Source organism: Marmota flaviventris, chromosome 3, assembly GCF_047511675.1.
Source record: "Marmota flaviventris isolate mMarFla1 chromosome 3, mMarFla1.hap1, whole genome shotgun sequence".
In the NCBI taxonomy this organism is placed as follows: domain Eukaryota; kingdom Metazoa; phylum Chordata; class Mammalia; order Rodentia; family Sciuridae; genus Marmota; species Marmota flaviventris.
In genome coordinates, this window is record NC_092500.1 from 104,996,751 (window position 1) to 105,103,022 (window position 106,272).

The following is a 106,272-nucleotide window of genomic DNA, read 5'->3' on the forward strand; positions in this document are numbered from 1 at the left end:
TGTCCCTGGCACCACAAAATAATCAAACAAAAATTCACAAGTTAAATCCTATTCTGTTTTTGGAAAGATATAGCTCAGTGTGTGAAGCCCTGGGCTTAATATTCAGTGCTTCCAAAAACAAAACAAAACAAAACAAATATTAAGATGATGAATGAGGAGGTCCTCCTTAGTTTTATGAATCCATATGAATGGTTTAAGTGTAATTCAGCCTGAAGTAAGGAAGTCCTTTGGAAGTCTTTTCTTATCTCTGATATCAGGATTCAGTGAAATAGAGCAAAGAGGGAACTTCACAGCTCATTTTCTGCCACAGATGTCTTCTCCTCTCTTGCAGGGTACAGAAAATGGGGTAAATTGAATCTTACAGAATAGAAAGATTAGGATCACTCAGACAGACCGGATGTTTCTAAAAGACCTTATAATTATAAGAATTTGTTATTATTATTATATGATAAAGAAGGATCAGAAATTCAGTAGAGTAAGGGTCAAGTTGGATAAATTGTGTTTTAATAATTAATTAACATTTTGGGGAAACAAGTAAAATTTATCTTTATACATCATGTACCAATACAAATTCCAGAAAGAGTAACATATAAAATAGTAAAAATTCACACCAAAAACACTACATGAAAACACAGATGAGAATTTATCTAATATCAAAGGGAGGGAGACTTTTCAAGCTTAAGAGCAAGAGAAAATATTTGCCTCCAAAGAATATTTTTGGCTATGAAAAATTAATGATCACATTAAAAGGTAAACAACAAAACCAAGGGAAGAAATAGATGATCAGAAACTATCCAAAGAGTCAGTATCTACATTACATAAGGATACTTACAGATGAGCCAAGAGCACCAAGACCCATATTGAGAAATGGGGCAAAGGATAAAAGCAGTTTTTTCAGAAGATAAAACAACTGATTAACACATGGAAAAATATTCAACCTTGAAAGAAAACAAAGAAATATAAATTGCACTATTTTGTAGTTGTGTTTGTGTGTGTGTGTATATGTATATATATATATATATATATATCCATTTAATCTATTAACAAATAACAGTGCATCATGTTGAATACTGGTGAAGACTGGGTGAACTATTTTTCCATATTTGATTGGGGAGTGATATATTGTTATATATAATGAATATTAGAGATATTCACAGCTTTTGAGCATTTCCCAGCATCTACCCTAAGGAAGTACATTCAGGAAATAAATCTAAGGAAAAGTGTTTTATGCGTAAAGATACCCATGTGTTACTTATAGAAGTAATATATTCCATAAAAGGGAGATGATTAAAAGTTCCATCATATGATGGAATTTAGCAACTGATGGAAATTAAATTTATGCATTTTTCCAATTAAATGAGAAAAATGTTGGGGAAATAGAATTCATAATATTGTATACAGAGTATAAATTCAACTATATCTAAAGACAAGTGTGCACAGAAAAAAAAAAGACTGGAAAAATACACTGTAACAGTAATAGCTATCTTTCCAAGGTGGAATAGAAGTGCTTTCTCCCCACCCCCTGGTACTGGGGATTGAACCCAGGGGCTCTGTACCACTGAACTACCTTCCAGCCTTTCCTGTTTTTTTTTTTTTAATTTTGAGACAGGACCTCAATAAGTTGTCCAGGCTGATCTTGGATTTGTAATCCTCCTGCCTAAGCCTCCAGAGTAGCTGGGAATACAGGTGTGCACAGTGTTATAAGTGCTTTAAAAAACAGAACAAGGAGCTGGGGATGTGGCTCAAGCGGTAGCGCGCTCACCTGGCATGCATGCGGCCCGGGTTCGATCCTCAGCAGCACATACAAAGATGTTGTGTCCACCGAGAACTGAAAAATAAATATTGAAATTCTCTCTCTTTCTCTAAAAAAAAAAAAAAAAACAGATCAAAACATTTTTTTTCTACTTTTCTATTTTTTTTTTTTAAATTCAGGGGCACTCAACTACTGAGCCACATCCCCAGCCCTATTTTGAAATTTATTTATAGACAGGGTCTCACTGAGTTGCTTAGGCTGAGGCTTTGCTGAGGCTGGCTTTGAACTCGCGATCCTCCTGTCTCAGCTTCCTGAGTAGCCAGCTACTTTTCTCCGTTTTTTAGATTTCCTATGAACCAATTCTATGTGTTTTCCTAGATGAACACTGAGTTCATGCTTTAAAAAGAAATGAAGTACTGGGGTGGGAACTGTAGCTCAGTGGTAGAGGGCTTGACTTACATGTGTGAGGCACTGGGTTTGATCCTCAGCACCACAGAAAAATAAAAGTACTGTGCCCATCCACAACTAAAATATTACATAAAAAAAAAAAATGAAGTACTTTTATATGCTATGACCCGGATGAACTTTGAAAACATTGTGCTAGGTGAGAGAAGCCAACACAAGGCCATGTGTTGATTCCATGTATTCCATGTATGTAAGATGTTAAGAGTAGGCAAGGCCATTGAAACAGAAAGCAGGCTGCCAGTGAACTGGGAAGGAGAAATTGGGACTGACTGCTAATCTGGATTTTTTTTTCTCCTCCAGATAAGGGAATTAAATATTGGTGATTACAGCATGACATAGTGAATACACTTGTCCCTTTCTTAGGGTCCCTGGAGGATTGGTTCTAGAACCCCAATCACATACTAAAACCCACAGATGTTCAAGTCCCTCAAATAAAGAAATAACACATTTGCATAAATCATAAGCACATCCTTCCAGATACTTTAAATAATCTCTAGATTATTTATAATATGTAATGCAATGCAAATAGTTATTTATTGTGTTGTTTAGGGAATAAATAGAAAAAGAAAAAATTATTTGGGCCAAGGGGGTATCTAGTGGTAGAATACTCAGGCAGAAACCTGTCTTCAATCTCCAGCACTGAAAAAAAAAAAAATATATATATATATATAAAAGAAAGAAGGAGGAGGAGAAAAAGAGAAAGACAAAAGGAAAAGGAAAAGAGATCTATACATTTCAGTATGTATACAACCATTTTTTCCAAATATTTTCAATCTGTGGTTGGTTGGGTCAGTGGATGTAAAACCCGTGGATACAGAAAGTCAACTGCATACTAAAACCCACTGATTTGCAGACTTTAAAAATGGTTAATTTGGCAGGGGGCAGTAGTGCACATCTGTAATCCTAGTGACTTAGGAGGCTGAGACAGGAGGATCTCAAGTTTGAGGTCAGCCTGAACAATTTAGTGAGGCCTTAAGCAACTTAGCAAGACACTGTCTCAAAATAAAAAATAAAAAGGGCTGAAGATGTAGCTCAGTGGTAAAGGACCCCAAATAAATAGGTTGATCTGGGGCCGAATTGAGCTTGGGGTGTAGCCTGGCTGTACAGCATTTGCCTAGCATGCAGGAGGCCTTTGGTTCAATCTCCAGCACCACACACACACACACAAAGTAAATGAAAAGGTTAATTTTATATTACGTATATTGTGTCCAATGAAAGAAAAAAAAAACAAGAAAAAATTAGATTTAAATTTTAAAATAGAAAAAGAATGGGACACAGGGGCACCCACCTGTAAGCCCGGCTATTCAGGAGGCCTAGACAGGAGGATCACAGGATCACAAGTTGGAAACACACATGAGCGATTTGGCTAGATCCTATTCATAAATAAATAAATAAAATAATAATGTTAAAATAAAGAAAGAAAAAGGGCTGTGATGGGATGCAATCAGAGGTGAAGACTCTTGGGTTCAATCCCCAGTGAAGAAGAAGAAGAAGAGGAAGAAGGAAGAAGAAGGAAAAGAAGAGAAAGGAGGAGGATGAGAAGGAAGAAGAGAAGGAAGAAGGAAACAGATAAATGACAGCCTTTGGTTGGGAACTTAGTAGAACCCGCCCATTTTTAAATGGTGGTCTCTACTTTCAAGGAAGCAGCCATCAAAAGATCTAGGAGTCCTCCCCAATCCTGGCAGATCTGATGGACCTCACTGGGTGGTGCTTGTATCAGAGAGGGGAAGATGAAAGGGGAAAGTGAAGGAGAAGCATCAGACATTGCTCTGTGTGTTCTGACTGAGGGGCTCCTCTAAGTATCAGAAATGTTTTACAAATTACAAATAGTAAAAAAAAAAAGGAAAGAAAAATAAATGTAAATTGATACCATTTACAATAGTATCCAAAATGTGAAACACCTGGGAATACATCTATCAAAAGACATACAAAACTCCTACATAGAACACTACAAACATGGAGAGAAATTAAATATAAAGATGACTTTTATTCATTATTTCAGATTCAGTATCTTAAACTTGTCATATTTCCCCAAATTGAGCTATAAATTCAAATGCCATCTTCATCAAAATTCGAGCAGGCGTTTTCCTCCCCAAGAGATGGACAAGTTGATTCTAAAATGAACATGAAAATGCAAAGGAACAAAAATAGCCAAGGAATCTTTTTGTTTTATAGTAGCAGTGATCAAATCCAGGTACTTCCTTGCACATGCTAGGCAAGCATTTTACCATTAAGCTATACCCCAGACCACCAAGAAATCTTGACAGAGGGACAAAGATGAAAGCTTTACACTATTAGATATCAAGAAGTACTACAACCATGTGCAGTGGTGCTCTCCTGTAATCCTAGTGACTGGGGAGGCTGAAGCAGGAGGATCCCAAGTTTGAGGCCAGCCTGGACAACTTAGCATGTCCCTAACTCAAAATAAAAATAAAAATTAAAAAGGGGCTGAGGCTGTAGCTCAGTGGTAGAGTGCCCCTAGGTTTAATCCTTAGTACAGGAAAAATATGTGTTATAAAATCATTGTACTTAAAACAGTGTGCATTGGTTTAAAAATAGAGTTCAGCGCTGGGGTTGTGGCTCAACGGTAGAGCACTCACCTAGCATGTGCAAAGCCCTGGGTTCGATCCTCAGCACCACATAAAAATAAATAAATAAAGGTATTAAAAAATAGAATAGAGTTCAGAAATATGATACTGAAAAGCTGGTGAGGGAAAGCCGAAACTTTCAATAAGTGGCAGCAGCTTTCTTAGATATTCATACAGAAAAGACTTCATTCCATCTGATAATATGTGGTAGGGAAATTTTTGTGCTTCAGTGGAAAACTACATTGTCTATAGTACCCACTCTGGATTTTCTAATTTTGATTCTACAAAAGCTATTTTACAACACTGTGATTTTCATATAACTAATAGCAATGCAAAATTCATGAAAACAACTGTCCAGCTGAGGGTCACTCTTCCTCCATCATGGAAAAGCCAGTTTTGCCTCCATTGACATGTTCATTTCAATGTTCCTGATTTATAAATGTTTCTATTCTTTGCATTCACCTTTGAACAGGTGTTAACACTTTATTATTTTTTCTTATTAATTAAATATAATATTATTGTGTTCATTTTAATTTAAGTATGAGAGTCGTGATTTTCTCTTCTCTTCCTTTTTTTTGTTTTGGTTTGGTGCTGGGAATTAAAGGCAAAATCTCTTGTATGTTAAGCACATGTTCTACCACTGAGCTACACTCCAAACCCATGATTTTTTCTTTTGGTATCAGGGATTGAATTCAGGGGCACTCATTCACTGAGCCACATGCCTAACCCTATTTTGTATTTTATTTAGAGACAGGATCTCACTGAGTTGCTTAGCGCCTCCCCATTGCTGAGGTTGGCTTTGAACTCAAGATTCTCCTGCCTCAGTTGCCTGAGCTGCTGGGATTATAGGCATGTGCTATAAGACCTGGCCAAACCCATGATTTTATCTTTAAAAACAATAGACAAAAATTATTTGCAGGTGACTTGCCAATCTCAATGGAAAAAGTAAAGTGATATTGCTTCCAGAAGATTATCGAGCATGCTAGGTGAGCACTCTATCGGTGAGCTACATCCCCAGCCCTTACTTTTATTTTGAGACAGGGTCTTGCTAAATTGCCCACGATGGTCTTGAACTTGCCGTGCTCCTGCCTCAGCCTCCTGAGTAGCTGAGTAGCTGGGCTTACAAGTGTGCACCCCCTTTCCCACCTAGGAACTTCTTTTCTTCAAGAAATGTCATTGAAGAGGGGCTGGGGTTGTAGCTCAGTGGTACAGCCCTCACCTACCACGTGCGAGGCCCTGGGTTCAATCCTCAGCACCACATAAAAATAAATAAACAAAATAAAGGTATTGTGTACGAATAAAAAATAAAATATAAAAAAAATGCCACCAAAGAGAGTGAAAAGGCAAACCACAGAGTGGGAGAAAATATTTGCACTACATTTTTCATACAGTGTATATATCCCACAAAACAATAAAAGACAAACAAAAATCACTAAGACAATAAAAGAAAAGAAAATGGACAAAAGACATGAATAGGCACATCATAAGGACCAAATACAAATAGAAAAAAAAATACTTAAGAAAAGCCATATAATCTCATTACTTCTTGGGAAATGCAAATTAAAAGCACTGCATAGCTACCAAAAGGGCAAAATACAAAAGGCAGACAATAACAAGATTGACACAGATGTGGAAAAACTGGATCTCTCAAACATTGGTGGGAGTATAAATTGGTTTAGCCTCTTTGAAAAATTGTTTGGCAATATCTCAGTGCTGAACATATACCTACCTTGTGACCCAGCAATTCCATTCTTGGGTGTGGGTGAGCATTTATGTACATGCACCAAAAGACACAGGAGAACAAATAGCAAATTTATTCCCAATAGCTCTGATAGATCCCAATAGTACTCTGTGGCTGTTGTAACATATCACCACAGACTTGGTGTCTTAAAACAACAGAAATTTATTTTCTCCCTCTTTTGGGGCTCAGAAGTCCAAAATCAAGTTATCAATAGAACTGAGTTTCCTCTAGAAGCTCTGGGAGGAGGGGATTTTTTTTCCTTGTCTCTTTCAGCTTCTGGTGGCTGTAAGCATTCCTTGATTTATAGATGTGTGTTAATCAGTTTTCCATTACTGTAAAAAAATATCTGAGCTAATCAACTTAAAAAAAAGAAAAGGTTTATTTTGGCCCAGAGTTTGGAAATCTCAGTCTGTAGTGGTTTATCCCATCGCTGTTGAACAAGGCAGCACATCGCATTGGGAGTATGTGGCAGAGGAAGCCCTCACCTCATGGCCAGAAGTGAGACAGTGGAAACAGAAGAGGCACGAGCCCTAACATCCCCTCCAAGGGCATGGCCCTAATGAACTAAGGTCTCCTATTAAGCCCCACCTCTTAAAGATTCCACCACTTTCCAATAGTGCCATGGACTAGGACCATGCCTTTAACATATAGGCCTTTGGGGGACACTGCAGATCCACACTGTAGCAATGCATCATTCTAATCTCTTCCTCTTTCTCATGACTTTCTCCATTTTTATCTGCCTCATTTTTGTTGTTGTTGTTGTTTGTTTGATTGATTTTTTAATGCTAGAGATGAAACAGAGGACTTTATGTAAGAGGCAAGCACTATACTGCTGAGCTATACCCCTGGTAAAGACAGTTGTCATTGGAGTTAGGGTCCATCCAGATAATCCAGGATGACTGATCTCAAGATCCTTAATTACATCAGCAAGCACTCTTACATCTAAATGAGACAGCACTCATAGGTACAAAAACTAGGACGTGGACATAGCTTCTGGAGAGCCACCATCCACTCCACTGCGAGCTTTGAAACAACCTAATTATCAGCTTTGGGATGAAAAATAACTTGTGGTGGCGCACTTATACCATGGAATACCATAAACCAGTAAAGAAAACAAATTATTGCTATTGAATAGCTTTGGTGAATCTCATAAACATAATACTGAGTGAAAGGGGCCAGAACTGAAATAATCCCCTATGTTTGACAGATTAATTATGTTCAAAAATAGTGAAATTAATCTATGTAGATTTATTTCTTGATTTGGGTGGTGAAATTTCACCAAATCTAAGCTTTTTATATACCTTTTCTGCATAGGATATTTATAAATGTTCATTGGGTGAATGTTTTTGCTTTTTTTATATCTATGCTATGTTTTAATTAAGAAGTCTGCTTTTAAAAATTCATTCCTGAGCTGGGAGGTAGCTCAGTGATAGAGCATTTGCCTAGCATATGCAAGACCCTGGGTTCCATCCCCAGCACTGAAAAAAAAGGGCTCAGTTTGTATGTTATACAAACTATTATATATATATATATATATATATATATATATATATATATATATACACACACACACACAAATATATGATTTCTATATGTTTATGAAATATTATGAAGTGACAGGTGTAGTGGTGCATTCCTATAATCCCAATGGCTTGGGAGGCTGAGGCAGGAGGATCATGAGTTCAAAGTCAACCTTAGCAACTTAGTGAGGCCCTAAACAACTTAACAAGGCCCTGTCTCTAAATAAAATATTAAAAAGGCTGGGGATGTGGCTCAGTGGTTAAGTGCCCTGGATTGAATCCCTCATACAAAAAAAAATTATGAATCATTATGACAATCTTTTATTTTTCATTATGGGTTTAGGTAGTACCATATCTCAGAAATGTTTTGTTTTAGGGACATGGAATACACAAACACACAAGCACATGCATACGCGCGTGTGCACACATGCACGCACATATGTACATATTATTTTTTCCCTCAACAAGTCTGGATGACCAATTAAAATGGAGGACTCAATCATGCCATGTGCCACAGTCTGGCTGGGCACAAATGCCGCAGTCTGGCTGGGCACACAATCACGAGCCACCACACAGCTTATAGATTCAAACAGCAACTCTTTATTCCCGAACTCACACCAGCCGTCTACAATCACGTTCTGGGGAAATCCACGTTTTCTGCCCAAATCCACGTTCTCTCCCAAATCCCCGTTCTCTGCCCAACTCCACGTTCTCTGGGCTTCTATCTCCAAAATATACTGTCTGAATCACATGAGAACTCAAGGGGAACTCAGGCAGCAGGATACGCCCTATTCCCAGGAGGAATAATCTTAAACCTTAAACCTGGAACCTAAACTGGGAACGCCCTAAACACGATTTATCTTAAAACCGGGAACACCCTAATCTGCCTTGGTCCTTGAGCAAGGTCACCTACATTCAATGTCGCTGCAACATGTCAGCAACATGGGGTACGCTGGCAAGGAAATTGTCATACCTACTTGGCTAATGGCTCCCAGCATCTCCCCCCTTCTGATTAATTAAACAACAAGCAATGTGGCTTAAGGACCGTGCCTGGTAGGTTGTCCAATTCAACATATGGTTCTTACCCGTCATCGGAAAACTGACCTTTAGGCGTCAGCCTCCTGTCTTAGGTTGATACCACTGCAATTGAATCATACCCGTCACTGACTACCGGTCCAGCATACAGCCATACTTGTGGAAAGGTCTATGCACCAGTGGGGGGTGAGGTTCTTTGCCTCACCTCTGTTGGCCCCCAAATTTGGCCTTGGTGCCAGTGGGGGAGTGAGGTTAATGTGGCTTATGGACCGTGCCTGGTAGGTTGTCCAATTCAACATATGGTTCTTACCCGTCATCGGAAAACTGACCTTTAGGCGTCAGCCTCCTGTCTTAGGTTGATACCACTGTAATTGGATCATACCTGTCACTGACTACCGGTCCAGCATAAGCCATTGGCCCCCAAATTTTAGACCATCACTAGCAGAAGGGAGGAGGATACAGAAATGCCACGACACCAAGCCAATTGACGGCTCCTTGGGAAAAAATTGCATCACTGGTGACACCATCAGCAAAGATATGTCAGCATTACCACAATTAACATGGGGTGCACTGGCAAGGAAATAAAAATTATATCACTGGTTAATCACTGTTGCAGATGTAAGAATGGCCAAGCTGGAGCTCTGGATATCAGCTGTTATGGATTTGAGTCAAATCATCTTCTTTTCGATCTGTAGAAATTGTTTTAGTTAACCTCTCTGGAATCCAAATCGGCTGCTGTTCTCCCTGTGGAAAAACACAAACAAAACCCCGACTCCAGACAATCACTGGGTCAGGACCTTTCCATTGTCCTGTTAGAATATCTTTCCAAAGTACCTTAGGCTTATGGACATTTTTTGGATACACATGTCTTTCCGCAGCACTAAGTCCTGATGAATCCAAATTTTAAAAAGTTTAGAGTAAAAAGGGTTATTTTAAGTTTATCTATGGGGGATATATACCCCTTTCCAATTCCCTCTTTTTGCTTTAATAAGTATGTCTGTATCTAATAGTTGTCTTAGCTTTTTGCATTTTCTATCTGTGTAATACCTTACTTGACATTTTCAACCATTTTCTATCTTATTTCTATCTTCTAGTTTTTTTTTTTTTCCTAAGGTTTGTATTTTTACCCTTAGTTGCTTATTTTCCTCCTAGTTTTTTTTTTTTTCCTATTTTGTGGGTTTAAAATTCTTGTCTTCCTACATCTTTTCTATCTTTTTACATCTTCTTTATCTTTTTTCTTTTTAACTTTCTATACTTCTGTCTTTAAAGTTTTTCACTTCAAATTTTTAATCTTCTTTATCTAAGTATCTTTTATCCTATTATCTTCCCATTTTTTTTAAAGTAATGCCTTTAAGATTAACTAGGCTTCGAATGATGCAATAAAGCAATCTTTTTTCCGCCATGAAGGTATCTCGACCACCTTCAATTTAACCTTTTAAAGCCTTTTAATTATCATCTATACTGTACTTTTAAATGTACTTTTTCACCACCTACAGCTTCACTCTTTTAAACAAGGCTTAGATTCTGTTTAAATCGCTTTAATGTTAGTTTACATGGCTGCCCTTCAACCAAAGGCTTTTTTTTTTTTTAACTCCATTGAGAAGCTTTGTCTCAATCTGCCATGTACAAATACCTTTTTCTTCTTTCTTCCTTTCTCAAGCTTTTAAAGTAAGTCTAGTTTCCTCAAAATCTTTTTAAACGGCATTTTACAACTTTTTACTTTACCACACAGAGATTATCTCATCTAGAAACATTTCTTTTTCCTTTAACCTATTAAAATATATTTTCACATCTTGAATCTTTTTCTCTCTTTTTTAACCGTTAACCCTTTTTATAAATTCACATTTTGAAACAACTCTTATAAAATTTCTGATTTAGACAAATTACTCCACTTTAATAAGATGAAAGACTTTCATGTTTTTTGATACTATACTATAATTGAAACCCAACTGAAAATTTTTTTACTCTTTGTATATAAATTACACATGATAGAATCTTAACACTTAGTAACCTTGTTTCAGCAAAGACACAGACCAAAGCAATATTAAACATTTTTCCATTTACCAATTTAGGAAAACACACATAATGTTTAAATATATTACCTTATGGAACTTAATAAGTAAAGAGTACTTGATTTCATATTTAGTGGTTGATATTTTAACACTTTAGCTTGTAAATTAATCAGATATCTGTAAAAACCAAGATCTTAGACAAGTGTAGTAAACAGAACTAGCCATCTCTTTCTTGAAGAAAAATCCTTCTACAGGATACCATGATGGTCCCATTGATATACTTAATAACTCGTCTTTAAAAAGCCATGGGCTACATTTTTGTATTGTATCAACATATGCCCTAATTGTTCTTGGTCTCACTGGGGTGCCTCCTTCCTCTAACAATTTCTCTTGCTCGGAGGCGAACAACTTCAAACCTTGAGTCAACCATTTTCCCCAGTTTGCCTGAGAAAGTTCTAGGAACAGGCAACTTGAAATAAAAACAAAATAAATCAAAACAAGAGCATATTGTTTTTTCAATTGGTCACCCATTCTTTCGCTCTTCCTCAGGGGCGAGCAATTTCACTTACCTCTAAGCTTCAGAAGTTCCCCATACGGGCCACCAAATGCCACAGTCTGGCTGGGCACAAATGCCGCAGTCTGGCTGGGCACACAATCACGAGCCACCACACAGCTTGTAGATTCAAACAGCAACTCTTTATTCCCAAACTCACACCAGCCGTCTACAATCACGTTCTGGGGAAATCCACGTTTTCTGCCCAAATCCACGTTCTCTCCCAAATCCCCGTTCTCTGCCCAACTCCACGTTCTCTGGGCTTCTATCTCCAAAATATACTGTCTGAATCACGTGAGAACTCAAGGGGAACTCAGGCAGCAGGATACGCCCTATTCCCAGGAGGAATAATCTTAAACCTTAAACCTGGAACCTAAACTGGGAACGCCCTAAACACGATTTATCTTAAAACCGGGAACACCCTAATCTGCCTTGGTCCTTGAGCAAGGTCACCTACATTCAATGTCGCTGCAACATGTCAGCAACATGGGGTACGCTGGCAAGGAAATTGTCATACCTACTTGGCTAATGGCTCCCAGCAGCCATGGATTAAGTTGCTTTATAATTTCATCCCCCAACTACTCTATGACTTTGATATCACTGACTTTAAAATAAATAAATATATATATATATATATATATATATATATATATATATATATATATATATATTAGCTGCTGATAGACTTAATTTTATTTATTTATAGGCAGTGCTGAGAAACGAACCCAGTGTGGTATCATTGACTTTAATTGCTGAAGGCATGTCCACATTTGGAGTGTGGGTGGTTGGGGTGGTGTAGAAAATGTTGTTACAGGAGAAACAAGCAGACTTAAGGGCAGTATAATGCACCCTAAGATGGATGAGGGGGTAGGGTTTCCCAAAAGAGGGTAGAGTTTCATAAGAGGGACTATAGAGGCAGGTGAGAAGAGGGCACCTGAACAGTGACGCTGGGGCTGGGAGTGTGGCTCAGTGGTAAAGAACTTGCCTAACATGCTAGAGGCCCTGGGTTTCTCCAGAGAAAGGCTGGGGGTGAGGGGAGAGCAAGAGAGACAGACATGCCTGGTGTAGGTGTTGTCCCTAGGTAGAGAGCTTTATTGGTACTCCTCTTGAGACTTTGTAAACTCTTACATGTTGGGTTCAGTTTTCTAGTTTTAGCCTCAGGCTCAAAAGTCAACATATTCATCAGCCGGTACCCTGTGTAGTGGCATTGAAACAGGAGCGGAGTTAAGGGGATGTAGAGTTGTTCATATCCACCCCTTGGCCAGCTCTGCGTAGAGGGAACTGTGGCCAGGGGTCCCAGTAGTTGAGAGAGTGGAGGCTGAAGGCTGATTAGAGAGAGGCCAGGGAATAGTCCCTGATGAGCTCTCCGTGGAACAACTCAAGTGTGAAGGAACATTGAAATATCCTGCTTTCCCTTTATGACACGGAAAGTTCTGGAAAAGTGGAGTGGGGTCTGTATCTACAAAGAACACATACTTCTTTTCTAATTAGAACAAAATAGAACTATCTTTAAAAGATGGTTGTACTGGATATGTGTGTTAAAGGTGGTGGCAGCAATGATTGAAAGTTTGAGTCCTGAAGTTTGAAGTCATTTATATGTCTCTTGTACTTAACTTGAACTGCCTTCTAGTCACAGGGACTTGAGCAGCTAGAAATGGTAATTTCTAGAGGTGAGTTACCCACTTCCTGCCTTGGACATGATTACAATAAATAAAAACAGGGACTGAACAAGAAATAAGTAAGGTGGGAAAGGCTGAGGGGTGATATTGGCCAAATTATATTGTGTGCATGTATAAATACATATGCAACTACGGATCCCATCGATGTGTACAACTATTATGCACCAATAAAAAATGTGGTTAAAAACAAAAAATGAGGGGCTGGGGCTGGGGTTCAGTGGCAGAGCTCTTGCCTCTCATATGTGAGGCACTGGGTTCGATCCTCAGTACCACATAAAAATAAATAAACAAAGATATTGTGTCCATGTATAATTTTAAAAAATTTAAAAAACAAAAACAAAAAATGAATTAGGAAACAAGAAAGAATTCTGAATGGGAGCCACCAGGAAGACTTTGTATAAAAGGTGGGAAGGTAGCATACACATGTCCTCCAGCATTGGAGCTGTGAAATCCAAGGCCTTGTTTGAAGGACAAATTGGGAAGAGAATACCTTTGTGTTATCTATGACACAAGCTTTGTTAAGCAAAGCAATACCAGCATGAAGTTGTAGAAAGGATGGCTAGCTATTCACCAGTGGCTAGCAGCTCAGTCCAGTTCAAATATACTTGCCTCACCCCACTGCCCCTTAGGCCATGGGAAGAGAGGCTGATGTCAGGAACCTGTGCCCCCTACCTCCTTGCTGATCCACTAGGCAGAACACCCCTTGCTTCTCAAGCCTGGGCCTGGAAGGCAGTCATAGTGAACCAAGCAGTCAGGAGGCTGAGGCAGCTGGACACGGAAAAGCCAGACAGTTGTTTACCAAGAGTCAGGTGAATGAATCACTATGTGTGGACGTTTGTCACCACACCCCAGAGGCTAGGCAAAGGAGAAAGACAAGCAGCCATTACCAGCCCCTTTCTGCCCCTCCTTGGGATAGCACACTAGCCCATAGGAACCCGCAGAGGGGATTTTTAAATTAGTGTTCCCATAGGGGGTGTGGAGGGCCTGAAGAGCTGTAGGGAGGAGTGACAGGCAGTTAGTAGGGTGGTGAAAATATCTCCCTCACATCTCCTTTCTCTCCACCCCCAGTGTGGCTGCACAGAATTCCTCATGGTGGGAGATGCTTCTCAGCTGGTCTAAACACAAATCTGTATCCCTGATCTGATCTAACTGCACAACTGGGCTGCCCTGTCTCCAGGCTGTTGCCTGCAGAAAGGCCCAGGAGCATTTTGGCCTCTGGGAGTCTGCTGCATTTGGAGGAGGGCAGGTGTCTCACCTGTCCAGTCTAACCTGCCAGGCACCTTGTCCGTGTGCTCAGGGCCCACAGAAACTCTCTTCCTCTTTCAGTCTGAGCTAGAGGCGGGGCAGGATGGGAGGAAAGAGCAGTCAGCTCACCGCACCCAGGCAGTGGGAGGTATTTACAAACACTCCTGGAATTCAGTGGAACTGTGAAGGTTTGGTAGCCTTGGCCAGTGGAAGAGGTCAGAGGGGTTGTGGGAGAGAAGGGAAAGCCAGGCTGGGTGCCAGCTTTGTCATTGCCCTTGTCACTGTGCCTGTGATCTCCCAGGCCAGAATGTAGGGTTGTAAGATTGAGAGAAGACAGATTCTTACTCCTGGGTGGTCAGTCGTTGAGTCTTTTTTTTTTTGGGGGGGGGGGGTTGACTTTTTTTTTTATTTTAATATTTATTTTTTAATATTTGGCGGACACAACATCTTTGTCTGTATGTGGTGCTGAGGATCGAACCCGGGCCGCACGCATGCTAGGCGAGTGCGCTACCGCTTGAGCCACATCCCCAGCCGGTGTCGTTGAGTCTTGAGGACAATGTGCTCTGTCCTGGATGACCACCAAGGCGTGTGGAGGGCTGCAGGAAGACGACTCTGAGGCACATCCTCTGCTAGGGCTTCCCTCTTCTCTGACCTATTTCCAATTCCTGCTTTAGATGGGCCCCACACCTCTGAGTTACCTGCTGCCAGTGTCCCCAGTGAGGACGAACTTGATTTCTCCTGGTGGTGAGGTGGTCTTGCCCTCCCCATCCTACCCCCTCTGCTTTAGCCAGAGTTTGCAACTGACAGAAACCCAAACACACAGGGTCACAGGTGCTCAGAATTTTTCCTTCCTCTCCTGCTCCCCTCCCTCTTTCTAATTTTTTCCATGACAGGAAGAGAGGCTTCATTTCCCTCTGGGCCTATGAAGCTGCCCAGCTAGGTTTTATTCCTCGCTTTCTTCCTTGTGGAAGCTGCACTGACAATGTGAGTGTGGGGGTAGAAAGGAGACCAGAGGTGAAAAGTTAACTCCCAGGGCCAGTTTTGACCCTAAAACTAAACTTTGTGTAGCTGAGATGAAGCACTGGACAGTCAGGGCGACCAAAGAGGAAAGTGTATGCCTTATTTAATTCAGTACAAGATACCTAGCATGGGGAAGGGGCAGCTAGATGGGGAGGAGGCAGACAATCCCTAAGTGATAATGAAGGAAGATATTTAGCCGTGACCTTGGCTGATCACATCTGCCCAGCAACTTGAGCACAGCCTAATGATATCACTGCTCAAAGCCCTCTGAAGGCTGGCTATCCATGTCCAACACTTTGGAATAAACTCCTTAGACTGGTGTTTTTCTTTCTTTGGGGATTGAACCCAGGGATGCTCTACCACCAAGCTACATCCCTAGTCCTTTTTATTTTGAGACAGGGTCTTGCTAAGTTGTCCAGGCTAGCAACTGCCTCAGCCATCTGAGTTTCTGGGAGTATAGGGGTACATCACCATGCCCAGCCTTAGACTGGTGTTTATAATCTGCATGATCTGGCCAACGATGGATGATCTATTTCTACCACCCACCCCTAATACCCCTCTTAAATATCCTATATCTCAGCCTCCTTGGGTACCCTTAAACATACCATGACTCTTAGGTCCCCCTGCTTTTGCTTTGACTGTTCCATTTTCTCCTTAGCAAATGCTGTTCCTTTCTGTCTCCTTCTCTGCCCTTTCAATCTGAAATATTCTTAAGGGCCCAACTCAATGCAATTTCATAAAAATCAACCTGCCTAGAGAAACCATTTTCTCCTTAAGACACTGAAAGCAGTTCATGAATACAGGAGTTTCTTTACATTATCATAGGGTGCCTGGAACTGATTCTTATTCAGCTTTGTGAAGCACCTAATATGTGCCTGGCACAAAGCACATTCTAAATAAATCTTTATGAAAATGAATTGAGCCATGAGATTGAATGAAGTTAATGGATCTTCAAGAAGGGGAAATGGTACCAAAAACATTCTGTTCTGTTAGGCTCTCCTGCCCTGTACCTCAACCTCCTTATCACCATTAAATATTTACAATGTACTAAATAGGCCTATCCCACACTGTAGCTGCCCCCAGTTGCAAACCTGAGGCATATTTGTCTTCTAATGTCCTACATGGTAAAAGGAAACACTATGTACTCAAAGTTGGCTGGAATAGCCTGCAAACTCTTTGACACTATTTCCTGAAAACCTACTGTGTGCCCAGGTTTCTACTGGGAAGTGTGAAAGGGACAAGATGAATAAGTCACTGCTTGGTCTCTGCCCTCAAAGTGACTATTGGAAATCAAACCTTGGAAAAATTCGAGCAAAGCCTTATAGTGAGGAGACCCTGGATAGGCAGAGAGGATGGCAAGGGCAACCAAGGGGACGAGGAGTGAACACCATGAGGGACAGAGATTATCTGGGCTGCATGTTTGTTTGTTCAGGAGGTAGAGGAGAATGAGTTGGGGTGGGACCTAAAGGGGAGTGTCTTGAAATCTCTTGAGTGTGAAACCAAATGCAGTTGGTGGTAAGGCAACATTGCAGGATTAGTGAAGGTTAGTGAAGCAACACACAGTGTGGATGATAGGGAGGAGAGCCTGCAGATCATGTGGGAAATAAAATCAAGGTGTGATCCAGGACTGGGGTTTTGAGCATCTAAAAGAAGCAAGAGATGCAGTGAACACTAGATTGGGAGTCAGGAAACCTGGGTTTTCCTCCCAGCTCTGCTGTGGGACCTTGAACAGGTCATGTCTCTGTTCCAGACCTCTCCTTAATTGTACAACTTTAAACCCTTCAGAGCAACTTTTCCAATCTGATGACCAATGTGGAGGAGTTGAGCCTTTGAACCAGGACTGAGAACTGAAGGGAAGCAACCAATCTAATAGACACTTGGAACAAGGAAGTGGCTGAGTGGAAGCCCAAATATGAAGCCCAGGAAGAGAATGAAGTTGACCTAGCCAGGGAGAAATGGGGAACTAAGGGGCTGGGTGGTGGCTGGACGCTGGTCCTGATGTTTGGTTTGGCAATCCCATTTCTAGTTCCCCCTTTCTTCACTTTTCCTAACTTAGCCTCACCTTATTTGGTGAGAGCAGGGAAGAAGAGGACACTCCCTCACCCATTTTCATGCCCCTCAACTTACCTTCTCCTTTTCAGACCCTCAAAAGATCCTCACCTTCCAAGGCTCTTGCCGTCTTCCAGTGGTCCAAAGTAGAAAGACCACTGGGAGTCATCTTCATTATCACTCAGAGTTTCCATTTACTTAGAACTCACAGGTGCTAAGCACTGTGCTAAAAACTTTAATGCATTATTTTTCTTTTACAGCAATTCTGGGGGCGGGGAGGTGATTTCAATCTCATTTTACAGATGAAGAAACTGAGACTTAAATGTGTTAGTAATTTGGGCTGGGGTTGTGGCTCAGCGGTAGGGCACTCGCCTAGAACATGCGGGGCCCTGGGTTTGATCCTCAGCACCACATAAAAATAAATAAATAAAGTAAAGGTATTGTGTCCATCTACAACTAAAAAATAAGTACGTAAATATTTAAAAAAATGTATTAATAATCTGCAAAAGATCACACATCTGCCACTTGGCGATGCTGGACTGTAAACTAGGTCTGACTCCTAGTCAGAGCTTTGGCCAGCTCCTGTTGGGCGGAGGAACCTTGGCAGCCGCGGACATCAACCCTCACCTACCACCAACTTCAGAACTCCTGAAGCCCTCTCCGCCACCCGCCCCTGCCCACGTGACCTCCCGCCTCGTCCTTGGCGGCTCCAGCCCCGCCCTCGGCGCCCCAGAGGCCGCTCCGCGCGGGCAGGTGGGGCGGGGGCTGGCAGGGTAGGGGCGGGTCCTGACGGGGGCGTGGCCGGAAGCCTTAAAGCGGCCTGGACAGCGGGGCTGGCCGAACAGGCCCCGAGTGGCCGCGATCTTCTCCTGGTGTCCTAGCCCGCTGCAGTATCGTCACCATGTCTCTGGCGGCCTCGGCGGGCCGGGGCCCGGGGGCCGTGTGGTCCCCCACCCATGTGCAGGTGACGGTGCTGCAGGCGCGGGGTTTGCGGGCCAAGGGCCCTGGGGGTACGAGCGACGCGTACGCGGTGATCCAGGTGGGCAAAGAGAAGTACGCCACCTCGGTGTCGGAGCGCAGCCTCGGCGCGCCAGTGTGGAGGGAGGAAGCCACCTTCGAGCTGCCGTCGCTGCTGTCCTCCGGAGCTGTGCCAGCGGCCGCCGCCACCCTGCAGCTCACCGTGCTGCACCGCGCGCTGCTCGGACTCGACAAGTTCCTGGGCCGCGCCGAGGTGGACCTGCGGGAGCTGCACCGCGACCAGGGCCGCAGGAAGACGCAGTGAGTGCGGGCCGGGACCTAGAGGACCAGGGCTGAGGGAAAGGGACAGCGGCGCAGGCTCGGCCCCTGGGCCAGTGGCCGCCGCACTGGGTCCCTTTTGGAATGGGCGTGGAAGTCACAGTCCGAGAGGGCTCCCCTATACTTCATTCTGACCTAGCTTCAGCTTCTCATCCAGCTCTCGTAGTATTGAGGCTTTTTGAAAGTTGGGACAGGTTTGAATCTATCTTCAGGGTACCTCTCAGGCCCGGGCACACAGTAAGCACGAAATGAATTTTTGATGAATTGAAACTATATGTGGGCTGGCGAATTCATTTTATTAGGGTGGGGTCTGATACACCCAGTAACTCATGTGGAAGGCCTCCTGAGTATGTCACTAAACAGGACACTTTGAGCTGAGAATGAATGGGCCAGAGCACAGAGGAAATTAACCGGTAAAATTAATTTTCCCGACATCCCAAGAAGCTAACCCCTGGACAGAGAAGGATCAGTGCTGGGTGGATGAGGAAGGAGGTGGGGACCTGAATGGGGAAATGTCCACTGCTCTGTGATTGGTAGCGCCCATTCTTTCTCCTTCCTAGGAGGTTGGTGAAAAGAATTTGCTCTTCCAGGAAGAACACTGGAAAAGTGGGATGTTTGCCCTAGGTCTCAAGTTAGTAAGATTTCCCAGTAATGGATGGTTCCAGAGTTGACCCCTTTGTTGAGCAGAATTGGGCATTGTTTCTTTGTCAAGCTCTTCCTTGGTCCCACTAAAAGTGGGTGGCTTCTCACCTGCCACTCCCCAGTGGAAAGTTCTTTGTCGGAATATCTCACTTCCACAGTAAAAGCCCAGCAAAACCTAATTAACTGCATTGTTAGTGATTTATTCTCTTTCACAGGTGTTTGGAAAGGGCAGGTCATAACCCCATTGAATATTTGATTATGTTTATCTGGGATGCCAAAGATAGCCTTGATCAGCCTAATTGGTTACTTTGCTGACCTTGAATATGCTAACCAGTCATGTTACTACCAAACTCCTGACAGTTTATGAAGCACACTGATTGCCCTTGCATATTTTAGATATACAGAACATTCTAACTTTTCCTTGTGAGATAGACAGGAAAGGCCAAAGGGCTTGTAGTTCCCATGCTCTTTTCTTTATGGTGGGTTCATTTTCAGCCTGCCTGCTTGCAAATGAAATATCTGATTTGCTTATCTGGCCCAAGATGAATAGTCATTTCTAAGCTCAAATCAGATAAAATGTAGAACCTTAATATGATGGATGGGGTATCTCATAGCATCAACTTACAAGCCATAAGGTGAGCATCCTCTTTGCTAAGGAGGGGCTGAAGCAATGCTAATTTTCCATCTGATTAAATGAAATTTGAGGCCTTAGGTTATTGGCCGTTGGCTATTCTTTGTCTTGCCCTATCCCAAGATGTGTGGATATTCATTTCCATCTCTGCCATCTGTTTGTTATGTGAATATTTCATCTCCTTGAAAGACTTCACATCTCCCTGCCAGAAATGGGGCCTCAGAGTCCTGGTTCTGGTGTCCATTCTGGTTCTGACTCATTGTTGGGTTGCTCTGTCTCAACATCCCCCTTTCCCTATTTATAAATGAAGCATGTTGCCATACTTAATTGATATTTGTAAGGTGTTTCTGGGTTCCTGGACTAATGAAGCCAGTGTAAAGATTCAAAAGGTTCTGTACTGCTTCGAGAGAGATGAAAACTCAAGTTCTCTTTCAGGAAGGGTTCAGTCTCTGTATCTTCAGTTTTCTCATCTTCTCCAGGGTAATTCTAAACCTAGATGGTTACTCCTGTTTCTATTACCTGAGCTGATGACCGCTTAGTCATAGTATTGTCTTGCAGGAAAATGGTGCTTACTTAATGGGTTTTTATAACTGCAGTGGAAGGCTTTTTTGCTTCTGTACATGTGGGTGAAATTGTAAGCTTTCCATCTACCACTTCCTGGGACTTTCCAAGGTGCTGGGGGAACCCAGTTAAAGTAAGTTTGATGAGATGCCCAAGGTAGCTGAGATTTGGATAATAAGATATGCACTGAGAGGTAGAAGTTTAACAAAAAGAAACTGGTTGGGCTGGGAAAGTCTTTTGAACTAGTTATTAATGGTATAACTCCACCTTAGACATTAAAAACTAAAAACAAAACAGAAGCTAAAATCTTGTCTGTAGATTGTGTATGACTCTTTGTGTGTGTGAGTGTGTATAAAGAAGAGTGGTGCAACAGAGCATGACTTTTGTCATGAGTATGATGCTTAAACTCAAGAGCCAATAGAGCATTAAGAGCCAATGGGCTAATATTTCTACTTATTTTCTTGATAAGTCCCCATCTATCAAATTTATTTGGAGTCAAGAGAATGTGCTTTTTATCATGACTCAATTTGCTGGCCTCGAATTTAGTGTGGTAACACATATCTTTAAAACACCAAACAGGTTGACACATAGATAGAATATATTTAATAGGAAATAGTATGTGAAACTTTAGTTAGGAAAAATCTAAATGAATTGATCTTTCACTTACACATCTGTTAAAGACCTGGGGTCTCAGTGGGGGTTGGTAAAATGGGAATCAGTTAAGTACCATGACCACAAAACAGACAGGAGTCTGAGGGGTACAATCAGGTGATCAGCATGTGAAGCCCTCTGCTCTGCTATCTAGTGTTGTATAGTTTGGAATCTTAGATTGATTTAAAAAAATATTTTAGGCTATAAAAAGTATCAGAATTTGGAGAAATAACCTTTTAAGGATTGAAATATTTATTGAATTATTAAAATATTTATTCAGCCCGGTGACTGGAAGGCCACTGTGTAATCAATATAATGAAACTTAATACTATAAGTCTTCCAGATATGGAAGAGAGTATGAATGATGGAGGGTCATTTCCTCGTATGTGTTAAAAACTCAAAACAGCATTTGGGTGAATATGAAAGGACTTAGATATCATAAAGTTTAGATTTTTAAAGAGCTGTAAGTGCAGTAAGATGTTGAAATACGTTGTCAATGTAGAAGTTTGGATTATTAAAAAGAAACAAGGGTTCGGTGTAGTGGCACATGCCTATAATCCCAGCGATTTGGGAGGCTAGTGCAGAAGGATCTCAAGCTCAAAGCCAGCCTGGGCAACTTAGTGATACATAAATCACATGAATGTATACAAATTTGTTTTTTTCTTTCTTTTTGGTAACAGGTGGGAAAATTCAAACAGTGTTGTTATTGGTTAAGTTTTTTTCTTTCTTGAAGTTTCCCTTCAAGATAATATTGGGTACGGGGTAAAAATGGGAGTTCATAACCCACTTGAATCAAAGTGTGAAATATGATATATCAAGAACTATGTAATGTTTTGAACAACCAACAATAAAAAAATTAAAAAAAAAAAAGATAATATTGGGCCTTACTGGAAACCCTTTCTCCTTTCACAGCCACAGGCCCCTCCCTCCCACTCCACCGAAGGAAACTGAACTCAATGCTCAGGACTGAATTCTTTGTGGGTCCTGGGATAAACAACACTTTTCACTATGGCAATGAAGTAAAATGACTGAAAAAAGAGAGTACATCAGAGTTGTCATTAGGTGGTGTGCTTTTCTGATGGTATTACTTATAATTTCTTTTGTAAGACATTTAGCTAGCATGGAGGAAGTTCCGACTGCTCCCTGCCCACTTCTGATGTCTAAAGTTTATTGATTCTTTTTGTAAATATGTTTAAATACCTACTACATGCCATTTGCTGGATATACAGTGTAAACAATGGTAGACAAGACAGGCATGATCCCTGCTTTCAGGAAGCTCAGGGCCTCATGGGGGAGTAGACATTAAACAGAGGAATACATAAATAAACAATCATGTAGTATAATGAGTATTGTGAAGGAAAAGAACAGGGTATCATAAAAGAAAAGGAGCAGGAAAGTTACTGCATGATATAAAGACAGAGATTGCAAAGCCTGGCATGGTGGCCAGGCTACCAAGTTTACCAAGTATCTGGGAATATAGGTACTTGGTAGACTGAGGTGAGAGGGTTGCTTGAGCTCAAGGTGTTTGAGGCCAACCGAGGCAACACAGTGAGAATCACCCTCACCCCTCATGTGTGTGGGGTGGGAGAGGGAGAAAGAGAGAGAGAACACATGTGAGTTAGAGAGTGCCTCTTAAGCATTACCTGAAGAATAAAGAGGAATTCTTCTAGTGAAGAGCAAAGGAAGGAGGCCTACTGGAGGAGGAGGAACCTGTGCAAAGGTTCAGAGGCAGAAGTTGGAAGATTGTATAGGATGAGGCTGAAGAGGAAGGTATGGCTTTATTTAAGAACAATAGGAGAATAGGAAGCCACCAAATGTTTAGAGTAAAGGTGGGTGATATAATCCAGTTTGTCAAAGTTTACAGTGGTTACCGAATAGAGAATGGATTCAAACTTGGCCTAGCCTGCAATAGACCAATGGAAAGAAGCTATCACAATAATCTAAGCATTGCACGGTGGTGGCTTATAGTAGGGTAATGGCTATGGAGATGGACAGACATGGGTGATTTTAGAAATATTTTGTGAGTTTAATTGACCTGACTTGTGATGGTTTGGAAGTGGAAGGGGCTCAGGGAGAGGAAGTGATATGAATGAACAAATTATGAGAGCTTGGTGTTGAAAGTGAACCAGGAAGTGGTGGCTGCTTTCTTCCCCCAACAGTTACTCTGATACCAGCATGAGGTCACCATTACAAAGCTTTGGACAGTGCCACCTGTGAGTTGAGTCTTCTGTTGGAGTGAATGACTAGGAAATACCATTGAAACCAGGGTATGTATATATGTGTCTTCCAATAGTTACCATTTTAGTGCATGTCAAGTCTTTGTTTTGTAATTGTGTGGCTGGTATAGTCTCATTGGTGTGTTCTAGTGTGGCTGATGATGTCACTGCTTCAGGGGATATAGGACTAAAAAAAGGAAAAAATAATATGTAACAGTAGGAAAGACAAGCCCATAAATGGAAAAAAAATCAAAAAACAAAAAACACACTAAAACTCTGAAGTAAGCAAACCATTTCAATATTTCACATTAGTGAAGGTAAGCGTAGGAGTCTCATGTCTTTTTTATTTGGCTATATTTCCTTTTGGCTACAAAGACCTTTATTGTACTTTCATGACTACCATCAGAGGAAAATTTTTATGAATAGTATCTGATATGTCATTTTAATTGTAGCTATTAACTTAAAAATTATATAATTACATTACAAGGAAGACATGTGCCTATTAAAATTCCAGCATGTATTTGCTGACATCACTTTTCCCTCTGCCCCTTGAAGATAATCTGAGACATCCATTAAAATACTGGAGTTTTAATTGCCAGACACCCTGGAAAATCATGCACCTCCCCGTGTATTTTAGAGGGAGGGACAGCTAGTTGTGGCTTAGCTCCAGAAGGATTAAGGAGCCCTGGCCTTAAATGGAGAGTGCTGGGAGCTCATTTGAGGCCTTATCTTTATCCAGAATAATTCTGAGTTGACCTTTGGCTCTGGGGCTGGTGTAAGTTTCTTTAAATTCCAACAAAATCAGTTGGAATTTATTGGTAAAGTGGGTTCTGTGCCCTTTAAGGTGTCAGATCTCATGCCCCTGCTGGCTCAGGAGGATGCCAAGCCTGACTTTCACCTGCTTCTCCCAGGGGCAGGGACCATTCTTGTATTGTTCTTTGCTGTGTGACCCAACACAGAGCTTGAACAACCCCATGACCAAGGGGTCTTTGCAAGTGAGTGGTGGGTTGAGTTTCCTACAGGGCAGGTAGTAGTTAGCCTGAGTCAACCTGGAGAACCATTTAATTTTAGGTTTGGCCCAATGATTCAAAGAGTAGGGATACCTGGAGTAAGGGCCTAGACCCCTTCTCTTAGTTTCCAGTGTAGGGATCTGGCTGTGTGGTCAGCACCCTTTGAAGAAACAGGTTTACTGGCTGCCTTTGGCAAAAGGAGCTGGTCTGCACCAGTAATGAGATGAGAAATTCTTTTCCTGCAGGGAGAAGTCTGTTGATAATCTGGTAGAGAAAAATCAAGGGCTTTGGTCTCCAGGGTATCCCTGGGGGACACATTTAGGAATGTGCTATGGAAAGAAAGAGGGCAATGGTAATTAAGTGTGGCCTTTGAATGGCAAAAAGGGAAGGCATTTATAAGAAATCCCAGAGAAATATTTCTGGAGGTGTGATTGCCACACACTTCACTTTTTAAATACTCTTTTTTTTTTTTTTTTTTTTTAGAAAGAACATGGCTAATCTCAGGTAGAACAGTTGGGACTTCTAGAAAGCCTAGTCTAAAAGGGCCTCTTGTTATCATAAAGAATGGTGTTCTATGTGAAGGGCAGCAGGGACAGGCTGAGCTCTGGGGTGTTTGCTCAGGGGTGTAGCCTCCCAGAGCGCCTGGTGTGTGGGGTTTTCCTTTCATGGACAGTGAACGTGACATACAGTTCACAAAAATGGAACTTTTCATTTTAACTAATTATTTGTTATTAAAACCGGATTTTAAAAAAAAATTCTTCTTCCTCTTCCTTTGGACTCACCTTGATCACAAGATAAATCACAGTCTCTGCTCCCTTGCCAGGAACTCTCATAGAAGGGAGTACGTGAGTCAGTTTATGGGGTGAGGAGTGGACTAAATGCTCTTTGATGTCGGTCATACAGAAGTTTGTGTTCTTTTGTTCTGGCCAAGTAATGGTAAACCAAGCAATAGCATTTTATGTTTCCATCCTTAAAAATCTTTTTGCTTGAGGCTGGCCATGGTGGTGCATTCCTATAATTCCGGTGGTTCAAGGAGCATCACAAGTTTGAGGCCATTCTGGGCAATTTAGCAAGGGTCCTATCTTAAAATAAAAATAAAAGATCTGGGTGTGGTGGTGCATGCCTGTAATCCCAGTCACCCAGGGGGCTGAGACAAGAAGATCTCAAAGCCAGCCTCTGCAAAAGCCAGGCACTAAGCAACTCAATGAGACCCTGTCTCTAAATAAAATACAAAATAAAGCTGGGAGTGTGGCTTAGTGGTCGAGTGCCCCTGAGTTCAATCCCCAGTACTCCTCCCCGCCAAAAATAAAATTAAAATAAAAGGACTGAGGATGAAGTTCAGTAGTAAAGTTTGCATGTGTGAGTCCCTGGGTTCAGTCCCTGGTGCTACAGAAACAAACAGAAAAACTCTTTGCATGAGGACCTCAGGGTTGCTGTGTAGGCTGTTTTTGGCAGATGAAATATAATGCATTGTTGGCATTTACATCTAGGCAGCAGATGAGATACAGGATCTGATGGTAGACTATTAACATTTGTGGCTTTTGAGATATGATCAAGCTGTTTAAAGAATTGGTAAGTAGATGATTGTAAGAGTGGTAGGCTTACGTGTTTAAAAGTGTTCCTAATTCTTAGAGAATCTTCAAATAAGGATGCTTGGAATTCCATTGGTCTTCCCCTAAAGGAATCTTGTTTTGCTTTCCACTTGTAAAACTTGCCTTTATTTGCACAGCTTGGGAATTCTCTGTTTCTCACCTCTTCTACTGGTATGGAAACCCCGGAGGGTTTTGTGAGGATGAGTATGTCTCACAGTAAGTTGCAGAAAATGTACACTGATCATGGTGTTTTAAAAATTCTGAATGTATTTTTTAAGTTTTGGAAATTGTATTATACAAACCAGTTGTATAGGTGAGTCCTTTCCTAGTCTCTTCAAATGCAAATCATTGTTATTTGTTTTTGATGGCTAACTTGGGGTACTTAGTAATATAATCAGTTAGAACTGTTGATATCTTAAATTCCCTTTCCAGAACTTTCTAAGTGGATAAATAAACCATGGAATATATGCACAACACAGAATATCATATGACCATTAGAACCAGTGGGTAGAGATACTGCAACACAATAGAGTATCAGGTGCTACAAATAAAATTGCAGGTGTGCTTTGGTTACAACTAAATAGTAATTATAGCTATGTCTTATAGCCAGGTATTGTTGTAAGCACTTTACATGTATTAAGCTCTTAATCTTCATAATATGCTTGCAAGGTAGGTGCCCTTATGCCTGTTTCAGATAGGAAGCCTTAGCATAGAAAAGTTAAATACTTTCCCCAGGGTCTGTAAATAATAATAATTAAAAAGTACAGGAAAAAGACTTGAAGAAAATTTATGAAACAGTTAACATGGGAGTGAGTCAATTTAAAAGAAAAAATATGTGTATATATATATATATTTTTTATATTATTTTTTCTTGCACCATGTTTGATCACAGAAATTCTGTAGATTAGCTAATATAAGAAGGGACCCAAAGCATTTTTTAACCTGTGTTTTCTGCATTCTTTCTTCTACCATGATCATTTACCAATTCTTAGGTTCAAGTTCAGTGGTTATGAATAACCTTCCTGTGATTGTAAAATGTCTATTTTAGCGATTAGTTTTAAACAAACAAACAAACAAACAAGCAGTGAACTATCCTATCCTCTGCTCTCAGAATTGACAGGAGTTCTTCCAAGTAATTGACAGCAGGCAGAGGGTAAGGTCTAGAGAGGAAAGATTGACTGATGGGTGATTCTGTACTCAAAGCTAGGTGCTGATGACCAAGTACTTCATTCCATTACAAAACTTGTTAAACTCACCAGCGTTTTATAGGTCGTAAACATTTCTATCCCTGTGTTACGCATTGTTTCCAGGCTACCAGGGGAAGAAACTGAACATTTTTACCCAATGGAATTACTCCTTTTCAGAACCTTTATAGATGTTCTCAATGGCTCACCACATGACATTCAGCCTTATTTTTATTCTCTGGGGAAGACAATGCATGAATCGCTTTGTAAAATGTCTACATTTAAGAAATTGAGTGTGTCCTCCTTCTAAACATTCGGTCAGGTGCTGTTCTGGTCTTCCTGCTTCTCTCCTCACCAGAGGCCATAATCCCCTGTGTGGTGATGCTTGGTTACTGTGGGTATGACTCATGCTAGAGGTCATAGTTGCCATTTGGCCTGACAAGTAGGGAAGTAGGCATTCCACACTGACCCTGGAGTCCAAACCGAACCCAGAGATGGTGACCCTTTGAGATGAACACGGATGCATCTAAAATGTGGAAGTAATGGCTTAGCTCATTGTCCTTCTTTGCCTTCCCTTTCCCAGAACCTCTTGGGTTTCATATGGGATTGTTGCATTTATACATTTTGCAGTAAGGAATGAACAGTCAGTCACTAGGTATGTGGTTCTAAGAGCCCCTGGGGGCTGAAATTAGCTGAGAACCTTATTTGTGGTGAAATCGTGTACTTTAGCATGTGGAATTATTTTTGTGTGCTCAAAGTGAGAAGGTTAACTGATCATGTGGCACATGCCTATAATCCCAGTGACTTGGAGACTGAGGCAAGAGTTCAAGGACAGCCTCAGAAACTTGGTGAAACCCTCAGCAATTTAGCAATTCCCATCTCAAAATAAAAAAGAAAAAGAAAAGGACTGAGGATGTAGTTCAGTGGTATAGCACCCTTGGGTTCAATCCCCAGTACCAAAAAAAAAAAAAGAAGGTTGTCCAGTAGTTTTCCAATGTTCAAAGTTATAAAGTGGACAGCATTTGTCCCAATGTAATTGACATTTCATGATGTTTGGTGAACCTTCCCTCCATCCCACTGGAGGGTAAGCTTTTTAAGGACTCTTTATCTTGTATTTCCAGTGCTGGCATGTAAAAATGCTGCACTCAATCTTTGAAGCAGTTCTTTCTCTGCATGTCTGCCCTCTGGAATGTTTTAAAGGAAAAACATGTTTGCTTCGGCTGCAGAAAGACTGTTTTTGAGGCATACCAGACAGTCCTTTAGCAGCCAGTGTAATCTTGAATGTCTGCAGGGATGCAGTGGGAGCCTTCATTTCTCAACGGGAGGAACTGCATTGCCTGCTCCTGCTACATTCCTGTGGAAGGGCCAGGGATCAGCTTTCTGTGTGTTTGACACACTAACTACATTCTTTGGCAAACGGGCCATATGAATGGGGCATGGTCAGGTGGTTTAAGCTGTTTCCAGAATAAATGTTAGGAGGGATTTCACAGTGCCTCTCAGCTGGGCTGCTCAGCAGGTGGATCCTGTGTCCTGTGCTCTGTTCCCATAATGTGGATACAGATGCAGGTATCTTTCTTACCTCTCTTTAATTCATTATTCTCCTTCTCCTTCTTCATCTTCATCTTTTTTTTTTTGTACTAGGGATTGATCCCAGGGACACTTTACCACTTCAGTTACATTCCCGGTCTTGCTAAATTGCTGAGGATCTCACTAACTTGCTGAGACTGGCCTTGAACTTGTGATCCCCCTGCCTCAGCCTCCTGAGTTGTTGAGATCATAGGTGTGTACCACAGTTCATGACATCATTCTTTCTCTTCTTAAGTCATCTTTTTGAAAGTGTAGAAAACATAAATGGCTTTTTGGATATTTTTATAATATCCATGTCTTACTTTGTGTTTGACAGAAACAAAACAAACAACACAAAAACAGTATAGTACAGTAGCTTGCTGGATTAATATATATTTTGCTTGTATATGCCCATACTGTCACTTGGGTGGGTGTATAAGGTTTTTAACAGTAACATCTCTGGGAGAAAGACTGAGGAGCATGGACTTAGGGGTAGGAAGACTAAACTTTTCATTTTATATAATTTTGTCTGATTTGAATTTTTACTCTATGCTTTTTTTTTTTTTAACTTAAAAATACGGCTTAGGAGCTGGAGCTGGGGGTGGAGCCTAGTGGCAGAGCACTTTTCTAGCATGCACAAGGCGCCAGCAATACACACAGACACATACACAAGATTTAAATAATTTCTTGTCACTTTCTACATATTTAGATATTCTTTTAATTTTCAAATGACTATTTTAAGAAAAATTTGCTTAGAAAAGGGATCACTTGATTTTTTTTAAAAATAGGTTAAAGAATTTTTTTTAAAAGATTATGGGTTTAAAAATAAACTTGCTGCATTGGGATTATGGCTTTATTTCTGTACTGTGCCCTTTGGTCTAAGAAAATGAACCCAACCCTGATTTCTGAGATAATTCAGGTTTTCTGGGCCTGTGTAAAAGGTAATGCCGGGAGACACCCACACTGCCCTTACTTGCTGGGTGTTCATGCTATGGCTGGATTATTTAAGAACTACTTCTGTGAAGTGCAGGAACTAAGGGAAGTAAAAAGTCCAGGGACAGAAACACTGAAAAAACCAAATTGATCTTAAATGTTGGAACATACAACCATGTTCCAATTTGGTATTTCTTGGGGAAAGACATTCATGCACTGTGGCTTTCACTCTTAACCTAATTTTGCTGTCTTATATTACCAGGTTACCATGTTTTGACTTTTAGGATGGTATTGGTAGTCAAAGAAACAATTCCAGGGCTCAGGTTGTGGCTCAGTGGTAAAGTGCTTGTCTAGCATGTGTGAGGCACTGAGTTTGATTTTTTAAGCACCACATATAAACAAACAAACAAATAAATAAATAAAAAGGAAACAATTCCAGTTTTTCTTTCCAGCTCTTATAAATCTGGCACAAATTTTTAAAAAATTCTGAACTCTTGCTGGGATGCTTACCTGTGATTCCAAGTCTGCTTTTTACAGCCTAAGGCTGGTAGCTGTTTTTAGCTATCTGGTTTTTGGTTTTAGGTTTGCTTGTGAAAATAAGCAGCAAGAAGAATTGGTGAAGTTTCTGTTTGCAACTCCTTGTGGTGTTGGAAGTTTCCAGAACAAATCCCTTTAGTGACTCAAGTAATTATCAGCCCCCAGGGAGGATTTGGAGTTGACTCTAGATTTGCTCAAAACAAACACTTTGGGGCTTGTAGCCTTTGGAAAGGCAGGCCTGGTCCCAGGGTCTGTCAGTTGGAATTCTTTGGAGGTCTTTAAAGTTTCTTGCATCCTCAGGGCTAACTGAAGAGGCTCTATGGAAAAGGCTGTGTGGTAGATCCCCTGAGGGCCCCTCCTCCCTGGGCAGGGAGGAGAAGCGCCTGTTCCCGTGGCCACTGTGGTCATCTGAGCCTCACAGTGCCCTTCGGCAGCTTCTCCTTTTCAGGTGCTTACAATTGGTATTTACAGAAGCCAAACACCCCTCATCACCAAGGCAACCATTTACCACATGACTGTCAGAGAAGAAAAATACAAATAATCCTCTCAACATCTAAATGACCAATATGCAAACTATTGTAGGCTAGGTCCTAGAAAATCTATTGGAAAGAAAGACTCTAGGCCTTCTTTTGGCAAGGGTTAAATAGTCCATAAAGACCTTACATCTCAAAACATCAACACTCCTTCCCCATCTGTGAATTTATGACTTTAAAAAAAAATGTTTCTCCTAAAGATCCCAAGTGGTAGCTCACCTCAGTTTATTAGATCTTGACTGTATTATGTTATACAGTTTAAGTTCTTGATGATGTGAGCTTTATATAATCTTATGATTAATGATTGATGGCAAGCTATGGTAGATTTCCCCCCTTTCTCTCATTTGGACACATTTAAATTAGAAGCTTATTAAAAATGGAAAACAAACAAACAATAAATAAAACTAAATAACAACAAAAAAGAAAAACAAAAAACTACCAAAAGATTAAAAAAAAACATTAAAAAAATAAATTAGAAGCCTATGGAATGGGGGTGGAGCGCTTGCCTAGTATGTATGAGACCCTGGGTTCCATCCCCAGCACTGCCAAAAAAAAAAAAAAAAAAAGAAAGAAGAAAATAAACTTTCTTCATAAACAATTTCAATTTGAGCCTTCCTTTCTCTCTGTGTTATGAAATATGGCCCACTGAAGATAAATTAGGAGAGAGTTAAAACAGGAATCTTGGTGGAGGAGAAAGAATAGGGAGCTCTGGGGAAATGCAGAACTGATTCAGAATCCTAGCTGCACCCCATAACAGCTCTAGGATTTTGGACCAATGACCTAATTTCTGAGCTTTGATTTCTTCATTTGTAAAGTGGGTGTAATATCTACTTCACAACATTCTTGAGACTTACATAAGAGTGTTTTCAAGTGTATACAATGGCAGGTATGCTGAAGGTGCTACTTAAGTGCTAGGTTTCTACTTCCCTGCACCCCTTTCCTTTACTTGAAGGAAGAGCTAATGGGACCTGGGGTCCTGTGAGCAAGCTACAGCTAAAGGTGAAAGAGGAAATGTGTTCATTTAGACAAAACCATCATTTCCTTAAAGTCTTAAGCCTTCTTCTCTTAAATAGGTCACCCAAAAGAACATCAGAATGTGATTCTCTGAGCTAGTTGTGGCAGCACATGCCTATGATCCTGTTGAGATGGGAGGCTGAGGCAGTTGACAGGCTTCAAATCACAAGTTTAAAGCCAGCTTGGAAAATTTAGCAAGGCCCTCTCTCAAAAACTTAAAAAAGGGCTTGAGATGTAGCTCAGTGGTAAAGGGCCCGTGAGTTCAATCCCTAGTACCAAAAAAGAAAAAAATAAAGTGTGTGGGGAGTCTTTATTTGCAAGGGTGACCTGTGGATGGAGCTTTCTGTAGGCCAGGTATTTGGAGTTTTTTTGTTCGATAACATTCATGCCACTAACTGGATTTGCTGTTCACCAAAGGCATCAGGTTCCCAGGTGGAAAATGAATGCCAAAGAGATTTTCTTTATCTAAAGTTTGTCAGCTAGGTGTGGTGGCACTTGCCTGCAATCCCAGCCACTCGGGAGGCCAAAGCAAGAGGATCACAAGATAGAGGCCAGCCTTGGCAATTTAGTGAGACTCTGTCTCAAAAAACAAAAAGGGCTGGGGTTGTGGCTCAGTGTGAAAGTGCCTGGATTTAATCCCCCAAATCAAAAGGTGGCGGGCAGGGAGGCAACTGCAGTTTGTCAAGGGAGTGGACTAATATAATATGATTTGTCCTGTCTTGAAGTAGTTTGCAAATGACCAAGTGAAATATTTGAATGGTGTTTGAAATGTTCCCCTTTTGGATTATTGAGTCAGAGGAGAATGCCTTCTCTCCCACGTCTCATTTTTTAAAACTTGTGATAAAATACACATAACCATAAAATTTACATTTTTTTTCAGTACTTGGGATTGAACTTAGGGCTTCACACATGCTAGGCAAGTACTTTGCCACTGAGCCATACTCTTAGCCCCAAATTTACCGTTTTAACCATTTTAAGTATTCATTTCTATGGTGGTATGTACATTCATTCACATTATTATCTAACCATCACCATCATTCATCCCCAAAACTTTTTCATTTTCCCCAACTTGAAGTAGAGTTTAGTACCCTTCAAAATCATCACGTTCTCCTCTCTCTTTCCCTTAAATCCTGGCACCCATCATTCTTTCTGTCTCAAAGAATTTGACTACGCTAGGTACCTCATATAACTAGAATGTACATTTAGTTTTTATTGTTTTGTGGCTCTTTTATTCCACTTTAAAAAATTTTAACTCCATCTTGTATGTTCCATTGTTTTTTGTTTTTTTGGTCCTGGGGATTGACCTCAGGGGCACTCGACCACTGAGCCACATCCCCAGCCCTATTTTGTATTTTATTAGAGAGGGGCTCACCTAGTTGATTATCACCTCACTAAATTGCTGAGGCTGGCTTTGAACTCAAGATCCTCCTGACTCAGCCTCCTGAGCCGCTGGAATTACAGGCTTGCACGGCTGCACACAGCTTGTTCCATTGTTTCCTGGCAGGCATTATTATTTTCTATGAACTTTTGATTTTTTTCTTAGATTCACATAGAAATTTGTACACTATCTTCTTAGCTGTTTGTGCCTGATCTTTGAATTTTTATCTTATTAAAAAAAAACATGGGGCTGGGATGTAGCTCAATGGCAAAGCATCTGCCCCAGCTCCAAAAAGAAAAAAAAAATGTCATTGGAAATGATTTTGAGTATTTATATTTTTCTTTTTATTTTCTTTTTACTTGTTTACTTCTTTTGAAATAGAATCTTGCTAAGCTCCCCAAATTGGTCTCAAACTCCTGGGCTCCTATGATCCTCTTCTCAGCTTCCTGAGTAGCTAGTACTACAGGTGCATACCACATACCTGGCTCTTTATTTTCAGAAATAGCTCTTTTTTTGGATTAGGATTTTAGATGATTTTAAAGGCTAAGAATGTAACTATTGGTACCATACTTGCCTAGCATGGTTGAAGCCCTAGGTTCAATCCCCAGCACAGCAAAAAAAATAATAATAATAAAATAATAAAATAAAATAAAAGGAAAGAAAAAGATGATGATTATACATCAAGTTCCACATCAGATTCTATCTTTACCTAGTGCAGAGGGAGAAAATCTCAAAAATAAAAAAAAGTTCAAGTTCTGTGCTCATCCCCCTCCCCAACTGCTGTTCCCCAAAGTGAAAGCATAAGAATGTGTTTATAGAAGATGCTGGAGCAGCAGAGAGACGCCAGTTAGTCAGGATAGTGAACACTGTTGTAGACTCTGCCATCAAGCTGATCTCTCAGCCTTTCTCCTCTTAGGTGGTATACCTTGAAATCCAAACCAGGAAAGAAGGATAAGGAGCGAGGAGAAATCGAGGTCGACATCCAGTTTATGAGGAACAACATGACTGCTAGCATGTTTGACCTCTCTGTGAAAGACAAATCTCGGAATCCATTTGGAAAACTGAAGGACAAGATCAAAGGGAAGAATAAGGATAGTGTATCAGATACCACTTCAGCCATAGTCCCCAGCATGTCACCCTCAGTCGACAGTGATGATGAGTCTTTTTCCAAAGACAAGAAGAAGAAATCAAAGATCAAAACCTTGTTTTCCAAGTCGAATTTGCAGAAAACACCACTTTCCCAATCTATGTCTGTCCTGCCTACTTCAAAGCCAGACAAAGTGCTGCTTCGTCCTGGAGATTTCCAGTCCCAGTGGGAGGATGACGACAATGAGGATGAATCCTCCTCCTCTGCCTCAGACAGTGAGTATCTGCCTTCTCTTCACTTGGCCTCTCTTCCTCAGCTACCTACATGTGTTTGAGAGAGAAGAAACAGATTTTGGTTCACTTTCTTAGTTACCTCCACGATGATGGTAATGGTGGGCAATAGTAGATAGTAGATGATGATGATGATTTTCTTTTTCCTTTTTTTGGAAACACTAGGAATTGAACCCAGGGCCTCATGCATGCTAGGCAAGTGCTCTACTATTGAGCTCTTCCCCTAGTTCTTTTTATTTTGAGACAGTTTTGCTAAATTGTCTAGGCTGGTCCTGAACTTGCAATCCTTCTGCCTCAGCCTCCCAAGTAACTGGGATTATAGGCCTGTACTACCCTGCTTGGCCTAAACCTTCTGGTTTCTAAGAATGAATAAGGTGCCTTTTACAAAGTGTCTTGTTCTGTAACATATATACATTAATACTAGAATATGGGACTAACAGAATGAGTGCATCCAAGTTTTGTTGTTTTGCAGTTTTTCTTTTTTTTTAAATTTTTCTTTAAGGATAAAATCATGGAACCTTGTCATAATTTTGATACTTCTTTAATTCATCAGATGATTAATGAGTCCCTATTACATGCCTGACTCCCACGGGATACATCCCTAAGTGATCCAGTTCCTTTCTTTCTGAATTAATTCCATATTTTGGACTTCAATTTCAGTGACTAAATCTCTGCTAGCCTCTTCCATTGGGTTAACACAGGGTTTCTCAATCAATGTTGATTGTTGGGGCCCAATAATTTTTTTGTTGTAAGGGTCTGTCCTGTACATTGAGCATCCTTGGGTTTTACCTGCTAGGTGCCAATAGCACCCCCTCCCCCCGCCACACACACACACACACACACACACACACAGTTGTGACAACAAAAAATGTATCCAGACATTGACAAATGTCAGCACCTCCTATTGTAAATCACACATTTAATTTTTCTCTCTCTTCATTTCTCCCTTTCCTTTCCCTTCTCTTTTGTGGTGCTGGGGATAGAACCCAGTGCTTTGGGCATGCTAGGCCAGTGCTCTGCCACTGAGCCCTAGCCCCAGCCTCCACTAGTTTAATTTCATATCCCCTATTTTTTTGTGTTTCTTCCTAGTCATGTCCCACAAAAAGACAGCAAGTGCAGACTCCAAGCAACTGAGCCAGATCAACTTCAGCCTTCCCAAGAAGGAAGGACTGTCCTTTCTTGGGGGCCTTCGGTCCAAGAATGACACACTTTCCCGCTCTAATGTCTGTATCAATGGGAACCATGTTTACCTGGAGCAGCCAGAAGCCAAGAATGAGACCAAGGAGAGCAGCCCTTCTTCTTCCCCATCCCCTCAGGGCTTCAGGAAGAAGCATTTGTTCTCATCTACTGAAAACCTGGCTGCTCGATCTTGGAAGGAGCCTGGGGAAGGAGACAGCATGTCTTATGATAAGTGGCTATCTGATGTCCCCACCAAGGAGTCCATGAAGTCCATGTCTCTGCCATCCTACCGACCACAGTCTAGTGGTGACAATAGGGAAAACATGGCTTCAGCGAATTTGGAGGCTACAAAAGAAACCAAAGACAGCAAGAAGCAGGAGAGCAAGAAGTCCTCTTTGTTTTCTCTGGTGACAGGAAAGAAGGATGTGGCCAAGGGCAGTGAAGGCGAAAGCCCTCCTTCCATCCCATGGAAGGAGAAGGAAGGCAAACTCAAGGAAGCCCAGCTGAGAGAGGAAGACCTCATGAGAAGGTCCGAGAAAGATGCTGCAGCTGACGCCTCTGGACGGGGTAACTCCCTGAACCCCTTTGAAGATGTGCAGATCTCAGAACCAGAAGCCAGACCTGAGTCCAAGTCTGAACCAAAGCTACCTATTCCCTCTGCAAGGGCTCCCCAGACCAAAGCCGTCAAGCCTCGGTAAGTCTTTCCTCCTTGCTCTCTGTGGCATTCAGCAAGGCCTCCATTAGAGCAAATCTGGCATGTCCCATAGTGGTACCTATATGTGCCAAAGGTGTCCTATTTGGGGTTGTTTGTTTTAATGGGTCCCTACTGCCTAGATAGCCTGTCCTGCACAAAATGCAGTGTTATTTCACAGCCCAAAAGCCACTGCCCAGCAGACATGGGTTGTCCTTCTCAGGAAGCTAATTAGACCACAGTGAAATGCGATGGTTTGTGACAGATTCTGAGTGTGTGTGTTCAGAATACCAGGTTGGGGCTGTTCCGTGCACAACCTATGTTTATTAAGTTATTAGTGCACATCACTCTTTGAGGAAGATGTTATTTTTCCTCCTTGCACTTTGGCCTTCGTTTGCTGGCATGAGAGACCCTCAGTCTGAGTGTTCCTATGATGGTTCACTATGTTTCCTCTGCATTTGGTTGAAAAACCTTCCCCGAGTCTAGAGGGACTTCTGCTTTTCCACATAACTTACATGCACATTAGAGATATTTCTGTGATCTGGGGGTAAGAAAATTTTTTTTCGAGATTCTGCTTGCTTTGATCATACACACACACACACACACACACACACACCATTCTCTTCAAAATCTGTACCCGTTTCCTTGTGTTACTTTTTTTACTGCTTTGAACTTTTTAGATGCTTTTTGTCCTACCATGATCAAATGCTAGGGCTTTGTGTTAATGAATCAAAGCAACTGCAGGCTGCTGCTTTACCTGGGTCTTTCCATTCCTCTTGCAACGTATCTTTTGTGGCAGGCATGCTGGGTGATTGATGTAAGTGTCCCTTTTAGGTGCTACGGGTGAAGCTCAGTGGAACAGTGTATGCTCAAGGGCCTGGGTTCAATCTCTATGACCTCCTCTAAAGTGTCCCTTTTGAATTTAAAGATTGGTATTCCTTTTACTTTATACAAATACTTCCCCTCAGGTAAAAAAAGTTCTCCCCCTTTGAGCAACTTTATTTTTACATGTTTCTGTTTGTTACCATGCATCTGCAACTGACCTGCAGATTTTATTTTGTCCTTTTTGCAGACTGGAAGTGTCTCCAGAGGCTCAGCCCAAAGCCAGGCTTCCTTCTTCCCCTTACTCTCCTCTCTCTTTTTCTGCTCTTCCTTCCAGTTCTGATCCGGCCCCTGTCTCTTCTGAATTGGGGCATAGTTCAGAGACACACTCCTCTGAAAGTCCCTCTGTTTTCTATTCCTCCTCATCTCCCATAGTAGCTCCAATTTCCACATCCACCCCGATCGAACATGGGCTCCCCACAGGCCAGGGCCAGGCCAGTTCTGAAGAACCATCTTTGCTTCTTAAAGCAGAATTGCAAAAGGAAAGTTTAATAGCAGTTCCAAATACAATGTCTTCTGCCTTGGGATCACTTTTTAAACAACCACCTGTCTCAGCATGGAAAGCAATGGAAGATTCTCCAAGGGGGCAGATCAGTGAGACAGGCAAGGAGAAGAATGCCAGCAGCAATGAACCCAGAAAGCCTCTCCTGGAGCATCCTGAAGCGGGGCAACCAAAAGAAGAACTTCTGAAAGTTCCCTCCCCAACACGAGACCACATCCCCTCATCTCAAGAGGCCCCTGAAGTCCCATTTGTGCTTTCCCTCAACGGTGATAGAGATGTAAGCCCCGCTGGGAAGCCTCCCTTGGAGGGAGACAACAAAGTTAAGGATGGTGGGATGACTTCTGCAACTGAGGAAGCAGTGCCCCCATTTGACGCCATGTTGCAGAAACAGGAAGAGATGGGTCTGAATGTAAGTGAGGGTGAAAAGAGAGTCAAGAAGCGCGTATCATTTTCGGAGCAGCTCTTCACAGAAGAGGAGGTAGGGAAACACACTTGGTTGGGGGAAGAAGAAAAAAATCATCCCCAAGAGGTGACTTCTGAAGGGACTGCTGAGGGAAAGGTGCCTGATGTGGAACCTCCTGGGTGTCCCCACACAGAAGACTCAGAGAGGGAATCTGTGGCTGTGGCCCAGGCTTGCAGTGCACCAACCCCCACAGAAGATTGCCTTCTCACTCCTTCTAGTGATGAGGGTTCCTCAGAAGACCCCACAAGTGAAGCCAGCTCTGCGAAAGGCACCTCACTCTTCAGGATTGAGGGGGATGATGCCCTTATGGCTCAATATCAGAGCAAAGCCAGTGATCATGAAGGTTTGTTGTCAGACCCCCTGAGCAGCCTTAGATCTGCCTCAGATATGAAGTCCCCCATCATGGCTGATCTGAACTTGACCCTCCCTTCCATTCCTGAAGTGGCCTCAGATGATGAAAGAGTAGATCAGGTTGAAGATGACAGGAAGACAGCAAAGCTGGCTGAAGCAGGAGCTTCATCCTCAGTCACATTACCTCCCTGTCCTGAGATGGGAAAGGGGCTGAGTGGTGGGGCAGATGGGTCGGCACCCATGGAGAGTCTGCACGACTGCAGGTCAAAGGCCCCCACAGCAGCTCCTTCAGAGCAGATGGCAGCTTTAGGAATTTTAGAACCACATCTTGGCACGAGCTCAAGTGTGGATAAACAGCTGCCAGACCCTGGCAGTGGTGAGGAAGAAAGACTAAAGGGAGACGAGAGGCCAAGTCAGCCTCCTGTCAAGGCCCTGGACTCTCCTGTGCCCAGCTCCTCCCTTTCTGAGACCTTTCCTGCCATACACTCTCTCCCTAGCTCTCCACATCCCAACACTCACCACACCAGTACAGCAGAATCTCAAAAAAAAGCAACAGCAGAGGGCTCCGCTGGTAAAGTTGACAATTTTGGCAAGAGGAAGCCGCTTCTTCAGGCCTGGGTCTCACCCTCAGAGACACATCCAGTCTCAGCTCAGCCAAGCGCTGGAACTGGGGCAACCAAGCACAGGTGAGAGATGGGGAGATTGTCTTTGTAAATGGGAGAGATGTCCCCCCTTTGCTTTTACCCACAGAGGTTATGGCTTTCAGACCATATGGATGTCCTCATGTTGTAGCTTGCCTGATTTGCTGGTAGGGCCTTTTGACAGAGTCTGTCCTTTGTGGTGAGGATACCTCAAGATTGCTTTATTTTGTAGCAAGAATGTAGCAATAATCTTCAAAGATAGTTTAGGAGTTGTTTTGCACAGTCAGATCAAGAGTTCTCCAATTGCAGAAATGTAGTGTGACCGGTGTATAAGTCTCAGAAACCAGCTAAGATAGAGCAGTAGAATCTAGTGGTGTTGAACAGCTGGCACATTTGTTCTGAACTCTTTCTTTACTGCAGAAGCATAGAGAGCTCTGCAGAGAGTTCCTCAGTGGAGTTCTAGGCTATAGTTTCCACCAAAAATGAAACTGTACTCTTTCTTCCTTTTTTTAAGGCTCTGGGATTGAACCCAGGACCTCGTGTATGCCTGGTACACATTCTGCCACTGAGCTATACCCGCAGCATGAGACTGTCTTTCATCCCTTCTAATACTTGATAACAAGACTGAAGGGCTCCTGAGGACATCAAGACACCTGGCCAAGGATGTGCTTTGCTGGCTTTCTTGTGGCTGCCTAGTCCTGCCTGCTTTCATTTCCACAGGAACTGAGACCTTGGAGTATATGCTGGATGGAGATGTGAACAGAGTGTCACTACTCTCCCCATCCCCTTGCCTGACTTGCTGCCTGCCATCTTTAAAATGGTCTGTTTCTCAGTTTTGTGGTTACAAAAGGCTTAAGGGTCCTTTCCCCCTTCTCTTTAGACTTCACCCTGTGAAGCCAATGAACACAACAGCCACCAAGATTGCTAACTCCAGTTTGGGAACTGCTACCATCATCAGTGAGAATTTGATCAATGAAGCCATGATGAAGGTATGTGTTCTAAGACGTTGTCATGTTAGTTAGGGATCTACAAAACATTCATGTCCAGAGTTGTCATTATAGCTGGTTGTGGAGGCACACACCTGTACTCCCAGGAGGCTGGGGATACTGAAGCTGGAGGATCACTTGAGCCTTTGGATAACCTGGAAGCCCTCAGCCTTTCTGCTGGGTGGATAATTACTTTTCTCTTATAGTCACCTATTCATTGTTGAAATTGTCTCAACATGCTTGAAACTGTCACTTCTTTGTATTTACTTTGAATTTTTATTTTTTGCAGTTCTGGGAATCAAACCCAAGGCCTTACACATGTTGGGCAAGTGCTCTCCCACTGAGCTACATACCTAGCTCCTGGTACTTCTCTTTAATGAGAAGAAAATGTCACCCACAATCTGGCCCATTCAAGTCAGATGCTTTCTTTTTTCCCATGTTTCCTTTTTATCTTTTGGTAAGAATATAAAATTCTTGAATTGTGATTATTGCTTAGATGCACTTGTTTTATGACTTTATTTTGAAATAATTTCAAATATAAAAACGTTGCAACAACAGTACAAAGAACTCCTATACACCCCTCCTCTGGATTCACCAGTTTTGTTAATGTTTGACCAGGTTTACCTTTTCATCCTTGCCCTCTCTGCTTCTTCTCCCTCCCCTTCTTTGCATGTGTGTATACCCAGGCCACATGTAACTTCGTGTCTGAACCATTTGAAAGTGTGTTGTATACATTATGCCTTTTTTTTAAAACCCTTAAATATTTAAGTGCATAATTCTAAGAATAAGGATAGTCTATAAACTTAACAATACTGTTTTCTCATCTATAGTACCTATTTCAGGTTCTTCAGTTATCCCAATAGTGACCTATTCAGTTGTTTTTCCAGTCCTGTATTACTCACTACAGGTAGTTGTCTCTTTAGTGTGCTACTCTAGAATAATTCCTCACGTTTGTGGGGGTTTTTTGAACTGGGGATGGAACCCTGGGCCTGAGCATGCTAAGTGTGTACTCTACCCCTCAGTTACACCCTGTCCTCCCCGCATCCTCATTCTTTTTGTTTTAAAATCCGAAGGATTTAGAATACTGCTGCGTTGCAAAGCCCTGGTCTTTGACTCATTATCATACAAACTGGAAGAGAATATTTATGGAGAAACAGTGACCTTTAGTGGGCAAGGATGTGTTGTATTTCAAATATGTAGAGAGGAACTTCCTCCTGATTACTGGGAACTGCAGTCTGTAGAAATAAACTCTTGAGCTGGGGGTATAGCCTCAGAGGTAGAGCATTTGCCTAGCATGTGTGTGGCCCTGGGTTCCATCCCTAGCACTGCAAAACTAACAAAAAAAACTTTTTTATTTTGATTCAGGGCAGCTAAAAGGGTTCTTTCAGTCACAGATTTTATAGTCCCCTGGACTCCAGGGCATCATTTTGGTTTTTGAAATAAAAATTTTTGCTCGCATCACTGTAAACTTTTTTTTTTCTTTTTTGTTGTACGGGAACCAAGGCCTTGGGCATGCTAGGCCAGCAGTCTACTACTGAGCCACATCCCTAGCCCCTGAAAGCATTTTTCTTTTTAAATTTTTTAGGTGTAGATGGACACAGCACAATACCTTTATTTTTATGTGGTGCTGAGGATCGAACCAGGGCCCTGCCCATGCTAGGGGAGCCCTCTACTGCTCAGCCACAATCCCAGCCCAGCATTTTTCTTAAGTGCTGGGGAATGTTCCTCCTTCTGTCTTCATTGTACCTCAGCCATGAGGAGCTGGGATAAAGATACACTGGAGGCTGGAAATGCGAGTCTTCAGTAAGAGAGACTGAGCAGTGACAACTAATTATTGCTGAAAACAAGGTAGCCTCCTCATTCAAGCTCCCTTGCCCTCTCTTCCCTGGTAGAACATGCCAGTGGGCCAGGTGTTAGGCATTGTTCTCAAAATTACCTGCCATGACCACACTGAGTACCTACTACATTTTAGCCCTAACCTAAAAATTTATACGTAGTATAAACCGACCTGCTCTGCTTGGCTGGCTTCTGTGTGATTGTTGCAGGTAGAAGCAGCAGTACTGTCTTCTTGGAGTTAATAATATTTACCAGGAAATAAGGCAAAAGAACAAAATAAAGGTGACCAGAATGAAAATTGGAGTCATTCAGCAGCCTCCCATCCCCTCTTCCTTTCACTGTAGAATGCTTTGTGGCTCTTTCTGGTTTTATTTATTTATTTTGGTGCTGGGGGTTGAACCCAGGGAGAAACAGACGCTTTATTTTTGGGAAACTGGAAAGACTCTGGCCTTCCATTTTATTTACTCTTCAAAGCTCATTTAATCAGAGGTCTATCTCCTGGAACTGATTAATAGAATGACTTGCCTCAAAACAAAGGCAGCACTACTTATTTTGCCCTGATATGTACACCCTGCTGCTGCCCCTTTGCCTGCCACAAATCTCTTGGTCCTGGACCCTCTCTCCTAAATATTCTTTGTAAATGTGGAAAATCCCCTGGAGACTGTACCATTGGCCTGCTGTATAATAGACACTTTGCACTAGGCATAAAGCAGTATTTATAAAAATAACTACTCTTAGGAATGTCGCAAAATAAGAGAGGGGTTAGGGAAAGAAATTGCATAGCTAAACTTAGGAAGGCCTAGCTGGATCATTACTACAGTGATTTCCGCCCCCCCCATCCCTGCCCCACCCCCACTGTAGTTTTAGGGCCTCCATTCTTCAAAGATGATTTATAATTGGGAGTGTATTATTTACCCAGGTGGCTTTAACATTCCCATTTTAAAATAATAAAGACAACTGGATCCTAAAATCTTCTGTTATATTACATGGAAAAAGTTGGATATGCATTTCCATGTATGTCATTATTGCAACTACATAAAAAGAAAAATGCAGTGTGAAACTGGATCCTAGTAGGAAATACACAAAAACAAGCACCTTCTTTCTTGTATTACCGGGTGTTATCTCTGTGCCTCTTCCATGAGCACTGCTCACTTTTTAGAAGGCTGGATTGTTTTATGATTTTTCTTTTAAATCACATAACTAGGATTGCCTAATGATTTCAAAGTCCTATGTATCTTCTTTTCCCTTTGATTACAGAATCCAACTTGAATAGCTGGTTGACAGTTTGTATGAAGACTGTTAAGACTGTTAAGTGTGTTCACCTTTTCAGTTCTAGGTGTTTATGTTAAGGAAATATTTAGGGATATAACAAAGATCTATGCATGCATTTTAATAAAAATGTTATGGATAATTCTGAAAATTGAAAAATGACCTGAATATCTAGCAATAGAGAGATGTTAAAATATAATGAATTTTTAATAATCTATGAAAACAATTTTAACCAAAATTTTATGATAGGAAAATGCTCACAAAATAGTAATAATATAAAATTATATTCTTTATGATTCCTACACTGTAAGACAAATATTGTTTTTGTAATTTAAAAAAACTGCTATTTGAGGGAGAAATGAATTGATTGATTACAGTGCTGGAGATTGAACCCAGGACCTTGTGAATGCTATGCAAGCACTCTGCCTCTGAGTTTCACTTCCATCCCAGGAAAAAGATTTTTTTTTTTTTTGCCTCAAAGTAAAAAAAAGGTATTGAGAATGTGGCTCAGTGGTAGTGTGCCACTGGGCTCAAACCCCAGTACTGCAAAAACAAAAAAACCTTTGAGAATGTATTCTTGGCCCTTATTTACAAAGATGACTTTTTTCTCTTGATACAAAATATAAGCAGACATGGTACTATTTTTGTGGTAAAGTATACATACTATAAAAAATTTCCATCTCGTCATTTTTAATGTAGCATAGTAGTGTTGGGAACATTCATATTGTTGTGCAATCAATCTCCAGACCTCTTGCATATATGCAGTTTTTTGGTTGAATATAGATTTGGAAGTCACAAATAGAGTGACTGGGCTAGGGGTATAGCTCAGTGGCAGTGCTTGCCTAGGGTGTGCTAGGCACTGGATTTGATCCCTAGCACTGAAAACAAAAACAAAACAGTAACTGAGATGCAGAGGAGATACCCTAGGAATGTATGCTTTCAACAAGTTAAAATAATGAAGGATTAAGGAAGATGCAGGTTTTAGAAAAGTAGTCCAACATCTCATTTATTTATGTGCAGCCTGAGTTGGGTTAAAACCCACTCTGTATATGTCAATGTCAATGTGTATTTCTAAGCTAGTATTGCGATCATGAAGTTTTTGTTCCAGGCCAAAGTAGGAGGGTTGGGACTCCAAGTCTGAATTCTGGCTTACATACAAGCAGTTCACTTCACTGACTGGAATGGGCTTCTGTTCATGTGTTGAACAGTGTTGATTCTGCCCTTGATTTAGCTTCTTACAACTTGGAGGAGGTAGTCTCTTAACCTTCCTGGTAGTCTGTGAAACTGTTGGACCCTCAGGGCAATGAAACTGTCATTGCTTGAATTCTATAGGCAAAAATCATCTTGTGGTTGCTCCAGGATCTTGTTTTCCTTAAACTTATAAATCTCCTAAGCCGGAGATTACTAGAAAAGTCACGATTTTTTTTTCCTCCTTTATGAAGACTTAGTACGATTTGTTACATATTAAATACGACTTTTTCATCTTGTGTTTCCTCAGTGCTTCAGGCTTCTTTGGCTTGTGGTTGGGCTCCTGTGGTCCTAGATTATAAATGCTGGTAAGGAACAGCAACACAGTAACTATGCAGGGCTTCTGCCCTCATCAGGAGTGAGAACACTCAGCTCTGGGACAGGCCACTGTGTACCCAGAGGGTGTGTCCTAGATGGCTGCCAGTGAGACTGTGGCCTGGTGGCACTTGGCTTTGACTGCATATTTTTTGAGTATGAAATTACTTCAGGTGAGGTCTTTGAGTGGCCACTGCATTGACCTAATCACCACATCCTTCTGAGTGTAGCTTAGGCAGTAGCAGACTACCTGGGATGACCAGCACCTTGTCATGTTGGCAGGAGAGCACCTTCCTGCACCTTCTGTCTCTAGTGATTCTTCATGGTCCCCCTCTTCCTTGGTGCTTGTCTCCAGCCCTGCATTGTTAGCACATTTGGAGGATTGAGTCCTCCAACGATTATTATTATTTTGACATGGTGTCTCACTTGTGAGCTCAAGTGATCCTCCTGCCTCAGCCTCCCAAGTAGCTGAGACTACAGGTATGCACCACCATACCTGGCTGATGACATTTCTTTTTTCCTTTTCTATTTTTGCTTGCAGTGCTGGGGATGAAACCTAGGGCCTTCAGCATGCTAGGCAAGTGCTCTGCCTCTGTGTGATAACTCCTAGTTGTGAAAATATTTTTAATTTGTATTTATTTATTTTTTAGTTGTAGATGGATGTCATGCTTAATTTTATTTGTTTATTTTTATGTGGTGCTAAGGATTGAACCCAGTGCCTCACATGTGCTAGGCAAGCGCTCTGCCACTGAGCTACAGCCCCAGCTCCTGTGAAAATATTTTTTGAAACCACCAAACCAAAGTCAAGTTCAGAGGTCTGTGGCCTGTGAGCCAAGTGTAGTTTTTACTTGTTTTCTTTTGCAGTGCTAGAGATCAAACCTAGGGCCTTGCACATGCTAGGCAAATCTCCACCACTGAACTATATCCTAAGCCCCTGGCTTTTTACATTTTTTAAAATATTAAAACTAAACAAAAACATGCAACAGAGACTATATATGGTCCATAAAGTCTAAAATATTTCTTACTCACCCTTTATAGAAACTTAATCAATAATCTGTTTTTACTGTTCATTGAAAACAGATTTCCAAGAGACTGAGGTCACTAATAACATTTTCTTCTTTTGTATTCTTTTTAAATATTTGATATCTATGCTGATTTTTATAATCTTTCCCCCGCTTTCTCCCTTCTCCCAAGAAATACAATCCTTCAGACCCTGCCTTTGCCTATGCACAGCTGACTCATGACGAATTGATCCAGTTGGTCCTCAAACAGAAGGAAACCATAAGCAAAAAGGAGTTTCAGGTTCGAGAGCTGGAAGACTACATTGACAATCTGCTTGTCAGAGTCATGGAAGAAACCCCCAACATCCTCCGCATTCCTGCTCAGGTTGGCAAAAAAGCAGGAAAGATGTGAACTGCCAGGATAAAACACTGAGATGCTTTTGTGTTTGTTTCTACCTGCTCTTGAAGTCAAGAACATAGTATGCCTGATAATCAGCCAGTAGGCTCCAAATCACCATCTCTCCTGTGTGTTATCTGTCAACAGTTAATTCTACCAGTCGAAACCAGGTTAATTATTACAGTGAATCTTTTACTGTACATTCCCAGGGTTTTATTTTCAAATGCCACTGTGCCTTGAATTATGTTGTAAATATTTTATGCCCACCAGAGACGTAGTCTTAAGAACTAATTCCGAATCAAAGATTCAGATGGCACTGGACATACTAATGTCTTTTAATAGTGGGGTTGTCTTTCTTTGATATTGAGCTTTTTCAAATATATATCTCCAGCCATTACAATTTGGGGTGAAATGAGAAAAGGACCACAATTGGTGCTGTTACCTGTTTTTTTCTTGGCCTTTAAGCAGCTCAGGTGTGGCTTTTTGGATGCAGATGCTGAATTTTGATACCATGTAAATTTACCAGGCTTCTTAGACTTGCTTCCTGTTTCTCTTTTTCTTTTGACTTGGAGCAGTCATTTAGGGAAAGCCTCTTGAGTGTGCCTCTTAGATTCTGAACAAACCACCTCTTCTCAGCATCAGCTTCCACCACTCTGACCTTAAAATATCCATAGGTCCTTTCTCTTGGAGATGTAAAAAGTAGAATATGGGATTTAGAGGATCACTTTTCACTCAACTAGGAGAAGTTGATCAAAGTCAAGGTTCCTGCTGGCTGGACTGGCTTTGTCAGTGCCTTAATAAGGGACTGGGTGATCCAAACTCTTACTAAAACAGTTCTTTCAGGTACAGAATGGTTTTAGTAAGATTCCTTTGGCCATTTCCATCTGTGCCTTTGCTTGGCTTGCTGGTTTCCTTGGCAGCTTCCCTGGAGTGAGCCAGGGCCCACTGACTCCTCAAGATGAAGAAGGCTGGGGTGTAGCTCAGTGGTAGAGCTCTTGCCTAGCATGTGCAAGGTCCCGGGTTCCATCCCCAACACCACAAAAAAGAGGAAGCGGGAACCTTTGTCATGTATGTCATGAGAAACCACAAAGGAATAAGGATGTATCCATATGATCTGTCCTCTAAATACTGTCTGTCTCTGCTTGAAAGGAAACCTAAGTTACTCCCAGGATACTATGAGAGTTGTAGTGCAGGGCTTAATTTAGTTGATAAAATTTAAAAGCTAGTAGAGAACAGAAATGCTGCAGCCTTTAAACTGTTGCTTATTTTTTGTTTTCCTTCATGAACAGACTCACAGACATTTTACCCCCTTGTTAGAAAATTGTGAAGAGTGGGCTGGGGATGAAACATATGCAGAGCATTTGCCTACATTTGGGAGGCCCCAGGTTCCATTCCCAGCACCAGGAAAAAAAAAAATTGTGGGGAACAAGATGATACTTATTTTGGGCTGTCTGTATTTTTAAAACTAGATTAATACGGACATTTTTTAAAGCTAGGTACCTGCCTTCTTTGTAACTTGTACCACCACTTCAAGTTTTTCAGGTAATTTTACTGTTGTTCACATCATATTGAAATTAGAATGTTTTGAATTGCTCATTTTTCCCCTCCTGATTGTGATGGAATTTCATCAAATCCTGACATCTCTCCTGGGGAAGAATCATCAGAGGTCAATGGCACTGGCATGGGTTGAGATGGTGGCAGTTATTAAATGGAGACTCTCTTCTGTGTATGTCCTTCTTACGGTGAGGGCAAGGAACAAGAGTCCCTTTTCAGGATTGTTCTTCCTGCAGCCTTGGTTCTATTAGAGCACTTTAATCTGAAGGGTGATATTGTAACTTGATTTATCTAATTAGCTTTTAGGAATCCACAGCTATTTTATTTTATTTAATTCTTTCCTGTAGTACTGGGACCACTGTAAACTTCAAATGCCTCGTATTTTTGTAGTGCTGTGAAATGTGTTGCTATGCTTCTAAAGAAACTGTATATCCACTTGAACTCTGGAAATGTACATGTATATATTTGTTCTGCATCATATTTTTTACTTGATATAAATGTATTTTACTGTGATAACCCAAGTGCGCTGGGAGGCAGGTATATACTGGATGGTTTCTCTCCTTTGAAAGAGCTAGTGTGAGGATCTACATGGTACATGAGGGCTTTGGAGATATCTGCTGCTAGGACCTTGGGTATGTAACTCAGTCAACATTGGAGAGGGACATCTGGGTGGAGGAGTGAATTCCTGTTCTCTGAAATGCCACTTGGGAACTCTGGAGAATGAAGGACAATTTACTTCAAGGGTATCTGGCTTCTGCCACTGCTGGAAAAAAAAATTCACTTTCTAGCATTCCTTGTACCTCACAAAATAGATAACCTGGAGGTCATTTAGTTACTAACTGTCCTTGGCTCAGTTTGGGGCTGGGAGAAGGGACTTATCTAAGAACAGCTGTAGCATGCTCTGAGCCATTAACAGAAGTTAGGGAACAGCCTCTGCACAGGAGCAGCTCTAACTGGCATAGGCCTAAGGGCATCTATCCATCTGCACCAGGAGAGCTGGCACTTGCCTGAGCCTGCTGCAGATGCTAATACCTAGCAGGCCTTGGGAGGAAGCTGTGTTCCACAGAAGTGAGAGCAGTTCTTTTTTTTTTGGGGGGGGGGTGGGGAGCTTGTCTGGTTTCCTCCAGAAACATCAGCCAGGATTGCAGGAAAGCATCAGATTAAGTAAGTACCAGTGAACTTCATTTGGAGGTCATTTTTGTGGAAAAAATGTCAGTCTTTGGCTTGATTGTTTCATATCATCTCATTCCTTGGGCTTTGCCAGATGTCCTGCCTTTTTATTCAGCCTGCTGACTTCATTGAGGCAACAGAAGGTGGGAGCAAGCAGCTGCCCATTGCCATGTTCTGTATGGACCCAGAATGGAGGGCCTGCATGGATGAGATGCAGTCCTATGCTGCATGGATGAGATGCAGCCCTGTAGAAAGCTTTCTACAGGGCCCAGAGGGAGGAAGGTCCTGACACTGTGCCACATACTATATTGAAGGCCGGAGGCCTGTTTGTGTTAAGTTATGCAAGATCTTTCTCCCTGGGTTTCTTCTCCCAATCAACCTTCTTTTTTTCTTCTCTTGGTGCTGGGGATTAAACCCAGGACTTCGCACATGCTAGTAAGTACGCGTTCTACCACTGAACTAAGGCCCATCTTTTTCCTTTTTTTTTTTTTTTAGATCTACTAATTAATTGCTTTAGATGGGAGAACCTTCCCTTCTAATATCCATACCAGTCTCAACTCTGTATTTTTCTTCTTCTACTATGTGAGTTACTAGTTGACTTTCCCTTCCCTCCAATTGAAGGATCCCCCAGAGTTTTTGGATTACAGAATAAACTATTTCTTGTTTTGTTACTTTGGGATTTTAAAATTTCTTTGTCTTATTTTTTAAAAGTAACCTAAAATTTCCTATAACACTAAATAAAATGGTACTGTCTTTCAAAGATTTTGTGTATTTATTTTAATATGGGTATGATTAAGGTTTCTTCTGTCTTCTGGAAAATCTCTTAGAGTGGTATACGTGACTAGATCCATGAGGATCTCCCACTTGGATTCTTGTTGCTATACCTTGCTTGATGCCCAGGGGTCCCTAGGCCCTTTCTCCATCAGAGGACAAGACATCTCTATATCCCTTTGCTAAGACACACTCCTCATCTTGTCCTGAGAGACTATGGTATGACATTAAGCCAGTACACATCATATGAATATTCTGCCTCCAACTCTAAAGCTGCACCTTTTCCTTTTAGCTGGTGCCTTTAGCTGAGCCAGTGGACACAGAGCTTTTCTTGTTTTCTTGTGCTTACATACAGTTTTCCCAGAGAATGAAGTCTTCACCTGGGGACATGAGTTGAATTCACACTGGGTTCGTAAGTGCCCCATCTGGGAAGCAGTTTCTGGGTTCAGTCAACTTAGTTGATCCGCTTAAGAATAGAGGCTATTGGGGCAAGACAAGGAGTCTCCTCTGAGCTCATCTCTCCAAAGGCCAAATCTTTTTCCCAGTGAGGGAAATGTTTGTCTTGTAGATATTAAGGTCACATTACAGAGCAACAGAGGCAGGTGGAGCCCATGAAGCTCTGGGTTGGGTCTGGGGAACCTCCCTGGATTTGATGGACAAGCTTGGATACCCCAACTGGACATCAATGGAAACACCATGTCAACGCATCTGAAAAAAGTTTCTTTCCATCCCCCGCCCCTTTCTCTCTACTGGGGATGGAATCCAGAACCCTGCACATGCTAGGCAAGTACTTTACCACTGAGCTACATCTCCAGCCCCAAAATAGCTTCTCTTAATGAAGAAACTCAGCCCTATAGGTTTGGTTAAAAAAAAAAAAAAATCCCTGTACAACACTTCCTTAGCATGTGTGAAGCCTGGATTCAATTCTCTGAATTAAAAAAAAAAAAAAAAAAGGAAGAGGCTTCTAGGTGAAGAGTCTCCAAGGAAGAAAAGCTTACACAAATGACCTCAGCTTTTCTCTTGTAGAGTCTTTCTTTTGCTTTTGGAATTCTCTGTTTGGTTCCTGCTACTGCCACCAAGCCCAGCCCCATTTTCAAAATCCAGGGACACAAGTCTCTCTTTTGAGTCCCCTTAGCCCAGCTGCTAATAACAGAGCTTTTTAAAAAATACCAAGAAGTCAGGGAAATGAAAATTGGGTATATGAACAGCATAAGAAGGAAAACATTTACAAATTCAGAATTTTGAGCTGAAGGAAGTCAAGCCCCAGAAGTCCCTACCCACCTCCTCCAGGTGGTACAGGTTCTGCTTAGCTGATTAATGACTCCTTGTGGTCCATTCTGGAGCAGCAGAAAACACTGTTCCTCCCCCTCCACTATCCAATCCATAGGCTCAGTTTGCAGATTTTTCTAAGTAATATCATAACATGTTTGTTCTTGGAAAAGTAAACCGTCAAAACTTCCCCCTACCAAGAGGTAACCACTATTATTTTGACTACTTGTCCTAGAAATTTTCCTCTGATACAAATAGATACACTTTAAAAGGAAGATACAACACTTGTGGCTTGGATCTTAAATATCCCCCAAAAGCCCAGATGCTAATGGCTTGGTCACCAGCCCATGGGGCTTTTGGGATGTGGTAGATCTTCTAGGAGGTAAGACCTAATTGGAGGGAGTTAGGTCTTTAGGGGTGTGTCCTAGAGGGAATTTTGGGACCTTGGCCCCGTTCTGTCTCTGCTTCCTGGCAGCCTCGAGGGAGGCAGCTTTACTCTACCACATGCTGTAGCTATGATCTGCGACCTTGCCACAGGCCTATGATCAGTAGAGCCAACGGACTAGGGACTGAAACCATGAGCAGAACAATGCAGAAGGGAAAAACAATGTGAGCAAGGAGAAATACCAGAATTTTGGAAGTCCTGGCCAGGTTCTATACTGTGTATCTGTGGCTATCTCACCAGCAAGTGCTAGAGAATGAATGTCCACCAAAGAGCTGGGGTGGTAGAAAGAAAATCCAGTCAGAAAGGCTCCAAGGCCTGAGGCAGTTGCCAGGCTTAGTGTGACAATGAGACAGTGTATTCAAGGCTCAGAGTGAAACTGGGTTAGAGTCACAAAGTTTTAGTCAAATGCGCTGAGAGCGCCCAAGGTTGGGGCCGAGTTACAGACCTCAAGAGCAGCCTGACTCTCATTGTTTACTTGCTCTGGGTTAGAATAATTCTCCCACTGTGGAATTCAGTCCATCTGGTACTTCTGACAGTCCCACCCGGAACAGGTATTCACGGGAGTTGGGCCCCTTTTTTCTGAGCACCATCCTCAGGATAGGAAAGCCACTCTTTCTGACAGAAACCTGGAATCAAAGGGAAAGTGAGACTGGCAAACAGCTCACCAGAATACACATGGCTAACCAAGGGAGGGTGGGCAGAGGGCTTCCTTCAGGCCATATCTTGCTCTCCTTCCATGCTGTCTTCTTTAATGTACCCTCTAGAAAGGGCCTTGGCCTAAAAGTCAGCGTTGCACATCTGGAAGACATCTGGGGCTGCCTTTTCTTTCTTTTTTTAAGTTTTATTTCTCAGTTGTTGATAGAACTTTATTTTAATTTATATATATGTGGTGCTAAGAATTAAACTCAGTGCCTCACACATACTAGTGCTCTACCACTGAGCCACCACCCTAGCCCCTGGGGCTGCCTTTTCAAAGGCTTCCCCATCCCCCAGCAGCTCTAACCCAGCCCACTGTGAGCACTCAGCTGAGGGGCATCACTTACACCAACAATCCCTATCATGAAAGACAATAACACTAAGAAGAGTCAGTGGTAGGGCAAAGCACACTGAGGATGATGTGTCTGTCCTGCATTCTTGCCGCAAGGCAAATAAATACAAGAACGCAGGACAGACACATTTCCAAATCAATCACTTTCCTGAGAAAGTGGAGACTGCCCAGACTTAAATGGCTTAGCAGAGTGCGCCATCTTCTGACCTGGATTTTACCTTCCTCCTAGCCTGTGTCTGAGGACAAGGCTCCATTATGGTACCAATACACCCATCTCTTGTGACTAGAAAAGGGAATGACATTTCTACCTCCTTACAACTGCTATTTGGAGGATCTGAGAACTGCTCTCCCACCTACAATGTATATATAGTTGGGGAAAATGGAATGTTGAAGTTCTGTAAACCCCTTATTTTTGATACTGGGGATTGAACCCAGAGGGGCTTAACCACTAAGCCACATCCCCAGCCTTATTTATATTTTATTTAGAGACAGTGTCTCACTTAGGGCCTTAACTTAGAGTCTTAGAGCCTCTCTAAGTTGCTGAGGCTAGCTTTGAACTCATGATCCTTCTGCCTCAGTCTCCTGAGCTGCTGGGATTACAGGCGTGTACTACCACACCTGGCCAAAAACCTACTTTTTAATCTTTTTACTTTATTTTATTTTTTTGGTTCTGGGGATCAAACAACATGAAGCTATACCAGTGGGTTACACCCTCAGCCCGTTTTATTTTTTATTTTGAGACAGGGTCTTGCTAAATTACTGAGATTGGCCTCAAACTTATGATGTTCCTGCCTTAGCCTACCACACAAGTGTGTGCCACTGTGCCTGGCTTTTTATTTTTATTTATTTATTTTTAAAAATTTATTTTAATGTAGTTAGGTTGAAGATCTGCACAAAATTGGGAATAAGATAAACCTGATTCTATTCTGTTTAATAAAGTAAAGAATGACTTCCGATGATAATTATGTTGCCTTTAGGTACATGTTTCTTCTCCCCAGCAGGAATGTCAAGTGTATATTGTAAAACTAATGGAAGTCCCTGAGATGTACATGTGTTCTCCCATACAAGTGTGTCTTACTATTTACCTGCCAGACAAATAGAAATAAATCGTCACCCAATACCTCACTCTGGTGAGGAAGTCTTGAAGACAGGGGACTTGGAAGGCCAGAACCCAGATGTGGCTGTTGTGCTGAAGCCCAATTCTTGTATGGAGTTAGAGCAAGAAATTCAAATTTAAGTGAAGATTAATTAGGGATTATTATGTCCCTTGATTGGGGGAATGTCTTCTAGTATGATAAAGCTCTGTGATAGTGGATAGGTTTTCTCTAAAAAAGGAGTAGTGATTCTCTGCAGGCACAGTGGCCCACACCCATGAACCCAGGTAAGGAGGCTGAGGCAGGAGGACTGCAAGTCAGAGGCCAGCCTGAGCAACTTAGCAAAACCCTGTATCAAAATAGAAAATATAAAGGCCTGGAGATGTAGTTAAGTGGTGGAGTGCCCTTGGTTTTAATCCTCAGTAAGGCAAAACAATAAATTTTATTCTTGCCCTATGTGATTGTGCTCTTCTGAAGTCCCAGTCTCAGGAGGCTAAGGCAGGAGGAACACCTGAGGCCAGGAATTCAGGGCCAGCTTGGGCAACTCAGCAAGACCCCATCTCTTAAAAAAAAAAAAAAAAAAACAACTTTATTGCTGGGTGCCATGGTGCAGCACCCAGCAGCTTCAGAGGCTGAAGCAGGAGGATCACAAGTTCAGAGGCAGCCTGAGCAATTTAATGAGACCTAAGCAATTTACTGAGACCCAGTCTCAAAATGAAAATAAATAAATAAATAAATAAAAAGTTCTGGGGAATGTTGTTCAGTGGGAATAGCCCCTCTGAGTTTAATTCTTGGTACCAAAACCAAACCAACTTTATTTATTTATTTGAGATATACAGACTGAATCCAGGGCATTACACATGCTTAGGCAAGCACTCTTACCACTGAGCTACATTCTTAACCTGCCCCATCACTTTTAAAATTTTATTTTGACATAGGGTCTTGCCAAATTTCCCAGACTGGCCTTGAATTTGCAATTCTCCTGCCTCAGCCTCCTGAGTAGCTGGGAGTCACAGATGTTACCACCTTTCTGGCTTAAAATCTTTACTCTTCATGAACACAATTAGAACTTACCTATAAGAAAATATACTGTTGGGCAGGAGCTGTGGCTCAGCGGTAGAGTGCTTGCCTAGAATGTGCGAAGCCCTGGGTTCAATCCTCAGCACCACATAAAAATAAATAAATAAAATAAAGGTATTGTGTCCAATTAAAAAATAAATATTTTTTTAAAAAAGAAAATATACTCTCTTTTTGTTGATGTTTAATTTAGACTCAAACATATTCATCATGTCTTAATCTGTTTGTGCTGCTATAACAGAATACAGGAGACTTTGTAAATTATAACTAACAGAACTTACTTTCTCATAGTTCTGGTGCCCAAGAACTCCAAGATCAAGGTGCTGGCAGGTTTGAAGGCTGTGTCCTCCAGAGGAGATGAATCCTATGTCCTCACATGGCAGAAAACTGAAGGGCAAAGGGACCAACATCTCTCCATTAAGGCCTTTTATAACTGCATTAATCCATTTTCTTTTTTAAATATTTATTTTTTAGTCATATGGACAAATATCTTTACTTTTATACTTATGTGGTGCAGAGGATGGAACCCAGTGCCTCATGCATGCTAGGCGAACGTTCTACCTCTGAGCCACAACCCCAGCCCCCATTAATCCATTTTTTTAATACTACTTTTTAATGTGAAAAGTAAGAACAAAAGGAATATAAGATAAACCAGAAACTAATGAAAAGTATTACCTCTGGAGGTTAATCCATACAAAGGGCAGAGCCCTCATGATCTAAACAACCTCCCAAGACTCCACCTTATAACATGTTACATTGGGGATAAACACATGAATTTTAGGGGACACATTCAGATCATTGCACATTTCTATGTGTTGGTTTGAGTTGGGCCTTCTTGCACCTTCCAATTTGCCAAAAGCCTCACTACTGCCTATTATTTCACTCCAAAGTCCGTTAGACATTCTTTGCAATTTGCCTGGGGAAGCAGCTCTGAAAAAGAGAATAAAATTTCCTGCTCTCTCACTACATTACTCCTGTAGCAACATACTTTGCACTCCGGCCAAAATTAACATTCGAAGAGAAATTAAGAACCTGCGATTCCCAGTGCTTTAAAAACAGGGTGGTTCAGGAGGTCAACAATTTCTAGTCTGTTATACGTGTCCATGTACATAGAAAGTTTCCCCAAATTCAAACCCCACATGGCCCATCTCAAACCAAATACAGATAGCAGCGAATGTGAGACGCAGTTCAGACCAGGAACCTCCTCTCTTAACTCATGTTTCTACCGGAGCCTGAAGAGGCGAAGACCGGAAGTGGCGCGCCGCCGTGGGGAGGAGCCAACCATTTATGCCGCCGTCGCTCTGGCCGGAAAAGAAAAGTGCAGCCCTTATAAGGGTCCCCTCCTAGTCTGATAACACAGTTGCTGTTGCGGACGCTGAAGTGAGTATCCAAGGCTTCAGCGACGTTGCGCAGGTGGTGAGATGCCGGGCGGAGGCCGATGCCCCGACTGTGGTTCTACTGAACTCGTGGAAGACTCTCACTATTCGCAGAGCCAGCTGGTGTGCTCTGATTGCGGCTGCGTGGTCACCGAGGGGGTACTTACCACCACCTTCACCGATGAGGGCAACCTCCGAGGTACCTGTGTTTGCCCTTTCCTGGGCCCTGGAAACAGCCTGGGGCGGTGGAGGGATTTCTTCTTTTCTCCCTCACTTTCCTAGACACGTGCTCACTTAATTGTGGGAGAAAACGGCCTAAAGTGAATAAATGAGCTGAGGACATCAGGGACTGCCACTCATCTGTGTTTTCTTAGTACCTAGAATGATGTCTGGCATATATTGTAGGTATAGTCAATCTTAAATAAGTGAAATTAAGGAAGTTCTACCTAGGTGCCAAATCAAATGATTGTTGAAAGATTGTGGGTAAATTCTTGAGGAATACAGTACATGCCAGTATCCCAAGTAGTTTTAGCATTGGTGAACATCTCTTTTTTATTTTTCTTTGATTTGTAAGTCCCTGATCAGTGCAGCCCTCAAAGTATTCAGCGAGATGACTGAACCTTCCTCAGTCATTGTGCATTTGATATTGCTTGTGGACACAGAAGACCAAATGGACTTTTACCTTTGCATGCAGGGGCATCTTCTGTGAAACAGGGAGCAGCAGATGCACAATGATTTGAATTCTGTTCCCTGACCTTGTGTGTGTGTGTTTGGGGGGTGCAGAGTTCTGATGAATAGAGCTTAAGCCTGATGTTTGTTGTTCATTATTTTACAGAAGTAACATATTCTCGAAGCACAGGGGAAAGTGAACAAGTTAGTCGCAGCGAGCAAAGAGGTGAGAATCACTTTTATGACGTAATGGCTTTAAAGAAAATTATCCTGATGGCCCAGCCCATCTGTGTGGTTTTTCTGCTTTCCGCATTAAGGTAGAATATAAGAAAATAATAATTAGAAATAAAGGTTGGGAGCCAGTTGGTGGCACACACCTATAATGCCAAGCTACTCAGGAGACTGAGATTGCAAGTTTGAGGTCACCCTGGGCTACTTTGAGACCCTGTCTCAAAATAAAAAAGGGCTGGGGGTGTAGCTCAGTGTCAAGAGTGCTTTTTTATCCCCCAACCTTTTTTTTTTTTTTAAGTGGGGGACTTAAAAAGAAAGGTGGGGGTAGTTCTGAGAACAAGAGAGAGAGAAAAAAAGAATAATAAAGGTTGGGAGTGGTTGTGAGAGCAAGAGCAATTCAGTATAATAAATTTGGATATGTTTGTATAGAGTATATCTGAGGTAGCCTCAGGGAGTCTAGGTAATACTTTGGCTTTAGGGTTGAGAGTGTAGTTTTGTGGTAGAATGCATGCTTAGCATGCGTGAGGCCCTGGGATCAATTCTTAGCACCAAATAAAGAAAGAACTTTAAAAAAAAACTTTGGCTTGGCCATGAATCAAACAAGCCTCCAAAAAAGTGGTGACTTATTTGTGACTTCTTTTTGCAAATGTTTCTGTACCTTTAGAATGACCACACCGGAGCTGAATTGTAGCTCAGTGGTAGAGCTCTTATCTAGAATGTGTAAGGCCCTAGGTTTGATTGCCTGTACTCGAGGTGGGGTGGGGTGGAGATAGGAGAGTGTTCTGTCCATGCAGAAAGGTATATCATTTTTGCATTTGGTATCTGTGACAGGTTTAGCAGAACTGAATGAAACCCTAGCAGAACTTGCTAGGAGATACACACTAGTTCCTTTGACCTTTCTAACTCTTGCTGTGGGTTTTCCTAGGTCTCCGCCGGGTGAGAGACCTTTGTCGAGTTCTGCAGTTGCCACCAACGTTTGAGGATACAGCAATTGCTTACTACCAACAGGCATATCGGCACTCTGGCATCCGAGCTGCTAGGCTGCAGAAGAAGGAGGTGTTGGTTGGATGCTGTGTTTTAATCACCTGCCGGCAGCATAATTGGCCCCTAACCATGGGAACCATCTGTGCCCTATTATATGCAGATCTGGATGTGTTTTCTGGCACATACATGCAGATAGTGAAGCTCCTGGGGCTGGACGTCCCATCCTTGTGCCTGGCAGATTTGGTGAAGACTTATTGTAGCAGGTACCTGCCTAGGAAGAGACACTGAGATGGGTTATATCCTTATACCTAAATTCTTTTTAACTGAAGGGTTTTTGTTTGTTATCAGAGCCCAGTTAAAAGGATGTGGAAGAAAACTATCTTGTGCCCACTACTAATAAGATTAATACTGTTATATGTTTCTAGAATTTTGTAAGTTTCAAATTTCATTGCTTTCACAGCAACCTTAATGATGTAGGAAAAGTAGTTCTTTTTTTTTTTTAGAATTTTAATATTTATTTTTTAGTTTTCGGCGGACACAACATCTTTGTTTGTATGTGGTGCTGAGGATCGAACCCGGGCTGCACGCACACCAGGCAAGCGCGCCACCGCTTGAGCCACATCCCCAGCCCCAAGGAAAAGTAGTTCTTAACCTTGGCACAAGGCTGCTGTGTTGCACTACTCCTGTTACATGCTTTATGAATGGCAGTTCTGGGAATTGCATGGTGTGGGGCATGTGTGGCTGTGTGCAGTGCCCTGCCTCAATGGAAGGACTGGGGTTAGAAGCTAAGTCTTTTTTTTTTTTTTAAGTAGCTGAGTTCTTTTAGTTTGTTTTTGTTTTTCTTTGTATCAAGGATTGAACTCAGGGGCACTTGACCACTGAACCACATCCCCAGCGCTATTTTGTATTTTATTTAGAGACAAGGTCTCACTAAGTTGCTTAGGGCCTTGCTATTGCTGAGGCTGGCTTTGAACTCTAGATCCTCCTGCCTCAGCCTCCCAAGCCACTGAGATTACAGGTGTGCGCCATCACGCCCAGATTATTTTTTTCTAACAAGTATAGTAGATTCCCAGCAGCAGCAGCACCACCACCACAACAACAAAAAAGTAATGGTTAGGGGTGTAGCCCTGTGGTATAATGCTTGCCTAGCATATGAAAGACCCTAGGTTTGATCCCCAGCACCTAAATATATGTGTGTGTATAAAATAATGGTTGAAGCTTGATTACTTCCTAGCTAGATGACTAGGGGCTGAGTTTCAACTCTAAATGCATATAACTGGGTACATTTTTATGAAGATGAAATGAGAGAACATTGTAGAGCACTTAGAATAGTGACTGACAGGGAGGTGCTCAAATGATAGTACCTTGATGCTTTCTTCGACTACCTCTATGAATTTGCTATCAGTAAACTTGAGTGTTCCCAAGAGGTCAGAATAGCTTTCCCTCCTTGAGTGGCCTGCCCTTCCTCATCCTGACAGAGCAGACTACCCCACCAGCCATCATCATTGAGAACTGACCCTTATTTTGCTTATTTCAGCTTCAAACTCTTCCAAGTCTCCGCATCAGTGCCAGCCAAATACGTGGAAGACAAAGACAAGATGCTGTCTCGAACCTTGCAACTGGTAGAACTGGCAAATGAGACGTGGCTGGTGACTGGGCGGCATCCCTTGCCTGTCATCACTGCAGCTACTTTCCTGGCGTGGCAGTCTCTGCAGCCTTCAGATCGTCTGACATGTTCCCTTGCCCGATTTTGTAAATTGGCAAACGTGGACCTCCCATACCCTGCTGCATCCCGCTTGCAGGAGCTGCTGGCTGTGTTGCTGCGGATGGCTGACCAACTGGCATGGTTGCAGGTTCTGAAACTTGACAAGCGGTCTGTAGTGAAGTACATTGGTGACCTTCTCCAGCACCGCCACATGCTGATCCGCATGGCCTTTCGGAATGGAACAGCAGAAACGGAGGAGGAGAAGGAGCAGCAGGGGCAAGGGCAGGAGCAAAAACATGGAGAAGAGGAGGTGGGGGATAGTTCCTTAGATCTGTGCAAGGGGAAGAGGCCAGCTAGTCCTGCCCTTCTTCTCCCACCCTGCATGTTAAAGCCTCCAAAGCGGATCTGTCCTGTACTCCCTGTATCCACAGTTACTGGAGATGAGAACATCTCTGATAGTGAAATAGAGCAGTATTTGCGTACCCCTCAGGAAGTTAGGGACTTTGAGAGAGCCCAAGCTGCTAGCCGAGCTTCCACAAGTGTCCCTAATCCTCCTTGATGCACAGCCCACTGGAGGTACCTTACTTCCTGACAGCAGCTGGATAATAGGCCTGTCAAATTCAAGGAAATAGGCATATACAAGCCCTTGGATATTGTCTTGTGTAAAGGGATCAGAGTGGTACTACAGTTAGTTGGACTTGAAGTCCTGGAGTAGAAGCTGGGAGGAGTGACTGTAAGTGGGAAAGAGTCTCCCTTGGTGCAGATCAAGTTGCATATGTTCACATTCTGTGGGATGTAAACTGGCTTCCTGCCTGATGTGGAAATGCCAGCCTCTTTTGCCCTCATTTGCATTAAACACATTGACAGTTTTGCAGGCCTAGTATGGCTGTCTTAGTGGCACTTCTGTGGGGTGGCTGGTATTGTCAGTACTATCCAGCCTCAAGAGCAATAACTGGAGAATTCTTTGCCCCATATCCATTCTAGGTACTGGTGGGTTTGTGTATGGTGTCATGAAATCTTTTACCTCATTAACAAAAGGACTGTGTGTTGTCTATGGCTATAGCTCAAAGGGTCTTGCAAATTTTTAATATATTAAAACAAGAGGCATCTGCTAGAAAACATTCTATTGTATAAAACCCGAGCTTTTAAAAACATGTTTTCTTTGGCACTTTTCATTCCCTCCCTCCCCTTTCCCCAGAGTATTGCAAAAAGCTCTCCAGTGCTAAGGCATTGGCAGGGTATGTAAACAGCAGCCAGCGTATGTGGAAGAATAATACAAAGCTTTTTTTTTTTTTTTTTTTCCCCTAATATTGTTTGTGCAGCAAGCATAAATAACAGGACCCATCTCAAGAAGCATGGGTTTCTCCCTTCCCCTGTGTCTTCTTCCACTTGGTGGTCAGGCCAGGGTGATATGAAGACAAGGAGGGTACTTGGACCAGATCTGGGTTCCCTGTTGCTATTCACAAGCCCCAAGGTTCCTTTTACTTCATTTGGTCCTGTAGTAAAAGACTGGTGGTTGCCATTTAGGTTGGGGAGAATATGGGTGCTGAAATTTTAAAAGTAGTGAAGGCACTGGCCTTTGATGAGCTGCAGGAACCCTAGCCATCACCTCTAGGTTGGGCTTGGGCTTCTGAGTCCAGGAGCTGGTTTGACATTTGGGGGTTTCTCCCTACTGTGGAATTGAGAAAAAGATTATGGGGTGACTCTTCCATGTGGCTCATGGAGGCAAGGAGATGTTCTTCCTTGATGTTGGAAGGCCCAGACTGGGAAATAGTTCTTAATAGAACAATAAGTGCTTTTCCAGACACCACCTGCAATGTTAGGGTGGAGCTGCACTTCAGAGCATTTGTAGATTCCACCCATATCCATGTACCAGCTCCCTCCACTTTCTTAAGCCCATGGGGCATGTGGCAGTGTCAGCTTCTCAGGTGTATGGCCTAGGCTTTGTCCTGAGGCACTGTTGCTGAGCCCTGCTGTAGGGTTTGTGTACCACTCCATGGGGATGGTGTCTGTCCCTAATTGTGCACCCCCTCTCCCCTAGGACTAGCTGATTTGCAAAGCTGCCTTTTACACTGCCCCCTCTTTATTGCATAGTTAATCCCAAAAAGCAGCACCTGTTACCTGACACCTGGCTCATGTGCTAGGATGGCTCTCTCAGCCAAAACCTGGGGAGGAAAGAGGCCCAGGATCTAGGCAGTGATCCACCCACCTTGCCAGAAGAGGGCGATGAGGAATAATGTGGTTCCCAGGCTACCTCCCTTCATCTGTGTCTCTCTAGTAAGGCAGTGTGGATGGGACTGTGGGGAGAACTTAAAAGCCCACCTGGGCTGTGCGGTGCCCTTCACTCTATTTGCGCGTTACTCCATAGACTGATGAGGCTTTCTCCCTTTTCTGGGAAGCCACCAAGAACTTGACCATCAAAACTGGCCTGAGCTGGACGGACATGTATCATGCTTGTTTCTAGGATTGTCTGTCGCTACTGCAGTGGTGGCCCTCCAGGCATGTGGCAAACATCTGCCAATCTCCTCCCAGCCTCCACGGGACTAAAGCTGGTGGGCTCACATGCAGCCATCGGGATGGCCACCTCAAACCTATTGACGTATTGGTAGACGTCTTTCAGGGCCCCGGTATGAGCCCTTGTGACCGGCCTATACTAAAGCGTCCCCCGCCCCTGCCCTAGACGGTGGTTTCGCTCTTCCAGAGGCCTGTCTTCATGCAACCGCCCCCAGCCACCTCTGCGCCTGTCATGTTGACGTCGTCGTACTTGCCCCCCTTGGGGGCACCGTTCAGGTTGGCTGTGTTGAGCGGGTACGAGCGGCGCTTGCTTTCTTTCTCCAGCGCGCCGCCACCTTTGAGATTGTCGCGGCTGGCGCTGCGGCGCTGACCGGGCCGCCCGGTCTCGGGGAGTGGTGCGACGCTGGTGTCGCTGCCCTCGGACGGGGTGAGCATGGGCTCGCCCTCCAGCGGGAGACCGGCGCCTGGGCTGTTGCGGCTGCTGCCTGGGTAGCTGTCGGAAGGGCTGTTGTGCAGGCTGCCGCTCTCGCTGGATAGCAGCTCTGGCGCCCCGGGGGCCGCTCCTGCACGCAGGGCCTTGAGCCGGTTCTTGCCCCCAGCTTCCCCCGCGCGGTGCCCCTTGGCCCGACTCTTGTGCACTCGGCGCCCATGGTGCAAGTTGTTGGGGTGGCGGGGAACAAGGCTCCCCCGGGAGCCCGTGGGCTCTGGCTCCCCTTCCCCACGTGCTGCAACCCCTGCCTCGCACACCTGACTCTGGGCCAGCTGTAGGTTGGTGAGCTTGCAGGGGCCCAGTGGTGGCATGTGGCCGCTGCTGCCGCTGGGAGAGGATTTGAGGGAGGCGGGCCTCTCCCCCAGCACTGGGGAACCGTCCTCTAGGGGGGCGGGCAGGGCTCGGGGTGGGGTGTGGGAGGCCGAAGGCGAGGCAGGAGGACAGCAGGCACGCCAGGAGGCCCTAACGTCCCTGCGCCTGGCACAATGATGCGTGAAGACGAAGAGGCCCAGGGCAGAGGCCGCCACCCCATACAGACAACTGCACACTACCCCGGGCAGCCAGCGCTGGGACACTGCCAGAGCCCCGCAGGCCCACATAGCCAGGTACAGGAAATGTGTGGTCATCAGGGCCCCCAGCTGGACTCCCGGAGAATAGAGGCCGTCACCGTCCTCAAGGGGCCCGGGAGTCGCCACTCCAGCGCTCCCGGTAGCCAGAAGGGAGCCTGAGTCACTCAGAAGGGGGCCGCTGCTCCTGAGTCTGGTGGAACCCCTCATCTCCTCTCCAAGCTCCAAGGAGATCCTGCTGTTGCCTGCCTTTGTGCTCTGTGCCAGAGGACCCCGCAAATGCAGCCCTGCACACAGGAAGTAGATCCAGGTGATCAGCAGAATCAAAGCTACCGGGATGTAGAAGGCTCCGAGGCTAGGACGCCACACCAGCCAGCAGCTGAGGGGAGACACAGAGGCAGTGGATGAGGAGGAGGAGCAGCACATCTGACGTGGGACCCACAAGCCGAGGTGGTTGGGGAGATAGGATATGGGAAGCGCAGAGGCAGCTCTTGGCTTAATCAACATGCATGAGTTTAGGTGGGGTCCCTGGCAAGGTAGGCCTGACCAGTTATGCCTCCCTATGGTATAGAAGGCATCCAGCGACCATGGGTAGGTTTGGGGCAGAAGGAAGTGGTGCTCACTAGGGACCGTGGTCCCGGTAGTTGTGGATGTTGACTGCAGCGGTGATGCCACAGATGATCAGTGGAATGCCTCCAGCAATCAAGTAGAACCTGGAGGGGAATGGGGTTTGGAGATCAGCAAGTTGAGGGAAGGAAAAGGAGATCCAGGAACTCCAAACCCTTGACCTGATATCTTTGTCCCAGCCTCTTTCCCCTTGAATCTTGTCAGAATTGTTTTTACCAGAGATGCTGGCTTAATAGGTTCCTACAGGACTTGACCAAGAACAATCTTGCTCTCTCTGACCCTAAACAGTGTAGAAAAGTCCCAGCTGCCACTCAGGTTTTCATGATCCCTGTCCAATGTCTTTTGGAGTTACCTCCTTCCCTGACCTTGTCACATCTGAAAAGCTTGCAAGATGCACCCACTCCACAGCCCGTGTAACCTGTCTGCACCAAGTGCATTGCCTCTTTGGAGAGTGATCTCCAAGGATCTTGCATCTACTCTGCATCCACCCTGGGAGCTTTGCTACACCAGCCTGAGTCCCTCTCTGGTTGCAAAGCTGACAGTTGAAAGTATGTACCGGAGCATGGGGCGGGGAGCAGGCGGGGCAGGGTCCCCTTCTTGTGGAGGGGGTGCCCTCCAGGTGAGCTCCTTGTGCAGGACTCGGGCCTTCACCCCCATCCAGAGCAGTGTGGACAATGAAGAGTAGTGCAGAGTGATGCCCACCTGCAGGGTCAAGGCACTGAGGCTGGGGGACCTGGGCTGCTATGACCGGGCAACCTCAGAGCCTCCGCCCTGCCAGTATGCTCCCACCCCTCCCAGTGTTTCCAGCCCCCACTCCCACAGCTCTTTCTCTTTACCCAGATCATGACCTAGATACTCACTAAGCTTCTGTATCTGTTGCTATTCCCTCTGCTTCCACCCAGGGTTCTCTCCTGCCCTACATATTCTCAAGCCCCCTGCCATTGCTGTCTGGCTTGTCCCTAACCCACCTCCCTTGTGATCCCCACTCTCCACTTTGAAGCCCCATCTCTTATTTTCTCTGATCTGGTTCTTACCATGCCTTCTCATTCTCTATGCCACCTCCACCCACCCTCCAAGGCTGGCAAAGAGAGCGGAGCTGGAGCCTATTCCCATGAGCCTCTTTATTGCTGTACATCTCCCTACTCTAAGCCTAGGTTGCTATCACTCATCCTGGGGCCCCTAGCCCTTTCTACTTACCGCCTGGCAGACCATCTGGTAGTTGGTGAGTGTGATGCCCCCGGCAAAGACAGCAGAGGTCATGGCCATGTGGAAACACAGGTTCAGCAGCATGTGCCAACCCTTCCGGGACACATGAATAGAGCTGCCCCAAAAAGAGTCTTTCATTAATGGGCTGTCCAACACAAGGTAGACCTATGGAGTCTCAAGGACACTGGAAGAGCTAACGGGGAGGGGGGGAAGGCAGATATCTATGTATGTGCATGTATGTGTGAATGTGACCAAGGCCACAGGACAGAAAGTCCTTAACTCCCCAAATAATTCTCCAACCTTTAGATACAATGCTAGACAAGAACCTGGCTAAGTCATGTGGACCACCTGAGAAAGAAACACCTGCCAGTCCTTGGTGACACCTGCTCCCATCCCCCCTCACCCTCCTTTCCTGCATCAGCTCCCACCTGTGGTTGAGGATGTAGGTGATGATGGTGGAGAAGAGGCAGAGCAGCAGCAGGGCTGTGCACGGGTACACAACAGGATGCAACCCAGCCCCAGAGCCCCCTGCCTTCCTGGGGAAAGCACTCAGCTCCTGGGAAAGAGGAAGTAAGTAAGAGTAACAAGCCAACCTGTTCAGTCCCCACCCAGGCCATTTTCCTTCTTCCTGAGCCCTGCTAGCATGGAACCTGAGAGTTGGTTGGTGCTGAGTCCACCCAGGTAGGCCCAGATGGAAACATCAGGACATCCACTCTCAGGAAGTCAGCTTTAGGGAATACTGACAGTCTACTGCCTGCCTTCCCCCTCCCAGTGTCCTGCTTTTCTGGGAACTTTTCAAGAGGAAGAAGGTTCTGTCTGTGACATAGCAGCATGCCGGCTCCATATCTTAGGAAGTCGAATCAGATAAGGAAATGGAGAAGGTTCTGTCTGACACAGGAGCAAGCCAGCTTAGCATCTGAGAAAGTATGGTATGAAATGTGATGAGGGAGGGGATGGTCAGAAAGAGGAGAAAAGTTCCCAGATTGTTTTTTTCCACTTTAAGAATCTAGGTCTCAGAAAATACAGGATGTGAGAGTCAGACTGGGTAGTTTTAGATCCATCTCTCTAGAAAAGGGCAAAGAGGTGACCCTCCCTGGCCCTGAAAGACAGGGATATGGGAGAGGCCAGAGACCCATTTTCCATGAGTCCTGACAGTTATGGGGCTCAACAAGGCTGCTATCCTTTCTGTATTTCACCGTGGTCCCAGGCAATCAGAGGACCCCATCACTACCTCCTGTACTTGCTTGCCCTTGCCTTCCCACCTTCAGGCCCCATTGATACCCACCATGAGGACGGCCACGTTGCCCAGGTGCTGGCAGTGTAGGGAGCTGACATTGGGCTGACTGGAGCGGAGCCGACAGCCCTCAGAGCTCCATCCCCCAGGCCCCTCCTGGCTCCACCAAGCTGCCATGGGGTCAGCCCCCTCAGCCCAGTGCCGCAGTGAAACAGCCACAGGTTCAGTCAGGTTTCCCACGCCACAGCCACCTACAGGGGAAAGGGAAGTCTACATGGATACACACAAGGCTGCCACGGAGGCTGGATCAGTGGGGAGGAAGCTGCAGCTGCAGTAGCTGCCAGAGATGCATCAGACCTCTGCTGGGTGGGGCACTGCTGGCCTTCAGGGCAGAGCTGGATGCCAAGTATGGACCTCAGTCTAACTTGGGAGACTGGATAGGGGTGAGTGAGGAGAAGAAATAAACATATAAGTGCTTAGAGAAGGTCTACTCTAGGTGCCCAAGGAGAGGTGTTGTTGTCCTCCAAGAAGAGCCAACTTGGACTGGGGTGCTCAGGGGCAGGGAGAGAGAAGTTAATGTGGAGGGAATAAAGATCAGATGATGCCAGGCACGGTGGCACATGCCTGTAACTCCAGAGGCTTGGGAGACTGACAGGCAAGATCATGAGTTTAAAGCCAGCCTCAACAACTTAGCAAGGCCCTAAGCAACTCAGCGAGATCCTGTCTAAATAAAATATGAAAAAGGGGGCCTGGGGTTGTGGTTCAGTGGTAGAGCACTTGCCTAGCATATGTGAGACACTGGGTTCAATCCTCAGCACCACATAAAAATAAATAAATAAAAGTATTGTGTTCATCTACAACTAAAAAAAAAAAATCCTTAAAAAATACAAAAAAGAAAAAAGGTTGGGGGATGTGGTTAAGTGCCCTTGAGTTCAATCCCCAGTACCCCCCCCCCAAAAAAAAATCATGTAAAAGGAGGAGTCTGTTGTCTCCTGAGAGGGAGGGAAAGTTGGTACCATGTAAGGAAGGTGGGTTGGAGTGGACAAGGAGGAGGGTAGGAAGGAGGCAGGAGGGACATTAATGGAACAGATGCTTGTAAAAGCAGAAGAGGGTGGTTAGCTAAAGGGTGTGTGTGTGTGTGAAGGTATTCCCAACAAGAGAGAGGGGCCCTGAACAGAGGGTCAAGAAGGAATCTGCCTGAGACACAAAACCATAGACTCCTAAACCACCCACCTCTCTGCACACAGTTCAGTGAGCCCATGAGGCTGCTGACGACGACTCTGACCTTCCCAAAGGTGGTTCTTATCCTTTGAATCTTGTTGGAAACCTCACTTTTCAGAAAAGCCTTCCCTAGCCTCTAACTAAGTTCAGCTGTTCCTCATAACTAATGCTCCAGACACCTCACATGGCCGTTCACTTCCAATGACTTCTTCAATACCTGTCTTCTTTGCTGAAGTGTGTGTTTCTCCTAGACAAAGACACAACTGTCTGTACTCAGGTGTGTCCCAATCCCAGCACAGTCTGGCACATGTCAGGTCCTCAGTGAGCATTCCTGGCCAGAATGGAAACAGCCTATTCTAAGAATGGGAAGGGAACCCCAGAGAGGTGACAGCAACACCTTCCGGCTGTGAGAAGGTCCTGCAGCCAAGTCACGTAGGCCCCTGAATGGCACGTGGAGGAAGGCAGTTCTGATGATGGGAAACCACCAAGAATTTCAAGGGGCTATCTGATGTGCACAGGATGTTTTAAGAAGATGAATCTGGTGGCAGTGTGTGGGCGGGACTGAAGTTGGAGAGAGACTGGAAAACAAGCCCAGAGCCTGGAGGTTGGGAGGATCAGTGGAATGAATCACAGATAGAAAAAAGGCATGGCGGGCCTTGGTGATGCATGCCTGTGATCCCAGTGACTTGGGAGGCTGAGGCCATAGGATTCCGAGTTCAAGACCAGCCTTGGCAACTTAGTAAGACCCTGTCTCAAAATAAAAAGGGCTGGGGCTGTAGCTCAGTGTTAGAATGCCCTGGACTTAATCCCCAGTACTACGGGGGGGTGGGGGGGGGTGGGGGGGAGAATAGGAAAAAAAAAAAAGGCAAGTGGGGTGGGGGGCAGCTGGCCTGCAGGAAGCTGCCTTGGTGGAACCAGCTAGTTGAGGATGGGCCAGCCCCTAAGCAAGACAGAGTTTGGCACAGTGTGTCCCACCCATCAGAGCTCTGCTCACGTTACTCCTCCTGCCCTGCTCTCCATCTTCCCTTACTAAAATCCTGATCATTCCTCAAGGCCCATTGTACCAGTCCCACCTCTGACTATAATGCCAGAGCCATCTTGTCTTTTTAGGACAGTTCTCACCAATGATGTCTCTTCAGAAGCCTCCAGGAATCTCTGTTGTTACCCTGGCATGTTACACAGCCTCCTGTTGCTCAGTGAGATGGTGGCCTCTACGAGGACAGGGGCCCCAGCCTAGATGTTTTATTCCCTGTTGTGCCAAGCTTCATACTGAGCTGCAGAAGGTGCTCATGCTTCCTGCCTGGGGCTGTGTGTTGCAGTGCAAGAGCTCGTGTGTTTTGGTGTGTTGGAGGGAATAGGTTGAGGGGTTATGTTTACAGCCCTCATGAAATGTGACAAACCTGGGATATAAATTCCAGTGTTCCCTGAGCCTTTTCTCCACCAACCCTTCTTTTATGGGACATCTCTGCCCTCTTCTTGGGAAATGGTGAGGAACCCACCATCCTCTGCTAACTCAACTCGGGCAGTAAGGGACTATAGGTAGAGGGGAGGGCAGAATGAGGGGCACCAGGCAGACATATGCTGGGAGTTCAGTCCCTTACTGGTTCCTGCAAAGATGACCGGGGTGGCCACACCACGCCTCTTGCCAGGCCCAGCAGCTCCTGGGCGGGAGGTGTTGCCATGGCTGCGGAAGAGGCGGCCGTTTCGGAAGACGAGGAGTTGCAGGGTGCAGTCTGGGGGTACTGGAGGAGCCAGGGCAGCCGGAAGGGATGAGAACAGGCTAGGGGGCAGCTGGATGGAGGCCAGGGCCACGCTGTTCTGGGGAGGACATAGGAGCTCCTTAGAGATATTCAGCATCCTCTGAGCTCTGAGGTCTTCCTACATCCTCCGGCCTCTACTCTCTTCCCCCCTTTCACCTCCCACTTTCCCAGCCCCTGCATCTGCTCACACCACCCACCTCCACCATCTGTGTACCTCCAGTCCCCACACCTTGGCACTTTGTGCCCACCTTGATGTGGAAGGATGACAGAGAAATGTTGGGCCTCCCGGTGGTGCAGCGGAAGCGGAGCTGCTGATCAGCTGGGGGCTCAGGTTCGGGCAGGGCGTTCTGGCCAGGGCCTCCCAGCCGTCCACCTGACAGTCCTCCTTCCCTCCTCTGGAAGGCTGTGCAGGTCAGGCCCACATAGCTGTGTGGCTTGATGAGGTAGGCCTCCAATGCCACGTTCCTTGAGTTCTAGGGACAGGGAACTTGTCACTCCCTCCCATACACAGTGCTGGTGACTGCACATTCCCTCTGCAAATCTGCTCAGGCTGTGCCCACTACCCTTTATTCCTCACTGTCTTTTCAAAGCATGCCCAGTCTTACATGTACCATGGAATGTCCCACCCCAACCTGACCACAAGCCTCCTCCCTCCTCCTAAAGCACTGGTACTCCCGTGGTCACCTGGCAACATTTGCTACTTCTGTTGCCCTAACTCAGCTCTAGAGCAGAGTCCATGTCTAACTTCCTTTGTCTCTCCTGAAATGCCTAGTGTATATGCAGAAGAAACTCTACCATGGTTGTTAATTCCACCCAAATGGAAATGTCACCCTCTTCTCAGTGACTTCTGTCACTGCATCATAAGTGCTGTGTGCCCTGCTACCAAGCCTTCTTCCTGCTCCTTCTGCTCCTTCCTCCTTCCTCCTGTTTATGTCCACCAGACTAGCCCTCCAGCTCAGATCCCCACCAGGAAGTCTTGTGCAATTTCTACACCACCACTGGCCCTTTGCACTGCCCCTGACAACTCAGAGCTTAGCCAATTTGGCTGTTCTTCTTAGCTGAAGCCTGGAAGGCACATCTCAGAGAAGGAAGCGCTTCTCTTCTATGAATCATGAGTGTTAGCCTCAGTTGACTCTGATGACCCTCTCAGTGCTCAGCCCCAAGGGAATCCCTTCCTTCCACGCTGACCCATTTACCACAGAGATGTGCTGGGCATGGGGGCTGAGGGCAGCGCCCCCGATGCGCTCCAGGGCACCCACGATGCCACTGCAGGCCTTGTCCTCGCGCTGGGCCAGCCACAGCAGGTGTTCGTCCACCAGCATCAGGTTACTGGCCATGTCCACCATCACCTCCACCAGCTGCAGAGGGGAGGGTGGTCACTGAGTGCAGGAGTAGGTTTTGGGACCAGTGGCTGGGGTGTGATAGAGACCTGAGTCAATAATAGGGTGATGTCCAGGGGCCTCAGTGGACTAGTTGAATCTCACCTCTTTGATCTGGTCGACATAACCCAAAAATTTCTGGATCATCTGAGCCACATAGACTACATCCATCATGTCCGAGAAGCTGGCAGCCTCAGCCGTGTACACTCGCAGCTGGTGGGCCAGGGTCAGCGCATTGGAGGCATTGATGGGCATCTGGGGTGTTAAGGAAAGAAAGAGGATCATCCTGTCTTGTTCTTTCTGCCCTAGAATTGTCCCTAGAGGCCCCTTTCTTTGATGCTGGTACTCAGGACAGTGCCTTGGGAGAGGGTCCTAGAGCACCTGCAAGGTTTGTAAGATAGGAACCACATATAAGGCCATGATCATCACCTCCAGAGGCCTCCCCATGCCAGTGCCAAACATCAATGTGTTAGCGGATAAAAAGGGGGGAAGGGGTGGAGGGTGGTCTTGTTAGAAACTCAAAGACAGCACAAGGGACAAGGGGGCTGACCCACAACCCTCTCTGTGCACACCCCTCACTGAGCACACCCTGGACACAGGAGATACAGCAGAGCAGCCTTGGAGCTGGACTTCCCTCCCCTGCAGGTCATGAGGCTTCAAACCATCCCATCCCTAGAACCAGAGCTGAAGGGCTTCTCCCTGCCCCCTCCTCTCCCAGCCTCACCAGCACAAAGGTGTAGAGCACCCGGGTGATGTCATTGGTGTACAGACAATGAGAGTAGTCCCCTGGTTCCCAGCGGCCAGCTCGGTCACATCGGCGGGAGGCTCGGGTGCCTGGAACACCCCCACTCAGGGGCACCGAGGTAAAGGGATACTGTAGGCAGGACTGGTAGGCTGTGATGCCAGCAAGAGTTCGAGGCCACCTGGGGAGAGAGGTTAGAAGATACTGAAGACTCAGGCTCTTTGGGACTCCCCCCACCACTGCCCTTAGAACTGTGATGCCAGACCTCTGGGGCCTTTGGGAAGGACCTAGGAGAGGATGTTCAGTGGTCTTCAAGGTGTTCCCAAGTTCTACTTTCTAGAACTTTCACAAGGGATGAGGAATGCAACTCTGAGTTCAAGTTCAAGTTCCGCCTGTTATTAGCTATGGCCTTAGGCAAGCCACTTACCCTTTCTGAGCCTTAGTACTCTCAGCTATACAAGGGGAGAATAATACCTGCCCTGCTTTATAGAGAGGGCTGTTGGGATATTAAGATGTGATACAGTTTGTGGGAAACCTTTGCAAACTATTAATACGAGGAACAATTTTTTTTTATGATGCTAGAGATCAAATCCAGGGCCTTGCACATGTTAGGTAAGTGCCCTACCACTGAGCTATATCCCCAGCCTCTAAGGGAGCAATTTTAAAAGCCATTGTGGGGGCTGGGTTTGTGACTCAGTGGTAGAACACTTGCCTAGTGCATGTGAGACATTGGGTTCAAATCTCAGCATCACATAAAGATAAATAAACAAAATAGGGGGGGAAAGCCATTGTGTGGTTAGGCATGGTGGCACATACCTGTAATCCAAGCAACTTGGGATGCCACATATCACAAGTTTGAGGTTGGCCTCACAATTTATCGAGAACACTTCTCAATATATAAATAAATAAATTAATTAAAAGAACTGGGAATGTGGTTGGTGATAAAGTGCCCCAGGGAAAGAAGGAAACGAGGGAGAGGGGAGGGAGGAAAGCTCATTGTGTCTTTTTGTTTTCTGGGTTTTTTTGGCGGGGGTGTATCAGGGATTGAACTTAGGGGTACTTGACCACATCCCCAACCCTATTTTGTATTTTATTTAGAGACAGGGTCTCACTGAGTTACGTAGTGCCTCACTTTTGCTGAAGCTGTCTTTGAACTCATGATCCTTCTGCCTCAGTCTCTTGAGCCCCTGGGATTATAGGCATGAGCTATTGCACCTGGCTCCCGTTGTATTTTGTGCAAGACATTGCAACTGGTGATTGAATCTATAAAGATAATGTTTCTCAAGATCCAACAGCAGGACTTCAGCCTGAATGACAAGAAGGGAGTCTTTGGGACTCTCCAAAGAGAACAGTGGGGAGCCCTTGGCCACTCTCAGGTGTGAAAGCAGGGATGGGGACTGGGGCAGCATGTGGTGGAAATGTGGCTGGATCTCTCCTGGCAGTCCTCTGCAGAGTGGAGCAGCACGAACCTGAAGTCCCCACGGTTGTTGGCAACACGCTCAGCAGGGCAGTAGGAGGCAGAGGACTCCAGCACCACAATCTCCACCTTCTTGCTGGTGTTGCCCTGGACCGTGGACACAGAGCATTCCCACTCGCCTGAGGCCCACACGCCGATGTGAGACAGGGTCAGCTCGCTGCAGGTGGGCAGAAGGCAGGAGCTGGCTCAGTGAGGCACTCTCAGGCCCAGCCCGCCACCTTCCCCCCATGACCCTGGCCAGTTCACCAGCTTTAGGTTCTTTATTCCTTAATAAAGTGAGAGATAGCAGTGCATGCTCTTCTGATTTCGATTGGCCTTACGGTACTGTTTTTCTGAGTTTCAGTTCCCCTATCTTTACTATGGAGATAATCATAACTCTTACAGATCTAACACAAAGATTACACCTGATAATACAAATGAGAGCCACCACAGACATTGTTAATCACTAAAGAAGTGTCAAATGGCTGGGGGTGTGGCTCACTAGTAGAGCTATGCATAGCACACACAAGGCCCTGGGTTCTAATACCAGCAACCCCCCCCCTCCAAAAAAAAGGGTCAAATGTCACTTTTTTTTTCTATTAGGCATTAAATTTCTTTTTTTTTTGGGGGGGGGGGCAGGGAGTACCAGGGATTGAACTTAGGGGCACTCGACCACTGAGCCACAGCCACAGCCCTATTTTGTATTTTATTTAGAGTCAGTGTCTCACTGAGTTGCTTAGCACCTCGTTTTTGCTGAGGCTGGTTTTGAACTCACGATCCTCCTGCCTCAGCCTCCCAAGCTGCTGGGATGACAGGCATGCACCACCACGCCTGGCTAGGCATTAAATTTCTAGCTTCTATGCAGACTATTTATGTCTGACCCTTAGCTCTCCATAAACACATGCACACACATGGGAATGTGACTGGGCATAGGTCCTTTGGGGGACAGATGGTGGGTACTATGCCTATTGTCACCCTGTGCCGAGGGCTGAGAAGGGGCAGCAAGGCCTGTACCTGGTGATGAAGGTGCAGTCATGAATGAGGCTTTCAGCCAGGAGGATGCCTGCCTGCTCATCACCCTCCACAGGGGCCCGGTTGTGGTACCAGCGAATGTGGGTGTCGTTGCCCAAGTAGCTGGCAGAACACTGGAAGGGCAGCCGGTCACCCTGGAACACCACTTGGCGCAGGGATGGGATGAGGTGGTGTGTGTGCAGCTCCAGGGCCCCCTCTGTGGAGGAGATACCAGGTAGCTAGGCTGGAATGCACACATGTGAATCTGCATGTGCATGTGAGAATCCACTAGGGCAGTGCTGGGCTAGGAAGAAAAGGGGTCAAGAGAAAGTCTAGAGCAAGTGAGAAGAGAGGCAGGTTTTGGGCAAAGAAAAGGGCTCCCATTAGGCATGTTATCCAAGAGGTTGGGACCAGACAAAAACAGGAATAAGCAAACAGCCCTAAAGGACATTTAGAAAAGCAAATGGAGGGTAGCTCCCTGGGGGGCTGAGGGAGAGAGAAAGACCCAGACATCATCACACAGACATACAAAGAGCCAAGAAAGCCTCAAGCCATCAGGGCCATATGTGAGGGACAGGGCTTGTGTCTGGGATGTGAGGACAGACAGGGTCCCTGTAGGTATGCAGACTGAGGGCTTGCTCACCGCAGAGGAGCTGAGCCTCTTGGAGGCTGCCCAGGGTCTGGGCATGCAAGGCGCTGGGATAGGCACAGAGTGTGTGGTCGGACAGCTGCAGGGAGTGATTGCGGGCCCAGGGCAGCAGCCAGCGGAGGTGGCAGTCACAGGTCAGGAACTCTGTGCCAAAGTCTCTGCAGAGTGGATAGAGGAGTCACGGAGTTGAGTAGAAGGAATGTGGACTCATGGCGTGGGGACGGGACCAAGGCCGGAGAGGGCAAACTTGGGTATGTGTGTGCCATCACCATTACCAAAGGCATGCTGATTCTGGTAGGGTTCCAGGCACTGCTGTCTGCCTACTCATCAGGCTGTCCACAGTGGTCACGATGTTTATGTGACTCCCTCCTGAGCAGAGGAAGGGAGCAGGGGTCTGGTCCTGGGCTAGGAAAGGTACTCACACAATCTTAAGGGCTGGCAGCTCATCAAAGACCCCAGGTTGCAGACTGGAGAATATGTTTCCAGATATGTTTCTGCAGGGGGCAGGGAACAGTGAGACGGGATCTTAGGGTCTCCCTGGGCCAGAGGAGGGGAGGGATGAGAGAAGAGAATGTAGGGACCTGTAAGGGTCTAGCATTGCCTTCTTCCTCCCCAACCTTCCATCCAGCTCCCATCTCACACCCTTCACCCCTTACTCACAGTCGGAGAAGCTTGGGAAGGCCTTGGAAGGTCTCAGAGGTGAGACAGCCAATCCGGTTGTTGGAAAGATCTCTAGGGAGACACATACTAAGAAGTCAGTTATGTGGCAGCACATGGGATGGCTTGTGCATGTGAGCAGCTGGGGGGACTAGCGTGGGGAGTGGGATGGGGCCCAGTGCCACAGCTGGCTTGAAATACCAGCTGAATGGGGGCTTGGAGTGTAGAGAAGGGGGAGTTTGGGGTGGGTAGGAGGGGTGGTTGCTCATTGGATCTGGGGAAAGGGGAGCGGTGGGAGGTGTGTGTGGGGGGTGGGGGGAAAACATGCCACTTACAAACGCTTCAGCTCCCCCAGGCCCAGGAAGGCTCCAGGCTGCACAGTGCTGATGACATTGTTCCTTAGGTCCCTGTGGGAGACAGTGGGAAAGCCCTCACACCTCAACCCCTCTGGGACACCACCTTATACTGGCTTTCTTTTGGGACTTGATTTCCTTCTAAATCTCTTCTCCTCATCACTGATTGGGAAGTTGGATTAATGATCCAGACAGGTCTCCTCAACCTTCTTGGTTGCCATCATGAAGTACTGGTCAGAAAAACATTGCCAGCTACTCAGGAGACTGAGGCAGGAGGACTGCAAGTTTGAGGCCAGCCTCAGCAATGTAGTGAGATCTTGACTCTAAATAAGGAATGAAAAGGGCCAGGAGTGTTGCTCAGCGGTAGAGCATTTGCCTAGCAAGCAGGTGGCCCTGGGTTCAACCCCCATTATAGGCAGTGGGGTTGGGGGACAAAGTTAGAACCAATGCAGGAGCCAAGAGACAGGGTGGGAAGGGACTCAGAAGGGCCACAGAGGAGGAACTGGGTAGAAGCAAAGGGTAAAGAGAACACTGCCTTGGGAGTCAGGAGGCCTCAGCTTCTTACACGCTCCATTTCTGAGCTGCCCTGAGGACCTCGCTGCTTTGGGAAGTCTTTGAACATAGGTGTTAAGAGTCTTTTGAAAATTGCTACACAAATGTACAATCTTCTTGAGCCTGGCCATCACGAGGTATTTTATAATTATTGTATCCTTGCAGATAGATTGCTCCAAGGGACAGGGGAGGGTAGCTGGTGGATAAGCAAATGTTTTCTGCCCTGGTGGGCCTCTGGGCTCTTGGGGGGACCAGTGAGGACTAAGTTGAATGCTGACTCACAGGCTTTCTTCCTGACCCAGTTCTCCACGCTGGGCATGGCCAGGAAGAGAGATGCCTAAAGGGCCAGTGGTCATCACCAACCAACACAAGGGCCAACCAGGTCTTTCCTGCCCAACTCAAACCAGGTTGAGGCCCACAGAGCACTTTCAGAGCCTTCCTGATCACTCACTGCCCATGTTCCAACATCCTCTCTGCCCTCACCCCAGTGCCCAGAAGATTAGGAGGCAGAGAGTGAGTGGGTGACTCCTGGAGCAACCACAATGTCATAAGGGCACAGAAACACACAGATTACAAGAGAGAGCTCAGGTCAACCTGCCATCCAAGGCCCTGCAGCCCTCCAGCCCAGACACAGGCGGAGGGTGGAGGTGGTCTTGGTTCTGCCTGCCAAAGCCTCAGAACCTGTCTGGATTATGGACAGGAGGGAGTTAACTGAGCCAGTTCCCTGCTGGGCAAGAGGAAATGGGTGTCCAGGGAAGGGAGGTGCTGTCCCATTAGGGGGCTTGTTTGTGCACAGTTCCAGTGGTGGGGGGAGAGGAACATGGCCAGGGCACCTCATATCACAGTTCCCTCTCACATGAAGGACTCAGCCTCCTCCATAATCCTGAGTCCCCTTAAGAAAAAAGAGAAAGCCACAGGAAGGGACCAGCTTCCTAGAGGAAGCTGGAGCTCCGGGAAGGTGCCCACAGTGCTGGGCACCCATGAGGAATGTGCAAGGGACAGGCCCTATCAGACACTGCATGCGGAGCAGGGGCGGAGTGGAAGTGACACAGGCAGTGTAAGCACCCCGCTGGCCTGGCGCAGTGTTACCCTTACTGCCTGTCCACCCCCCACTGTTTTACTGCCCAGGCCCCCACCCTCACAACCCACCCCTCCGGTGTTGTTCCAACACGTGCCCCTTGGCCCCTGTTGGGGTCTGGCGATTCTCAGGGCTCTGCCTCCCACCCCCATGCGGGACGGCCGAGGGAAACACATTCCTCATTGTGTCACTTCCCTTCATGGGCTGCCAAGGGGCTGAGGCCGCAGCCCCCCCTCCCGCCCCTTCCCTCTCTGCTCACTTGTGTTTATTCTCATTTCCTCCCCAGGCCCCCCTGTGAATCCCCACCCGCCTGCCCCACTGATGCTCTGCAGATGGGAGCAAGGGGGCCCCTCAGGCCCCAGCCCCTCTTCCTGCCCTCGATTTCCTGCAGCCTGAGCGAGCCATGTGGGGCCTCTCTGAGAGGGGAGCTTCCACCAAGTGTTGGCATTCTTTCCCTCTTGCCCAACGTCTGCCTGGAAAGTGGCTTCAGGGGTGACCAAGGCAGTCCCCCGGAGTGCTCCTCTCCTGGTCTTGAGGGGACAAGCTAGGGGTTGCTCTCTGGGCTAAGTTCTGACATCCCCATGGGCCCTGTGGCAACCTATACCTCCTGGTTCCTCAGCGTTAGGGAAGCAACTCTGAGGCTGTATGTACCCTGAGGGACAGAAGGAAACGTGACCACAGAATCTGGATGTTTTGGGGGGGTCTGCAAGGCCCTGACTGACTAGTTATTCTGAACATTTCTTGTTTAGTGTATCCTTTGGAAAATCTGATGAAGGCCCTGGAGTCCTATCCCAAAAAATGCAGCCTGCCTAACACTGTGGAACCCATGTTAAGGACCCTTGCTCTGAATTGTCTAAGCTGATCCCTTCGTTTTTTAGGTGAGGTCACAAGGATAAAGTAGCCAGTCCAAGGACGCACAGATGTTTCTATGATGTGGAATCTCTTATGCTTTGGCTGCTTCCTCAGAGCCCTGTTCTTGGAAAGATGCAGCATGGGTTAAGTTTACCCTCCCCTCTACCTGGTCTATGTTCCCCCTCCCTGGACACCAGGCACACTCCATCCATGTATCTGTGTCACTGTGGAGGAGAATGCCCTAAGGTAGACGCGAAGGGAGAGTTCCTGGGAACAATAACACCCTCTGCCCTTCTTAGGAAAATAGCAGCTTGGGAACTGGAACATGTAAGCGTCAGTGTATGAGCGCAAGCAATAAAATGGAAGATAAATTGGGCATAAAAAAATAAAAAACATTTATACCTTAAAGGATACCTTCAAAAAAGTAGAAGCCAACCACAGAATGAGAGAAAATGTTTGCAAATTAGATATCTGATCAGGAACTTCTATCCAAAAGGGATTGTGACTTTGATCTCCTGAAAATCTCAAAGGGCACTATCACTCCTGAAAGGGATTATAGAGTTACATGTATAATACTTCTTGGGATTTCAAAAGATTACAACTCAATAATAAAGACAAATGACCCGGGGTTGGGGCTGGGGCTCAGTGGTAGAGCATTTGCTAGCATGTGTGAGGCACTGGGTTCGATCCTCAGCACCACATAAATAAATAAAATAAAGATATTATGTCCATCTACAACTAAAACAATAGATATTTTAAAAAAGACAAATGACCCAGCTGAAAAAAAAAGGGGGGGCAAATGATTAAAAAACATTTCTTCAAAGAACTCATGTGGTAATGTGAGCCTGTGGTTCCAGATACTTGCGAGGTTGAGGCAGGAGGATTGCTGGAGCCCAGGAGTTCAAGGCCAGCCTGGGCAGCATAAGACATAGAGATGGCCATAAACACATGAGAAGAGGCTCAACATCACTTAGTTGTAAGAGAACTGCAGATCAAAATCACAATAAGATGCCACTTCATCCACTAAAATGACTATGATAAAAAAAGACAGTTGTGATGTGGTGATGCACACCTATAATCCCAGCTACTCAGGGAGGCCAAGGATCACAAGTTTAAGGCCAGCCTCGGCAATTTAGTGAGACCCTGTCTGAATTTTTTAAAAATTAAAAAAGAATAAGTAAAAAGAGCTGGGGATGTAGCTCAGTTGAACCCCATACTGGCATTCTTGAGTCCTGGGTTCAATCCCATCCCAGTAGTGCAAAAAAAGGGAGGGGGGAGGACAAATAGCAAGTATCGATGAGGCTGTGGAGTGCGGAGATGGAACAGTCACTTTAGAAAATGGTTTGGCAATTGTAGTAACCATATGACCCAGCACTTCTGTTTCTTAGGTATACATCCAAGAGAAGAGAACAAATATCCACACAAGAACCAGTAGATGAGCTGGGGGTATAGTTCAGTGGCAGATCACTTGGCCTCACATGCTATAGGCCCTGGGTTCAACCCCCCCAGCATTATCAAAACAAAATAAAATAAATAAACAAAAAACCTAGTAGACGAAAGTTCCTAGCAGCATTATTCATAATAGCCCCAAAGAAGAAAGCACTCAAATGTCAATCAACTGATGTCAGCCAACTGATAAATGGGTCAACAGCCAGTGGACTATTCAAATGGCATATTATTAGGCCATAAAGAGGGATGAAGTGCTGATACCTGCTAAAACACGGATGAATCTGGAAAATATTATGCTGAGTGCAAGAGTCCAATTTTAAAAATGTAACATGTTATATGATTCCATTTATATGAAATGTCTGTAATAAGCAAATCTATAGAGACAGAGAGTAGATTAGTGGTTACTTAGTGCTGGGGAAGAGCCGGTGGAGGAATGGGGAGTGAGGGCTAATGATTCAAGAGTTCTTTTGTGGGTGATGAAAATGTTCTAAAATTAGATTATGGGGATGATTACACAATTCTGTAAAATATACTAAAAAACATTGGATTGTGTACTTTAAATGGGTGAAGTTATGGTATATAAATTATACCCCATTAGAGCTGTTAAGAGTGTGTGAGTTAATGGTGTGTGTGTGTGTGTGTACCCATGTTCACTCAGGATGGGGCAGCACCAAATTGGCTCCCTCTGGCCCCCACAGACCTCCCTGCTTGTGGGTTTGAAAACCAAATTATAGGTTTGGAGGCCACAGAGCAGCTTGCCATGGGCCCTAGGAGATTTCCAGGGTTCTTTAGAAAGTGTGGGCTGCTGTGAAGAGAGCCAGAACACCCCTGCAGGTATAGAGGTTGTCTGGGGAGAGGAGAAAGGGAGACTCTGGGGCCCAAGGAAAAAGGATGGTCCCAGCCTCACTCCCATCCCCCAATCTGCGCGGGAAGGGTGGGGGCAGGGGCTCTTGTCTCTGATGTCAACCAACAGGTATGTATTCAGCACGTACACTGTGCCAGACATTGGGGCTCCCCCAGCAAACAATAGGGCTGTCCTAGAACCTGTCGACCTTCCTCCATAAACATCAGTTGTGCCCCAGCTTCTGTGTGGCATTCCTCCCCAGTTTGGTGGGGATGGGAACTAGAGGGAGGGACAGAGCCCCAGGCCTCACCCTTGGCTCCGCCTACAGATTAATGGAAACCACCTGGCGTGTGAGTGTGCCCGCCCTCCACCCCACGCCCCCACTTGCCTTCATTCCCATGAGCATCTGCTTCTAATGAGCGCCCCAGCACCCGCTGCATACCAGCCCCCGGGGCTCATTAATCTCATTAGGCAATGACAAATCATCCCCTGGTCTGACCAGCCTCCCTCACCAGGCCCTTTCCTCCAGCCTCTGCATCAGCCTCTGGGGGCCCGTGTCCACACAGATCCACATACTCTAGAGCACTGCTACCTAGCTACCTTGGACTCTTCTGGAAGCTTTCTGAAATGTGGCCTCCTTGACTCGTAGTCTAGGGGCATCTCACTGTGACCAGAACACCCTCCGACCCCTTGAAAAGTCTTCTGGTGGCTTGCTCCCCATTGTATGTGCTTGGTGGAGGATCCCGACTGAGGAGGACAAGAGGAATGAGTCACGGCCTACTTTAAGTACTCACATTTCTGGCTGGGGGGTATTTGTGTAGTGGTGTGCTGGCCTAGCCTTTGTGAAGCTCTGGGTTGGATTCCCCAGCACTCCCAGGGGTGGGGGGAGCACTGACACACCTAACTGCTTGTGCAAGTGCACAAGGCTGGAAAAGTCTGGACAGCTCTGCAAAGGACAGGTGGCCAGGCAACACCTTGCAATTTAGAATTCTTCAGAGAGGCAGAGAACTGCCATTTACTGAACACTCAGGCTGTCTGGGGCACTGTCAGGGAGTCATTCATAGTCCCATTTTCCAGGCCAGTAACCTGAGGCTTGGAAAGGCACCCAGAGAGTAAACAATAGAAGCAGGATTCACTCCCAAGCCTCCCTACCCCAGAAATCTTCTGGGCAACACACAGGCTTAAACAGACTATGAGGTAATGGGATATAGATAGAAGGGCTCAGGGAAGGGACTCATGCATTTCTGGGCCCTTCGGCGCCCTCCCTAACAGCCTCTGATAGGCTCCATTTCAGGTTTTTCTGTTCCATCTTTCCCAGCTAATAGAGGTGGGTCCACCCATCTGCACCCCTAGCCTCTCTGGAATGGGATCCTCTTATAAGATCCTCCCAGACAGTCCCATTCTACATCCACTGTCTCCCTCCTCCTGCCTTCCTGCCTGCGCTCACACAATTGTCACCATCACCTGCCTACCTTCTTCCCCAGCTTCAGTCAGGCACCTGCATTGCAAAATAGACATCGTGTAGATCTACTCCCCACTCTTGGCCATCAAGGTGCTGCCTCACACACACATGCACACCTGACCCATTCTCTCAGGCCTAACAGTATCGTAATCCCAGCCTCTCAGGAGGCCGAGCCAGGAGGTTTCAAGTTCAAGGTCCTCATAGGCAACTTCGGGAGACTTTGTCTCAAAATAAAAAATAAAAAAGGGCTAGGGATAAAAGAAAAAGGGGGGGGGGTGGCTAGGATGTAACTCAGTGGTGGAATGCCCCCCAGGTTTAATCCCCAGTTTAAAAAAAAAAAAAAAAAAAGCTTGAGGTACTCTGTGCCATGTGGACACCTCATGGAGCAGTTTGAATCTATTATTTTAATTATTAGATTAGATCCCAGCTCTCCCATGAGACATGCTGCTTGTGGACTGTGGTATGTTAAGCTGCTATGGTCTCCCCTGCCCAAGCCTAGACATCTGAGCCTGACAGGACAGAGAGATCAGTGTTTCCTGAGCACCAACTCCACACCAGGCTGTGGCATCTTATTTGTGATGAATAGGCCACAGTCTGGGGGTCATCTGGTCCACTGGCTCCCAACCCCGGATGAGCATGAGAATCGCCTGCAAACTGTAAAAAAAATTCCTAGGCCCCATTTGTCTCAGCATCTCCAGGAGCTGGGCACAGAGTCTGTGTTATTCAGGGCCTCATTCCCCACTCTGGGATGGTGGTTGTGATGGGTCAGTTTGTGTGACAACTTGGCCAGGCTACAGTACTCACTGGTTTAGTAAAGCACGAATCCAGCTAGGCACACAACTGTAGTCCCAGCTACTCGGGAGGCTGAGGCAGGAGGACAACTTGAGCTCAGGAGTTTGAGGCCAGCCTGGGCAACATGGCAAGATGCCATCTCATAAAAACAAAAGCCAGGCATGCCTAGAATCCCAACGACTCAGGAGGCTGAAGCAGGAGGATCACAATTTCAAGGCCAGTCTCAGCAATTTAACTGTCTCAAAAAATTTTAAAAAGGCCAGGCAAGGTGGTGCATGCCTGTAATCCCAGCAGCTCAGGAGGCTGAGGCAGGAGGATTGTAGGTTCAAAGCCAGCCTCAGCAATTTGGTGAGGCCCTAAGCAATTTGGTGAGACCTCGTCTCAAAATAAAAAATATTTTTAAAAGGAGGGACGTGGCTCGGTTGTTAAGCACCTTGGGTTCAATCCCTAGTACGCATACACATACAACACACAAAACCAAACCCACTAATCTGTAAAGATATTTTGTAGATGTGGGAACACCTACGATTAGTTGAATTAAATAAAAGTGATTATTCTTTTTTTTGGGGGGGTACTGGGGATTGAATTCAGGGGCACTAAAACACTGAGCCACATCCCCAGCCCTATTTTGTATTTTATTTAGAGACAGGGTCTCACTGAGTTGCTTAGCGCCTCACTTTTGCTGAGGCTAGCTTTGAACTTTTGATCCTCCTGCCTGAGTCTCCTGAGCCACTAGGATTATGGGAGTGCGCCACTGGGCCAGGTGTAATTATTCTTAAAGACTGTCTTTGACAATGGAAGTTGACAATCAGTTGAAAGCTTCAAGAGGAAAAACTGCAGTTTCTTGGACAAGAATTATTGCCTCAAGATTGTGGCAACTATGGGCTGGGAATGTGGCTCAAGCGGTAGGGCGCTCGCCTGGCATGCGTGCGGCCCGGGTTCGATCCTCAGCACCCATACAAACAAAGATGTGTCCGCCGAAAACTAAAAAATAAATATTAAAATTCTCCTCTCTCTCTCTCTCTCAAAAAAAAAAAAAAAAAAAAGATTGTGGCAACTCCTGATTTGCCAGTCCCCATGATCATGCGAGCCAATTCCTTAAAACACATGTGTATGTATGTGCGTGCATGTGTGTATGTGTATATGTATATATAGATGGATGTAAAATCAGTAAGGAGGCAATCAGCCAGGTTGCAGACTCAGCTCCTTCATCCCTGCAGTGGTACAACACACCCCCTGCCCAGAGGGCCCCTCTTCTGAAAGCCTGGCCCCTCCCACATCAGTGGGCTCTGAACCTTCTAAGCAGCAATGTGGATATCATACACATCCAAGGGTCACGGGATTTTAAACCAATAATACTCCTTATAGATCACCCCACCCACTGCCCCGCTCCTGTGTTTTCACAGTGGGGAAACTAAGGCCCTACACCTGAGCCCATGCCCATTTCTAATCACCCTGACTTTGATGCCACCACTTCCTCCCTTGCTGTCTGCCCACTCACACTGTGCTTCTTTTTCTTTCTTTCTTTCCCTCTCTCTTTCTTTTTTTTTTGCAGTGCTAGGGATTGAGGCTAGGGTCTCGCTCGAGCTAGGCAAGTACTCCTTCAATGAGTTCCATTTCCATCCCCTCTAGGGCCCAAGCAATCTTCCTGCCTCAGCCTCCCAGGTAGCTGGGACTCCAGATGTGTGCTACCGTACCTAACTTGTCCTGTTTCTCAGGCTCACCAGGACCCAAGGGGCTTCATGATGGCTGTTCTCTCCACCCCTTCTTCCAGATAGCTACCTGGCTTCTATCCCTTCAGGTCCCGATCACCTTAAGAGCAAGTCTTCCTTGTCCTCACTAGGTAAAGCAGCATCCCTGTGCCTTTGCTTTCTATCCCCTTACCCTGCCTTGTTTTTCTTTGTACGCATATCCTACGATATGATACACATATTCGCCGTTTCCTGGGTCCTATCGGTAGAGGGTAGGTGGCATGGGGGAAGGCACCCAATGCCTGGAACAGAGCCTAGCTCACAGAGAGGGCTCCACAAACATCTGTAAAATGAATGAAGGGATTCATAACTTGTTAAACCCTTAGATCTGAGTTGGGAATTCCGGCTCTACTGCCCTTTCTCATGCCCGCACTCCTCCTACTTCCCATGGCTCAGCATTGAGACAGATGCTCTCAGGAGTCTCTTGATTGTCCTCCCAGGTTTCTGATCCCTTCCCATGCTTTGAATGCTCCTGCTGTGTGGTCTCCTGGGTCTACGGTACTGGCCAGGGAGAGGAACCTAATTCAGTACATTGCATGGGTGGGAAGGAGAGGGACTATCTTTTCATTTTCATTAAAAAAAAAAAGATATCCTGGTCAGATTGAAGGATAGGAGTAGGAAACAGACTGTAGTGAATGGATGGGAAGGGAAGAATTGTGGCCACCTGAGACTTAAAGCAGCACTCACTGGCTGGTGCTGAGAAGGTAGAGGAACTTTGAGCCAGGTCTGGCCCTCTGGGCAAAGGGTTGGAGAGGCAGCTATAGTTCATTTCCTCCAGAAGACGCCTGAAGGACCCTCTAAGGGAGGATCCAGCTCCCAAATGCTTAAGGGTTTGTGGGAGGATAAAAACATTCCCAATTTACTGGCAACCAGTGAAGCTTGATATAGCAACTCGGAGGCAGCCCTTTGTCCTTGTCAATATCATACTGCTGCAGAGCAGCTGGTCAGAGGGACTTGGGTTCAGAACTGTGCATGTACCCACCGTCACCTCCCAAGACTCTTTCTGGCCCCCAGCCTGCCCCAGATGGCAATTTTCTGCTCTGAATGTGGACTTGGCCCCCTTTCTCTCCCACCATCCCTGCTAGGTCATCCAGCTCCCTCCTAGCCTGGAGAGTGGGAGTTTGGGCACAAAGCTTTCCCTTCCACTGTGAGCTGGGTGGGATAGAGGCTACTTCCCAAGACATCCATCATGTTAGAGATCTAAACTCCATGCCCTGTAGAAACTGCATCTCCATTATGCTTGAACACCCCAGCCTTTTCTGGTGCCTCCTTTGAACTTGACAGAAAGAAACCCCAACTACTTAATGCTAATGTCTATGGTGTTGTCTGTGGTCTCCACTAGATTGTGGTCTCTTTGGCGCTTCCAGAGCACCTTCACAACTTCTTTTGTATCGCCCTTTGCATTGACCCAAAGTTTTCAGGCAAAAGAGTAGTAGAGGGGGCCAAGGACCCTGCCCTGTTGGAGGAATTTAGAAGTCTCACAAGAGGGGAGAGAGATGGAAGAGGAGGTTGTGGGTTGGAGAGAAAGCAAAAATCAGTCTCCAGGAGAGACAGGAGGTGCAGTTCACTTCTGTGAAGGGAACAAGGACCCAAAGCCATAGTACAGGCTGAGGTTCCCAGAGCCTGATAACAGAACAGGGAATTTGGAGCAGTTAGTATAAGCCTCTCATCTGGCAGGTTAAGTGGCTGAGCCAGGTGTCCCACCAGGGACTTATCCCACCCAACCGAGGCCCTTAGGAACACCTTGCTGTGGCTGAGGGGTTGGACCTTCTTCATTCCCCACTCTTTTTGCACACCATCTACCATAGCCTTGAGTGCCTTCTCAGTAACTTTACTGGTTGCCACCAGACCTCGAGGGTCCTTGGCCAGGGAGGAGGCTCTTGGGGACCTACAGGCAGCCTGAAGCACACTGCTGCTGATGCAGCTTTAAACTCTTTAAACCCAGGCAGGGCTGGGGGAGGAGGCTTAGAAATGATCAACTTTCCCCACTCTCAGCCCAGGACTCTGCCCCCTTGGGGCTTTGTTTGTTGATTTGTTTTTCAGAAGGAAAGAGGCCTCAGTCACATTAAGTCTCCCTCAGCCCTTTCATGCTGGGCCCCCAGCTGGGAGGAGGGGGCCAGCTCAAGGGCTCAGTCGTCTCAGCTAATTGCTCATTAAAGAGCGTTAATGAGCTTCGCTTAGCCCCATCCCTGCCTAGACCAGTGAGAATTCTCTCTGCTGATGCTGGTGAGGAAGCTGCTTGCTCTACCAGACCAGCCCTTGCTCTGTCCTCTGTGCTCAAGTCCTGGGCAGGACCAGGCCATGCAGGTTCTGGGGTCATTCAGTAACCAGCGTTCCTTATCCTCCCCAGAGTGACTCTTCCACCCAGCGCCAGCATCCCCTATGCCTGCCCCACCATGCCCAGCACTTACAACTTCTCCAGCAGGTACAGTCCCAAGAAAGATCCATTGCGGAGCCCAGTAATCTTGTTGTTGCTCAAAAGCCTGAAGGGACAGGGAGAACACAGTTAGAACACGGTATCAGACACTGGAAAGTGCAGATGCCCTGGGATCCTGGGCTCGCTGTTAGAGCCGTGCTGCATTCTGTGTAAATGGAGTTGTGCATGGCAGATACTGAAACTTCCATTCCCTCTGTGCAGGTAGGTTGAGTGGGTGTGAAATCAGATGCCCCTTTCCACTTTGGAACCCCAGGTTTGACCCCATAGTTCCCCTGTTATCCCTTCTCTGCAACATCCAGAGCAGAGTGGAATCAATTGGGACAGGACTTGGCTCCAGATGGAAGAAGCCCAGCAGGTCTGGACATGATGGATGCCCTTCTTGGGTTCTCTAACACACTCTCCTGAGAACTGAGGACCCTGTCCATAGATGACCACTCTGGACTCTCAAGGCCCCCAATTCAGAGGGCCTGAGTGCCCAGTGGCTGGGCTGCACTGTACCCTTGCTCCCCAAGTCTGCCTGTAGTCCTGGCAGACAGCTGACAGAGCCCTAGATCTGGAAGAAGCCCTGGCCTCAGCCTTTGCCACTGCCCCCTCTGAGTTGTTTGTTTATTCAGTTTTATTTAAGGGAGGAGGAAATAGGCACCCCCCTCCCAGTCTCATCTCCGCCCACCCACTCAGTCTTTCTCTGCCAGACTCCCTGCCAGGAGGAGGGCCTGCCAGACCAGCCAAAGGGCTCATCCCTCCACTTAATTGCTTATTAGAAAGCTTTAATGAGCCTCTCAGCCCAAACACGCCTGCCCTGGACTGTAGCAAAAGGGTTTCCCTTCTTTCCTATGCTCTTACTGATGGAGAAATGACCTGAAGTCCTGGGGTTCAGTCCCTCTCTTGAGTGGGCAGCCTAGAGAGATAGTAAGGAAGAGGAGAGGGACCAGGCAAAGAGGAGCTGTCAAAGAGATTTGCCCAGTTTCCTGAAAGTGGGTGGATGAATATACCAAGAAAGCATATTCATATCAAGAAGGCAGTGAGGGGACTCCAGACTTCTGGCTCCTCTTATTTATTTATTTGTTTATTTATTGTGGGTGGTACTGGGAATTTAACCTAGGAGTGCTCCACCACTGAGCTACATCCCCAGCCCTTTTTATTTTTTATTTTGAGGCAGGGTCTTACTAAGTCTTAAGGCTGCCCTCAAAGTTGCAATCTGCCCGCCTCAGCCTCGGAATCACTGGGATTACAGGTGTGCCCCACTGTGTCTGGCAAGAGTTTTTGATGGAAGATTTTCTTTTTTGTTTTGAAAGATCATTGAATCAAAAACAATACTAAAAAATATTCTCCTACTTCCAAGTCCCCAAGATTAAAACCTGGGACTCTGGTTTCAGAGTAGTCCAGAGGTGGTTTTAGGGGCGGGGACTCCCTGCATTCTTCAGACCCTTCAGCTATTAGTCCTAACTTCTTTCAGATCAAATCCTTTAAATCAGAGCTGGCCCATAGAAATACAATGTGGGCTGTATATGTCATTTTAAATTTTCTTGTAGTCATATTTTTTAAAGGTTAAAAATTAACCTTAGGGGCTGGGGTTGTGGCTCAGTGGTAGAATGCTCACCTAGCACTGGCAAGGCCCTGGGTTCGATCCTCAGCACTGCATAAAAATAAATAAATAAAATAAAGGTATTGTGTTCAACTACAACTAAAAAAAATGCTAAATTTTTTTTAAATTAACTTTAATAAATATTTATTTAATCCAATTTATCCAAAATATTATATTTCGATATATAATCAATATACAAAATTATTAATATTTTCCCTTTTGTGTGTATGTAGTCTTTGTAATCTGGGATGTATTCTTCTCCAGCACATCTCAATTTAGATCACTCATATCACAAGCGCCCATGTGCCTTTGTGGGGTGGGATGGGGGCAGAACAAAAAATTAGAGACCAGACCCCGAGGCAAGCCAGGATGAGCCTCTGGCCCAGAACAACTTATTTTTTGGCCTGGCTGCAAGGTTAACTCCCTGTCAAATGCTACTCGCACTCTCTAACCTGAGCCTCAATCTCCTGTATGCTGGATCCACTTCTCTCTGTGCCTCCTTGAGGCAGCCTCTATGTGTACTAGGAGAGGGCAGAACAGGAGTCAGGGTCAGTTGCAGCCCATGCTTCGGTTTGGCTTGCTTGGCACAAACTCTAGCTCTGAAAGTCTTGAAATGCAATTTTTTTTCTTGCTGCAGGGACATAGCCCTGAACCCCACCCTCTGACCCACTCATAAAGAGAGGCAAAGAGTATTTCATCCTTCTCCCCAGTGGGCCCCTGTCTAGCTGCATGCCAGCTCCTGGACAGGCTGCAGGCAGATGGCTACATGATGCCAGTCCCCAAATACCCAGAATTGGATCTTTTGTTTTTTACCACCTGGAGCAGTTTGAGAAAATTTATTTTAAACATGGCTTATCCAGAGAGTGGCCACCTCTGTGTTTGTGGGTTAAGTTCTCAAGTGCATGGGTCTGGGGATTTTATTTTTTAGTGGTACTAGGGGTGGAATCCAGGGCCTGGAGCAAGCTAGGCAGGTGCTCTACACTGAGCTACACCCCAAGCCCCTGGGTCTGGGAATTTTATGGGCAGATGGAAAATTGGCAGTTAGAGGGCTATTAGAGGGGTAGATGGACACATGCCACCCAGCTTCATCCAATGGGAAGGAAAATGTTCCCACCGCTCTAGGCTGTCTCACGGGAAGAAGACAGACAGGGTGGTCACACAATTGGGAAAGCAAGGAGGGAGCTTAGGTCCCACAGTTCCATCCAGCTGTCCCAGAAACAGTGTCAACATGGATCCTCTTTAATTTCCTCACACAAATACCTCCTCAGCCTGCACCATCCTCTTGCCTTACTGCCTCAGAGGGAGCCAGCCTGGCGGGTCCCCTTCCAACCGCACTAACCCTGCTCTCCCAGCCAGGCATCTTCAGTTTCTCCTGCCCCCCCTCCGCCCCAGCCCTCCCTCCTCCTTCCACCCCCAACCTCAAGCAAGTTTTCCATGGGAAGGAGGGTTAGTCCCTGGAGTCCCCTGTTCTCTACTCCAGAGTTTGAAACCTGGCCAAACAGAGGGGGCACACCAAGTCCATTCCTGAACGGTCTGCCAGCTGGGGTCCTATTTTAGGGAAGAGAAGCAGAGTTACCACTAATGAGACTGGAGGCCAAAGGAGCGAGTGGCTGGCGTCTACAGAGAAGCCCTGTGGCCTCTGGGCAGCCACAGGAACTCACCAGATACCACCCGACATCAAAGGTGACCCTCCAGGAGTCACGTGGGCATGCTCTGTGGGGCATGGAGCCAGCACGCGCCTGCAATAATCGTTTCTCACATGTGCAGGAAAAGTCGTGCATGTCAGTCCCCCTCCCTAAACCAACCAGATGAAACAGCCATGTCTCTGGATCTGGGGATGTACACTCAGGAGTTTGACTCTAGAGCCACAGAGGGTCCAGACCATTGCGAGGTTCCTGAAGCCTGGGAAGACTCTACCACCTCCAGCCGGAGGCTTGGTGGTGTTTAGGGAGATGAGCAGTGAGGGGTGGTGGTGCTGGTCTACTTGCTGATATCAAAAAGACCTACAAAATAATCATTCCTTCTAAAATGTAAATGTCGAGATCTCCAAAGGGAATGCCAGAAGGCCCGGCTTCAACACACACCTTCAGACTAAGGACTGCACTTCTGTGGTTTCCCTTCCCTTTGAGGTTGCCCATCATGTCTATTGAGCCTGACTATAAGCCACATAAGTGTCTGAGAGGACATGCAAGCTGCCTTACTTACTCCTGCACTTCCCTACCATCTCTGCCTTGCTTAGAAGCCTGTCCAGTTGGCCCCAAGCAAACTATTGGCCCCAAACTTCTATTATACCTGCAGGTAATACAATAACCCAGGTAGGGGCTTCCTCTCCAGCTCTGAGAATGCCCCTGAACTCAGCCTAGAAGTTGGGCCATCTAGGTAGGGCCCAAAGTCAAGGATAAGGTCAAGAGGAAAAATAGTCTTACAGTGACTCCTGCTTGTCTCCTTATCTCAAGCCTAGCTTCTTTGGAAGGTCTTATGTCCTTTACTCTTATCTACCCTCTCTGCAAGGGCACCTTCACCCCATCTTGGTGGGAGGAGGTAGATCCAAGGAACTGGGGCTTAGATGGGAAGGATTGACCTTGAGCTTTGAGATGGTATCTGGAGGAGTAAACATAAGAAAAAGTGCTACAGGTGTTTGTGGGAGGTGATGAGTGTGCCTTCAAGGGCGGGGGGGGGGGGGGGTGTCCTAGCACCCTTGCTAGAGAATAAGGAATACAGTTTGTTGTAACCATCCACACCAAAGCTTTCATTCATTCATAACTCAAACCTCCCTAGGTGGAGGGAGAGGTGTCCAAGAGGGTAGAACACATTTGCATCTCTCTCTCTCTCTCTCTCTCTCTCTCTCTCTCTCTCTCTCTCTCTCTGTGTGTGTGTGTGTGTATTTGCAGTAGTTCAGTAGTAACTCCCAACCCATCTTAAATAATTCCTCTGCATATGGCCTAAAATTCCAGCACTGGGGAGCCAAACTTTTGAGTGAGTAAAGACAGTAGGCTTCTTTTAAAATATAAATGGACCTGGTTGGGCATGGTGGCACACCCCTGTAATTCCAGCTACTCAGAAGGCTGAGGCAGGTTTGTAAGTTCAAGACCAGCCTCAGCCACTGGCATGTCCCTGTCTCAAAATAAGAAACAGAAAGGGCTGAGGATGTAACTCAGTCACAGAGCACCCTGGCTTCAATCACCAGTACCACACACACATGAGTAGATATAGATATAGACATAAATATACCTATGTATAAATTAGATCCTTAACCTTTCCTCCCTAGAAGTTCTATGTGGAACCCTGATCCTGCATAGTTTTGTGAGCTTATATCTTGGTCCTACTGTGTCTGTAGGGCTCATTAGGGCAGAGAGCAGGTTTCTCACCTCCTGGCAGAGGCTGGAACACACAGTAGGCACTGGCTGAGTGAGTGGAGGGAAGGGGTTCCAGGTTCTCCTGAGTCAGGGGACAGTTTCTTTCTACCTTCAGTCCCTACCTAGCTATGCATCCCCCATTCCAAGAAGAGAGCATCCGTCCTTTTCCATGCTAGCCTGGCTGGGTAGTCCAGTCCTTTGTGATGCTGCTCCCTTAAGAGTCACATTCATTTCGGGTTGTCCAAGTCCCTTTAGGAGAGGGGGATAAATCACCTGGATATACAATGTAGAGAGACCACAGGTCTCACACGCCCAGGGTCAGTCTGATTAATCTCTGTGCAGTAATTTTGTACAGTGGTCCCCCTAAGTCACTTGTACTTGTTAGGTCATTATTGGGGGGAATCCCCTTTTCCCTGACTCATGTAATCCTCATGGAGGAAATTAGTGTATCCGCTCTGCTCTGTCCCGTCAGTGTGGAGCTGGATCTCCTGCCTGTAAAGCCGTGTGCTGTGGGCTCTGCTCCTTCCAGGGCAGGTGTGGCAGAGCATGCGCTCTGGGTGGGAAAATCTGATTAAACCCATCGCTGCTAAACCTCTCAGCCAGGTTTTGCAATCTAGCTTTTATCAGTACTACAACATCTTCAACATCTTGATCTCCTTCGTCTGTTAACTTTTTCTGTTTCAGCAACCTGACTCAAGTAAAGAAAGGGCCAATGCTATTTTTTGGACCCTTTGAAACTCCAGTGCTATGAGCCTCTGGGCCCCTGCTGCCTGCTGCAGAAGGACCTTTGGGGGTCAGGATGGAAAGCCACCCCAGACCTGAGAAGCTTCAGAGTGCCCCAGTCCCTGTCCTATCTCATCAGTCATGAGTCCTTTTTTTGGTGTGGCTTCTTTATTTCCACCTGCAGCGGTGACTTCTGTGTCAGGAGCCCTGAGCTCTAGATGTGGATGTCTGAGTAGGACTACATGGCCTGGGGCAGGTCAGCCCCTCTCTGTGGATTTCCTGTTCAGTAAAGAAGGGTCTGGACTGTAGGACCTCCCCCTCACCCCAGCCCCCGCATCTTTGATAGCCTTCTCATCCTGGACTGAGTCTCCTGAAGTCCTAAGTCTAGCATTTCTCCCTCCCCACACAATTCCCAGCAAGACAAGGAGCCCTGGCAGGGGGAGGGGAGGGAGTGGGAGGAGGGGGCTCTTAGACCTTCCCTCCCTTTCCAGCTGGAAGATGTCTGGCCCCTTGGTGCAGGCTGGAACTCCCTCCTCGGGCCACACTCTCCCTCTCCACCCCCCTTGCCTGCTCCTCGGTGACAGATGGGTTCTCCTGCCCCTCACCTGGCCCCATCCATCTTGCACACCCCCTTGATCCCCCATCTGGGCCCTCCCTGGCTCCCAGAGGAATATGGGAGCTAAGGCTGGGGGAGTGGGTCCTGGGAGGCTGCCCGGTTAGCTCACTTCAGTCTGTCTGCTTTCTTCCCTCCTTGCCCTCCCCTCTCCATAGCCCAGTCCTAAAAGCAAAGGAATGTTCTGGAGTTTGGGAAGGATGCCTCCCCCCCCACCCCTAGGAGGGAGGAAGGGGAGGAGGCAGCTTCGTCCTGTCAGTGTCTGAGCTCTAAATAGAACACAGCGGCTGGGCTGGGGGAAGGAAAATAAACAGCCCCTCTCAGCGGCCCTTCCTAGCGGTCACCAGAGTTTCCTTCTGGTCCCTCAGTCCAGGGCCATTTCCCTCTGCTCCTCTCCTTTCCCCTTCCCTCCCTGGGCAGCCTGTACTTCAGAGTTGACAGAAGAGTTAGGGGTACTGCGGCAGGCTGTGTGGCATTAAGGAACTTTCTTCCTCTCTCTGGGCTTTGGTGAAGAGAGCAGCCAACCCGCCACTGAGTGGAAGGACCTGGATCAATTCACAAGTAGCTGGAACTTTTTCTCCTTCAGAAAAAGGTCTTATCCCAATGACTCCCATGTGGGATAAACTTAGAAACACTCTCTCTCTTTAAAAACATGACCCCCAATTTAAGGGTCAATCTATGGTTAGGTTCAAATTACACTGGTTTGCCCATGCCTTGGGGGAATATTCTCAGACTCACCCCAGGGCTAAGAGTTGCCACTCCCCCTCCCCAGTCACTGAGGGGCGATCTACAGTAGCCAGCAGGAAGGGACTTCCTTGGGACTGAGGAGTGGCTGGGTTCTTGCGCATATTCTGAATATTTCAGTCCTAAATAACCCATTCTGGGTCCTGGACCCTTTGGGAGCTGAATTATAGTGCCATCTCTGGAATGCAGCATGATGGCCTCTCCAATCTCTCTGCTACAATAAGGACTGGACCTGCAAACCCCAGAGGGCTCTGCTCTCTGCCCAGTGCTCTGAGATGGAATCACAGAACCTAACACCAGAGGGAGCCCTAAGGGCAGGGGTTCCCAAGGCCCCACAGGAGGAGATGACAGAACTCCTAGAACCTGGGCTGGTACCTCTAGCCCCTCAAGCATATAGATGGGAAGATTCTGGAGATACTTTGAATCCTTCTGGGTCCCTCACTTCAGACAGGCAAGGGGTAGGGGGCTCTAAGAGCCCACCTGGGGTGCTTGAACTGTGACCCTGCACCCCAAGAGGGTAAGGCAGTATGATGGAGTCTCCCAGCCTCCCCTCTCCTTCTCTGTCTCCAGTCTCTTCCCCCTTTTCTTTCTCTTCCCTCTCTCCCCCTCCCCCTCCTCTCTCTCACAAAAGCTCTCTGTACACAGCCACTTCCTCTGGCTGCTGTCTCTGAGCCCAGACCTTATGAGAACCATATGGGGGAAAGAGGGTGGAAGAGAAGGGGGTGGGGGAATATGGCTGGGTCCGCCCCTCCAGCCAGCATCTTTCCCCTGCCCTTGGGCTGTGTGCATGGCAGTTGGCACACTTTGCCCCCAATTCCCCTAACTGGATCCTGGTGGCTGCAGTGACTGTGTCCCAGTCCAGAACTGGAGGTCCAGAAGGACAGAACTGCTCAAGAGCCACCTCCCTGAGGTGGGAGCACTGCACAAGGGCCATGAAGTGACCTCCTTACCCATCTCCCATCCTTCCCCACCAAGACCACCGAACTCCCAGCAAAAACACACAGCCACCTCTGGGCACATCTATGGCAGATTGCCCCTTCTCCCCAGTGTGGGCAAACCAGCGATGGGAGGCTAAGCAGGTTGAGGAAATATGAACTGCCCTGTCCACGCCTGCCTCCTTCTCACCAGTCTGGAATGGTCTCAGGTTGAAAGGTCTTTGGTCCTCCTGGAAAAATCTGGGATTTTAAAGCAGTGTTTGTGTCCCAAGTCCAGGTAAGTGAAGAGCAAGGCCCTCATCTGACAGGGAAGCTAGAAGAGCCCAACTGGTTAGGTCAGATGCTGACTCCAGCAAGCTGTGAGATCATTATTCAGGCCCTGTCCCTCTCCAGCCTCAGTGTGCTAAGCTGTAAGATGTGGGGGCTGGACTTGCTTATCTCAAAGACCCTTTTCAGTATAGACAGTGTAGGAATTTATGACACTGGCTGGCGTCTTCTGAGGGGCTGCTCAGATGCCCTGGGAGGTCCGCATAGGAGATTTCCTTCTGGAGTTATCTATTATCAGTCCTTTCCTGGAATTCCTTATTCTCAGACCCCTCTCCTCCTCCCCCTAATTTCCAGAGCCGAGAACCAGTGGGCAGGCCCTCAGCTGCTGCCCAGGAGTCAGGGGAGGCTCACAGTGGGCTCCTATCCACAGCCAGGTTCTCCCTGGGACATCTCTCTCCGGAGGGGCCCTTGAAGGCTCCTGCTCTGGACAAGAGCATTTGTGCCCACAGCTGCCCTGCAGATTGAGCTGTGAGACTGGGGGTGGGGTGGCACAGATGGATCAGGAAGGAAGCCAAAAGCTCCACTTTCCTGGAAAACTGCAAATGAAAGTCCATGAAAGAAAAAAAAAAAGCAAAGGGTGGGGGAGAGGGGGCATGGAGTCTACAAAAACAGAAGGCAGAAGTAGAGATAACAGGGTGGAGGAAGGGTTTCCAATGAGGTAAACAGGACTGTTCACTCCTCAGTCTCTCTCTGAACTGAGAAGGGAGCCAGCCCCCTTGCAGACAGGACCTTCTCTGGCACTTTGAGTCCCAACACTAAGTGTCTGTCAGGGTTCCCAAGGTGGAATCCTGAGGTCCCTGAGGACTCGTGTGACTGGGACCTACCTGCAGGCCCATTCTGGAGGAAAGGAAAGGGTCCTAAGTTGGAATGTAGGGGATGTTAGGGAGGGAGGACACTGCCACAATGCAAAAACAATTGGCTCATGTCTTTTGTTTGTACCAGGTGACAAGCTAAAAGGCAAAAGGGAAATTCTGTGTGGAAAATAAATTAGATTAGAGGAGTTTGGGAGGGTGTGGCAGTATGATGGAGTCTCCCATGGTTTTTGTTGTTGTTGCTTTTTTTTTTTTTAGTCTTTTGCTTTGCTGCCAGGCAGAAGTGGCAACCCCTTCCCAGCCCTTCACTTCTATGGGGCCTGCATCCTGGTACCTGGCACAGGGCTGCACACCTGTAATCCCAGTGGCTCAGGAGGCTGAGAAAGGAGGAACTCCAGTTCAAAGTCAGCCTCAGCAGAAGAGAGGCACTAAGCAACTCAGTGAGACCCTGTCTCTAAATAAAATACAAAATAGGGCTGGGGATGTGGCCCAGTGGTTGGGTGCCCCTGAGTTAAAACAGGGCGAGGGGGGGCGGTGCAGGGGATGTGGCTCAGTGGTAGAGCACCCCTGAGTTCAATTCCAGCACAGCAAAAATTTAAGAAAAAGAAAAAAAGAAGAAGAGAAGGAATCCTTGTCCTACTTCTGCCGAAGAAGAACTTTTTTCCCCCCTTTTCCCTTCAGAAGCCAGCTGGGGGAAGGAGGGCACCACCAGGATCAGGATTATGTGTCTGGCTGGGGTTTCAGTCTCACCCAGGCTGATGGGTTATTGGGCTCTCAAGGAATTTCCTTGCCCGCCTTGTCCATTGTCCCTGTGGGGATGTGAAGTCAGGTTTGTGGGCCCTGTTCCTCTGAAAAGTGTCTTCAACCAGCCAGGTCAGTGTCCTAGGAGAAAAGAGGGGAACCTTCCTCTGGGGAGGATTGGAGATGGGAAGGTATGCTAGGAGTCGCATCTGCTGTCACTCTGTCACAATATATTCTCACCAAGGTTTGCCCCACTCTCTCCTTGGAGTGGCGTCAATGGGAATTAGCCATGGCTGGAAAGCATTACTTGCCAAATCATTCTAAGATGTACTGCAAAACCACCTTTCGACCTCCCCCCACTTTCTTTCTGCTTTGGCTGTGTTAGGATTCCCTAATCCCCACCAACAGGCATACAGAGACAAGGTCCACATACGTGCGTGCACTCAGCCACAGGAGCTAGTGCACAGCCCCCATCTCAATCTCAGAACTGATTATCATTGTGCAGCTCCGCCTCACACTGAGACCAGCCCAACTATTCCACACAGCAAGCAATTCTTCTCCAGAACTGAGGGGGCCGGTGAAAGCCCAGGCCTGCGGACCCTTAAATACCGCCGCACACCACCCTCTTGCGTGCCGGGTTTGGGATATAGCAACTAGTGCCTTTCTGGCATTGCCATATCCCCGAGTTGGGATTGGACAGACACACTGCCTCCACCCCAAGGCATACACGCATGCACACACCCCAGCTGGGGAAAACTCAGGCCAGGCGGCCAACGTCACAGGCTGACCAGTTGTGTCCTGTCAGGAAGCGGACAGCCTCTGAACTCACCCAACCAGAGGCGTTACTGTATTGTTCTGGACACAATCGAATAGACGGAGCCAGCCCCAACTCCCGAGCAAGAGGTGGTGGAGAAACGGTCGCCACTGGGGTCAGGAGGACAGGAAAGGGGAAGCGGCTTTTAGGCTAGATCAGGACGGGAAAGCAAGGGACCGCACCTCGGACCAATCCTCAACTCCACGGCATGCGTGGAGGTATGAGCACGTGGTCAGCGCAGGAAATCGCAAAGATGGGAAGGGGTCGCAAATACTCCTGAGGTTGCCGGGACTTAAGATCCCACGGAGGAGACTTGGGCTTACATTGTGGAGCAGCGGCGCTTGTGGCCGGTAAAGCAAGAGTCCCTGGTTGAGATGGGAATCACAGGAGTCTGGGAGGCATGCGCCTCCCCTCTTCTTTTTTCGTAATCCTTGCGCAAAGTCAATCAGAAACAGCCAAATCTCCATTTATTTCCAGGGAAGGGAAAGAACAGGCAGGCGCTCAAGACCCTGCACAAGCTCACCACACACATGCACTCAATGGAAAAGGGACCCAAGAGGAATTGGGACGCCCCGGTCTCATTCAGACCGGAGCGCCCGCATTCCAAGAACGGATTTTCTGAGTGTATTCTCCCGCCTGCCCTATGCAAAAGGGCTGGAAGCGGGGCTGGCAGGCCCGGGGAGCGGATCAAGTACCCTCAGTTTGAGAAGGCAGTACCGCCCCAAAGCCCGGGAGACTCCTGCAGTACCGCCCCAGACGGGCTGCGATCTTAAGGACCTACTGGGCCGCGGGCGGCATCTTTCCTAAACTTTCTCGGCCCTCACCCTCTTTAGGTCCCTAAAGTCCCTAACACTAGCCTAGGCTGGAAACAAGGGGCAGGGACGTCCTGCCAGCGTGCATTCCACTTTACCTGTGCAGGTGACCCGCGGTGCCTCTCTCTGGGGCATACCTGACCGCACAAGCCCCTTCCTCCCTCCGCGGCCCCGACGTTCCAACTTTCCCCCTACTTTTCCAAACTTTCCCGCTCAGCGCTTGGACTTAGGCCTGTCCTGGAGTCTCTGAAGTGGCGGAATGGCCCCCTTTCTCCTCCTCCCCTGTGGCCTGCATTTGTCCTCTCGTCCCGGCTCGGGCCAGTGGTGTAGGGTACTCACAGGGTAACGGTGCCGTTTGGCAGAAGGCCAGGCTCCGGAGGCTCTGGAAGGTCCCCGCCGCCGCACACTACCCTCCTGCGTGCCGGGTTTGGGGTGCCGCCGCTCAGTCCCTTGGGCCGCTCCCCTGAGCACTTGCAGCTGCGGATGGGGACCGGGCAGCCGGGCGCGCCCTGAGTCTCGGGCGCCAGGAGCAGCAGCCACGGCAGCAGCGGCAGCAGGAGGCGCGCGGGCGTCCCCCGCATCCTGCGTCCCCTGGCGCCCATCAACCCATCGCCCCGCGGGGACCCACAGTGCTGGGGCCAAGCTGCGAGCCGGCGGGAGGGACCCGGCGGTGCGGGAGGCGTGCTCAGCGGGGGCCCAGGGCGCCCGAGGGCGGGGCGGGGGGCCCTGGGCGGATGCAAGCCCTGGGGTCCCCGCCGCCGCGCCCCGGGGGCATGTCCGGCGAGCGCCCCGCCGGGGAGGACGCGGGTGCGGCTGTCAGCGCAGCTCCGGCAGCCCCCGGCGGCGCGGCCCGAGTTTCAGGGCAGTGCTCCTGGGCCGGTGAAAGCCCGGCCGCTGCGCGTCTCCTACTCGCTCAGCGTTGGGCTGGGACCTAGCGGATCGCGCCGGGATCCTGCCGCCGCCACTGCAGCCGCTACTCCGTGCCATGGATGGAGGCAGCTCGGCGCCGTGCGGCTCCCGCCGCCGCCAGCCCCCGCGCTCTCCCCTCCCGCTTCGGCACTCCGCGAGGCCCTAGCGCCTCCAGATGCTCAGCCAGGCAGCTGCCCTCTTTGCAATGTGAGCTGAAGAGCTGGCTTGAGACCCCCATGTGTTCCCTGTGCCCGCCCTGAACCAAGACTGCTCTGCCTCCCCACCCGTTCCCCTGGGCTAGAACCTTTCCTCTCTACAACTCGTCTCAGACTTCTAAACCAAACACCATGACTTTCCACAAAATCCTCCCAGGCACCCTGCAGACCTATGCATATGGGGCTTTCATTGACCTGTGGTGTGACCTGAGATGTCTGGTGCTCCATGATTTGGGTTGAACTTTGCTCACCACTCTGAGGTTTCCACTGGCCTCTGACATGATGGGCCAGTCTGGAGGTTGGCTCTCACTCTCACAGCCCTATTGGGGTCACCGCAGGAGAATACAAGACAGAAACAAGGAGGTAGCAGACCTAGACCTGGAGCAGTGACCTTGCCCAGCGGGGAGTACATGTCATTAGGCTAAAAGGAGGTCAAAGGTCAAGGCAGATCCTGCTAGATCTGGCCTCCTCCTCTTTCCACCTCCGAGAGAGAGAGAGAGAGAGAGAGAGAGAGAGAGAGAGAGAGAGAGAGAGAGAGAGAGAGGTGTATGTGTGAGCGGGAAGAGGGAGGGGGAAAATGAGAAGAAGAGTTATAGGGATCTGTGCCAGAGTGTGGGTCGTCGAGCACTGTGCAGTAAGACAGGACATCCAATGGGTCTAGCTAGGCTCAGCTCTGTCTAGGGTGAGCTCTGTCTCTTATAAGCTGTGTGACTTTGGACATAACTCATAATATCTCTGAGGTCAAAATGGAGTCCTGTCTGCCTCCTATAAGTATAAATTGTGACAGGAAAAGGAGGAGAGGAGAGAGAGGGGACAGCTTTGGGCAGGGTCTGATCTGGACAACTGGGAGGAGGGTGAAGAGTGCCTGTGGGTGTGAGATGAACTACAGTGCAAACTGGAGAGGGGGCTGGGGACAGAGGGAAAGGGGAAGAGTGGCCCAGGGTGGCTGCCTCAGTTTCCCCACAGAGGATGGCCTTTCTGTCACTTAATGGTGTCTTTGCTGCCAAGAGGCCAGCTGCCAGGATGAGACAGGACTCCTGTCCCCCAATCATTACTGCAGCACCAAAGTGTCCCCTAAGGCGACCACTTCTTTTCATGATCTTGGCTCTACTTTTCTAGTACCACTGTGGCCTGCCAGCCAAGTCTCCCACCCCCTTGCAGGAAAGTGGCTTCTCTCCCTTGCTGGTTGGCAGCAGACACTGGACCTGACACTGGCCTCTCCACTCTCCCCCCCTGGCTCCACAAGTCTCTCCCAGTTGCAGGCTCTGGTTCCTTGAACTTCCAAAGATAAATAAATAGTGATTGCAAATGGAGGAAGGGAGAAGAGGAATGGACTCCCCCAGCAGGAGCCCTGGAAAGCCTGGCTGAGACTGCATTCCTCAGGAAAGGGTCGAGCAGAGCCACAACCCACAGGCGGGGCTGCCCATCCAGACCTCCTGTTCTTGCAAGGAAAGCTCAGGGAGAAGAGGAGGAAAGGGCTCTGGCCTGGGTCACACAGCTTCTCTGTGACTTCCTTTTGCTAACTGAAGACACTGGAAGTCTGGAAAGAAATTCTCCAGTTTCACCCACTCTCTGAGGATGAATAGAGGCCAGATGACATTGACATGAGAAGGAAGGGAGGCTTTCCTGTGGGTGGGAATGAGGTGCCAAGGGGAGAGATTCACAAACACTCCTGCCTTGATGGACTTCACATTTGGCTTCTGTACACACGAGAGGTAAATGGAATAGAGGCCATGTTCCCATTTTGTAAGTATGGATGAGGAAACCAAGTCAAAGAGCTTGGAGTCCAGGGGTGGAGGCTTACCTTATATTTTTTATTTTTTTACAGCACTGGGCATTTAACTCAGGAGTACTTTATTACTGAGCTACATCCCAATGCTTTTTATTTTTTGAGACAGGGTCTCTAAATTGACCAGGCTGGCCTTGAAATTGCAATTCTCCTGCCTCAACTTCCTCATTAGCTGGGATTAGGCATGTGTCACACTGGACAGACCTTACCTTAAGTGCCCTCTGAATCACTCAAAGACTTTCCCATAGGATGCTTCTTGCTATCTGTACTCAGAGGAGTGGAGGGGAGTGAACAACCTGCACATCAAAATCTTACTTTATTTTTTAAATTAATTTCTTGTGGATGTACACAATGGTGAGATTCACTGTGATATATTCATATATGTACATAGGAAAGTTATGTCAGATTTATTCCACTGTCTTTCCTATTCCCATCTCCCCTCCCTTCCCTTCATTCCCCTTTGTCTACTCCATTGAACTTCTACCCTCCCCTTATTGTGGGTTAGTGTCCACATATCAGAGAAAACATTTGACTTTTGGATTTTGGGCATTAGCTTATTTCACTTGGCATGATCAAAATCTTATTTTAAACTGGGCACAGTGGTGCATGCCTGTGGTCTCAGTTACTCAGAAGGCTGAGGCAGGAAGATTGCTTGATCCCAGGAGTTTATGGGCAACACAGTAAGACCCTGTCTCTTAAATAAAATAAATAAAAAGCTTCATAGTTTGAAGTTTGAGATAGGATGATTCAAACTTAGTTCCTGACCTCAGAATATCTGACTAGGGAACTTGACCAACAATTCTCTTCCTTCATTCCTTCTTTCCTTCCTTCCTTCCTCTTTCTTCCTTCCATCCTCTCTTCCACCCACCTCCCTTTCTTGTGTTAGGGGTTGAACCCATGGCTTCATACATTCCAGGCTCTACCACTAACCAACACTCTTGTCCCTTTAATATACTTTAATAAGAGGTGATAAGCTCTTCAGTGGAGGTTGGGGTAAGGTACTATGATGATAGAGTAAGGCTGAATTAATTCTGTCCAGAGCAAGGAGGGTACTTACCAAAAGTTTAAGTCCAATGAGGGTAGAAGTATAATCCATTCCCTTTATTAGATCTTATTCCATAAGGGTCTGGGGGTTCCCATGGACTGTCTTCTTCTGAAAAGAAGCATGGTGTCCTTACCTAAGTTCTTTCCCTTATTTTTTCATTTAACATAATGGAATTTCAGTTCCATCCATGTTGCTGCAAATGACAGGATTTCATTCTTTTTAATGGCTGAATAATTTCTTCTTTAATTTTTAAATGGCTGAATAATACCACATTTTCTTTATTCATTCATCCATTGACGGACACCTTTCTTGATTCTGGTTTTCTCTTTGGTACTCAGGATTGAACTCAGAGGCTCTTACCACTGAGCCACATCCCCAACCCTTTTAAATCTTATTTTGAGGCAAGTTCCCATTAAATCCCTTAGGGTCTCATTAAGTTGTTGAGGCTGGCTTTGAACTTTGATCCTCTTGCCTCAGCCTCCAAAATAGCTGGGATTGGATTACATACAGGTGTGCACCACCATGCCCAGCTGATTCAAGTTTTCTATGGCACCATAAGATAACCATTGGTTATTGATTATGATATTCTATGACACATTTTTGTCTTTTTTTTTTTTTTTTGGCACTAAGGGTTGGGAGATTGAATTCAGGGTACTCTACCACTGAACAATATTCCTAGCACTTTTTATTTTTTGAGACAGGGTCTTGCTAAGTTGCTGAGGCTGGCCTAAAACTTGCTATCCTCCTGTCTCAACCTCCTGAATCACTGGGATTACAAGTATATGTCACCATGCCCACCTATATTTCTGTCGTGTGCACGTGTGTGCGCGCGCGCGTGCACGCGCACGCATGTGAGGTACACATTCTGGGGAGAGAACCCAGGGCCTCAAAGATGCTAGGAAAGTGCTCTAAAACTAAGCTACATCCCAGCCCTCATGATATATTTCAAAATAACTAGAAGAATGTGAGCACATAGGAATGATTAGTGTTTAAGGAGATGGGAGTTCTTATTACCCTGATTTGATCATTATACATTATATACATGCAATAAATTATTATACTTTACTCCATAAAGATGTATAAATGTTGTGTCTCAAAAATATAATAACTATTCTTATTTGAAAAAAATTTTTTTTTTCAGTACTGGTGATTGAAGCCAGGGCATCTTACCACGGAGCTACCTTGCCTATCCTTTTATGTTGACTCAGGTTCTCACGAAGTTGCCCAGGCTGGCTTTGAATTTGGGATTCTCTTGCCTCAGCCTCCCAAGTGGCTGGGATTACACAGGCCTGTGCCACCTCACCCAGCTAAAAATAGAATTTTTTAAAAGTCTGTCTTTGTCAGGTGTGACTGCAGCTGGCCATTTGACTGAGTACTGACTATGTGAGAGGCTCTAGTTCAGTACGTTTTACAAGACTTAAGTCATTTACTCCTCACAACAAGATGAGGACAATTATTTTAACAGAAAGGGAACCAAGGGGTGCAGAGACATCTGAACAGTCACCTCCCCCCAAGTATATGTACTGGTAAATGAGAGAATTGGGATTTGAACACAGGCACTCCCGGTACCGGTATCTACTATTTTTTTTTTTTTTTTGCCCCCAGTGGTGGGGATCAAACTTATGCATGCTAGGCAAGCACTCTACTACTCTCAGCCCAAGGTCCAAAAATTTAACAGTCATTCTCTAGAAATTCTTGGGAGGAAAACAACTCTCAATTCTCCAACAAGTTCCACTTCCCTTGAGGTTTGCTCACTCTGATTCCCTGGCTCTCTCTGAACCAGATATTTAAAGATGTCCATTTCTAAAGCAGAGGTGGTAGTAGAGCCAGGAACCCCCCCCCCCCACTTCACTTAATCCCCAGCAGAGCCAGGGAAGGCAGAAACTTTCCAAAGGAGCCTCACTATGAAGCTAGGAGATAATAAGGTGGTGAATAAAGAACCCGGGAAGGGGGCCGGGAGCATAGTTCAGTGGCAGAGCCCATGTTTAGCAAGTTTGAGGTCCTGGGTTCAAGCCCCAGCACTACACCTATAATCTTAAGTACTTGCAAGGATGAAGCAGGAGGGTTATAAATTTGAGGCCAGCATGGACAATTTAGTGAGACTTTGTCTCAAAATTAAAAAAAAAAATTGAGGATGTGGCTCAGTGGTAAAGTGCCTGTGGCTTCAATCCCCAGTACCACCACAAATAAATAAATAAATAAATAAAATATGATTTTAAAAGGGTAGCGGGGGTGGCTGGGATGTAGCTCATTGGTAGGATGCTTACTAGCATTTGCTAAGCCCTGGGTTCAATCCCCAGTACTCCCAGTATTGTAAAAACAAACAAACAAATAAATAAATAAATACAAGTAAAATTATAATTTTGAAGCTGGGGGTATAGCTCAGTGGTAGAACATGTGATTAGCATGTGTGAGACCATGGGTTTGATCCCCAGTACAAAAACAAAAACAAAAAGAAAGAAAGAAAGAACCCACAAAAATCAACACATAGAGGTATCTGAAACTATAGTGGCATTTTCTCAGCACCAGGCCCTGTTCCCTCCTGGGAATCTGTCTGAGTGCCCCGCCAGGCTGTTCACCGTTTGACTCGTAGGTTTTCTAACTCTGTTCTGTGAGTCATTGCTTTTCAGAGGCAGAATCCTAACAGCACAGACTGGGTAGTGCAAATATGGGGTTTATCCAGGTTCTATTAGCTCAGAACCGTAGGAGAGAGAGAGCTGGTGACCCTTCCCTACCTCCCTTGGAGGATGGCTCTACTGGGTCATCCTGGGACCCTCTTCCCTGCCCTGTACTTCCCTGTGGGGACTATGCGGAGCTGCCTGCCCTGTTAGAACATTTGCACTGAGTGTTCCTGACAGAAAAGCACATGCCTCAACCAGAAGGAACGAATCAGGATTGTGGGAAGCTACCCAGATAAAGTATCTGGGCCTGCAAGGACTTCTCTTTGGTGATCGGATTCCACCACATATAAAATACTTGTGTATAGTTTAGACTTTCCCACAGGAAAGGGTCATAATCTCTGTTGCTATTAAAGTCCTACTCTCCCCCCTACCCTCCCCCCAAGACACTGGGAATTGAACCCAGGGGCACTCTACCATTGAGCTACATCCCTAGCCCTTTGTACACAACACTTTTTTTTTTTTTTTAATGGTGATACTGGGGATTGAACCCAGGGATGGTTTACCACTGAGCTACATCCCTGTCCTTTTTATTTATTTTTGAGATGAGAGTCTTTTTAGTTGACAAGGCTGACCTCCAACCTGGAATCCTCCTGCCTCAGCCTCCCCAGTCCCCAGGATTACAGGCCTGTGCCACTGCACCTGGCCAGATTTGGTTTTATAGACAAAAAAGGACTGAGGAAAGCAGAAACAGAAAAACAAAACAACAACAACAAAAAAAACAATAGTTGATTCAAATTACTTACCTTGTAAAGGTTAAAGCAGAGGGAATTTCCTTATCTTTCTGGCTAAAACTGGCCTGTTGGAGGATTTGGGTATTATCTTTTCATGCTCCTGATTTCTCAGAAGGCCAGATAGAGCAGCTTAATTCCAGTTTGGTGACATGGAACTTCAGCATGAGTGACTCTCTTTTGGTTTGGTCTGTTGGGCCTAATGTAGGAGTTCATCCAAACCAATACCTGTAAATTTTTATAACTGTAGCTACTTTGAGAGACTATAGTGGGATTTTTATTCTGTGTAGTATATTACAGACATGTGTTTGATTTTTCTCCCTGCCCCCTGCCCCAGAGATCCTAAAACTCAGAATTCCCTTAATGGTAGGAATGTTTTAGCTTTATTTCCCCCCAGCGGACCCACTGCTATCACTTGTCCTGGCT

The 106,272-nt window shown here is 45.9% G+C and overlaps 3 protein-coding genes and 1 long non-coding RNA gene across 5 annotated transcripts; 2 read left to right on the plus strand and 2 right to left on the minus strand.

The window, feature by feature from the left end:
• Positions 1 to 18,487: 18,487 nt before the first annotated feature.
• Positions 18,488 to 50,026, plus strand: Rab11fip1 (RAB11 family interacting protein 1). 2 transcript variants are annotated; one of them, XM_027939264.2, is made up of 6 exons: positions 18,488 to 18,938; positions 34,321 to 34,766; positions 35,871 to 36,654; positions 37,724 to 39,535; positions 40,371 to 40,479; positions 46,339 to 50,026. In XM_027939264.2, exons 1-6 carry the CDS (start codon positions 18,562 to 18,564, stop codon positions 46,555 to 46,557), a joined length of 3,747 nt encoding a protein of 1,248 aa, XP_027795065.2. In that variant the 5' UTR covers positions 18,488 to 18,561; the 3' UTR covers positions 46,558 to 50,026. The 2 variants fall into 2 exon arrangements, with proteins under 2 accessions (XP_027795065.2, XP_027795066.2); XM_027939265.2 differs by lacking the exon at positions 37,724 to 39,535.
• Positions 50,027 to 52,121: 2,095 nt separating this feature from the next.
• LOC139705229 (uncharacterized) lies at positions 52,122 to 56,169 on the minus strand. Its single transcript, XR_011707118.1, has 3 exons — positions 55,646 to 56,169; positions 55,252 to 55,357; positions 52,122 to 52,377 (listed from the first exon to the last, which is right to left on the minus strand). It is a non-coding gene; the product is annotated as an uncharacterized lncRNA (long non-coding RNA).
• Positions 56,170 to 56,267: 98 nt separating this feature from the next.
• Brf2 (BRF2 general transcription factor IIIB subunit) lies at positions 56,268 to 60,818 on the plus strand. The gene is made up of 4 exons (XM_027939263.3): positions 56,268 to 56,545; positions 57,182 to 57,241; positions 58,172 to 58,493; positions 59,768 to 60,818. Exons 1-4 carry the CDS (start codon positions 56,392 to 56,394, stop codon positions 60,492 to 60,494), a joined length of 1,263 nt encoding a protein of 420 aa, XP_027795064.1. The 5' UTR covers positions 56,268 to 56,391; the 3' UTR covers positions 60,495 to 60,818.
• Positions 60,819 to 61,981: 1,163 nt separating this feature from the next.
• Positions 61,982 to 99,485, minus strand: Adgra2 (adhesion G protein-coupled receptor A2). The gene is made up of 19 exons (XM_027939332.2): positions 98,819 to 99,485; positions 86,992 to 87,063; positions 75,783 to 75,854; positions 75,451 to 75,522; positions 75,213 to 75,284; positions 74,785 to 74,948; positions 74,145 to 74,358; positions 73,144 to 73,308; positions 71,657 to 71,855; positions 71,038 to 71,187; positions 70,750 to 70,911; positions 69,802 to 70,026; positions 69,395 to 69,611; positions 66,624 to 66,823; positions 65,767 to 65,894; positions 65,330 to 65,453; positions 64,689 to 64,834; positions 64,129 to 64,218; positions 61,982 to 63,884 (listed from the first exon to the last, which is right to left on the minus strand). Exons 1-19 carry the CDS (start codon positions 99,079 to 99,081, stop codon positions 62,612 to 62,614), a joined length of 4,008 nt encoding a protein of 1,335 aa, XP_027795133.2. The 5' UTR covers positions 99,082 to 99,485; the 3' UTR covers positions 61,982 to 62,611.
• Positions 99,486 to 106,272: the final 6,787 nt, after the last annotated feature.

What these genes read in the sequence shown, in the direction of transcription:
- Adgra2 (XM_027939332.2), bottom strand. Translation starts at nt 99,081, where the DNA reads ATGGGCGCCAGGGGACGCAGGATGCGGGGGACGCCCGCGCGCCTCCTG. An exon ending in AGAGGCTCAGCTCCTCTGCG is followed by an intron (nt 74,359 to 74,784) that starts GTGAGCAAGCCC and finishes TCTCCTCCACAG; the next exon opens with AGGGGGCCCTGGAGCTGCAC. An exon ending in ACCTACATCCTCAACCACAG is followed by an intron (nt 65,454 to 65,766) that starts GTGGGAGCTGAT and finishes TTTTTGGGGCAG; the next exon opens with CTCTATTCATGTGTCCCGGA.
- Brf2 (XM_027939263.3), top strand. Translation starts at nt 56,392, where the DNA reads ATGCCGGGCGGAGGCCGATGCCCCGACTGTGGTTCTACTGAACTCGTG. An exon ending in CGATGAGGGCAACCTCCGAG is followed by an intron (nt 56,546 to 57,181) that starts GTACCTGTGTTT and finishes ATTATTTTACAG; the next exon opens with AAGTAACATATTCTCGAAGC. An exon ending in GTGAAGACTTATTGTAGCAG is followed by an intron (nt 58,494 to 59,767) that starts GTACCTGCCTAG and finishes TGCTTATTTCAG; the next exon opens with CTTCAAACTCTTCCAAGTCT.
- Rab11fip1 (XM_027939264.2), top strand. Translation starts at nt 18,562, where the DNA reads ATGTCTCTGGCGGCCTCGGCGGGCCGGGGCCCGGGGGCCGTGTGGTCC. An exon ending in ACTGGGGCAACCAAGCACAG is followed by an intron (nt 39,536 to 40,370) that starts GTGAGAGATGGG and finishes CCTTCTCTTTAG; the next exon opens with ACTTCACCCTGTGAAGCCAA. An exon ending in TCAATGAAGCCATGATGAAG is followed by an intron (nt 40,480 to 46,338) that starts GTATGTGTTCTA and finishes CCTTCTCCCAAG; the next exon opens with AAATACAATCCTTCAGACCC.